The following is a 116352-nucleotide window of genomic DNA, read 5'->3' on the forward strand; positions in this document are numbered from 1 at the left end:
TTTTGAGCATTACTTTACTAGCGTGTGAGATGAGTGCAATTGTGTGGTAGTTTGAGCATTCTTTGGCATTGCCTTTCTTCAGGATTAGAATGAAAACTGACCTTTTCCAGTCCTGTGGCCACTGCTGAGTTTTCCAAATTTGCTGGCATATTGAGTGCAGCACTTTCAGAGCATCATCTTCCAGGATTTGAAATAGCTCATCTGGAATTCCATCATCTCCACTAGCTTTGTTCATAGTGATGCTTTCTAAGGCCCACTTGACTTCCCATTCCAGGATGTCTGGCTCTAGGTCAGTGATCACACCATCGTGATTATCTGGGTCATAAAGATCTTTTTTGTACAGTTTTTCTGTGTATTCTTGCCACCTCTTCTTAATATCTTCTGCTTCTGTTAGGTCCATATCATTTCTGTCCTTTATCAAGCCCATCTTTGCATGAAATGTTCCCTTGGTATCTCTAATTTTCTTGAAGAGATCTCTAGTCTTTCCCATTCTGTTGTTTTCCTCTATTTCTTTGCATTGATTGCTGAGAAAGGCTTTCTTATCTCTCCTTGCTATTCTTTGGAACTCTAGATTCAGATGCTTATATCTTTCCTTTTCTCCTTTGCTTTTCGCTTCTCTTCTTTTCACAGCTATTTGTAAGGCCTCCTCAGACAGCCAGTTTGCTTTTTTGCATTTCTTTTCCATGGGGATGGTCTTGATCCCTGTCTCCTGTACAATGTCACAAACCTCCGTCCAAAGTTCATCAGGCACTCTGTATATCAGATCTAGTCCCTTAAATCTATTTCTCACTTCTACTGTATAATCATAAGGGATTTGATTTAGGTCATACCTGAATGGCCTAGTGGTTTTCCCTACTTTCTTCAATTTAAGTCTGAATTTGGCAATAAGGAGTTCATGATCTGAGCCACAGTCAGCTCCCGGTCTTCTTGTTTTTGCTGACTGTATAGAGCTTCTCCATCTTTGGCTGCAAAGAATATAATCAAAAGAAAAGCCAAACACAAAAACTGCATACTGAAGGATTCTATTTGGAAGACATTCTAGAGAAGATGAAACTATAGTGAGACAAAGTAAATCAATGGTTGCCTGGAATCAGGGGTGAGGCAAGTATAATGACCGCAAAGGGGAAGATAGGAAATTGTTGGGATTATGCCAATGCTCTGCTTATTGAGTGTGGTTTGGTTACATGACTGTGTACATTTGCTAAAACTCATTAAATTCTTCAATACCTTGGAGTCCTGAGTAGCTCACATGGTAAAGAATCTGCCTGCATTGCGTGAGACCTGGATTCAATCCCTAGTTCGGGAATATCGCCTAAAGAAGGGCATGGAAACCCACTCCAGTATTCTTGCCTGGAGAATCCCCAAGGTCAGAGGAGCCTGACGGGCCACAGTCCATGGGGTCGCAAAGAGTTGGAGATGACTGAGCGACACACACACACAAACCTTGGAGTTGTGGAGTTCAAACCTCCATATTCCAAACTGTGTGTCCTCCATTCCACGGTAGGCAAGCGTTCTTTTTTTCTTATTGTTTTAAATTTACTTTACCTTCTCAATGCCTTAGGAAGCATGTGGCTTATGCAAAGATAGTCCAAGCAGAGCCAAAGGACCACAAGTCATGGATTACTCTAACTAGAGGATGAGACAGTAACTCCCTGACAGTTGCTGTAACAACAATCAAGGTTCAGATCCTATAAACTTCAATATACTTTAAGAAGGCAGTGTATCATATATAACTTTATAGTGATCCTTACAGTTAAGATAAAAATAAATGAGAGGTGTTCCAGAGGAAAACATGAAGATGTCTTGACTTTGCTCATGGATATTTTCTAATGAGTTGCTAACAAAGAAAATAAATGGATCAAGAAAAGCTAGGGTAAGAACCAGAGGAAAGAGAAGGAAAGCCCCATGAGGCCTTCTTAAGAGGGAGGTGTTTAGAGGCTGGCTGACCATAATGGACGCTGGCCTGGATTCTGAGATTCCTGGGAAGCCAAGAAATGACGGGTAAGATAATTATTGTCATCAAGGTCTTTGCGGGTATCTTGACTGTTGCTATTAAAAGAGCTCTGTCAGATTCACTGTAAAGAAGTGGTAGGCAGCCCAGAAGGTTTTTATTTAATTTTCTAAGTAGGGGCTTATGCGCTTGGGGTCCTCAAATGGTTATATCATGTGCACAACAGCTGTAAATCTGCATGGAAAAAATATCTGTGCCAGTGAAAACAAAATTCAGAATTACAGAATTACAATATTTGGTTACAATTGCATGCATGGAACACATGCTAAGGCTGGGCTCTGAATGCTTTGCACATACTTAGGCTCTGAATGCTTTTCAAGAGCCATATGAAAGAGATGCCATTATTCCTTCCATTATACATTTGAGAAAAATGAGACTTTGAGTGTAAGTCCAAGGTCATAGAACTAGAAGGTGGGAGAGGGAACTGAACCCAATTTCCTCTGACTCCATGCTCTATACTGCCTTCATTCATTCAATAAATATTCTTTACTATCTGTTATGTACCCGGTACTTGTCTAATAAAAGAACTCTTTTTATAAAAGGAGAGCAAAGTAAAAAAATAAAGAAGTAAAAAATGTAAAGGCTTAAATTCCATGAGCTTCAGTATACTTTAAGAAGGCATTGTAACTTATTTATATAACCTTATAGTGATCCTTAGAATTAAGATAAAAATAAACTTTTAAAGCAGAGTTATGAAAATCTCCTTATTAATCCAGAATATATCTCTGGATAAGTACTCCACAAAAGATTTTTTTTATATTCCTTTTCAATAAATCTTATTATCCTAATCAAGTATATTATTTGAAAAATTGACATTCAACATGAAATCATGGATAAATTCTAATCCTAAATTTAAACTCTTACATTTCCAAAATATTATTCATCTAATTATTCAGACATCCTGAAGGAAAGAAAAAAGGGTAACAATTTTTTTTTTTCATTCAAAGAATGGTGCAATATTATTACACAGGGCAGCATTATCTACTCTTTGATTATTGTATTTAGCTGGAATGATCAAGTGATCACTTAAATTTTTTGCATAATGTAAAGCTATGTAGGAGATTGTGTTAACAGTTTAAAGTTTTTTCCCCCCTTTATCATTTTGGGAATTGTAACAAAGTCTGTTTACACAGTTTTCTAAAACTTTAATAAAATAAAGGGAAGCTAAGAGAAAAAGCTTAAGACAAACACAATTAACTTGTCTTTATACCATTTATATCAACGGACAGATAATTAAGGCATAAGTAAAGGTTTAAGTCTGTTACTTTATGACATAGGCTCCCTGCTACCCTGGCCATTACTTGACAGGATGTTTGCTTGCAAAATGACTATTTTCCTACAGTCACTCTTGATTTTAATATAAGAGACTATCATTATGACTCACTTTGAAGATTAGTCACCATAGAACGTCAATAGTCTCTACAAACAGTTGAATATTGATCATAGCAACTTTTAGAAACAGAATAACCAAAATGAAATGTAAATGAATTAAAAAGTATTAGTTTGAAAATGCTTTTAGGTTTCTAAAAACACATTAATCATTGGTTAAAATGTCTCACAACTCTCTGCATTTTAAATTTTTATTAATGTCCACCCTGTTATAAAAGTAATTTAAGGCAAACCTCAAAATTATAACATGCACAGTAAAATATTATTTTCCTTCTATTATAATTGGCATATGTAAAATCAATATTTCCATATACACTGTTAAAGAAAGAGTCCTTTGTAGAGTGAATACTCTCTATGTTCTTTATACAGAAATTTATAAAACAAAATGTGCATCTCCTTATTGATACCATTGGTCTTATAAAAAATTCTTTATTTCAATTCACAAATATTTTAATTCAATTACTATTTTAACAAAAACAAGTTTTCTTAACCCTCTGTCCATCACTACTCACTTATATATTGTAGTTGGGCCTCATTAAAAATCTTCTATCACCTTCAGATTTTAAGAAAAGCATATGAAAATTCCGAGTTTCCTTAGGCCTCATTTGCCCATGTATTTCCATCGACATTATTATTCTTTGCCAAATTTCTCATTTCTTGGTCTATAATTTATAGAACACTGCAAGTCAAATAAAACGTGCCAATTATCTGATTAATTTTGATTTAGAACACCGTTGCTCCAAATGATTCAGTCCTATTTACTTTAGCACAAAATAAAATGTTGAGTAATTACCCAGATACTAGTAACTCAAATCCAAGTTTCTAATAACATGGACTGAATTGACTGTATTAATACAATTCTCCCTTTTACCCTGTTGCCACTCATTATTTTCTTGATATTTTATGACATTAAAATGACTTTATAAATCTTGCTCCCCATTTATGGAAAGTTTCCATAAAACACAGGTTAGAATGCTTACACAAAGGAATGTAATTTTGAAAATAACACTTGAAAGAGTTAGGACAACTGTGGTTATGTTTTAACCTTAATAATCAAATGCTTAGGGAGAAAACAATGGAAATTTTCACTTATTTCATAGGCACTTGTTTTCACAACAGTCTATAAAATTACTTTCTGAGCATTTACTATGGTGTAAAAATAAGTTATGTATCAACTTTTTAAAGTATTTTCTTACCAGAGGCAAAGAAAGAGGTTGGATGGGGATGAATGAAATAGGTGAGAGAGACTAAGAAGTACAACTTCCAGTTATAAAATAAATGAATTATCAGGATGTAATATATATTATAGAGAATACAGTATAAATATAATAACTTTGTATGGGGACAGATGGTAATGACTTACCAAGATGATCATTTTATAATGTATAAAAATATCAAATCACTATGCTGTACATCTGAAACTGATATGTCAATTACACTTTATTTAAAAATAAATTAATAAAGCAAAGTTTCAGAATATTCAGTATATGCAAAAAATGTGAGAGAATTGAACACAATTATTCTAAGAATTTTAAAAAGTATTTTTAGATTGAACTTCTTATAAACTTGTTTCAAGTCTAAATTTTATTTTGACAAGGGAAATAAAAATATGTATTCTCTTGAAAATACCATTCAAAAAAAACATAATTAAAATGTTAAATTCTTATCCAGTATTATTTAAAATATCATATATCTTTCAAAACATTAAAACTCTTTCAAGACTTTTTTTACAAAGTAATCTCTCTTAACATATTATTTTGGTTTAAGTGTTTACTTTAAATGAGTTAAAAGCATATTTTGTTCTTGTGTCTGCAATGTATTTAATTCAGATCACACATTCTTACATTATACACATAAATTCTAAAATAATTCATCTGATAAAAGATGATCAGATCTTTCATTTTATAAGCAGTACAGATGATTGTTACCTGAACACAGTCTACAAAATACTTCTTTTATTGTTTCCTCTTTTTTAAATGATACTCCTTTAAACAAAATAAGTATAATTTTTGTGTATTACTTAAATTTCAAATTTTAATATATAAAAAGCATGATCTCAAAATACGAACTTTTAAAAAATACTGGCTTTACACAATAATATTCCTTTGAGTAAGTCCATTTGTTCCTTTTCTGTTGTTGTTGGAATTCATTGATCTGGTCAAAACTTCAGTTTCTGAGGTCTGAGAAAATACAGTGTTAGAATAGAGATTCCAAAACCAGGACCAGAAAGGAAGGGAATCTGTTAGATATTTTCTGTTGTTCTAGAGTAAGTATAAGCCATCTTAAAACTGGTTAGGTTCTGGACATGACAGATCTCTTGTTCCATTTTGAACATGACTGTGAGACTTAGTTGAATTCAGTGGAACTAAGAGAATCTTGCTATAATGTACTGTGTCAGAGAAAAAAAGAGTAAATAAGTTTTCCGTGCCATTTCTTCTCTTCAAGGGAAAACAATTTCCTCCCTCCCTCCCTTTTTTCCTTTCTTCTTCCCTTCATTCTTTTAAGAAATATTCAATCTCTCTCTCCCTCTCTCTTTAAAAGTATACTAACAATTTAAAGGACAGTCTGCATGTATATGGAAGAATTAACCAGACATATTCATCAAAGTAAACTTGTTTTAACATGCCCATACTTCACTTTCATTCAACTCCAGCTAACTCATGGGTCATTCTGGCTGATACCAGATCAATGAAGTAGGAAACTGAAGTGGTGATCTTTATAACTGAAGTTGGGAATAAAACCAACCTGCTGCTGAGGGGGAAACTGTTTATTATCTAAACTATTTGACAGAGCTTATTGGATGATTGGCCACTTCTAATTTTCATATCACTTCACTGGTGAAGTAAATATAAATTATGTGACAAGGAGAAAACTTGCTTATTATAACCCACACAAAAAGATACTTTGTCATCATTTCAATCACTTACTGAATTTAAAAGTAAATAGCTTTTATCTGTGTACAGAAATTCTAAGACACATAATTCAACCTGCTCTTTTCTCATGAAATACACTGTGAACTATGATTGCCTTCCTTGTTTCTTATTTCCTTACCTTTAAATTAAATTTTGTCTGCATCCCTTGCCAAACAGCATTTTAAAATTTTTATTTCCTTTTAAAAACCCATTCCCCATTTCTTCCTAGCTGAAGATTTCATGATTTTAGTCAGTGAGAGTCAGTTATTCCCATGTGACTTTAGTTGCTTGGCTTCAAAATAAGGGATTAAACTTCCTAACAGAAGCCCTGAAGAGTAGACATGACTTTTCCAATATGCAGAAAATCCTTTGAAACTTATAGACTGTTAAGATACAAAGATTTAACATTAAGAATTATCATTTGGTTATTATGTACATTCCTTTAATATTATAGAATTATCTCATTCTGACTCAAGAAGCTAACAAAATCAAGGCAGGACACTCAAAGATAAGTCCCAAATTTCACTTGAGAAATTCAAGACTATTTTCCTTTTTGAACAATATCTTGACTATAGACTTTCCTATTTGTGAAGTTTAACAAAATCATAGTTTCTTAATATCAAAAGAAATACTGATACTAATCTATTTAAGAAACTCAGTTTCTTAGTAGTATTATCATGTAACCTATTACAATTTAGATTTGAAATATTTAATTTTGATTACTGTTCTATCACATTTTAAAGTTTGATATTTTCCTGAGGCAACTATCTGAAAAGTGAAAATTTAAAAATACCACTAAATGATGAAATTATTAAATAGAAATTGTACTAACTAGTCTAAATGTTTTGAATTACAGTTGGGGGGAGAAAATTCAAAACATTTGTACAAAACCATAAGCATAAATTTTATAAGCATTTTAGAGAATGCTGTAGCACTGATTTTCATTCCTATGGTTCCAATTTCTTTAATGTGACTAGCATTTCACTTGCCCTCACATACTAAGGCACAAGCTCCATTGAAAGGAATTTGAGTTTTATGCTCCAATTCTCAAATACAGGACAGGCTATATGATGTAAGGGAAAGAAAAGGTTGTATTTGCCTATATTAATTATTGTAGCAATGATCATTTATAAATTCTTAGACACTGGATTAAATATTTAATTTGAAAATTAAAGCTTCTTTCTCGTCCCCTCTGAATGCTCGATGTGGTCTTTTGACACATGCCACAAGACTAAATTTTAAATCACTGAACTCTGCTGTCATAAATGTGCAAAAACTTGATCATTTAAATTCCAAGACCCAATCTATACCTTTCCAAGTTAAGATATTTAATAAAAGAATGTGTGTAGATTTTATAAACTTGACTGAAATAATTTTGACTTATACTTTAATATACTATTTGCATCTCAATTAATCACTCCTCCCAAATGTCCATTTGTGGCTAAAATAACTTTAAAATAATAAATTGTTTTTATTAATATTTATCTCAAGGCTTTAAGATCACTAACCATCAAATAATCCATATGAGGGGTAGAGACAGAAGATGGTTTCTTGTGTTTGTGTAATATTTAAGCATTTTTAACATCCTTCTTTCTGGAAAATGAGCAGATATTCCATGGGTAGGGATAAAATAGAACCCCATTAGAACACAGTATGTATGCCAATAAAAACCTTTGGATGCATGAGCATTTAAGTATATTGGCTTTTTTTTCTCCCTGTGGATGTTCAAGGAACTCTTTTGTCTAAAGGAATACTTTCCTTCAGTTTTCTCTGCACAAAAGCAAAAGTATTTATACAATCTAAAAATTAAATACTAGAAATTGTTTTCTGCAACTAACAAATGTACTAAGGAGGCCTCTGGGAAAAGCTGACCACACAGATCCTATAAATGCCCCAGCATATTTAAATTGTACTCATGGTACAGAGGCCAACATTAAATTGGCTTCTAAAAAAAACAAATAAACTAACCAGCACAAAGGATACAATGTATTTTAAAACATTCTAAAACATTATTTAAAATGATACTTTCTAATTCTTTGTAGAGCCTCAAAAAGAAACCCAAATTTATCAGCATTGTCTATCTTAATATTTGCTGTGTAAGAGGAAAAATACGTTATTAACAGGATCTTTGAACATCTATTTTGCAATTTTCAGCTGCATATAATTGTTATTTTAAAAGGCTCTTTCAGGGCAAATTTAATCTATTGGCTTTAAGGCTGTAGAATTTTTTAAGTCTAGTGAAAGCTCCAATGCCATTTTCAGTGATCAAAGTAAAAATTGTAAATAGTTCCCCCCACACACTTTCAGAACGTGTTCATATATAGTTTTTCTAATAATATAGAATATACTGATTTTATTGCCACAATGAAGAGAGCCTACATCTATGTAATCATGACTTTTAATGATTATACTTCAATGTATTTCAATGGCTTCCTTGTTAAAGATACACATATATGATCTACAAACAAATACTTAATCCTGTGCCTCCTTCAAAGGGAGTTGAAATAAATGTACCTATAGGAGAAAAATTCAGTTTTTCTAGTATTAGAAAACATTATGGTGAAAGTTTTGGTGTGAGCTGGAAATGGACCCATCACTTAGGCCTAACACAGAAATACATATAGGCAGAAGAGGACAAATGCCTTGTAAAAAAGAAAGGGCTTACATATATACAAGAGAGTAATGTGACAGTTATTACAGAAACAATTCTTGTGAATTTCCTAATTTTTATGCTCAGAAACTCACATTTAATTGTATTTACTTTACTCTTTTAAAATAGCATTAAAAAAAAATCTATGCTCAGCATTACTGCCTTCTTTTTTGACATCAAATTATGATTACAGTTATCGACTCAAATTCTTTTAGAGTATTAACAATCAATGTTATGCAAGGTTATAAAATATATGTGTAACAAACATAATGAGCTTGGGTGTTGTTAATACTGTTTAACTTTTACACAACTCTGCCCTGTAAAATATTCCTTATGCAAATCATTTGCATATCTTGACATTTTTCAACTGATGTTTTACTACTGATGAGAAACAGGGAATTTAGAAAGAAAAGAGAGATGGGAAGGAAGGATGAACATGATTAATAGGTGTTTGTTTCATAAAGACTCAAGGGAGACTTTTCAATTCTTCACTGTTCCTACAGGCTGACCAAAGTGGAAAGCTGGTTCACATGCCTTTCAGTGCTTTCAAAGGAGAACTGAGTAGTTACTCAATCTTTACTGATGCTAAATTATTCTATTTGCGTTCTGTTGTGAAATCAGGTGCTTTTTATCCATTGGTGCAAGGTTAAATGTCGACTGTATTCATTAGGAACTTGTTTTTCAAATAAGCACCTAAATTATGCCTTTAAAAGTGTTTCATCCTAAGTCTGTTTCAAATTATGCCTCCTGTAGACTAAAACATCTTCCTCCTTCCTTATCCCTCCTCTCTACCCAAAAGAATTTTAAATTCTTTTGATCAAAAAAACTCATAACCTACTTTGTTGTGCTTTTTTTTTTTTTTTTAAAGAATCATTCTTGTTCTTCAACTTCGTATAACTATTAAGGGGGAAGTTACTTTATACAATATTTGAAGTTTCAAAATTATGGGCATTCACTTCTAATAAAGATTTTGCCATTCTTAACTGTATTGTACTAAGATAACTATCTGATATAAATATTTGAGGGCTGCTTGACTAATTAAAACAGGACCCATAAATGTTGTGAGCACCGTAGCACAAAATCTGTATCAGTTTCTTTTGGAAAGGTGTTTATTTGCAGCTGCATCTTACTATTTTTTATCATTTTGTCCACTGTGTTCGTAAATAAGGTACTATTCTCTCAGTTGTCGAAATACAGAACTTAAACGCGCGCACTATATGAATGTATACGTGTGTTTACACCCCCCCACGCAGAAAAGAATCAATTGCCGTATTCCAGAAATGACAATGAAAAAGGAGAAATAAGCAAGAATTATAATTAGACGTCTACAGTCTCATTCACATAAGGGCAGTGCTAGGGGATTAAGCAGTTGAGTTAAAAAACAAAAAAGCTCAAAACCAAAAACCAACCAGTTGCCTTAGATTGGAGCTTCCCGCAGCTTTCGCGCTGAGCGGGGCGCGGGGAAGGAGTAGTTCTCGGGGCCGGTGGGGACCGGGATCCCGACACCGTCACCACCACCCGCGGGGTCTTTCGGGAGCGCTCCCGCGGGCCCCGCAGGAGCCGGTGACAGTCCTAGGTGAGCGCCGAGCGCGTCCACAAAGCTCCCGGGCCGCCCCTCGCGCTAAGGCGCGGCGGCGGCGGCGGCGGCGGCGGGAGCAGAAGGAAAGACTAGACGGAAGCGGCGGCGGCTGGCGGGCGGCCGGGGACGCGGGCCGGGAGGCCGCCGGGGAGGCCCCGGGCGGGGAGGCCCGCAGCCCGCGCCGCCGCCGCCGCCGCCGCCGCCGCCCTAGCCGCGTGCGCGCGCGGCCGCATCAGCTGAGCGCGCGGCGCGTGTCACGTGGTGCGCGTGTCGAAGGTCACGGCGCGCTCACAATGGAGCTTTCGGAGTATGTGCAGAAAGGCTTCCAGATGCTGGCCGATCCCGGCTCCTTCGACTCCAACACCTTCACGCTTCTCCTCCGGGCGGCTTTCCAGAGTCTGCTGGACGCCCAGGCGGACGAGGCCGTGTTAGGTAAGCCGCTCGGCTCTGAGCTGGATCGGCCTGGGTGGAGGGGCGCTCGGAGAAGAGGAGCGAGAAGGGGAAAGCCCCGGGAAGAGGAAGTCTTCGGGCTTTGCCCTTCGCTCCGGACGGAGTGTGGGGATGTGGTTCTGCCAGAACCCACAGCGGACCCAGATCATTGTTCTCTCCCCACTTGGCACTTGCACACCGCCAGCTACACTTTCCTGGTCTGATTTTCCCTCTCAGGCTCTTTGTTCTTTTGTAAAGCCGGTATTCAAGTCTTGTTTGTGGCCTAAACATCTAAGGTTTTCACCCTGGTCTTGGGCAGAGACTGTTTGACACTTGGACTTCATCAGGGCAGCTCCCTGCGATTCAAGTTTTCAGTACTAGGCTGGCGAAGGTTTTAAAGGGTCTGCTTCCAGAGTAATTACTCGGTCAAATAGTGTTGACATTTTCCAGCTTAGAGAATACCTCAAGTTCCTCTGCTCATTCCAACACTCTAGTTCAACATGTTTTGCACAGGTTCCACGCCCAGACTCTTAAAATGTGGTGTATAATGTTTTGTTCCGCATCAGTTATCAGGAAGCAAGTCTGTTTTAAATGGTCCGGTCACTGCGGAGTGCGGTGTCAGTATGGATGGAGGCATATTTAAAGATAGATCGCTTTTAAATTATTTTCTTAATTATAAATATCTCAACAATTCAAATTTTTGTGTTTTTTTCCCCTATAGTTTCACGAGCTAAACATGTGTACCAAAAGCATGAAAGTGGAAGTTCTTTAAACGAAAATAGTAACCACCACCTGGGTTAATCTCCAAAAAAAAAAAGACTGTCGAAACTTGAAAATATTTTGAACCCTTTCCTTCTCCTCCACCTCCATGTATTAAAGTCCGTGGAGCCAGTTACCTACCCTAAAATTAATCTTTAGAAGGAAAGTTTATTCATTCTTAAATTGACACCATGTAAAATATTTATCTTATTTTCCTCTCAACTTACTCCATCCAGCTTTAGAATGATCACTGTATATTTTACAATAGGACATTTTTTTTAAGTATTAAGGTAAAATAAAATGAAGGTAATTTGACCAAGTAACAGCAGGATTATTGATGTGTGCTCTTCATTGTTTTGCCATTGACCATATTGCTCATCTTAAAATTTCTAGTGCTTATAGTTGAATTCTTCTTATCTTGTTAGAGTTCTTCACCAAATGGAAATACCTTTTTAGAAACAGGACTATAAAGAATTTATTATCACAGACATCATTGGCAATTACTTTTATTATAGATCACCCAGACTTGAAACATATCGACCCAGTGGTTTTAAAACATTGTCATGCAGCAGCTGCAACTTACATACTGGAGGCTGGAAAGCAAAGAGCTGACAGATCAACTCTAAGGTACAGGATTTATTTAAATATCCATTTGTTTTAAAATAGTGCCTTTATGATTCAAATTTAAGTTTTTAAAATGGAGACTAAACTTTGGCTTTTTTTTTTTTTTTTTTAGCACTTATCTAGAAGACTGTAAATTTGACAGCGAGAGAATAGAATTGTTTTGGACGGAATATCAGGTTACTTAAATTTTAAAAACTTAACAATTACTATTTTTCTTCTACTCTGTTTGCAAAGACATGTTTTCTTTTTCTTTTTTTCCTACCAGAATAATAGGAATTCCCTAGAAATCCTACTGGGAAGGTAGGTACTGTATAAGGTGTCAAGCTGAGCCACTTTTCACTTGCAGGTATGAATGGAGAGTGCTGGTGTGAAACAAAACAGGACAAAAAACGGGGATCTAGACTAAAAGAAAAGGGGCCAAAGGGCAAGTGAAACAATTGAAGTTAAGCTAATGTTTTTAAAGATAAAGTTTATTGAGGTAATTTTTTAAATGCTCTTTTACTATTCAGGACTTGAAATAAAGTTTAACAGTTTTAATTTCAGAATGGATTAAAATTGTGTGTGTGTGGTGTAGAAGGTGGTAAAGAACAAATACTGAAAGTTTTTCTGTAGCTATTATGTACAAAATTATCATTATATCTTTCAGTATAGGCAGATCTCTCCCACATATAACTGATGTTTCTTGGCGTTTGGAATATCAGATAAAGGTAAAGTTTAACAAATGTTCTGTAGGGCAATTTAGGGAACTTTAAAAAAAAAAAAGAGCTAAAGAATGAAATCTCTGTGTTGTGTTATTTTAGACCAATCAACTTGATAAGATGTACAGACCTGCATATTTGGTGACCTTAAATGTAGAGGTATTTATACAGAAGCCCTGTCTAAAAATTTATGTATAATAAAATTTTCAATTTCCTTGATTTAAATAAACAGCACTTTTTTCTTCCCTAGAACACTGACTCCCGATCCCACCCAGAGATTAGTTTTAGTTGCAACATGGAACAATTACAGGTACAGTATTAGGATCTGTGAATATGCCTATCTTCTTACAGATTTTTAATTGCGAATTATGCCCATGGAAAGTTCAAAAGAAAATTAACCATCTGTCAGTAGATAATGAAGGTTGGTTAAGGAATTATTGGGAAGGGGGCTTCAAAAGCAATATTTTAAAATAGGCTTTTGAAATTAAGATGTTAATAGAGAACTGGTCTGGTTTGCTGTTCCCTTCAATTAAAACAAACTTGTAGTGTTGAGTGTAAATTCTATTTGTGATGTGTTTGAGCCAGTAAGACAAAGGAAAAGAAAGCTTGGCTTTGAAAAATGTTCTCTTTGCTTTCAGAAATTTAGTTAAACTTTCAAAACATGATTTTTAAACAGTGGTTTTAAATGACTTTTTATAAAAGGGCAAGTTACAAAAATTCTGAAACTGTTTATATTGCCTGTGTAAGTCACTGGGGAAATTCAAAATTACATTGATTAATGGAGATGACAACGAATTTATTTCTTAACACTTAAAAAAAGTGAAGAACATCTCTTGAAATTTTGATGAAATTGATTTTTTCCAAAGGAATCTCCTGCAGAGTCGTTTTAATGTAACCATTAATTGAACTTTAAACTTTCAAAAGATGTGAATATAGCATTATCCTTGTTAGGTAACTTGAGAAATTTAATTTTGGTAAACCCTGCATGTTCAGAAGATTTAGTTGGAAACTGTATTTCACATCTGAGGGCAAGCATTTTGAAGATGAGATATTTCAGAGGAAGACTTTACTTTGATAGTGGTTTGTCAAAGGTTTAAAATCTTGAATTTTAAATTGTTTAGAAAGTGTCTCCCGACTTTTTTCTTGCATCTTTCTCAAGCTTGGATACTTCTTTCTTGCGTTTTATCCTAAAAACGAGCTATGATATACATCTTTCAGGACTTAGTAGGAAAACTTAAAGATGCTTCGAAAAGCCTGGAAAGAGCAACTCAGTTGTAACTTGGGAAAGTTAACGATCTGCCCGGATCTAGAGGAAGACCAGGAACGTCTTGCCGTCCGCTGAACCATTTCTGCGAGCTGGGTGTCTTCCTTTTCAGAGCAGATTTTTTTCTTTTGGATTTCTGTCACTCATAAGTTTTGACACTTTTTTACACCTGTGGAAGGGTTAAGAGGGAATTTCTGCCTAAGTATTTGAATCTTTAGTATTATCCGTACATTTGATCCCATTTGATCTTTTCCACGTCTTCCAAAAGGAAGCAGACAGTATTACATTCTGAATAAATAAGTTGTTCCCACAAAAAGAGTGGTGAGAGTTTGTCTGGATTTGAGTTTGTTAATTATTACTTTGAAGACATAGACAGGATTGGCGTTAACTTTTAACGATCTCCTCTCCTCAAGATTAAAGTTAAACACACTGGAAAGGATGCCATCTCCGGGGTTGCTTGAAGACCCCAGCTTCGGGACGTGGGGAGCGGGCGCGGTCGCCCAGCGGCGGGAGCCAGTCCGTTCCGTTAACTGCGCCCGAGGGCTCGCCCGCTGCCCGACCCTCGCCCGCGGGGCTGCAGAGGCCTGGGAGGGCCGGCCCCGCGCGGAACCCCTGCCCGGAGCGAGCGGCTGCCCGCGCGCGCCCCGCCTCGGCCACTGGCGGGCGGGAAAGGGGGCCGGCGCGGCCGCGGGAAGACTGGGGCGGGCGCTGTTGTTTCCGCGAGCCCAACTCGGGCGCAGGTTCCGCGACGCGGCGCCGGAGTCTGGGCCGCAGCCCGTGGGGCCGAGCGGGGGCTGTCGGCCGGCGGTCTCCTCGCGGACTTGTGTGCCGCGGGCGGAGACGGACCGCGGAGAGAAAGAAATAACGGGGGCTGGGGTGGGCTGAGCTGCGTGCGGGGCCGGAGCGATGCCCGCGCCGAGAGCAGGGTGGCGCGTGTGGCGCTGTGGAGAAATGTCTCCGCAGCCGCGCCAGCGCCGCCGCCGCGCCGAGCGAGGAGGAGGAGGGGGCCGGGTCGCGCTGCTCCGAGGGGAGGGGGCGGCCGCGGGCCCGACTACACCGACACTAATTCCCAGGCCGCCCTTAAGGAATGAGGGGAGCACGTGACCCGGTGGGGGGGTGGCGGGGGGAGGGGGCGGGCGGACTCTGAGCCATTTTGGAGCCGGTGTCAGTTTCCACTCTGCCTTCAGCGGTGCATTTTTTTTTCCACCCTCCCCTCCCCCGTCCTCAGCCTTCCTCCCCTCCCCCCGCCTCTCCGCACGCACACACACGGCGCCCCCCACCCGCCCTCCTCCCCCCCAACGGCAACTATGAAATAATAATCGTAGTATTAAAGGCAGAGATCTGGGCGAGACAATGGGGATGTTGGCGAGGGAGCCCCGATCCGGATTAGAAACACCTCCCAGCCCCGCAGAATAATACTGATTGCGCCCCCTCCGCGCGCTCCCTCCCCCGAGTGCGGAGCGGGAGGAGGCGGCGGCGGCGGCCGAGGAGGAGGAGGAGGCCCAGGAGGAGGAGGCGTTGGAGGCCAAGGAGGAGAAGGAGGAGGCCGCGGAGGAGGAGGAGGCCGAGGCGGAGGAGGAGGAGGAGGAGGCCGGGCTCGGGAGGCAGCATGAGCCGAGCGCGGCGGCCGCCGCTCCTCTCGGCTGCGCTCGTTGCCCATTGACAGCGGCGTCTGCAGCTCGCTTCAAGATGGCCGCTTGGCTCACATTCATTTTCTGCTGAACGACTTTTAACTTTCATTGTCTTTTCCGCCCGCTTCGATCGCCTCTCGCCGGCTGCTTTTTCCGGGTACGTAGGAGGCGAGGCGCCTCCGGGACGGGGCCTGGGGGCGGCGGGGGCCGCGCGGGACTCAGGCCGGCCGCGGGTGGACGGGGAACGGCCCCCCCCCACCGCGCCTCGCCCGCGCCGGCCGGGAGGGCGCTGACAGCGTGGGCGCCGAGCCCCGCGCCGCCGCCCGCCGCCCGCCGCCGCCCGCCGGCCCCGCGCGCCGCCCGGCCCCGCGCGCCGCCCGCGCCCGCGAGCGCGCGCCCGCCGCCGCCCGCCGACTCCCGCGGCGCCGGGACCGACCCGCAGCCCGCGCCGCGCCGCCGCCGCCAGCCGGCCTCGGCGCCGCTCCAGCCGCCGCCCGCTCCAGCCCGGACGCGCCGCGCGCGGCCCCACGTTTTAGTTCCTTTCTCCCCCGAGCGCCCCTCTACACCCTCGCGACGCACATGGCCCCCGAGAAGAATACTTCTATTTGCAGCCTCTGCGGCTCTCCCGGCCACGGCGCCCTTTGTTGAGAGGTAGATTTTGATGAAACGGGGACGGGTGCCTGAAATCGGGAGCTGCTTGGGTCAAGTGGCTTCCCTCCTCTCCCGAAGAAAGGGCTTTGGAGGGGTTTAAACAGCCAGAGAACGCCCCCATTTTATAGGGACGGGTTGCTTGGGGGGCCGCGATCCCGCCAAGGTGGATGTTAGGCTGAAAGGAGCCCGAACAAAAATGTTATTAACTTAAGTTGGAGGGACACTTGGGTGAATTTAGATGGCTTGTAAGATGGCGGTTCCCAGTTGTTTCCAAGGTCTCCTGCGTTTGTGTTTAAAATGGTAAAGTTTTCAAGGTGTTATTTGTTGAGAGTCTCGGATAAGTTCTTCAAATATTACTTGGGAGGTGCTCAGTGGGAAGTGGGCATTTCAAATTTGGAGCTTTTTTTGGAGTGATGATGGTGAATGGACGTTAGTCTTGCAAGAGGTTTCCTCTCTTTTTCCTTTTTCTTTTTTTCCCCCGTCTCAGAGACTACAGTTTTTTTTTTCTTCTTCTTCTTCTTTTTTCCACCTCTAGTATGGGATGCACTTAGAACCATGACTTAAGTCTACAACGTTTTATAGGTTTTACTAAATGTCAGCATAGGTCATGTGGTGAAGAGATGCTTTGGAGAAAGGAGCACTAAAAAGTTGATGGCATATGTTAATACAGTCTTTTGGGTTTGACAGCCATGTAGCACGATCTTTTTCCCAGAGATTTACAGTTAATAATTGGAAGTAAATAAGTATAGAGACTTTGATCATTCCCAATTGCAATAAAAGGATTTAGTGGGCTTAGTGGTCACGGTTCAGTATCTGAAATAGAAGCATGTATTAACCCCTTCCCAGAAAGTAGGCAAAATCCTGGGCATATTTATTCAAATCCAAATGTAGGTTGGTGATGCCTAGAATGTTATGTGTAGTTCAACTTATGTTTTATAGGAACCTTAACCCCCATGTTCTGGAAACATAAGCCACACTAAAGTCTAGAAACTTAAGGATGCCAATTATTAACAGCATATGCTAACTTAAGACTATATTAACATTTGAGTTTTATTTTAAGTAGAATTTCTTTGAGGTTGATTTTATGAGCAAATTTATAAATTTTTAAATAATTAAGTTCATTTCCATACATCTGCACCAAAGTGCAAGGGTGTTTGAAATAACCTACCTGTATAAACTTACGCCTAGTAACAGTATCTTTAAAGCCATTAAGCCACTGTGTATGCATGTGTGTGTTTGTATATACACACACACGCTTCTGTAAGAAAATTGAGCATTTAGTTGTACTTAAGTCATTAATGCTCTATCATTAAGTTCTTGGATGTGCATTCAGTGCCCCTAAAAGGTGAAATTCTCCCTAGGAGTCAAGTTAACCCCAACTTTACCCACACTTGTATTGGGCTGGGAGCCTCAACTGGGGTTATGGAGTTCATTTGCATTTCTTAGACTGCAGTAGTCAAGCTGATTGTTAACATAAGAACTTGCTTCTGTTTTCCTTCATTTTGACATGACTGGTGTTAGGCCTCCAACTAAACTGACTGCCCCAACTAAGTATGTTATAATGACAAGTTTTAACTATTGAGTATTTTTCCATAGTATGTTTGGTGCCTTTTTGCTTGCTTAACTGGCAGTTTCTGTGGTGGAACCTAGAAGGTTTTCCTTTCTAAGGTGCAAGAGATTGTTTCTGAAACTCTTATCAAACATGTCAGATGTTTTGGAAGTCTTTATTAGGCTGCCAGTGCTTTCAAGTAGTATAAAAAGATAAAGAACTGATTCTTACACAAGTAACAAAGTGATACTTACTAGCACTATAAATGGTTATAGGGTTGTGGCCAAAGTCTTCTGAATTGAAGTAAAGGAGTTGTGTGAATTAAGACTTAAGATGAATTTGAAAGGGTTTTGGTCAAGTACATGAGACTTCAATCTGATTGTTTTCTGTCTTAATATTTGTGTTTGTCTGGTGTTGGTTTTATATAGAGGAGAAATTAAGGCAGCTGTTTTTATTAATGCCCCTTCCTGAACTTCAGGATCCGGTGGTATTAGCATGATGTGCTTTCACATGGAGACAGAAGTATCACCTTGCTATCTATCTATCTAGGAAAGGTCCTGCTGTTTCACAAGGAGAGTTTTCTTTCAGAACCAAGAAGGCTTGTCTTTAATCACCAAGTACAATAGAATTAAATATTGCTACTCTTTAGGGACACTGCTCCACCCACAACTCCTCTGTAACCCCACTTAGATTTATAGTAACAATATGTTGACAATATTCCTCTAAACAAATCTTCCAAAGATAACTGAGGAGTCACACATGACGTTTTCTGGTTGAAGTCACTGGTTGCCATTGTGGTCATTTTTCATAAAAGAGGCTTTGTTTTATTTTTACCATTCTCCTCCCCCCGCCCCCCGCCCCCCACCCCCACCCCCCAGTACTCCAAAGCTTTTAGTTTCAGCCATTGAGCTGTGTTGATTAGTATTTCCCTCTTCTGCATTGAAATTCCCTGAGAATTAAAACCTCAGATGCATCTTCAAGTTTCACCAGTTCCTAGATTTCTATTCAAGGCAGCTTTGAGAATGTGCTTCAGAGAAATCTGGAAGCTTGGTCTTATTTCGGATTCTGAAATGAATGAAGTAGGAGTCAGAAATGCATTTTTCGAGCATGCTGCACGAAGTAATTGACTTCCCTTATTGTCCACTGGTGTATTGTTGCTGACAGTTCCCCCCGCCGCCCCCTCCCCCGTGACTTTTCTGTAATATATGATATCTGTTGGGAATGTCAATTCATTGTGTGGAGGTTTGCTTGGAGGTTAGGTTGAGAAAATGACATTTGTTTTTCTCCTGTGGATGCTCAGGGCTGACAAGGTGTTGATTTAGCGTTGGGAATGGGCTGGTCACACGGTTCTTTAACTTATTGTCACTATCGCCGATTCAAGTAGTTTTTCTTGTCTCCATCCAGCATAGTTCAGGTAAAACACAAGGCTTTGTACTCGCCTCCTCTGCGGTAAAACAGATTTCAGTTTTCAGCCTTTCCAAAACTTTGTATCGCTCATCTAATCTGCAGAAGAACTTCCTACTAGAGAAGAAAGCATTAAAGAGGTTCATTTCAATAAACATCTCTGCAATTTGAGCCCTTATAGTTTCGGGTTAAGTGCACAGTTGGCAATTCTCAAAAGATCCTTCGTGAAAATTTTGACCTAGTGATTGCTAACTGGAGAGACCGAGTCAAGATCTGAAAGAAGCTCTTCGCGCCGAGTCCACATGGAAACAGGCCCCCAAGAGTGTCCGAAATGGCCGAGAGTGCGGTTTGCATTTTCCTTTACGACTTCACGCGGCTGCCTACCGGGTCGCCCTGCTCGGGATCCTGCTCCCCAGCGTCAAGGGGCCTCGTGGGGCCGCCCCACCCCCGCGCCGCGCGCCCGCACCCCACCCCGCCCCCGCGCCGGCCCCGCCCCCGCGCCGTGCCGGCCCCTCCCCCGTGCCCGCCGCCGCCGCCGCCGCCGCCGCCCGGCAGCCCCGCACGCCCGCCGAAGCTCCGGGCTCGGCCGGGCTCCGCGCGCGGAGTTGCAGCGGTGGCCGGATGCCAAGTGTAAGTGTAAGTTGCTATGGAAACCCCGACAGAGGCAAGTTCCGAATCCGGAGCGAGACGGAGCCCCGGGCGCCGCCGGATCCGCCCCTCGCATCCCGGCCCCCGGGCGTCCGCGCGCTCAGGCCCCAGCCCGAGGCCGACTCGAGGTGCTTCTCCTGCGGCCCGAGCACCCAGCTCCGGAAATGCCAGGGATGCAGATAGAGCAGAATTTGCTTTCCCTTTGTATCACGTCAAAACGTGCCAGGTTCTGGTGGCTGGAACCGCCTAAAACAACCGGAACCCCTGGGAAGCGGGGGCATGCTCCTGGATTTTCGATCGAAGAGCCGTAAGGAAGTTTTACGATAAATTTGGAGTCCTGGAACAACCCCTCGCGGTTGGTAAATATCTGCGGGGAGTGTGTGGCGTCTGCAGCAGCCGTGGGGCTGCTGGGCTGGAGGACAAATGGAAGAAAGCGGCCCGAATACTCTCAGCTCCCAGCCCCCACCTCAGACCTTTTCTTCTCCCTCCTGAAATGACCTGAGGGACCAGATATTACTTTTTGGGGGTTCTTTTTCACCTTTTCAGTAGAATTGATCGAGGTCCGATCGGTGAATTCCTTATGTAGAAGATGTTGGGACAATCCTGCTGCAGTGTTAAAAATGCATTTTATGAACTCCTCCAACATATCAGAGCGTATGGTTCCTGGGAGTTGGAGATAATCTCAATTCTCTTTCTGTGAATTATAGCCAGTATTACTTTGTCTTGCAGGATCTTTTATCAAGCAGAAATGCATCGAACAACCAGAATCAAGATCACTGAGCTAAATCCCCACCTAATGTGTGTTCTTTGTGGAGGGTACTTCATTGATGCCACAACCATAATAGAATGTCTACATTCCTGTGAGTACCAAGTTTTAGACCTTTTTATGTCGTGCATATTTAACATCTTGTTCTGAAATTTGAAAACTAACAATTCTGGCTATCCTTAAGAATGTTGGTGCAAAGTGAAGAAGTTGTCTTCTTCTCTTGTATTTAGTGACTTTTTTGTTAATGCGTGTAATAAAATACTATTGTGTAAGTATTCTCAGGCTATCAACTGAGTTTAATTATAAATACCTTTTGGCAATTACCATTTTGTTACTACTAGTTCCGTGTTTCTGACACTGATTTTATGGTTTAGCATCTAATTCCTGAACTGTAAAAAATTTATGTTTTTACTTCTAGTCTGTAAAACGTGTATTGTGCGTTACCTGGAGACCAGCAAGTATTGTCCTATCTGTGATGTCCAAGTTCACAAAACCAGACCACTACTGAATATAAGGTAAGAAAATGTTTAAAAATCATTGTTTGTAATCTTTATTGGAATTGTAGTACTTAATAAATTATAAATCTATACATAAATATTCAATAAATTGTTGAATTTATTGTTTATTTCTTCACACAAAATTTACCCTTCAGTCTCCATCTGATATGAATGTTTTGTAGAGGGTAGCCCCCTTCATTTCTTGGCCATTTTAATGATGGCTAAACAGATTTTGAGTTTTTTTAACCATCTTTTAGAAATTGAATTAATTTTCCATTTTTGCATTGTTTTTGACCTTGTGACAGGCCAAGAGTGAATGTGTTTAAACTGCTTCCATTCTCTCTTCTTTGTTCTCTTTCATATTAGCTAGTTTGGTCATTTGAAAAGCACACTTCTCTTGGTGAAATGTGAAGAATTTATTAGTGAATAAAATGAAATATTCTTCTAATTTAAGACAGTGCTACCACATAAAGAACTTTTATCCCCATAATTATGTTGATGTAGTTATAAACAGTGTCACAATCAAGTTAAATACTATAACACAAAGAAAACAAAGAATGTGTTGCAACGTATGAACATTATAGTTTTTGCTATGTTGAAATTTTATTTTCTAATTTATTCTCTCAGGTCAGATAAAACTCTTCAAGATATTGTATACAAATTAGTTCCAGGGCTTTTCAAAAGTGAGTAACTTGCTTAAAAATAAACATTTTAAAAGTATTTACCAGTTTTACCTGCTACACCAAATATTTGTCTTTTTATTCTCTTTAGATGAAATGAAGAGAAGAAGGGATTTTTATGCCGCTCATCCTTCAGCTGATGGTAAACTCTTTGGAATGGGAAAGACATTTTATTTGGAGGGAGAACTTATTCAGTAATTTATTAAAACTAAGTTTAAAGTACAGTTCTTCTATGTATGTAATATTTCATTTAAATGTTTATTAAAAATTGAATTTTAAAATGTCTTTATAGCTGCCAATGGCTCTAATGAAGACAGAGGAGAAGTGGCTGATGAAGATAAGAGAATTATAACTGATGATGAGATAATAAGTTTATCCATTGAATTCTTTGACCAGAACAGGTAAATTCTTTAGGAAATATGTTTTATGCTAATATATTTATTAGATACATTGTTTGCTTAATAAATTATTTTGCTTTTTAGATTGGATCGGAAAATAAACAAGGACAAAGAGAAATCTAAGGAGGAGGTATGTTCAATGGAGAAAAACACATTGTTTAGATTCTCGACTTTATGAGAGTGTATGTTCCCCTTTGGAATATTCTAGGATTGGATGATGCTATCAAATAGAAGAAAATCATCATATTTGATGTTTTAGAGTTGATCTATATCTGATAGTTAATAGATGGAATTTATATGATTATTCTTACAAAATATTTTCAGTAATATTTAATGTTTTGATATACTGAAGAAATCTGTTCATCTAGTGTTTATAATAATAGCACATTCAAAGTATAGTTGAGAACAGTCGAATCTCAGCTTTGGTGTTAGTACCTTTTATCATACTCAGACATCTATCTAATTGACTTAAGAAGAAAAACAAAGTTAGGAATTTAAAAAAATTAACTTTTCTTAAATATGCTTTTAGGTGAATGATAAAAGATATTTACGATGCCCAGCAGCAATGACTGTAATGCACCTAAGAAAGTTTCTCAGAAGTAAAATGGACATACCTAATACTTTCCAGGTATCTACTTTATGGTTTTCATGCATTTGATGTAAATGCTTTTTAAAAAAATTCAGTGACCTTTTTCTTTTTGCATTCTAAACCCAAAAAAGCAACATTTTTTTTTAACTTGGTACTTTATTTGAAAATAGCTCTTTAAATGTTTGGTATGGATCCTGTTTTATGCTATGAAAGCAAATCCCTTAATGATTTCAAGAAGTTTTTCCTCATTTGAGGTTCCAAGAGGGATTCTTGCTTTGCCCAAATGTTTGGAGAAAGTGTTTTTTAAAAGCGTTTTTGTTTTTTTTTTTTAATCATTTTTGGATTATATTTAGATGATCAGAAAATCTATATTCACCATAATTCTTTGTGATGCTTAATAATTGAAGTGTTGTTTATCAACAGATTGATGTCATGTATGAAGAGGAACCTTTAAAAGATTACTATACACTAATGGATATTGCCTACATTTATACCTGGAGAAGGGTAAGTAAGCATACCTCATGCTCATAGATTATTTTGGTAAGCTGTACTTAAAGATCTAAGACTGATTTGTTTCCCCCCCTCTTAACTTTGTAGAATGGCCCACTTCCTTTGAAATACAGAGTTCGACCTACTTGTAAAAGAATGAAGATCAGTCATCAGAGAGATGGACTGACTAACACTGGAGAACTGGAAAGTGACTCTGGGAGTGACAAGGCCAACAGCCCAGCAGGAGGCATCCCCTCCACCTCTTCCTGTTTGCCCAGTCCCAGCACTCCAGTCCAGTCTCCTCATCCTCAGTTTCCTCACATTTCCAGTACTATGAATGGAACCAGCAGCAGCCCCAGCGGTAACCACCAATCTTCCTTTGCCAATAGACCTCGAAAATCATCAGTAAATGGGTCGTCAGCAACTTCATCTGGTTGATACCTGAGACTGTTGAGGGAAAAAAAATTTTAAACCCTTGATTTATATAGATATCTTCATGCCATTACAGCTTTATAGATGCTAATACATGTGACTATCGTCCAATTTGCTTTCTTTTGTAGTGAAGTTAAATTTGACTATAAAAGATGGACTAGATGTGATATTCATATGGACGTTAATGGAAAAGAAAGATCATTTCTCGAAAGAATTAGTTTCAGAGAAAGCAGGCAAGATGTTTTTCTGTGTTAGGACCGATGTGAAATGGTTTCTGTCACCATTGTTTGGATTTGAAAATCTTCTGCAGTGGATATAAACATTGGGCCGTAGTTTGTTAATCTCAACTAACGAAACCTCCATTACATCCTCCTTGATTGTTCTTGTTATTATGCTGTTTTGTGAACCTGTAGAAAACAAGTGCTTTTTATCTTGAAATTCAACAAATGGAAAGAATATGCATAGAATAATGCATTCTATGTAGCCATGTCACTGTGAATAACAATTTCTCGCATATTTAGCCATTTTGATTCCTGTTCGATTTTTTACTTCTCTGTTGCTACGCAAAACCGATCAAAGGAAAGTAACTTCAGTTTTACAATCTGTATGCCTAAAAGCGGGTACTACCGTTTATTTTACTGACTTGTTTAAATGATTCGCTTTTGTAAGAATCAGATGGCATTATGCTTGTTGTACAATGCCATATTGGTATATGACATAACAGGAAACAGTATTGTATGATATATTTATAAATACTATAAAGAAAATATTGTGTTTCATGCATTCAGAGATGGTTGTTAAAATTCTCCCAACTGGTTCGACCTTTGCAGATACCTATGTTTGAGCCTTATCAGCATAGAATATTTTTAACGTGGATATCTAACTTCTGTTCCATTGGAAGCAATTGGCATTATTGTCATATGGATTTTTCTCTAGTAATACCTTTTACTTTTAAAATTAATTGCTGCATTAAAGGAAAACTTTTCACTAAGGGATTTGGAAATGCTGTCGTCATTTCCTGTTGCTTACGATGGTAATTAATGTGTTTTTAAAATGCATATTGATCACTGTAATTCTAAGACCGATTTTGAAATAAGCCAGATTGCTGGAGAAAGAAAATTTTTATCTAAAATTATTTTAATATGTGGCATAGTGGAAATCTCAAATTTAAGAATTGCTTTTACAATTGTAAACAATGGAATTTACCCTCTCTGTAAAGTCTGGAAATAGAAGCAATTTATTGTGAGCTTCTACAGGTATTAGTTTTTAAATAGAGTGAGCATGTTGAATTTAAAATATGAATATGCGCCCCCCCAAATTTTCAGATTGTGTTTTGCTTTGGTCGGACTTGGTGTGTGTTCATCACCCATCAGTTATTTGTGAGGGTGTTTATTCTCTATGAATATTGTTTCATGTTTGTATGGGAAAATTGTAGCTAAACATTTCATTGTCCCCTGTCTGCAAAAGAAGCACAATTCTATTGCTCTGTCTTGCTTATAGTCATTAAATCATTACTTTTACATATATTGCTGTTACTTCTGCTTTCTTTAAAGATACAGTAAAGTTTTATGAAACCACAAAATACATATATTTTTATTTTGACCTAAATTTGTACAGTCCCATTGTAAGTGTTGTTTCTAATTATAGATGTAAATTTAAATTTCATTTGTAATTGGAAAAAATCCAATAAAAAAGATATTCATTTAGAAAATAGCTAAGGCTTTAATAAAAATTTGATATGAAAAGCACAATGTGCAGAAGTTTTGGAAACCCTGTTGTGGATTACACCAGGTAAAGGCTAAAGAACATCCATTGCTGTCTTAGTGATGTTGCTGAGAGTACATGCTTTGTTGTATAATTGCTTGAAAGCCCAATGGAAAGATGTATCTGTTTATTTACTTTATAATCTTTGAAGTAAAAGTTACTCATGTTTGCCAATTTTGGTGAAGTTAACTTATTTTTCTAGGCTTTTCTTCTCAAGTGTTTCATGATGTTATCTAAGACAAGAAAAAAAATTAATGAAAGTTTCAAGTGATGTTTTTACTTTGGATATGACCATGTATATAAAAAATGAAAAAATATTTTCAAAGTCTAAAAACTTCAAGTGCTAGTGGACTGTCATTTGACTTAACACAAAACCAAGTCGTAGGACCAAAACAGAACTCAAAGACTTTACGTCTCAACTTTTTATGGATTTATTTTTGAATTTACTTAGTAAAATATCAGATACTGCATTTATAGCTTACCTAACACTATTTTTCCATCCTTGAAACCATGTCCATTTATTTTGTTTAAAAGAGGAATTTTCCCCCAGTCAATGTGAAAATTGCTTGAGCTTTAAAGGCTATTTCAGCTAAAATTTGTCTTTAAATAAAACAGAAGAAAGATTTCAATGTTTTTTATTCTTGGTAACCAGCCATTACACTTGACAATTAGGCTTTAAAACTTTTGCTAAACTACCACTTAAAATTTCAACCTTACAAAAACCCATAGCTGCTAACTTTGTAACTCTTAGTAGTCAATGCAGGAAACGGCTGTAAGTTTGGCTGAAAAGTATTCTGGGATTCTATACCACAAAGTTAGAGCTAAAAATATTCCACAGAAAACACCTAAATTGATTTCACAGATTTTAGCTTAAATGCAAAAAAAAAGAATGAGGCTGGTTCCTGTTGTGTAAATAGTGATCTATCTTGCTTTACACGTGCATACCCCTTTACAAGTACTTTTTTGCCTTTAAAATTGCCGGCCGTTAATTGCTTTGAGTTGAAAAAAAAAGTTGCCCTTCAGTTGACTTCACCTACCAACCCATAGTGCTTCGTTTCCATATTCGTATGTGCAAATGTTAGGACCTCTGGAGGTACAATGCAACCGGCAGAGTAAACTATTAGGGCTCTTCCTTCATCCTTTCCTCTTATTCTTTTCCCAGTATTAGAGTTGCAGTTCACTTGTGGTCTTTTGGTACACTCACTGTATAGGCCTATGAAAAAGTTTTGGTATGAAAAATTAATAGGAACGTAAAAAGAACCCATGTGAAATCCCATGAAATCTCCACTGGCCAAGGAGAAATGAAAATGTTTGGTTTTTTAAAAATAGCTTATGTTAACTAACCTTTAGAGGAGATAGGATTTTAATTTTAGAAACAATCTGCACATTGAATCTAGTCTCAGAATCCTGAGGTGAAGAAAGTGTTATTTTTGTCCATTTCTCTTTATACTTTAAAAGTTTTAAAAATACACCTTTTTCTTCTGGGTATTCCATTGCCCTGAAATGACAGTTGGAAATTCTGATTTAGTTTAGTGCTCCATGAAATGGAGGCTCCATGTTATTTTGAAATATAAGGATTGTTTCCTCCATACAGTTTTACTCGCGTGTTATCCAAAACAAAAGGTCTTGATGAAATGACATTTTAAAGGGCCATTAAGAGAAAGAAAAAAAAAGTATATACCTTTAAGACTTGTAAAGTGTAAAGAGCACAGAACGCAGCTCCAAGGTAAGGCTCTTGGGTTAGATGAAGTCATTTCTTGAGGATGTTTCTTCAAGTATAAAATGAACAGTACAACAGGTGATTATTTCTAAGGTTGCTTTTAAAAAAATCCTGATTCATCCATAATAAATTAAACTGGGACCACAGAATTCAGATAGATGGGTCCTTTACAATGAAGAGAAAGTATCACATAATAGAACCTCCCAGTAGATCAGACGTGGGAAATACCCCGCGAAGCCTTTCCATCGCCTTAAAAATCTCAAGATCGCCCAGTTTTGATTATGAAAGTCTCCGAAAATGTTTACACAGTCGAGTGTTTCCTGTTTCCGCAGTTAATTTTTTTAACGTTTTTTTCTTCTTTTGGTTCTTGAAACGGATTTCCTTTATTTGCACCAGTTTCTTTTTCTGAGTGTGCAATTTCTAGAGGTCTCACATGAAGACTTCACCACCAACTTTATGTCTTCATCAAGTCGACGACATCAAAAGTCATTTATCACTGGAAAGCCTATTCCAGGATCGTTGGGAGTTTTCTCAAGAAGTTCCAGAGCATGTGGAAAACTCAGGCGAAGTCTCATTTAACCCTCTAGAGGAATAGTAAGCACTCAATAAAACTTCCAATGAACGAGTTAAATTACTTCCATTCTTCTGACTCTTGTCTTAAAATATCCTTTCCAGAGGCTATTAGAAGGGACTTCCCCAAAATAGCAACTGATGTTCCCTCAGATTCACCTACATTTCAATGTTTTAAAAAAGTTACTTCTTGCTCTGTTAGGTCGTCATAAACTCCAAACTTCAAAGTGAACCTCATTTCAAATTCGGTGCGGATTCGGCGCTCTCCAACCCTGTCCTTCTAAGTAAGCTGGAACCCAACTGACCCTCCGAAGGTTGCGGACCAGGGTATTCCCGAGACGCGTAGGGATGGGCGGAATGAGAAAATTACAGAGACGGATAAAGAGGTGACTGGAGTCGGCGATGTCGATCTAGGGGCTCCAGTCTTAGGTCTAAGTGCCCCCAAGAGTGGAAATATTCAAAGAAAGCCTAAGACAGGAGCGCACGGCGCGGCTTGGAACATAAAGCGGGGGCTAGGGTAATTAGGCTGGAAAGAGCAACTGTTTTAAAAAAGAAAGAAAAGGAAAGAAAAAAGGCTTCTTCTCTTCGGGTATCGGGTGGAAAGGGCACAGGACGCCCGCCTGGAGAAAATGACCTTCCTTTCCCGGTAAATGACCTGCCTTCCCAATTAGGGAGCATTCACCGAAAGGACGGGTTAAAGAGGAAACGACCCTTCTCCCCGCTTTATTTTTTAACTAGCAGCACTCCGAGGACTGCAAAGAGCTGCAGCCCAACCCTCCGCCTGGGATCACGCCGTGGGGTTCGGCCCGGCCCGGCTCGCGAGCCCAGGCCGCGGGGCACCGGGAGGCCATTTTGCGCGTGCGCCGCTCGCCTCGCGCCGCCCGCAGCTCGGCGGACTCCGCTCCCGCCAATTTTGAAAGCTAGATTCTCAGGCCCTAGCAGGCTGGGGAGGAGGGGAAACGAAGTCCTTTCTCCAAGTCCGGACCCCGTGGCGAGCTGCGGCGACAGCCGGGTGCGTGCGACCTCACAAAGCGGCCCCCGCCCGCCGAAGCTTTTCCACCGAGAGGGACACCGAGGCGCGGCAACTGGCCCCCTGTCCTATGTCCCCGGGAGGCGGCGGCTTCGCGTGCAAAGCCCTCAGAAGCGCATCCTTACGGGGGTCATTCCAGATCATCGTCTCGTTTTGCCCTTCTCCCTGTGGCTGCTTCAATCCCTATCCTCTTGCCCCTTCAATAACAAGATGTCCTTGGAGTTTGGGGTTTTGTTGGGAAAAAAATTGTAAGCCAAATTATTAATCAATATAAAACTGCCATCCTCGGGGTTCCTAAAGGCTGAGCTTCGTGGACTGGAAAGGCCGATGGGAGAGAGTCCTTAACCCTCTTAACAGGCTGAACTTGTCTAATAGGTGGAATGGACTCTAATACCCTGGGAAGGAAACTTGACCAGGTGATAGTGTCGAGGAAGTGAGTGGCCGCGCGACAGGAATGTCAAGATCTGGGTGAAGGACCACACTTCGGGACCCAAAGGCGACGCCTAGGTCTCCGGCCAGGGCAAAACTGGAAGGTCCGGCGGCCTGGAAACCCCGGCAGGGTAGAGGATCGAGCGGTCGGAGGTTGGGACGTCGCCTCTGACAGCCACCAGGACGCAGAGGTTTCCTGCAGAGTCCGCGCCTGCCTGATTCTCCGGGGGCAGAAACGCTTTTCTGGCCCAGGACTCCCACGTGCGCCCAAAAACCGGGAGAGAGAGGGACGGCTTTGTGAGAGGGGTACGGGTAACTGCAGAGAAGTGAAAGCGGCCTAAAATGGGCGACACCCGGCGAGTCCTCTTTATCGGCGCAGACTGCAGGGGCCGCCATTTGGTGGCGGATTTCAGTATTTCTGTAGCACGTTGTACTGAACTTCACAACTGGCTGGTCTACGTGGCACGGTGGTTTCGGAACCGCAGTTCTTAAAGATGCAAATTTCCTCTGCCCACCTCCCACCCCCCGCCAGTCTCCAGGGATACCCTTCCCTCCCCTACCCCTGGTGGAGGGCACGGGGGCTCCGCGCTCCTTCGACCCGGGGCGGGGACCTTTCCTCCGGCTCCACTGGCCTCCACGAACGGCCAAGGGCTAGTGTGATGAGGGGTGGCGCCCAGCGTAGGACGAACGAGTGTTTTCCTCCCCGTTTTCCCGGAGATTGCGAGCCCGAAGCTTTCTCCCCCGAGGAGAATCTCATTTCCTTGGCGGGGCGGTGATGGGTATTGTCTTTTTTGCAGGGACCGCATCCCAGCCCTGGGCTCTCCGCCTCACACCTCTCGGGAGCAAGGAAGAGAAAGGCGGGCCAGGCCTGGCGGGAAGGGACGCACCCGACGAGAGGCGGCTCCTCCCTAGGTGTCGGGTTAGTCTCTCGGACTCGCGATTCCAGCTCGGCCCGGCGCCCTCCGGAGACCCGGGGGAGGTAAACACCTCTCGGGAGTCTCAGGACGTCGGCGGGCGTCACCCTGGGTCACCCTTTCTTCGAGGGTCACCATGAAAAGCCCCCGAAGCGCGAGGTGCCTATCGAGTGGAGAACAAAGGGCCGAGGGGCGAGCGCGAGGCGAGTCCGCGCGCGGTTGCCCTTGGCTGGGCCCAGCTTGGAGGCGGGGGGCACCGGCTGTGCGGACTCCGAGCCCGGAAGGGAGGAGGCGGCAGCGCTGGGAAGTCCGCGGCCCCCGCCTACCCCGGCGGACTGGAAGAGCCCCCAGTCTTCGAGCCAGAGCTGCCATGTTGCATTCGCGGAGGACACCAGTGATTTGACGCTCCCTACGCAGCGACACCCCCGACCCGAGAGCCCTTTGGGGGAGCCCTACGAGCGTCACAGCCCTAAGGGATGGCGGGGCGCGGGAGGGAACCCGATCCCGGCGGGCTGCGGAGCCGGCACGGCCGCGGCGCCGCCGCTTCCCCTCGCCACCTTCCTTCCAGGGGCTGCGGGGCTGCGCGCTCGGCAGAGGCTCGGTTGCCAGTAGCAACCACACGACGGCGATTTGCAGCCAAGGCTGCAGCCGCCGGTACAGCCGCCGCCGCCTCGTACATCTCGGTGTCTAGCATTCAGAACCCTGGGGGTTGCCCTCGCTGACATGTCTCGCCCCCGCCCCGGGGTCCTCATCCTCCAGGACCCTCAGCTCCGCTCGAAAGCAAGCTCCCCCGGCTCGGCCCTGCCCCCACGGCAGACAATAGACAAATAGGCTCGGAGCACACTGCAGCGCGGTGCTGAGCCGGCACCTGAGCCCCCGGGATCCTGGTGCTCGGCTTCGTCCCAGCCCCAGGTGCCCTTGTCTCCAACTTTAGCCGAAATTCTTTGTCAGTGGCCAGTCCATTAAGAAGCCTTTCTCGACATCAGCAGTAAGGATAGTGGTAAAGAAAGAAGTCAAGACAAGACGCCCACTCCCTTTTTAGTAACATCGACACAAAGAGCTTAGGGTTGTTTGGTCTTGGTAGCGATGGCTTCCCTCTGGGTTAGAGCCACAGTCAAACCGTACCGTCTTCCCTCTTCTTTGTCTACCACGAATATTTTGCATGAAATTCATAATATAACTTTCCAACATTACCTCCAGATACTTGTCTTTTACAGAAGTGGATGGAGCACTTTTTTTCTCCTTCATTTCATTTGATGAACTACACCAGCCTTGGTAATGAGGACTGAGTGGTCTGATGCTTAAAGAAAATAATTGACACTAACCCTAAGGAATCTTTCTGCCTTTTCTAATATCTGTGGCTCTGGGACATTGATTTAATTTTTTAAAGAACTCTTGTTAGTGTTTTAAAGACGTTTTTATTGAAGAAAAATCTTCAGAGTATCCAGCACAATCTCTTGATTAAGCTACTAGGATAACCCAAGAAATAGGTGCGTTGCCAAACTTCATCGCTCTTACCAAATGTCCCAGTTTTAAAAAGTCATTAAGTTAGTGGAGTGTTCTTCCTAGATTGACATTTAATGTAAGTCACAGATGTGCTGAAATTAAGTTTAAAGCTCCTTGAGGAAAAGTACCTATCCTGTTTATCTTTGCATGCTCCAGGGTCCTTTTAACATAACAAATATTTACTGAATTTCCAGAGGATTCCTAAAGTTCAACAACCCTTATGAGAAATAAAACTTATTAACAGCTACTATAAAGCTTGGATATCTTTCATGGACTCAATGAAAAGGTGAACACTTTCCAATGAAAAGGTAAACATTTTCCAAGCTAGTGGTACTAATCAGATGTCCTCACTCATGCATATTTTTTTACTTAATTATATTTCAAATGTGGTGATTGTATTAAAAAATATCTGACAGATGTTTCCAGAATTCTAAGAGTGATAAGAACTTGTAACTTTGCTATTTTCCCACCAAAGGTGTCTGGAAATTGGTTAAATAGGCATAAGAGGATATTTTAAACTGACTTTCATGCGGGACAGGCAAGGCATTAACTGTCTTCACAGTTCATCAGGAACTCTGAAGGGGCTAGTATTGGATACTGCAAATCTACTAAGACAATGCACACTGAAATAGCCTATTTAACTTAATCTTTAAAATGTACTGAAAATAGTTAATATGTCTTAATCATACCTAATGGTAAACTCAAATCAACATGTCTCCTAAAATGCCTCTTAGGTATGTTATCAGAGGTTCACCTTTAAGCTTCAGAAAATGTCAAGTTCATGATATCAGACAGTTTACTTCAAAGAAGAAAGTTAACACTACTTGATTCCTAGAGGCAACATAATGACCTGTAGCTTGCCCAAACACCCCCACCACCACCTGAAAAATAGGAAAGCAAGGCTTTAGTGAAAAGTTCCTTTCTACTGTCTTTCAAGAAAGAAAAGCTCCAACAACTTGCTTTGGACCAAGTTAAAGAGCTTATCTCCCTTTTTCATTATGACTGTGTCTTTCAAAGAATTGAAGGATAAGATCAAAGTGCATTCATATTCATGTGAATTATCGCTATTGACTTGAATAATGATGGATTTCATTGTTTTATTTAAACTGAAACCAGAAATGCTACTGCTTTTGAGTCTACACCCCCTAAGGCTGTAGAATTTCTTCTGAGGACTCAAAAGCCAAGCAATTAGGTCTGACAACCACGTCATTTCCATAATGTACTTCTGTACTGAGGACTTTTTATTGGAATTGGTTACATTTCTATAGAATCCTACCATGCAATTTTTGACTCCTCTTCAGCCTTCTGAATAAAACTCTTAAGTTCAATAAACACTCATCCAAAATACTTAAGTATAAATGGTACTGGGGAAATTGAGTGATGTTTAGAAAACATCTAGCTGTTCCTGAATCAGAAAATTAATGTTATCAGTAATTAACTCAGGAGAGTGCTTTCCCTTTGAACATGATTTATTACAGTTTGTTTTCTAGTGTAACTGAAGAAGTTAGAGTAAGCTTGGGAAAATGTGTTTTCCAGCTGTTTCTTTCTAAATATGCCTCATGACAGTTATCTTAAAATATTTTCATTTGGGTTCTCTTTAAACTATCCCATCATTTTCTAATGAGAAAGAGGCCACCAGATCCAAGGGACCCCACTCTCTTTTACCAAATAATCATTCTCCTTAAGTTAGTCACCAATTAAAATGATCACTTTGGAGAACACTTCTAAGGAAATTCATTAGAATAAAGTAAGTTTACAATAGAATAATACAGGCAACCTTTAAAATTGGCTTAAGGAAATGCTTTTTCATGAACTTTAATACACACAATTTGTATAGGCTCTCTAAACTTAAAGACAGACCTTAGTGCAACCAATTCTATTATGATGATCTGCAATGGGTTCTGAGAATACCCTTTCCAAGAAAGAAAACTGATATCTTAATTGGTATCACTGTTAAATGTTTGCCATACAGTTAAAGCAAATGCATAAGCACCACTTTTTAAAAAATCAGTGTTTTTTTATCCAGTTGTGCTACAAGAAGTCTCCATCTTAATTTGTCTCCATTTGGTGTCCTTTGTATTGCAAAGCATTCTTTAAGGCAAAAGTGTCTTAGTAAATTTGATTCTTTGGAATTTGACCATAAATACACCGACATTACAAACTTTGTAAACTTCCAAGACCTTCACCCTTCACTTAAAATGATAGGTAATTATTATTATTTCACGGGGGTGGGGGGGAGGGAATCACTTCTTGAATAAAAAGTGTTTCTTTACAATTCATTTCCTGTCCTACTAAGGGGAAAGGTATTAGCATTTTCTTTATATAGTCATTAATTTTTTCTTATGTTGTCTATGTAAGAACCTTTATTCTTCGCTTTAAAAATAACTATGAGGTAACACTGAACTAGGAGGTAAAGTAATTCAGCTTTAGCCATATTCAGGTGTTTCCTCTGAAATGTATATTTTTAAAAAAGACGGCAGGAGTTGCATAGCTTGCTTGGACTACGGAGGATGCAAATCATAGCGCAAGTATTTCCACTTAAAGAATGGGAAGCTGTGCCACTGAGACTTCCAAGTCTAGCCTGCATTTTAGCGGAGCTACCTCTCGGCTCTGATAATCTGTGCGGGGAACCGAAGAACAGGATGGATAGACAAGCCTGTGCTATTTTTGCGAAAGCAAAAACCTTGAACACTTTCTCTTTGTACTTTTGCACTATTTCCTAGGAATCAGAGCATAGAGTTATTTTTCTGAGTAATCAATGAGCAAGAAATTTTGGCTTGGGATTTGATGTAGCGAAATGACGTCAAAAAAAATTTTTAAAGGCTTGCACATGCGCAGTAAGACGCCTCCGCCCCCCCCCCCCCAAAGTAAGCTTTGGGCTCTTCACCCCGCCTTCGGGATTCGGCCCGCGCCGCGGGGTCTAGGAAGCTGGCCGATCTAAGGCGGTGTAGGATTCCCACACTCCACTCGGGGCAAAGAGAGTCGGATCCCCCCTCTCCAGCCAACCGGGCTCTCTTTTTTAAGTCCCGGCAAGAGAAAGTCAAGGGGAAGCAGGGCCGACCTGAGCGGCCGCCGCGAGCTTTTCTGGCTGCGCAGCGTTGCGGGACCTCGGCTCCGGGGTTCCAGCCTCCGCCCGCACCAGACTAGCCCCTGCGAGTTGGCCGCACCACTCCGGGGCCCACGGGTCAGCCGCGCCGTGGGGAGGCTCGAGCAGGGACCCCTCCGCGAAAGCCCGCGCAGCGTTTCGGTGCTTGCTGGATGCCTGGTCCGGGGAAGCAAAGCGAAAGGACTCGGGCCTTCATCTTGCAACCCGCCCCCAGCAGATGCCGGCGGCGGCATCTACGGCCCTTCTCTCTCTCTCGATCCCTCCGCAGGCCAGCGGCCTGAGGGGCCACGAGTCAGTCGGAACAGGGACCTGCCCGCTAGCTCGCCCCTGTAGGCCCCGCGGAAGGGGCGCCGCCGGTGCGGAGCCTGCGCGGCGTTTCCGCACTTGAGCCCTGGGGCCGCGCGCCCCCGCCCTTTCCACGCAACGGTTCTCCCGGCCCTGCCGCCCCCACACCCCCTTTTCGGCCCATCCCAGCAACCCACGGCAGGGGCCTCGTGGGTTTCTGATTCAGACAAACGGCCTGACCCCAACCGATTCACGCGCCTCCTCCCCGGTTTAGAATCGCGCGGAGTCCGCGGAAATGCCCGTTGGGGAGTTTGAGAAACTTTGGCCTAAAGGAAAAGCCGAGGACATCTGTGGAGCATCGCCGTCATTTCTTCCCCTGGGCCCCCGACACCCCACTGTCCACACTGAACGCAGTCGCCTGGCAGGGCCAGCGCCGTCGAGCCGGGCACCCCGCGCCCATTGCGCGCGGACACCCGCCAGCGCCCAGCCGTGCGGCGTCGGTCCAGAACCTTCCCCGTGCGGCGGGCCTGACAGGACCGCACCTGAGGGATGCGTGAGCTGCGTCTCCTGGGTCTTGGCCCAGACGCGGGCTTGGTGAGGCTCCAGGGAGGTTTTTTTTTCCTTTGTGGCATCTTCCATCTTTTGTCTCTGGCGTCCTGTACTAATAAAAAGATGGAAAAGGAATAGTACCGACCTTGCTTGAGTGAGTCCAACACGACCAATATTTTAAAGGGGTGGGGGGTCTGGGGAATGCTGAGGAGTGGCCGACAGACATATAAGGAAAGGCGCCTAGAGGGTATCTGGTGGTGCCCGGCTTGGATACAGTCTTAAAGGAAAACCCACATAAGTCTTTTAAAAAAAAGATATTCACATAACACACACGCACATCAAGCGGCAATGATTTGTCTTCTGTGCGGTGTCTCATTGCCTTTGAAAGTGTTACGCTGATTTCAGATATTAGAGTCATCAATTACATCACTGTGCTATATAGTGATTTTGGAGGTGAACTTATTCGTGTGTGGAATTTACCCCTAATGATGGTTTACTTTGGTAGTGGAAAAGCTGAGTTCAATCTCAGCATCCACTGAATTACTGGAAAAGGAAGCCATTACAGGCATATCTTTAGAACTTTGGGGCCAGCAAAATCTGTCAAAACATTTAAACATTTTATTGGCCTTAATACAAAGAAACGTGAGAACTTTAAAGTTTAAAATATAAGGAGTTGCCTTTAAAAGGCTTGGAAAGCAAATGATAGGAAACAAGACACAAGCACAGCACCTGCATAGAAATGTTAATCTTCCCATCTTGGATGGAAGTGTCCGAGCCTCTTCTGCTTTTCCTGACCAACTTGATGGCACAACTGGTTGGTCTGCTGAAATCCAAATGTAAACTCCTAAGATTTTTTCTCAAAAGAGGAGTAGAGCAACATTTAAGATGTCATGTTTGCTTTCATCATTACAGATAATAAGAAAACTAACTTGGTTATGGGTATGTAATACCTTTATTTCTCATTCAAGTATGTATATATGGAGTTATTAATTTTAGATTTTATGTGGCAAAATGATTGTTGTGTTCTTATAACCTGAAAAATTACATGCAGTTGCCAAATGAATGCATATTAAGTACTGCCATTGTGTTTTTAATTTATGGTGTGTGGGGAAGGAGGAAAGAAGATTTCATATCTAAAAGTCAGCTAATTTTTCTTAAAAACAAGACACCTTTTATTAAAGTGATATTTTAGATATTCTCACCTCTTCCCCTATGTCACCCTAAATCCCTCTTCTTTGTTTCCAAAGCACTTACAGCACTGAGTGCAATTATAGTCCTTAAAACGGAGCAGGCTGCAGTATATGCTTGTTTAATGAATTAAACTTTCTTCAGATGTCTTTATCTCCCACTAGATTTCATGTCCTAGAAGACAGGTACATTCTGTTATCTGTAGTGTGTAGCACACACTGATATTTAATGTTTTTGGCTTGGGAGAGAAATATATATATATACAGTTGATTTATCTAGAAGCAGTTTACAAAATGTGGATATTATATCAAATTAACATCTAATTAGTATATATAAAGTTTAACTTTTAAAATTCATCTAGAAACTGAAAAAAGAAAATGTCTGTTAAAATTAGTAAAATTTCTTCTAGGCATGTGTAGAATATATTCCCATGATAATGGGTTTTTCTGAATTCCCAAAGCAGATTTTTAAAGAGAAACAACAGGATTTTTAAACTGGCTTTAGAATGTTGTCTTTTTTGAATCTCATTTTCATAAAAAGAGAAACTACATGCAAAAATGATTTTGAAATTACATGTGATTAGCTTTATACAAAAGGGGTCAAAGTTTTCCACACAAATCTTTCATGGAAACATTTTTGCAAGTTAATTCAGATAATATGTTTCATTCTCAATCAAACATATAGTTTACTGTGTCAAGTACATTGTAGATCTGTATTTAAAGTCACCCGGTACTTTTAGAAGAATAATCTTAATAGCACCTTTTCTTTTTTAAAAATCGAAATATCCCTTTGAATAGTTTTCTTTCTCACTACTTAACTATTAGAGGTGTGTATGTCATCTTGGGGCATACAATTAACATTGTAAAACAATGGTATTTTAAAGTTAGTAAGTTCAAAAGTGGGTCAGAAATTATACTTCTGTCAGTAAAAGTAATCTTCCACTTTTGCCATATTTTACATTTGAATTACTAACAATTCTTTTCTGTTTTATGATTAATCTATGTTACATTTCTCCATTTAATTTTAAAGACTTCTAAAAAGAAAGATAGAATAAAGAGCAATGTTCTACTTCTTTAGTTTGTCCAATTTCATATATAAAGTAAGAATTCTATATTGTGTTTTATCAGGAACAACACAGACACTGTTAAGGACAAATACTCAGAATCTATAGTTAAAAATAATTTATATTCCATTTAACTTAAGCTTTCAAACTTTGAGGTGTTCCATAAGTAGACTGTCATGTTTACAGGTTTAGACTTTTTTTTTTTTCACCATTGGGCTCTTACCTCAATGCTTTTAAAGTGGAAAATACACAGTAAAAACAATTACTAAAAATGGCAGCTGTAGTCGCTTAGGAGTTCGAATTGTTAAAGGACTGAAACCAAACATAGAACCTTTTAGTTTTAAGGGGATTTTTTTTTCATAATGCAACAAGGAACTGAAAATAAAATTACAATGAAGGTTTATTTGCCATTTTAATTATTTGTCCAATCTGTCCCCCTCCCATCTCTAAATTAGTACACAGCAAAACTTTAATTTTAAAAGACCTGTTTCCTTAGGGAAACATGAGAATCACTGTTAGACTTGATATCTCAGGGTTAAGTAAAGGGATTGTGGGTATTACTGGCTTCTGAACTTCGAAGCAAAAGACATGCACCTGTTCTGGGGGTAGCAGGGATCCCACTGAACATACTTATTCTTCTTTCTGATTGCTGGTCCATCCCACAACTATTTGGGGCTTCAGAAAACACCAAGACTTCATTAGAGAGCTCAAGTCAGAGTGAGATTTCAAAGATTATTGTATAGGACTTATCCCAAATATGAGAACCAGCTAAATTTGCATGTTTCCTTCTATTAAAGAAGAGACATCAAGAGGTTTCCTGTCTTGGCACTACTCAGCAGCAGCTGTGACTATCCCCTTGACATCTGGCGAAATTGTAGTTTCTGATGGAGGAACATTTAAAGTTGACACCTGTCATTGAAACATTTGGTATACAGTTTTCAGACCAGCTAGAAACCGGTGATAGACTACCTAACTTTTGTTAAAAGAAACTGGGTAAGAAAGTTATGTCAGCTAAGAGAAGTCTGATTATGATAGTTTGAATCAAGACTTTCCAGGTAAAGATTCTCTCTCCTTTTCTTTTGGAAACGTCCTTCAGCAACAAATGAAGTCTACATTTAAAAGACAAAAAATGTTTTTGAAAAATCTCATAAAAATAAGGAAGCAGCAAAGTTGGTTGTAATTTGGAAAAGTCATGGAAGACAGGACGTTTATGATAGTTTTCTTGTGTGCTTTTCTCATTGAATCTTTAGGAGTGCTAATTAAATGCTTTTAATACATTATAGTTAGGTGTATGAACCGAGGTATCCTGACCCTCTAAGAATCCTCAAACCTGAAATGCCCAGTATATAAAAGCTGGACTAAAGGGGAAAATATTTGACTTGAAGACAGCACTGACAGTAATGTATTTATCAGATAATACAGTGTTATATGTGAGATTTCTCTCGACTGTCGAATCCCAGGAGACTCCATCGCGGCAGTTTGCTTGTCTCGCCGCACTAGGATCGAGTTTCCTTGGCGCGCGAGGCTCCCTCCCGCCCCGCTGCAGTCAAGTCTGGGTTCGGTTTGTGAAGTTTTCTGACCTCCTGGCGGACGCCTGTGCCCAGAAGGTGTGACCCTCGACGGCGCACGGCTCCCGCGGCGGCCGTCAGAGCTCCGCGAGTCCGGGGAGCCGCGCAGGCGGAGTACCCCACCTGAGGCCGCCGACCGCGACGGGCGCCCAGGCACCGCGCCGTGACGTCACGCTGGGGACTGCGGTTGCCGCGAGACGGCCGCGTTCCGGTTCCGGTCGGTTGCCCGGGAGACGCGGGTACACAGAGAGAGCCTCTGCCGTCGGAGGCCGAGCTGTAGCCGCGGTTGCCCGCTCCATAGACTCGCAGGCCCAGCTCTGTCGAGTCAGACACAGGAGTCGGTGACGCGCGCAGAGACGCGGGCGCCATGAGTCAGAGGCAGGTGCTGCAAGGTAGGCCCGGTCGCCCCGACGGGGGAGGGAGGACGGCGGAGCCCGCGGGCCGCGCGAGGCGCTCTCCAGCTTGTGTCTCTCCCCGCAGTGTTCGAGCAGTACCAGAAAGCCCGGACCCAGTTCGTCCAGATGGTGGCGGAACTGGCGACCAGACCCCAGAACATCGAGACGCTGCAGAACGCGGGTGAGCCCTCAGCCTGCACCCGCGTCGCTGCGCACCCCTGGCCTCGCCTCGCCCGTCGCGCGTCAACCGGGTCCTGCCTCCCTTGCAGCCCTGTCCTCTCCCCACATCTTCATTCCTGGTTGCCCCCAGGTCCTCCTCTCAGCCTCGCCCCTCGCCGCATATCCCCAGGCCCTTCGCCCAGTGTCCCCTGGCTTCGTCTCAAGTCCCCGTCTCCCCGCTCCCCTGCTGGCTGGGCTGTCAGGGAGCTGCGGGGTGGGGACGGAGGATGGCGTCCCTAAGTTCCCTCAATCCACCGCGGAGGCGGTACAAGTGTTCGGTCTCTTTCGCGGCTCTTCGCGGGTCAAGTTTCCAGATGGATATGAGAGGGGCCAGGCATTCCTATTTCCATCTTTGTCGCAACTAGGAAAGTATCAGATTGAAAGTCAAGACCGTACGAATTGCCTGGAAGTCATTTTATGTGAACGTGAACCTACCCTAATCAGCCCCATTCTTCCGGATGCCCTGCGTTTGATCACCTTAGACTTGACTTTCTCACACCAAAGGAATTCCAGAGCGGTTGATAACGTTATTTCTCGCTTTATGTTGGTGAAAGAGCAAAGATAGGCTTGAATATTTTTCCAAGAGATTCCAAGTAGGCAGAGACCTAGCTTTGAGAAATCTCTAGTGGTGCTCTTATTCCACGTCTTGATCCGAATTTATGTAGATTCTATAGGCAGAGGAAGAATGCGTGTGTTATGTGTGTGTGAAGTTCTCCTTACCTTTTCACATAATGGTGGTCCCTTCTCTCTCTCTCTCAATCCTCTGTGTCTGATTAAGGATGATTCCACCACCACCTGAAGGTAGCATTTTATTGCTGCTGTGTCATGAGAAACCTTCAATTTATGGGTTATGATCTTTAAAACTCATTTAAATTAACATGGAATTAGAAGAGAATTAACATATTTCCAGGGCAAGAATTTTAGACACACTGTTTACTCTGCGTTTCTTTGAGGGGAATTAGTACTATGCTAGGTGGAAATTTCTCTTGCCACTGGGAGGGATTCTGTGCTTACTCATTGCATGCTTTTATTGGGGGGTGGGAAGGAGTGTAGTTAGAATAGGGAAAGTGTATTTTATAACCACTTAAAAAAGCTATTAATTTTGAGGTAAGTGTACATTCACATGCAGTGGTAAGAAATAATACAGAGAACTCAGGTGCCTCAAAACTGTAGTGTGATCCAGGATATTGACATTGATAACAATCCATCAGGTTTGTTGTTGTTTAATTTTCCCTAGTTTTCCTTGTACTAGTGTGTGTATGTGTGTGTCTAGGTCTATATAATTTTATACTGTGTGTATCCATCACCATTATAGTCAGAGATTATCACCACAGAATCTCTTGTCATGCCTTTTTATAATCACACCTACCTCCCTCTTTTCCCTAACTTTGGGCAACCACTCATCCCTTCTCCATTTGAAATTTTCCCAAAGCTGATAAGCTTTTGTTCTACAGTTGTTTCACATGGATTCATTTCCTTTCTTCTGCATGTGTATGTGTGTGCTTGTGTGCATGCACGTATATTCTCAAAGTATCCAGCACAGTGCTGGACATACAGTGTTTCATCTACACTGACTATGTTAACTTTATTAGAGCATGTTACATTTTTTGAACGCACTTTTTTGAGGGATTTTTTTCCTTCCAGTCCTACTCTTGCTATTTATGAATATTTGATTTTTTGGACAGTATGTATACAGCTAAACAAAAATGTGATTTCTTAAAAAGGGAAAATGACATTATTTTAGAAATTTGATAGCTGAAATATAGATTGTATAGATAACTACTGAATATCATGTTTAATGTAAGAGTGACAGATTATCTCTTCCCATAAGTATACACTATAGACTATATAATGGAATTTAATCAATACAAACAGGCTAAGTCATCATCAAAGTATAAGTGACTTAGATATGACATTCTTAAATAGCCACCTATTTCACTTACGGTCTGACTTAGAAAAGAATGAAATACAAAAGTAATATAGCTTAACAGTTTGAAATTATCTCTACTTGGTGAGAGCCTGAGATGGTTAATTTTATGTCAACTTGACTGGACCTTGAGATCTCCAGACAGTTGGCTAAACAGTATTTCTAGGAGTGACTAGGATGTCTAGGATGGAATGGTAAGATTTTTCTTTCCCCTGAGGAACTTATTTTAACATACTTCATGTTATGTAAATTCAACTTAAGCACCCCTTTAATAACTTTAAATAGAGACAGATATTGGATATTCCAATAGATTTATCTTTTGAATATTAAAAAACCCTGTAAGCTTTGTTATGAAAACTGCTTTTATTAGTCAATTAAACATTTAAGTGGTTTCCTTTTCAAAAATCACTATGGATTTAAGATGCGTCTGAATGAGCCACAGTATGTGTACATAAATTACATATTTTGATCAATTTTTTTCCAGTCAAGTGAATTCATTTTGGTAACATAAGATACTAGTACATTTTGTTCCTGACTTTGATATACTGTCTTTATATCTGGGAGAGTTTTGTTTTCTCACTTTTCTCCCTTAATAAACTGTTTAAATAAACATGTATCATGGGTCCAAAATAATGGGAAAAAAAGTTTCCATATAGACATCATGATAAATTAGTAGTTCACTTGTTAAGAATTTTTAAATCCATTGACTATGAAAGGAACCTTAAAGGTGAAAATTATTGATGAAGTTTTATTTCATTTAAAAAACTCTGATCTTTTTCATTGTATTTTTGATGTGTCAGTGAGAGAATTTGCTCTATTAATTATGTCCAAAGTAATTTTAAAACACAGTGTTGCAAGATATCTTCTTCAGAGTATTTAGACAAAAATAGGTTTGACTCACTAGAAAAACTGTGTACAGTGTGTCTATAACCTGGATTTTTTTCCTCATTGAGATTTTGTTCTTTCTAAATCAAAAGAACATACATGAAAACATTAAAAAACATAAAAAGGAAGAAATAGAAAACCTTAACAGACCCATCACAAGCACGGAAATTGAAACTGTAATCAAAAGTTTGTTATAAAATCTCATTATGCACCTTCAAACCCTATATGTCTGAGCCATTAAATCTTGCAGGTATTTAAAAATGAATTTGAATACTTCCCCTCTTTGAATAATTAGTAACACTTGACTGCAGTGCTAGAGATAATACATAGTAACTTGTACCAATTGTAGAATTTCAGCATTTGGAAGGGGTTGTTTAATTATAAAATATAAGAAAGATGTTTTATGGTATACTGGAGTGCCAGGCCACTCTTTGGTTGTTTAGAAGGTCTTTTAGAATAAGCTAATAAAAGCCCCAAGAACTTGATTTTTAAACTGCTTAGCTACATTAAATAAACTTTTTCTGAAACAGCTATTTATATAAGAAAAGTAGGGGTAAAGTTTAAAATAATACTTTATAATATTTTGCTTATAACCTATACCCAGAAGGTAAACATGGCAAATCAAAAGTTATGCATATTTTCAAAAGAGTAGGAATAGAGAAGTTTGCCTAACACTTTAAATATGCACCTGTATGAAGTGAATTTACAAATTGAGGCAATTTATTTGGTTCATAATTCAAGAAAATAAATAATGCATGTTGACATAAAATGCTTTTAAATTACATGTGTTTGGCACGGGGTGAAAATCTTCAGATTAATGATCTAGCACTTCGGTTTCTATGAGAAGGAAAAGCCTGTAGCAAGCATTTATGATGTATTGAAAACACATCCTGGGAGGTACATGAAGCATGATTCTCCTACAAAAACTACTTTTCTAAAGGATTTTAGAACCAAAAAAATAATTAGTAAAGCAACTTCAAAAAACTTAATGAGTTATGCTCTTTAAATTTGATGTTTTTCCAATATAAAAGGAGTCTTATAGTTCTGAATGTATGATAATTACAGCACCTTTTTTTTAGTGACGGGGAGTGTTTTTCTTTTTTTAAGGATAGGGTTTTTTTTTTTAAGGATAGTGATAGAGGTTTTTTCTTTTTTCTTTTTACATATACGTAAGTGGAAAATATTCCAGGAAACTATAAAAATTCTGAACTTGTATGCACCTAGTATGTCCTATAAACAAGATTTTTCAGAGTTTTATTGTGTGTCCCAAATCATTGTTCCTGTGTGGACATTTCCTGTTTTGATATCTAAGCATTGGTACATAAGTAGAAAATACTACAACCAGGACTAGGATTTCACTGTTTTCCTAAGAAAAGCTGGATGATTAAAAAAAAAAAAAAATCCAAGCGGTACATGAACCTGAAAGAGTAGGTTCTTGAAATGGCAAATTGTGTGGGTTAAATTTTAATGTCACAGATTAAATGGCTTTGAAAAGTTATTTCAGTGTTTTCTAAAAACACTTTGCATTTGAATGTTTTTTCAAGGCCTTTGCTCTTCAGACTTTTCCTACACTTTTTTGCCCAATTAATTCCTACTCATTCTTTATAGCTGTTTTTAGATGTTGATTCCTCAGGGAGATCTTCCTCGAGCCCTTCCAGTGAGTTGTCTCTTAAGTTTCCCTGATTGTAGCATTTCTCTTTCATAGTCCTTATCACAATTGTAATAGTTTAATTTCCCCTTTCTCTACTAACTGTAAGTTCTGTGCTTAACATAATGCTTAGCATAGAGCAGATATTCAACATGTTTAAAGAGGATGAAGGAAGGAGTAATTATTTTTCTAAGTGTTTTCATATCTCTTAGATTAGATTCTTATAACAGCTCAGGTGAATAGAGTAGGTATCGTCTTCACTGTGGTTAAATCTCAAAGAAGGCTGGATAATTGCCATCATCTCTAAGTGAGTTAGTTGCTGAACTGGGACTAGGACCTGTTTCTGTATTGTTAGCTGACTTTGTGCTCTTCCTGTGTTACCTGAGGTATCAGGAAACCATTCATAGATGTTCTAGGAGTTTCGAATAAACCTCAGTGTTTTTTTTTGGCTGAGCCACGTGGCTTGTGGGATCTTAATTCCCAGACCAGGGACTGAATCCCGGTCGTCAGCAGTGACTGTGTGGAGGGCCGCCAGGGAATTTCCACTCAGGGTTAACTTTTAAAATACGTCATCTGTTCAGGCCTTTGGGTACCAGTGACTGTCCAGTAATTGTGTGTAATGGCTTTTGAGGTCTCCTCGAGGACCGCTGTGGGACCTTGAGTGGAGGCCCACATGCCAAAGACTAACTTTAATTGATAAATACCCGGAGATTTGAGGAAATGGAAGTTGTATTTAGCACTTAAACTGGCCTCGGAGTTCTAGAAGACCTTTTGGCTTCCTCTTAACTTCTAAGGAAAGCCTTTTCAAACCAGAGGCTCTTTCAAATTACCCAGAGAAAGTGTCTAATCCCCTGGAAGTTGAGAACCAAGAGAGAGTACTTGAGAGAGTCGTTGGACTGACACCCGCTATCGTCAAGAAGAGCAGCTGGGAGACCTCGCCCGGAGAGGCCAGCTGCCCTCTGACTGACCGCCTGCCCTCCTGGACTTTTTGAGAACATGTGAAGTAAAGCTCGGTGAAGAAGGAGGCCCTTGATATTTGTTGGTTGATTGATGTGAGCGAATACTTAGCACTTTCTTTTGTTCTTTATTTAGTCATACTTTGTGTGAAGGACTTTTCTTCCACGTTCACGGGGAGCAGAACTTTGGGATTTCTGTTAAGTAGATGTACTGGTCCTAGAAGAAATCCAGGGCCGTACCTTGAGAAAAAAATTGTCCTTGCTTTGTAGTTGGCCTATCTGAACACAAGTCAGACTTACCTAATTTTCAAAGTGAAATATTGGTTTTGCCAGACACCCCAGACTAATAAGGGCGGCTCAACTTAGAATTTAGTTTTTAATCAAGTTCTGTTAAAAATCTAGGTGAAAACTAGTGGTATTTATGCTTGAGTATGTGTGCCTGTGTCTCCAAAGGAAATGATCTCTGTTCACTTTTCTATATAGTCTAAGTTCTATCTCACTGTCGATTTAGAATCACTATTTAATTGTGTACAAATGCTAGATTATATTAGCTTTCCATGGAACTGTCTTTGTAGATTTAGTCTAATAATATTCCCTCTTTTTTTTTGAGGGCTTGTTTAAAAATAGCTGCTTAGACTTTCCCATGACTTTTAAAATCTATCATTGAAGACATTGTGCATTTTGCTGTTATTTTTAAAATATAAAATTGTATTATTTTAAAAGATTTTTTTGATATGGACCATTTTTAAAGTCTTTATTGAATTTATTACAATGTTGTTTCTGTTTTATGTATTTTGGCCCCGAGGCGGGTGGGATCTTAGCTTCCAAGCCAGGGATCGAACCTCCATGACCTGCAGTGGACGGTGAAATCTTGACAGACTAGACCACCAGGGAAGTCCCCAAGTTATACTCTTTTATTCAATCAATCTTTTACTATTTATCTAAATATTATGTTTCAAGCTAGGCCTATGATTTCAGGAAAAAAATTGTTCCTGCTTCCTTTTATTTCACAGAATGGTTCTCTTTTTACTTTTGCTGCCATAAAACTCAAGTTTTATGCCCAGAGTTCAGTTGTAGAAACTATTACCTAAACTATATTTCTGATTTAAAAAAACAAAACACCCAGCCCCCCTCTCCATTCCATCGCTGTTAATTATCTTTGTATCCATATCTTTTAGAGTGAACTATCTCAAAACAATGTAGGCAGAGTATGAGTAAAACCAAAAATTTCATCTGAAGATAGATTTTTTAAAATTAATTAATTTATTTTAATTACAATATTGTGGTGGTTTTTGCCATACATTGACAAGAATCAGCCGCAGGTATACATGTGAAGATAGATTTTTGAACTGATTGCCTTTCAAAAGTTTCCTTTTCAGATATTTCCAATGAAACCTCTGGGAGCAGGCAGTCCTTTTAGCAGTGTCTTCTCTTTTCTCTGTACTAGCCTCATTCCAACATTCCAGTCTTCTCCAGGCAGATGGGTGTAGTAGGTATATATGTAAAAGAGAAAACAACAGACTCATTATTCGCTCAGAAGAATTGAAAGCAGGGACTCAAAGGGATACCTGAACATCAATGTTTACAGCAGCATTATTCACAAACCCGAAAGTGGAAACAACCCAAGTGTTCATTAACACATGAATAGACAAACAAAATGCATGTACACACAATGGAATATTGTTGTTGTTTAGTCACTAAGTTGTTTCCTACTCTTTTACAACCCCATGGACTGTAGTCCACCAGGCTCCTTCTATCCATGGGATTTCCAAGGCAATGATACTGAAGTGGGTTGCCATTTCCTTCTCCAGGGGATCTTCCTGATCCAGAGATCGAACCTGCGTTGATAAGGAGGCAGGCAGATTTTTTTTTTCTCCTGTTTTTTTGTTTTTTGCTAGGCAGATTTCTTTACCACTATTATTCAATCTTAAAAAGTAATGAAATTGTGATATATGCTACAATATGGACAAACCTTAAAAACATTTTGCTAAGTGAAAGAAGCCAGACAAAAAAGGACAATATTGTATGATTCTATTTATATGAAGTATCTATAATAGGCAAAATCATGGATACAGAAAATAGAGTAGAGACTACCACAGGCTGAGTGGCGGATATGGGGAGTTATGATTTAATTGGTATACAGTGTCTGTTAGGAAGGATGAATAGGTTCTGGAAATGATAGAGGTGATTGTGGCACAACATTAAAGCTGTACTTAATGCCACTGAATTGTGCACTTAAAGTGGTTAAAATTTAGGTATATTTTACTACAACTTAAAAAAGAAAAAAAAAAGAAGATAAGTCACCAAGGCAGCCAGAAATCTTTACTGTGACTTCAGTGAACCCAAAGACCTGGTTTGCAGAGACTTGCTTTCAATAAAACAAAGTTGAGCTGTTAAATATCTTTATAAAGCACCTGAAATTGAAGTAATATGTATAGAAATTATACGCATGAAATATGAGACTGAGTTATTTCTTTTGTCTTTAGAAACATTTGACCTTTTTCCCCCTGGCTTATATATCCAATTGGCCTGCAAAATTCAAGTGATAGGCCTATGTTGTATTAAAAGGAATTAAGGGAAAGGTTGGTTGAGGCTATTCTATAATTTCTTCCAATACTTTTTTGAGAGCATGAGCTGCCTTTACTCATCTGTGAGGTCCCTATTTCTTGCCACTTGGTAAGCCTTGATCTGTTTTTTGAATGAATAATTGTGGGCAGGATTCATGGGTTTTTATTTTTGTAAAACTAGATAACAATGTAAGTATTATTAATAGAAGCAGTGTCTCCAGTATGGCACTGGAACAAGAAACACAGAAAAGAAACTTAAAGCTATAAAGTTGGGGATGGGGAAGATTGTAAAGATTTAGCCTATAGGTTAAATTTCATAAACATTTTCACACCATTTAATGAATTTATATAGGGAAGACAAAATTGTCTTATAGATATCAGAGTATAATATATAAATTACTTTTACTATTAGATATAATATTAGGTAGTACTTGTTGGTTCCTTCAGTGGAGACCCCGGTGAGTTCATTAGCTGCTCACTGAGGACCTTGTCTTATTAGATATTATAGCAGTTATTCAGACTGCTATAACCTATGGACTCTATATTTTCATGCATTCGCTCACCAAGGATCAATCACCATGGATTCCTAATGGACAGACAGGTAAGGAAATTTCTTTTTTATGTTATATATGCTCCTCTCTTTCCTCCTCCCCTCACTCCCTCCCTCCCTTCCTTCTTTCCTCAGTTCCTCTTGCAGCATTATCTGTATTTTTAGGACAAACCTGAAATTAGAATAACAAAGTATGCTTAGCCTGTGTAGGAGATAAAAACATGTTCCTGGGGATTGAAGACTATGAAGCACTAAGAGGCAATTCAAGGACTAGAAATTCGGGCAATACTTTCTTTAGTAAAAATGACCTCATTCAGATATTTTAAATGGAAACTTTAGCTTTTACAAATTTTTCAAAATTCTCATTGTCTGAACAAGGGCATATGACAGAGCATCTGCATGAAAGCCTAACTTTGATATTGAATATAAGAATAGAAACAAAAGGAATCATGTCATTTTATTGACCTGATTTTTGCTGGGCCAAATGAAGTAGAAAAAGGGAGGAGAAAATATATAAAGCAGCAAAATTCCTTTGAGTATGTGGACAAATGAAATACATTTTTTGGGGTAGAACATCTTATTGCTAAAACGGCAAACTGAAGATATCCAACACTGGGAGACTTGTGGTATACTAGCTAAATATAGTAACTAATAATAAATAATAATGTAATTGTGCTTATTGTGCTTAGTCACTCAGTCATGTACAACTCTTTGTGATCCCCATGGACTGTAGCCCACCAGGCTTCTCTGTCCATGGGGGTTTTCCAGGCAAGAATATGGGAGTGGGTTGCCATGCCCTCCTCCAGGGGATCTCCCCAATCCGGGGGTTGAACCAGGGTCTCATGCAATTGCAGACGGATACTTTTCCAGCTGAGCTGCCTGGGAAGCATAAGAAGTATAAACTCAGATAGATGAATTCTGGTTCAACCCCCGGATTGGGAAGATACCACTTCATACCTACTAGGATGGATTATTCTAAAAAAATAAAATGCAACCATTGGTGAGGATGGGGAGAAATTTAAACCCTTGTACTTTGCTGGTGGGAGTTTAAAATGATATAGGCTCAGTGTAGTGGAAAGTGGTTTAACGGTTCCTAGATACTGGTGATGATTACACACCATTATAAATGTGTTTCATGCCACTGAATTATACACCAGAAAATGCTTAAAATGTTATGTATATTTTACCACTGTTAAAAAACTTGAATCAAGTAATAAGCAACCACAAAGAAGAGATCAACAAATGGTTGGTTTTAGATCCAGCTTTCTAGAAGGAATCATGTTCACATTTGGTAGTCATTCTAATACCTTATTTTGCACATTGAACTGTTTGTTGTGAGATACTTCAGAAATTATCTCCGTAAAAAGTGTAGAGAATAATATAAGAAACACTTATGCACATGGACATGCTGAATTGTTTAACATGAGCTGTGGCCTAGGCCTGAGAAGGCGGGCTGTGTGCCTGCAAAGTTAACCAGCCCAGTCAGGATGCAAACTCGCAGCAGTGGCCTTCTGTAAAACGATCTAACCAAGTCAAATTAGACAGAAAAAGGATCACTGAAGAAAACTGGGAACCGAGAAAAGCCAGAGGTCACATCATTAAATGTTTCTGTGATAAGCATCCTTATTCTCTGTTTATGTTATTTGATAGTACTGTTTATCTTATTTTGGTCTAATTCTAAATGTTGTTGTGTTTTCCTTTTATTTCTATTTCACGTGTTTCTGGATATAACATTACAAAAGAATATTGGTAATATGTATCTGCTTTTATAGGTCAGAGTAATATTTTTTAACAAAAGATGTAATAACGTGCAAGTTGAACAGCCCACTGTAAATGAAGTTTAAAAGTCAAGGGGCCCTTTGTTCTAGTTTGAACTCCGTTATCACCTTTTTTCGTAGTATTAGACTAAAACACCTCTATTAAGGGGTTGTCTGCAAGATGGCACAGTGGTAAAGAATTTGCCTGCCCATTCTAAAGAAGATCGCCTGGAGTAGGAAATGGCAACCCACTCTGGTATTCTTGGCTGGAAAATTCCATGGACCGAGGAACCTGGAGGTCTACAGTCCATGGGGTCACAAAGAGTTGGACACAACTGAGCACACAGCACAGCAGAGTTAATATAGAGTTGGAATATTGAATAAAATGATCCAAATGAAATAATTTACCCCACCTCCTCAATTTTCCATATTATTTCCATCCAGTTTTACGTATTTAGTAAGTATGAATAAAGAATGTCTGAATTTCTAACCTTGCTTCTGCATTTTAGCTGTGTGATTTCCCTAATTTTTCTCAGCCTTCATTTCCACATCTGTAAAATAGACATGATAATAGGACCTACTTCATAGGTTTGTTATGAGAATTCAGTGAATTGATATAGAAAATAAGTTCTTAACACAAAATAATATATAAGCTATTTTTATTATTGTGCTGTGATGATGGTATTCCTACTATGTATTCAACCCTAGAATGAATATTAATGAGAGCTAGTAATGTGACATACTTCCTTATCTTAAAGAATTTATTTATTCGGAGACAGTGTCAGAAATCTGAATTTACAGCCCTTTATGAATGGGAAGCCCTAGTCGAATGGCCCTTCTAGCTTACCTGGCCTTGAAATAGATCCTCATAAAATTTCTGTAATAGACTCTAAGTTGGTTGGAATCAGAGGAAAAAAACACCAGAAGACTTGAGAGGAAAGAACTGAACTGAGCCCTGAAAGAGATAGGGTTTGCAAAGGCTGTTGTGGGGGGCAGGGGGTGGGGTGGGGCACGTGGGGTTGAGCGGGGAGGAACACAGCTTCTTCCCCTCCACTCCCCACCCCCATAACCCTGCTAGGAAGGCTTTCTACTGTGTGCTTTATAGTCTCTCTCTGCATTCCTCGTGACGTCACACAGCTAGAGTTTGCCAAATCAGGGATTTAAACTCTGGTTCTCCAAAGCCGTTCTTAGTTCCATGCTAGGCTGCTGCTTTGATAATTGCAGGTTATATTATTCTATACCTTGTCCAGTTGGCTGCTGCTTCATATCGTATTAGGTTTTAGTGGATGGTTTTTGTTTGCTTGTTTTTAATGATATTTCCCTTTGCATTTTCCTATCTGCATATATGCTGAATGGTATGTTTGCTTTTTAATTTAAAATTTGCTGATTTCTTATTTCTTGTAACTTAGGCGTAATGGCTTTGCTGAGGCCTCTTCTTCTGGATGTAGTCCCAACAATTCAACAGACTGCTGCTTTGGCTCTGGGGAGACTGGCTAATTATAATGATGACCTGGCAGAAGCAGTCGTGAAGGGTGATATTCTTCCACAGCTTGTTTATTCATTGGCAGAACAGAATGTAAGAATTTTTTAAAACCAAAGTTACATGATTTTTGTTTTGGATTTTTAAAAAATTGATAGTTTGGGTACAATTGCAAGTGTGTAGGCATAGAATTATTAGGATATTAATACAACCTTCGGTTCTTTGAACTACACATAATAATACCTTGAGGGTGTTTTACTTTGGGGCTAATAGATAGCTTTTCTGCATTACTGTTAGTATAGGAGAAAACATATTTAAGTTTTTAATGGAATTATACACACAGCAGTACTTCTATATACGGTCTTATTCAAGTTATAGGATCAGTCTTCGAAAGATGTATGGCACCCTGGGCAAATGAGTTACACACAGTAGTGTTGTGTTATTCGCTCAGTCCGACTCTTCGCGACCTCGTGGACTGTAGCCTGCCAGGCTTCTCTGTCCATGGGATTCTCCAGGCAAGAATACTGGAGTGGGTTGCCATTTCCTCCTCTAGAGGATCTTCCCCACCCAGGGATCGAACCCAGGTGTCCTGGGTTGCAGGCAGGTTCTTTACCGTCTGAATCTAGTTAATGGGCAGTGGAAGAGAGAGCTTGGAAGCAAGGAGGAAGAGAAGCATTTGAAAGCAAGGAGAATGCATGTAAGAGAAGGTTTGACAAAGCGTTTTTTGCCAAGCATGCAAGCATGTCAAGCCTTTTAAAGGTCATCTAAGAGTGCTTCCATTTTTTCTCCCATCCTGTCTGATTCCCTTTCTGTTCCTAACAATAGTTAAGGATCTTCCTCTAGGTAGGGTCTTTGCCTGTTTGTTCCATCCTGCTGATTTATCATAACCTAGGGATGTATCTTTCTTGACATGTCTTTAAGATTAAATTATCTTTCTTACACATGTATAACCAGAGGACAAACAATTAAATTAAAACATGGGCAAAAGACTCACAGACATTTATCCAAAGAAAATGTACTAAGAGCTAAGATGAAAAAATACTCAATGGCATTAGTCATTAGGAGATGAAAATCAAAACTGTGAAGAGCCAGCCATTCTACCTACCAGGATGGCCATAACAAATAAAAGAAAGAAAAAAAAGGAAAATAGCAAGTGTTATTGAAGATGTGGAGAAGTTGTGTACAGTGGCACAGCTGCTATGGAAAACAATTTGGCAGTTCCTTAGTAAGTTAAACATAATTACTATATGACCCAGCAGTTCTCCTGGTTATATTTCCAAAGGAATTGAAAACAGGTGTTCAAGCAAAACTTGAATGCAAACGTTCATAGCAGCATTATTTGCAATAGCCAAAAGAATGACTAGATAAAGTAAATGTTATATATCCATACAATGGAGTATTATCAGTTCTAAAAAGGGATGAAGTACTGGTACATTCTACAACATGGATGAACCTTGAAAAAGTTATATTAAGAGGAAGAAGCCAGACAAGGCTACATATTGTATGATTCCATTTATTTATATGAAGTATCCAGAAAATGCATATCCACAGAGATGGACACAGATTAATGATTACCAGGAGCTGGGGGAAGAGGGGAGTGAGAAGTGGCTACTTAATGTAGAGGATTTCTTGTTGGAGGAATGAAAATATTCTGGAACTGGATAGGTATGGTTGCACAACATTGTGAATGCACTAAATGTCACTGAATTGTACACTTTAAAGTGGCCAAATTTTTTTAACGAAATAAAATTCTAATTGCTTTAAAATGTGCCTTTTTTTTTTTTTTAAAGATTGGAGAGTCATTTGCTAATGACTTTTATCTCTAGGAGGAGTTAAAGAAATTGTATTTTTCTTGTAGGCATTCTTTCTATCATCAAATGCTTGGACTCTTAGCTGCTTCTCTGAGGGCAAGGTCTGTGTTTGATATCTCACATAGAAGGTTCTCTGAGGTTTTCTAAGTGTGAATGAGTGCCCATTAGTTAAAGCAACAGGGCACACGTGAGGAGAAAGTGAGACTGGGAAGCATCTTCACAGGCTTCTATCTCCTTCCCCTTCCAGGCCTTTAACCCATTTCTCATGTGAGATTTAATCTCTTCTCTATGCGTACAAAGTCCTCTGGTTTGGTTTTTCCTTCCTTTTCCCTCCAGGTTTACTTTCGTTCCTTCCTTCCATCCTTTCTTCTTTCTCTTCCCTTTTCTTTTCTGGCAGTTCTTTTGGTGAGGCATTCCAGGAGAGAAGAGAGTTATGGATTTGGAGAAGCAGAAGTTAAGAGGAAGAGGGAGTGAGAGTATGAATTCTAGGCACTGTTAGTTAATGCTAAATGGTGCTCAGTAAAGTGTGAATTTGAAAATTCTGCAATATACATTCAAATCAGCTTATGGTAATGACAAGAAATGTATCACTATTATTTTTCCACAATCATGAGAAAATAATCTATGGAAAGCTACTTTAAAACTCTTCTAATTTTTGTAATGATTTAGTAGATATTTGGTTATGGACTTGTAAAATTAGACTTTGTAACAAATATTTTAATGTCTATGTTGACATTTAAGAAACTAAAGAAATATATCAAATCAAAACATTGTTACTAACAGTAGATTCCTTATCTTTTCAACATATCCTAATTTTTAAAATATATTCTGTTAAAATATACCTTTTGTATTTTCTCTCTCACATAATTTTTTATTGATTTTTAATATTTTAGCCTATGTAAATAGAATGCTTTCAGAACAGTTGCTGTAGTCACCTTAGTTGCTTTTTTTGTATACACTGTGAAGAAATAGAAACTTTATCTGATGATTGCTAAGTGCACCTCAGAGCATAGCTGTTATTTCAGGATAACACGGGACACCAGAAAGGTTAGTTGAGGTCACGCTTAGAGACTGAGGGCAAGTAAAGGAAATGAGTTTGTCAGGTGACAGTTTGGTTGCACGTGCTAACAATCTAGGAGTTCCCACAGGACAAACAGTACCTTTCACTGTAATGCACAAACATAAACTCCCATTATTTTATGAATCTGTAGGAAATACAATGCTTACATTTTATTTTATGCAGTTTCCAAATGCATGTTTCAGAGTAAAACATTTGAAATGAAGTTAAAGATGTACACCGTTTCAGTTCAGTTAATGAACAAAAGCAATGGGGAAGCCTCAAAAACTCAAAATGATTTTGCAGGATGTTTTTCATCTTTTGTATTTAAAAACTGCTGAGTTTTTTTTTTTTTAAATATCAGTGTCATTTTTTTATGTTTGTTTTGGTCTATTTTAACTTTTAGCTTGATTCATACTGAGTTTTATCTCTTTATGCTTGTAGCGTTTTTACAAGAAAGCAGCTGCCTTTGTGTTACGAGCGGTTGGTAAACATTCTCCCCAGCTAGCTCAGGCAATAGTTGATTGTGGAGCGCTGGACACACTGGTGATTTGCTTGGAAGATTTTGATCCTGGAGTCAAAGAGGCTGCAGCCTGGGCACTTGGCTATATTGCAAGACATAATGCAGGTAATGGCCCTTATTATAAAATAGGATTATTAAAGTTTACATTAATTAGGTAAACCTGGTTTTGCTTACTAGTAAACCATAGATAAGAGGTCTTAATGTTGTATCTATACATTATGGGAGATAAGTTTTGAATGAAGGCCAAATTGTTTGGATCACAAATTCATAAAAAAAAAAAAAAGCCTATACATGTCAGTCTTTATCTTAGTTAGCAAAAGAGACATTTGAAGACAGAGTGGGAAGAAGGGGGACATGGGGAGAATGAGATATTGATTGATTCAAAGACGTTAGTAAATTGGTTCTGTTACAAAATTATTAGAGTTTGTTACTCCCCAGGGGACATTGGGTCTTAACTCTCACTTATGGTAGGGTGTTCCAGGGTAGCCAAGAGCCATGTTTTATGAGTGAATAATGTTGAAAAGATGTGGGCATGGTAGCTTTCTAGAATATATTTGTATTCAGCCCAAGATTGGCAGGAAGAAGGAGAAAGAGAAGGAGCACCTTTTCTTACAAACTGAGCTCAGTGAGGCCATCAAGAAGGGACCTGGGCCTCTTGTGTGAAGGTTGTGCCGATACACTTGATTGCTAAAAAGTACACAGTGAACAAAATTGCCCCCACCACTTTACAGAAGTTGCTAAATAATATGCAAATAACACAATAAGAGAATAACAGTTTTAAACACGTTAAAATGAAAACTTTGCTAGTAGTCAAAGAACTGCATAATAAAACATCAGTGAAAGTAAAGCAGAAAAAAAACCAAGTGGTTAAGAGCACTGTGGCCTTAGCTAGAATCTGAGTTTGAGTCCAAGTTCCAGTCTTTAGTTGCTGTGTGACCTTGGACATGGCTTTTAAACTGTCTGAAACTTAACTTCCTCATCTGTAAGAAAGGTTGTACTACTTCCACATTTGTTGTGAGATTGATGAGATAGGCCAGTACATGGTAAATATTCAATACATTTAATATTATTAAAACTGAAGATTTGAGAGGGCACAATGATGTTTCTATTGACAAAGGCACTAGAAATTGTATGAATTTGTAAATGCAAATTCATATCATGCAAATCTAAGCCATAAAAGAGTTTATGGTTACTGTAGAAAGCCTACTTTGAGAATTCATCCTAAGGATAGAATCCCACAGAATGAAGAAGCTGCATTTATGCAAATGTTATTGTAGTGTTATTTGTAACATCAAAACCCCTCAAATATTTGGTAGAAATTTAGGGGTTAAATTATAGAAGTTTACTTAATGGAATCTCATTCAACAGTTATGAATCCTGCATGATAACATGAAAAAGTGATTATAATGTGAAAAATTAGAAAATTATATATTACAATTATGTGTACGTATGAAAGTCACTCAGTCGTGTCTGCACAGTCCATGGAATTCTCCAGGCCAGGATACTGGAGTGGCTAGCCTTTCCCTTCTCCAGAGGATCTTCCCACCCCAGGAATCAAAGCCAGGTCTCCTGCCTTGCAGACAGATTCTTTACCAGCTGAGCCATAATGATATAAAAATAAAATCTTATGTGGATATAAATTACAAGTGAGCACATGTTTGTGTTACTAGGGTTATAGAATGAATATTTTAAATTCATTTTCTAGATTTTTCAATGTGCATGCATGTATAAAATAATGACTACTGTTTATTGAGTAATTACTGTGTGCCTGGCTCTGTGCAGTATGCATCAGGATATTATCTCATTTTGGCTGCAGATACACTTAGGGCAGGTATTACTCTCCCTGTTAAACAGAGGAAGAGAGTGGAATGTAGACAATGCCTGAAGTTACGTTAATGGTTGAGCCAAAATTGGAATCTAAATCTGTCTGACTCCAAAGCCATATGTCAACCCCGTACCATACAGTTTGACTGCGTACTTCTTGAAAGAGTATTGAAGAAGAAATTCGAAACAGAAACAGGAAGTGGCTGTCCCATAGTTATGTTTAATTTGGTTTTTAAATGATGACACTACTGGAGACAATAAAATGATGTAAAAATAAATCAAGAGAGAAAACTATTTGTCGTGCTTAGAATGATTCAGAATTGGTACAATAAAATTATTTCCTTAATATCTGAATTTTGGTTTTCCAAGTAGGTTCACCTTAGGACTATTGCTTAATACATGTTGATTGAGAAAACTAAGGCAGTGTTTTAAATTAGAAGCTGGTTATCATGGGGAAACTACATGAGTATATTTAGTCTTTTTTTTTTTTTTTAATGTCAGAGGACTTTATAGATCGTAACATGAGTATTTTAAAGGGTGATACGAAAGAACTTTGAGGACAACTGTGCAGATACTCTGTCAGGCGGGTGCCCATAGATAACCTTTCCATATCTCCCTTTTGTTGAATCTGAGGGTAAATGATTATAGTTTATAAACAGGCTCTGTCTAAGGGATTCCGTTCCAATTTCTTGCTATAATCTGGCTCCCACATGGAATTCCCAGTGTAATTTCAATATTTCACAGTCATTAGGGGCTTGGGACCCAGAAGCTCCCAGAAGGGATTACTGAATAGATTTCTCAGAAGGAAAGGGAATTGTTATCTAGTAAGCAGTAAGTCATAATTCACATCCTGAATATCAGTGAAAAGAGAAGATTTACCTTCAAATGACCTGATTTCTTTCTTGATGATCTCCTAAAAATGGAATATATTGAGATGGAAGGGATTCATTCAGCGTTTTCTTCTGGGAACTAGTGGTAAATTGTTTGATTAGGTAGTTTAAGAAATATAAACCTTAGAGGAGATACAAAAGAAATGACCTTTAAGGGCAATAGAAGGAAAACGTTTTGCGTGTAGGAAACAAAAATAAAGTAAACACACAATTACTAGAAGAGGAAAGTCAGTGGGCATCATCTGATGTTTCCTTATTTGAAAAATACAATTTCTAGAAGCTACTTGTACATATAGATTTTAAGGCATTGTACAGATAACCAGAGGAAATTGGAGGCTAACCATCAGAAATGGTGGTCGTAGACTCTATCATGGAAATTTAATGAGACGATTTGCAACTCTGAGCAAATTGTCTCAGTAAATTTCCATGATAGAGTCACCAGTTACTGAACACACTTGATAATACACACCTCTTTGAAGATAAATAAACTACCTCTTTCTGTTTTGGGTTCCTTAAGAAAGGCTCAGACTGATTGTCGGTCCTCCTCTATCGTGCTACAGTCTCCCCCTCAGCAGAATTATTCTGGCTGCATATTTACCTAACTAGTGTCCAGTCTCATTATTTTCAAGCACTAGTCTTGTTTTTGGAACTACAAGGGGTGAGGCCAGAGGAGCGGTGGGCTCTGCTGCCTTAGTGCTCCCACCGGGAGGGCCCAGGCCTTCCCTCCCTCCCCACTCTGCCTGGCAGCCTGGCTCTAGCCTTGCACCTGTGGGTGACACAGAAGCTCCGTGGAGACCTGGGTGGAGTGTGTGGCAGCCGTCACAGCACTAGGGGACTGAGGTGGGAGCAGTGGCCTGGTGGCAGCCTGAGGAAGAAAAAGCCATGTAGGTGTTTTGGAGGAATGCTGTTCCATGTTTGGCCTAAAAAGAAATAAATGTTAAGTGTTTGTTTAGGAGCTTTAGCTAAAAACACTGTCTCTTGTAAACTTTGTTTCCTATAAACCTTTGCTGTCTCTCAGTAAACCTTAGCAAGTTCTCAGTCCTGGCAAAGTGGAATAGGTTGGATTAAGTGTCCTAAAACATTTTAATTATTAACACAATCACCCTATTACAGATGAGGAAACTGAAATAGAGAGGTTAAAAGATTTATTCTGGTCAGACGCAGTTTATGGCAGAGCTGTTTGGCCATTACTCAGAAGCCTTCAGAGATTCTTCCTTTTTATAATGTGAGAAAGGCAAGTGTATGAAAGCTCATCACTCTTCTTCTTAAGCTCCTTGCAGTATCTGCAAGTCTCGCCAGATACTTCTGTTCTTAATTCCCGATGACTGGTTCCACATGTGTGACTATGCTGTCTCCCAGGGACCTGATTTATCTCCTTAGGACCTAAATCAAAAGAGAGACGTCCCTCCCTGCTTGGTAGTGGTCAGGAGAGGGGATGGCTGCAGCCCCAGATGAGCAGTGCTTAGCGGGCTCAGCTGATTAGGATTCCACAGAAACAGCGAGTAGACTGTGTCTTGTTCACCAAGTAGATAATGTAAGGGAGGAATCCAGACAGAGCTGGCTAGCCTGATTCTTTTCTGTGTCATTTAGGACGATGAAACGATAAAAAGAAAAAATAATTCTAAAAATCAGAATTTTTGCATATATTCTTCTTGTGCCACTCAAGCCACCCATATATAAATACCAGTAGTCTACATTGTGTGGAACAGGCTTAGGTTGCAGTAATTAATTTAAAAAAATCTACATGTTAGTGACAAATATCTGAGATAATTAGGAATTCTGTACTGTAGGTCTTAGAGTAAGGAAGGAGGGGGAGCAGGGGACAAGAGGATGGTAATTCTGTGTTAAAAGCCTTAAAGACTTCAGTGATACCTGTAGATAATAAGTTGGTTTCTATGCCATCTTTTTATAACTTATTTTATCTTAGAGGGGTTGAGGAACACATAAGCTTAGAGGAAAATGATGTATATGAGATTATATGTATTATATATTATACCAATTTTGATCCTAACATTTATTTCTACCAATACTTTTCTCCTTATTTAGGTGTTGGTAAAAAAAGATGAAAGTGAAAATAAATGTCTCTTCTATGTTCTTTGGACATAGGCACCAAATGTGTTAACGTAACATTTTAAAAAATTATTTATTTATTATTTACTTCATTTTTGGCTATGCTGGGTCTTTATTGTAGCACGGCTTTCCCCTAGTTGTGGAGAGCAGAAGTATTCTCTAGCTGCAGTGTGTGGGTGTCTCATTGTGGTGGTTTCTCTTGTTGTGGAGCACAAACTTCAGCAGTTGCAGCTCCTAGACTCCAGAGCACAGGCTCAGTAGTTGTGATGCACAAGCTTAGTTGCTTGGCAGCATGTGGGATCTTCCTGTACCAGTGATTGAACCCGTGTCTCCTGCTTTGGCAAGTGGATTCTTCACCACTGAGCCAACAGGGAAGCCCTAAAATAACATTTTTAATTGTAACTTTTACTCAGTGGTTATCTAATTTGTTAGTCTTTTTTAGGGTTAGTTTGTATGCTGGTAAAAAATTATATGTGTGTATTTTTATTTCTTGTGATTTTTAAAGTACAGACTTTTGATTAATAAAATCTTCTAAGCTTTCTTTGCATTTTTTTGGAATTCAGAATTTGGAACAATAAAATATAATTCTGTAATCTCAGATCCCCAAGTCACTGAGAACTACAACTTTATATATAAAGCTAGCAAGCAGTTTCTTTATCTCCATCATCATCATCATTGTAATTATCAAAAAGTGTTTGAGGCATTTATGTGTACGTTACCATGTCTTTTGTTACTGTACAAGGTCAAATTAGTTGGCTAACATCTCACCTCTAAGACTTGATGATCTAAGATGGAAGAATTGATACAGTGAGCATAGAGGTCATCCAAAGAGCTGACCAAATATGGAACAAAAAGGTACAATATTATCTTAATATGAATAATATATTGGGTGATTTTACTTTGGCTCAAGTGAAAGACAAATTGTGAGTTATGTTTTTGTACTGTGGTAGAAAGGGGAATCTTTACTTTGTTTTTACAAACTTTGTTATATCCAGATAACCTCTGAACTCTGTTGGGCGTAGATATAAAAGGAAAAAGTGACATTGATAGTGATAAACACACACACCTACAATCAATTAATCTTTGACAAAGGAGGCAAGAATATACAATGAGAAAAAGTCTCTTCAGCAAGTGGTGTTAGGAAAGTTGGACAGCCACATATAAATCAGTGAAGTTAGAATATACCCTCTCAGCATACACAAAAATAAACTCAAAATGGCTTAAAGACAAACATTAAGACATGACACCATGAAACTCCTAGAAGAGATCATAGGCAAACATGCTCTGATATAAATTGCACCAATGTTTTCTTTACTCAGTCTCCCGAGGCAATAGAAATAAAAGCAAAAACAAACAAATGGGACCTAATCAAACTTACAAGCTTTCGCACAGCAAAGGAAACCACAGACCAAATGAAAAGACAACTTATAGAATGGAAGAAAATATTTGCAAACAATGTGACTCACAAGGGCTTAATTTCCAAAACAAACAGCTCATGTACAACTATAACTCAACAACAACAAAAACAACCAATCAAAACATGGGCAGAAGACCTCAATGTCTTATTTCTCCGCAGAAGAAATACAAATGTCTAATAGGCACATAAAAAAAGATGCTCAATATCACTAATTTTTAGAGAAATGCAAGTCAAAATGACAATGAGGTACTACCTCACATGAGTCAGAATGGCGATTATCAAAAAGTCACAAATAACAAAATGCTTGAGAGGGTATGGAGAAGAGGGAACCCTCCTATACTGCTGGTGTGAATGTAAGTTGGTACAGCCACTATGGGAAACAGCATGGAGGTTCCTCAGAAAGCTAAAAATAGAGTTGCTGAATTGATCCCGCAGTTCCCTTCCTGGACGTATATCCAGACAGAACTCTAATTCAGAATGATTCATGTACCCCTACATTCAGAGCAGCATTATTCACAATAGCCAAGACACGGAAGCAAATGTCCATTGACAGATGAATTGATAAAGAAGATGTAGTACATGTATGGAATACGACTCAGCCATCAAAATGAATGAAATGCCATTTGCAATAACATGGATGGACCTAGAGATTATTAAGTGAAGTAAGTTAGAAAAAGAAAGACAAATACCATAGGATATCACTTATATGTGAAATCTAAAATATGACACAAATGAAACTCTTAGATCATAGGCAAAACACCTGTCTATGAAATAGATAAATTTACCTATCTATGGAATAGAAATAGATTCAGGGACAAAGAGAACAGACTTATGGTTGCTAAGAGGGAGAAGGTTGGGAAAGGGATGGAGTGGGAATTTGGGGTTAGCAGATGTAAGCTAATGTATATGGAATGGATAAACAAGTGCCTGGTAATTAGGAAAACTTTAGGCATGACTGGAACAACGTTCATATGTGAATCTACTTTTTCAACTGTAAACTTTTTGGAATCTAAATACTGGAGATTGAGCATTTCCAATAAAAATTTAGCAGCTAAATTGAGACACGCTGTAAGTGCAAAATATACACTGGATATCCAAGACTTGATGTGAAGAAAAGAGTGTAAAGTATCTCATTAAAACTTTTAAATACTGATTACGTGTTGAAATTATAGTATTTTAGATATATTGTGTTAAACAATTTGATTATTTAAAACTTAGTTTACATTTATTTTTAAATTAGAGGATAACTGCTTTACATGGAGAAGGCAATGGCACCCCACTCCAGTAGTCTTGCCTGGGAAATCCCATGGACGGAGGAGCCTGGTAGGCTTCAGTCCATGGGGTCGCGAAGAGTCAGACACAACTGAGCGACTTCACTTTCACTTTTCACTTTCATGCATTGGAAAAGGAAATGGCAACCCACTCCAGTGTTCTTGCCTGGAGAATCCCAGGGATGGCAGAGCCTGGTGGGCTGCCATCTATGGGGTCGCACAGAGTCGGACATGACTGAAGTGACTTAGCAGCAGCAGCTTTACAATGTCTTATTAGTTTCTGCTGTACAACAATGTGAATCAGCTATAAGTATACTTATATGCAGGCTTCCCAGGTGTGTCAGTGGTAAATCTGCCTGCCAATGCAGGAGATGCAGATTTGATTCCTGGGTCAGGAAGATCCCCTGGAAAAGGAAATATCAACCCACTCCAGTGTTCTTGCCTGGGAAATCCCATGGACAGAGAAGCCTGGTCGGCTACACTCCATGGGGTCACAAAGAGTTGGATAGGACTTAGCAACTATACAACAAAAACAATGCATATATCCCCTACCTCTTGAGTCTCCCTCCCATCACCCCCCATCCCACCCCGCTAGGTCATCACAGACACCAAGCTGAGCTTCCTGTGCTACACAGCAGCTTCCCACTAGCTATCTGTTTCACACACGATGGTGTATATATGTCATTGCTACACTCTTGATTAGTCCCATGCTCTCCTTCCCCCCACCCCCGCCTGTGTCCACAAATCTGTTCTCTACATCTGTGTCTCTATCCCATGATTAAAATTAATCTCACCTATTTCTTTTTACTTTTTAAGTGTGGCTACTAGAAAATTTTAAATATGTGGCTCATGTTCCCATTCTGACAGTACTGACTTAGAATTCCTGTGCTGTGCTCTGTGTTTTTTCGTTAAAAGGCAATGAAGTGGTGATGCTGTGGCCTCAAAAAGTCACTTAATATGCTTAAATTAATCAGTATAGCTGAATGGTGATATGTAGTAAGTTAAGGAATATGGAACTAAATGTACTATTTGGGGAGAAATAAATAATGAGTCAACTTCAAGCAACCACTTACTAATGTAAGGGCTGAAATATACTTTATAAGTGGCCAAACTATCAGACTTGCACATTGTCAGTGGGGCCCTGTATTGATAATCCCCTTTGGAAAACAGTATTGCAGTGCTTATTACCTTGACCTATATGAGATTACCTATATTTGATTGGTCTTGACTTAACAAAAACAGCAGTTTCTTGTGGCTTAATCCAAAAATACCAAGAACCTCTGAAGCAGGGCAGCTAAAGCCTGTGCTCTGGGACAACCTAGAGGGATAGGGTGGGAAGGGAGGTGGGAGGGGGCATTCAGGATTGGGGGAACACATGTATACCTATGGCCTGCTCACATAGGTACACATGTATACCTACACCTATTTGCCTGTTATGTATGGCAAAAACCATCACAATATTGTATAATAATTATCTTCCAATTAAAATAAAGAAATTAATTTTAAAAAGCCACCATTCTTCTTCTCAGGACCACCACCTCAGAGCCTCTGTCTTAAGTAAATACACACATGCATGCACACACATATGAATGTGTATGTTTGTCTAATGTGTGGAATATGTACGTATGAATATAGGACCCATGGTAGCTAGACTCCAAGAATCCCCTCAAATATCCCACATCCTGGCATTCTCACCCTGGTACAGTCCCTCCCATATCACACCAGGAATGATCTGTGTTACCACTAGACTGCAGCAGAAACAATGGTCTGCCACTTCTGAGCATGGGTGACCAGCTTTACAAGCCTTTACGATGATTCTGTTTTGCGGGTCTCTCATCACTTGCTTGGAAGGAAGCCACTGCTATGACATAAGGACCCTCAGATAGACCATGGAAAGGCCTGTGTTGTGAGGTCTTTGACAGCCAGCAAGAAATGGAGCTTTCTAGAACGATGTGAGTGAGCTTGGAAGCAGATCCTCCCCCAATTGTGCCTTCAGAGATGACTACAGCCCCCACAGACAGTGTAGTAGCAATTTCACGAGAAATTCCAAGCCTGAACCACCCAGCTAGACTGCTCATGGATTTCTGACCCACAGAAAGTGTGAGAGAGAAAATGATGCTTTAAGTCACTGAGTTTGGATCAGTTGGTATGTAGCAATGGTTAAATGGGCTTTCCTGGTGGCTCAGAGGTTAAAGCGTCTGCCTCCAATGTGGGAGACCCAGGTTCGATCCCTGGGTCAGGAAGATCCCCTGGAGAAGGAAATGGTAATCCGCTCCAGTATTCTTGGCTGGAGAATCCCATGGACAGAGGAGCCTGGCAGGCTACATAATCTTAAAGCACTGTACTTAATAATGCAAAGCCCCAAACCCACAAAACAATTAAGTGTCCCAAGTTGGGAGGATGGTTAAGTAAACTATAGCATATTTGCTCAGTGGCATATTATGCAATTATTAACACTGTTGGGGCAGCTCGTCCTCAGGAATAAAAGTGGACAGTGGAGGCCCAAGGGTAACTTCAAGGAACCACTCAGAAGGAGTCACACCAAGAACTGCTGACCAGGGAGCCCTCGTATGAAAACGTCCTGTACACCTTCTAACCATTCAGTATTTCGTTTCTGTCTCCTCTCTCTTTTGTGTGTTCTCATAGAGAATTCCACTAGGGCACAGCTGATCCTTTACTGTTTAGCCTCTTCTGTTAGCCTGAAGCTCCTAGGGGCCTGAAGCAATAACAAATGCCAATGAAGTTTGAAGGTTCAAAGTTTAATAAAATCTTTTTAAACATCTTAAAATCCATGTAAGATTGTTTTGTTTTTGCAGATTGTAGGTAGAGTGAAACTACAATTGTGGTTGCAATATTATATAAAGCAAGTGGAAATGTATTTTTTATTTGGGTGTTTTTTTGGGGGCGGGGGGGCTGTGCCACATGGCATGTGGAATTTTAGTTCCCTGACCAGGGATTGAATCCACATCCCCTATGTTGGAAACAAGGAATCTTAAACTTAACCTGGATTGCCAGGGAAGCCCCTAAAGCAAGTGGAAATGAATGGGAACATTTCTAGATACAAAAAGCATATTTTGTAAAAAGCTGATTCCAAGTAATTTATTGTTTCATCCCAAGAGCCCTCCAGACCCTCTCTGTAGGTCTGGCTTCTTCCATTCAGCCTAGTCTCAGCTGTTGAGTAGTTATAACTATGAAACTGAAAGTCACTAAAATTTGGGTTTTAAAAATTGCTTTATATCTTATGCTACTTATTATCTTCCAAGGCCATACCAGTCTTTGTTTTTTCCCACCTTCTTTTTTCTCTCATCTCCACTTTTTGACTTTTCCTTTCCATATTTTGAAGCTGTTTTTTTTTATGCTTGAGCCTTGTATAAGTGTGCCATCTTTCCAGCTGATTGTAATTTCTTACTAAGGCCCCATTAACTCCAGATCAATGGCTTATTTGACTCACTTGACTTTTTAAAGGAGCTAGAATTATTTAACCTTCAAAGCATATGTATGTATTTATGTATGGATGGATGTACGTTAACCTTTAATCTCTCAAACACTCAACCCATGTGTAAGGGTTAGATGGATGGTTCTGAAGATTGGGTGGAGAGAAATGGTATGGAAATGATGAGTAGGAAAAATGGCATTTGTGAGGGTGGGGGATAAATAAAAATCATAGATTAGATTTTTTTCATAATAATATGCAAATTCCTTCCACTTTTTCACATCCCACCTGCAATTGGAGATGTCAGTTTCTCAACTCAATTATAGCTCTAGTTAACTGTTAACTACACTCTTAACTACAGGAGAATGTTGCCTCTCTCAGATGTATTGGTATAGAATAAAGGTGGTCTACTGGAGAAGGGAATGGCAAACCACTTCAGTATTCTTGCCTTGAGAACCCCATGAACAGTATGAAAAGGCAAAATGATAGGATACTGAAAGAGGAACTCCCCAGGTCAGTAGGTGCCCAATATGCTACTGGAGATCAGTGGAGAAATAACTCCAGAAAGAATGAAGGGATGGAGCCAAAGCAAAAAGAATACCCAGTTGTGGATGTGACTGGTGATAGAAACAAGGTCCGATGCTATAAAGAGCAATATTGCATAGGAACCTGGAATGTCAGGTCCACGAATCAAGGCAAATTGGAAGTGGTCAAACAAGAGATGGCAAGAGTGAATGTCGACATTCTAGGAATCAGCGAACTGAAATGGACTGGAATGGGTGAATTTAACTCAGATGACCATTATATCTACTACTGTGGGCAGGAATCCCTCAGAAGAAATGGAGTGGCCATCATGGTCAACAAAAGAGTCTGAAATGCAGTACTTGGATGCAATTTCAAAAACGAAAGAATGATCTCTGTTCGTTTCCAAGGCAAACCATTCAATATCACAGTAATCCAAGTCTATGCCCCAACCAGTAATGCTGAAGAAGAGAAAGTTGAACGGTTCTATGAAGACCTACAAGATCTTTTAGAACTAACACCCAAAAAAGATGTCCTTTTCATTATAGGGGACTGGAATGCAAAAGTAGGAAGTCAAGAAACACCTGGAGTGACAGGCAAATTTGGCCTTGGAATACGGAATGAAGCAGGGCAAAGACTAATAGAGTTTTGCCAAGAAAATGCACTGGTCATAACAAACACCCTCTTCCAACAACACAAGAGAAGACTCTACACATGGACATCACCAGATGGTCAACACCGAAATCAGATTGATTATATTCTTTGCAGCCAAAGATGGAGAAGCTCTATACAGTCAGCAAAAACAAGACCAGGAGCTGACTGTGGCTCAGACCATGAACTCCTTATTGCTAAATTCAGACTTAAATTGAAGAAAGTAGAGAAAACCACTAGACCATTCAGGTATGACCTAAATCAAATCCCTTATGATTATACAGTGGAAGTGAGAAATAGATTTAAGGGACTAGATCTGATGGATTGCCTGATGAACTATGGAATGAGGTTCGTGACATTGTAAAGGAGATGGGGATCAAAACCATCCCCATGGAAAAGAAATGCAAAAAAGCAAAATGTCTGTCTGGGGAGGCCTTACAAATAGCTGTGAAAAGAAGAGAAGCGAAAAGCAAAGGAGAAAAGGAAAGATATAAACATCTGAATGCAGAGTTCCAAAGAATAGCAAGAAGAGATAAGAAAGCCTTTCTCAGCAATCAATGCAAAGAAATAGAGGAAAACAACAGAATGGGAAAGACTAGGGATCTCTTCAAGAAAATCAGAGATACCAAAGGAACATTTCATGCAAAGATTGGCTTGATACAGGAAAGAAATGGTATGGACCTAACAGAAGCAGAAGATACTAAGAAGAGATGGCAAGAATACACAGAATTGTACAAAAAGATCTTCACGACCCAGATAATCACGATGGTGTGATTACTGACCTAGAGCCAGACATCCTAGAATGTGAAGTCAAGTGGGCCTTAGAAAGCATCACTACGAACAAAGCTAGTGGAGGTGATGGAATTCCAGTTGAGCTATTTCAAATCCTGAAAGATGATGCTGTGAAAGTGCTGCACTCAATATGCCAGCAAATTTGGAAAACTCAGCAGTGGCCACAGGACTGGAAAAGGTCAGTTTTCATTCCAATCCCTAAGAAAGGCAATGCCAAAGAATGCTCAAACTACAACACAATTGCACTCATCTCACACGCTAGTAAAGTAATGCTCAAAATTCTCCAAGCCAGGCTCAGCAATATGTGAACCGTGAACTTCCTGATGTTCAAGCTGGTTTTAGGAAAGGCAGAGGAACCAGAGATCAAATTGCCAACACCCGCTGGATCATGGAAAAAGAAAGAGAGTTCCAGAAAAACATCTATTTCTGCTTTATTGACTATGCCAAAGCCTTTGACTGTGTGGATGTCAATAATCTGTGGAAAATTCTGAAAGAGATGGGAATACCAGAACACGTGATCTGCCTATTGAGAAATTTGTATGCAGGTCAGGAAGCAACAGTTAGAACTGGACATGGAACAACAGACTGGTTCCAAAGAGGAAAAGGAGTTCGTCAAGGTTGTATATTGTCACCCTGCTTATTGAACTTCTATGCAGAGTACATCATGAGAAACGCTGGAGTGGAAGAAGCACAAGCTGGAATCAAGATTGCCAGGAGCAATATCAATAACCTCAGATATGCAGATGACACCACCCTTATGGCAGAAAGTGAAGAGGAACTCAAAAGCCTCTTGATGAAAGTGAAAGTGGAGAGTGAAAAAGTTGGCTTAAAGCTCAACATTCAGAAAACAAAGATCATGGCATCCGGTCCCAGCACTTCATGGGAAATAGATGGGGAAACAGTTTCAGACTTTATTTTTCTGGGCTCCAAAATCACTTCAGATGGTGACTGCAGCCATGAAATTAAAAAGGCGCTTACTCCTTGGAAGGAAAGTTATGACCAACCTAGACAGCATGTTCAAAAGCAGAGACATTACTTTGCCAACAAAGGTCCGTCTAGTCAAGGCTATGGTTTTTCCTGTGGTCATGTATGGATGTGAGAGTTGGACTGTGAAGAAGGCTGAGCACCGAAGAATTGATGCTTTTGAACTGTGGTGTTGGAGAAGACTCTTGAGAGTCCCTTGGACTGCAAGAAGATCCAACCAGTCCATTCTGAAGGAGATCAGCCCTGGGATTTCTTTGGAAGGAATGATGCTGAAGCTGAAACTCCAGTACTTTGGCCACCTCATGTGAAGTGTTGACTCATTGGAAAAGACTCTGATGCTGGGAGGGATTGGGGGCAGGAGGAGAAGGGGACGACAGAGGATGAGATGGCTGGATGGCATCACTGACTCCATGGACGTGAGTCTGAGTGAACTCCGGGAGTTGGTGATGGACAGGGAGGCCTGGCGTGCTGTGATTCATGGGGTCGCAAAGAGTCGGACACGACTGAGCGACTGATCTGATCTCTGATCTGAAAGGTTTCTTACTAGCTGGCTTCCATGTCTGCCTCCTCCTATTCACATCCCTGTGTAATCTGCTTCCACGTTGCACCAAAGATATATAGCCGAAGTGATGGTATGTGCCTTCTGAGGTTAGATTATGAAAGACTACAGCTTTTGTCTTGGGTTCTCTCCTGTGGATCTCTCACTCTGGGGGAAGCCTCATCATGAGCAGCCTATGGAAAGACCCAGAAACAGGGAGGAACTGATGCCTTCTTCCAACATTCCCATGGCTGTGCTGGGAAAAAATGCTGTAGAGCCAGTCAAGCCTGCGATACCTGCAGCCTTAGCTAATGGCTTAATTGCAGCCTCATGAGAGGTCACTTCCGGAACCTCTTGCTGAGGTTCTCTCCCAGATTCCTATATTCTTATTATAGAAACAATAAGACTATACATGTTTCCTGTTTTAAGCAGCTGAGTTTGGTGTGATGTTACATAGCAGTAGGTAACAACCCATTGTAAACAGTGGATTAGACCAAAAACTAGACAAATTCTTCTACTTTGGAAGTGACATTTCTAAAGTCAAACTGGAGTATGCTGTGCTGTGCTTAGTTACTCAGTCATGTCTGACTCTTTGTGACGCCATGGATTATAGCCCATCAGGTTCCTCTATTGGAGTGGGTTGCCATGCCCTCCTTCAGTGGATCTTCCCAACCCAGGGATTGAACCCAGGGCTCCTACACTGCAGTCATTCTTTACAGTCTGAGCCACCAATGGTCAGCATATAACTAACTTTGGTGATTGCAACTCCGTATTTGTTTTGACTGTGATTTCACCAAATCATGAAAAACTTGGTTGAATGGCTTGATAATGTAAGATTAACATCATAAGTTGTAGCCAAATCTTAAATCTTTTTTTAACCTGCTTTATTTCAAACAGGTTTTGAAGTAATACAGTTATGTATTTTACAGCCAGATGCAAAACCAGCCTATCTTTAAACCGATAAATAGGGCAAACTAAATGCAAAGAAATAATGATTCATAATTTTATTTTTAATGAAGCAAATACTGTAAAACATAACTTTTTGTTGGGTTTAAAAACAATGAGTTACAAGCAGTGTTTGGAAAAATATATAAAGTTAAAAGAAATTAGAGTCCCTGAGGTATTTGAGTTGCCTAATTACTTTTGAATTAGTGTGCTAAATATATATACATATTTTTTCCTTTCTTTTTTCTTTTTGGAGAACCTCTTCATTTTGAGTCCTTTTTGTGAGTTCTCATGATGGATCACTTAATTTTGCTCAAATTTTTCCCTCCTACATTGCCATTGTGAGCAGGAAAATTAGCTGAGTATCGTAATATATGTTTAGATTAATCCTTTTTTTACAGGCCAGTTTTTAGGTTTTTGTCAGTCTCTTGGAATTCACCTCTGAATTTTCTTATATAACCACAATAGTGGTTCTTCCTTTATGACTCCACAACATGTCTTCAAGAATCAAAAGTAGAGAGAACTACACCTTTTTCACATCCAGAAAGTCCCCACAGCTCATTTCAGAAGGTTTAAGATTTAAGCCTAAGATTGTAAAATGACGAACATATTTTATTTGGCCTGCACTGTGTTGTTTTAGGGGGCTTCCCAGGTGGCACTAGTGGTAAAGAACCCATCTGCCAATGCAGGAGACATAAGAGAAGTGGGTTCGATCCCTGGGTCAGGAAGATCTCCTGGGGCAGGGCACAACAACCCACTCCAGTATTCTTGCCTGGAGAATCCCATGGATAGAGGAGCCTGGCGGGGTACAGTCCATGGAGATCACAAAAGAGTCAGACACAACTGAAGTGACTTAGCACGCACACATGCATGTTGTCTTACACAGTGTTTTTTTGTTTTGTTTTTTAAAGTTTCCAAAACTTAAAAACAAAGCAATCAGATGTCTGGCATCTCTGGAAAAATCCAAGGATCTGACAGTGGTTAGGTCTGCATTCCCACGCGGCAGCGCTGGGCTGAAGAAACTGAGTAGATGGTGCTCCTTGTATCTGGTGCATATGTTTTTCCAGTTTACTGTGCTCCCCACTCAGTTATTGTTCCTCTGGCTTCACTTATTTTAGTTACTTGCCTGGGCCCTGTCTTTACCACTGCTGATCTAACCAAACCATGAGCTGTAACAGTTAAGAGGGGTTACGGCCATGGTGGTTGTTTAGTTGTGTCCAGCTCTTTTGTGACCCCGTGGACTGTAGCCTACCAGACTCCTGCTATCCATGGGCTTTCTCAGGTAAGAATACTGGAGTGGGTTGCCATTTCCTTCTCCAGGGGATCTTCCCAACCCAAGGATTGAACCTGCAGCTCCTGCCTTGGCGGGCGAATTCTTTACCACTGAGCCACCAGAGAAGCCCTAAGGCCATGATGAGCACTATTAAAGCAAAATCACTTTTGCCTGATGCACCTGGTTTCACCTGTACCTATTATACACTGATGGACTTTCCTGTTTGTGTTGTTCCTGTCTAGTCCGCATAAAGTCATTTATAATAGTTGATTCATCCAGCTTTAGATACTAGTAATTTTATGAATGTTGTTGATCTCAAATGTCCCCCCTTTTATCTGTGTCTCTTTTTGTTTAAAAAATTAAATCTAAAGTCATACTGAGCTTGACAAAGTTCCATGGAGATGGCTGCCTCATTTCCTTCACTCAGCAATGAGGTGTTGAGGAGGCCGAAGAGAACTAGTTATTCCTTGGCTGGAAATAGCTGACCATCAGATTTGAGGACTGTATATCAGTTGTCTACATGCATGCAATCAATGGCTTTAATTATTATTTATGAATAAGGAAGGTGCTATTGGATAGCTTTATTTCCACTGACAATTTGAAGCCTAAAAAATTGTTAAAAATGGATAACACTTAGCATTTAAAAAATGTAGTATTTTAACTGTAACAAAGGCATGAATTAAGACAAGAAGGAAAGTGTGAAAAAGCGAATAGTATTTCTAGAATATATTTGTAATTTTTCAAAGAAAAATTATGCATTCTTTCCTAATTTGTTTAAAGGACATATATATTCCCACCATTTTTAAGAATAAGAAACTTTCTTCCATATTGAGAAGTAAGCTAAAGTATTTATATTTATTTTTCCTTTATAATAATAATGTTAGTATAGTTAGCCCCAGCAGTAGCTTTGTGTATAGTCAAAGACATGTTCATATTTCTTTTATTTTTAAAAAATAATTACATTGAAGAAAATTTGGCAAATAGAGAAGAAAATATATCACCAATAGTGCCCTATGCTATGCTATGCTACATCACTCCAGTCATGTCCGACTCTGTGTGACCCCAGAGACGGCAGCCCACCAGGCTACCCCGTCCCTGGGACTCTCCAGGCAAGAACACTGGAGTGGGTTGCCATTTCCTTCTCCAATGCATGAAAGTGAAAAGAGAAAGTGAAGTCGCTCAGTCGTGTCCGACTCCTAGCGACCCCATGGACTGCAGCCCACCACGCTCCTCCATCCATGGGATTTTCCGGGCAAGTGTACTGGAGTGGGGAATAGTGCTATAAACCCCACTTAAATCCTATTAACGTGTTGGTATAACAGAAAACCTTTTTTCTCTGATTTTTTTTTTTTTTTGGCATAACTACTTCTAATCTTGCTGGTTACCTAACAGTATATGATTATGTCACATGTTCTTGCATAAAAGAAGATACAGTTGTTAAAAATTCACTTTTTGAAGATTCATTTAAAATTTACAAGGAGGTTAAGATATTTTCCCACACTGAAGATAAATTTCTTGGCTTGTTTTTTCCCCTGGTTAAAACTTTTATGAACGTCTGTACATATCAATCTTTGATTTCCAAAGTGTAATAATTAAACAACCCAAACTCATTTCCAAATTAGAGTTAAAATGAATTCTGTGAGATTTCTCCTATGGGGAGTAACTTTAAAAAATGTATTTATTTATGTGGTTGTGTTGAGTCTTAGTTGCTGCAAGCAGAATCTTTTAGTTGCAGCTTGTGGGATTGAGTTCCCCGATCAGGGACTGAACCCGGTCCCCTGGGTTGGGAGCACAGAGTCTTAGCTACCGGACCACCAGGGAAGTCCTCTATGGATATTAACTTTTAAGTATACTAGATTTTTTTTGAGGGTTTTGGTTTTTTGAGGGTTTTGGTTATCCCTGCCTTTTTTTTTTTTAAGAGTAGAAAAGTATAGGGAAGAAGAAAAGGGGAGATGGAAGGAAAATGGGAAGCACTGCCTGAAATTGCACCGTGTACATTTCCCCAAACACTCCACGTATTGACTCCCAGCCCCACTCTGCACTGCGGTCTGTTCACACACTCACCTTTAGCAAAGTCCACCAGGACAGAGCAATGTTTTACTTTATTTGGCTTCCCCAAGATCTAACTAACCCAGTTTCTGGCACACAGGAAGCACGTAATGAACACGAAATGACCAGAAAAGAGAGCAAAATATGTGCATACACCAAGCCTGAGAGGGCAGAATCATATCAGTATGGCTGGGGCTGTAAGTCAGACTATCAACCACACGTGGCTTAAGCCTGAGGATGTTTTTCATTTCACATGACACAAAATTCAGAGTCAGGGCCATTCCAAGGTTGGCTATGCAGCTGAACAGTGTCACGGGGGACCCAGATGTTTCTTATTTTTGTACTCAGCCATCCTCAGCATATTGGCGATTTCTCCTATTACAGTTGCAAGATGGATGTAGGAGTTCCCAGATGTCATTTGCAGGCAGATGTGCCCATGTCCAGCACAGATGAGGTGGTGTTTCCTCCTGTGTATCTCTGTTTATTACAGAGGAAAATTTCTCACAGATGCTTCCAGCTGACTTCTACCCAGGTCCCATTTGCCAGGATTGGTTCACAAGCCCATGCCCTGACTGACAAGAAGCCAACTGCGACTGGTACAGAAATACCAGAGGAAGCAATGGTACGGAAGAGAAGAAAGATACACCACAGGAAAAAAGAGCGGTAGAGGCAGGATGAAATAGTTAGCCTGTGGTTTGTGTAACATATTGGATTGGCCAAAAGGTTCATTTGGGTTTTTCCATAACATCCATAATATCTTATGGAAAAACCTGAATGAACATTTTGGCCAACCCAGTAGTATGGCTTGCGTTATTTAGGCCTATTATAATGTAATGTATGTATGTACTCTTACCTGTATATACATCTTGTACCCAGTATATGTATGAAGGTGGTTGAACAATATTGTTTATTAATAACAGTGTGTGCCATCTAAGAGCAGAGCCAGGTTTTGAAGGACCATGTATATGAAACTCAAGTACAGCATTGATTGCTAGGCCCCATCCAGGTCCCTAGAAGCTTCATTCCTTTCAGGCAAGCCTTTCTTTGGTACCCTACTCATCCTTCCCCTCATTTAGCATTACTATTTCAGAAAGAATGGAAAGCAGCTTTAGATGGAAATGGGTAACAAGCCAGAAAAACTGGGGTTTCTTTCATAACAGAGTTCAGGGAAAGGAGGATAACAGAACTCAATTATTCAAGGAAAGAATACAATGTATGGGAGTTACAACCATAACATTTGTTTTAAAGAACTTTGTTTTCATTAATAGTACTTTTAATTGTTCACTGCATATTCTTTACTCTTAGAAACAGTGTGAAAGTGAAAATACATACATAGATGAAGTAATCCTTATGCTTTCTCAAAATAAAATATTCAGCCTAGTAGAGTTGACCTTGAACAATGTGGGAGTTAGAGGTGCTGACCCTCCCTGGAGTGGAAAATCTGAGTATAATTTACAGTCAGCCCTCATATTATCACTTCCTGCATGTCTGAGATCCTGAATCCAATCAACCACTGATGGTGCAGTACTGCAGAGTTTATCATTGAAAAAGCCCGCCTACACGTGCACCCACGTGGATCAAATCCAGCGTTGTTCAAGGGTCACCTGGATATATAGATTCCAGGCACCCTTGAATATGACTATATAAATTTGATGTTACCATACAACAGGGAGGTCTGGCATGCTGCAGTCCATGGGGTCACATAGAGTCAGACACAGTGGGGCGACTGAACAACAGCAACAACCATACCACACCTGTATAATTTGAATTGAATTAAATTAACATGCTAATTATTAAAGTAGAATATAAAAATTATATCTGGAAATTGCATGATATCACACCCTTATGTTTTCTTCCCTTTTCCCTTGGGAAGAAAGAGTGATCACCTGCTTTACCTGCTATATTGTTGGTCTTCAGGGAATGGCAGTAGAATCTCAGAGCGGTTTCTGAGGAATGTCTTCTATTGATTTGAGGTGGATATTCCAGTCAGTTGCTGCTGTTGTCTTTTTTTTTTTTAATTAAAAAATTATTTTTTATTTTTACTTTTTGGGCATACTGTGCAGCATGTGGGATCTTATTTCCCTGAACAGGGATTGAACTCATGCTCCCTGTAGTAAAAGCAGAGTCTTAACTACTGGACCACCAAGACAGTCCCCTTCCCACCTTTTTTTAAAAAACATATTCCTCTTATCTGCCTCTGGTTCTTGAGATTACATATTAACTTCCCATTGTATTTCATATTTCACACTGGATTTTTTAATTGAAACATATTTGCTAATCAGCATAATGTTAATTTTAGAAGCGTATCATTTGCGCCAGCATTGAATGAGTCTGGCACATAATAACCTTCCATTGATACTTGTTTAATGAAAGAATGAATGAATCATTTATACAATATGGGACTTCTCAGATAATTATAATAATTGAAGGAAAACAAGTGTTGGACACTAACCTTCATTTTCTAACATTATTTCCTTTTAGAAAATGTGATATTACCAGTTGTTTGAAAAATTAAAGACTCTTCTTTAAAGACTAAGTGATATGCTGAATTGATAATTTGGCTATTGACATAAATTGTCCAGGAGTGGAATTGCTGGGTCATATGATAGTTCTGTTTTTAGTTTTTTGAGTCCTCTCCATACTGTTCTCCATAGTGGCTGTACCAATTTACATTCTGCTGTGTGGTGACCTAAATGGGAAAGAAATCTAAAAAAGATTATGATATTATATATCATATACATATAGTCATATATGTATATGATTTACTTTGCTGTACAGCAGAAACTAATGCAACATTGTAAAACAACTATACTCCCAATACAAATTTTTTTAAATAACAGAAAAGATATAAATTGTCAAGCTGCTACACATCTGAGAAAATGAGAACATAATTTGAAAGGAAGAGGTTGTATAAATGGGTGTATGTGATTCAGTAAGAGAGGCCATGAACACGAGAGTAGGATCTGTAACTATGCAGTGTATTTTTTGCTTCTGAAAAGACATTTTTTACACATATATGGGTCTGCCTGTTTACCTTACATTCTCTGTAATTTAAAAACTGTGTTATTTTTTTATAGCTGTTATTCTTGGACACACAAATCAACATGTATATTTGAAAGATATTATTTCTGACATATCAAATGCTTATGATTAATTTCTTTAATGTTAAATTTTATATATTAAATCCTGTTGTTTGGTTGTAGTTCTCATTTTTTAAAATGTTTTTGTTATGTACAACAAAAATGCACCTTTTGTGTACAAAGTTTTAAAAAATCTTTTAAAATATGATAAGATGAAAGGAATTAAAAAATCGACATTATTGGCACGAGATTCATGTTAATGTTTACTCATGTAAATAGAACAAAATACTGCCTAATTAGTGTGGTTGGTAAATTTTTGGTACTTTAATTTTCTCTGTTATTGTAAACCATGCATAAAATGCTTGCCTATTGAGAAGTGCAGAATTGTCAGAGCTTAAACAGCTGACATCTGCTTACTCTCTTAAAAAAAAAAAAAAAGAATAACAAGCCATTTCAGCCTAATCTACCTCAAATGTGTTCATGTAAATGGAGGTCCATCTATTGACCTGTATTCTTTTCAGCTCGCTATTGGCCCACATGGTTCATGAAACCAGGAAGGCTGATTTGAAATGCAGATGTTGAGACAGTGAAGTACACCCTCCCCTTTTCGCTTTGCTGTATCTGTCAGGGTGAAAAGTGGCTTGTACAAGGGTCAGTCACCCATACTCACTTAATTACTTTTCTTGGACCCACAGAGCTGTCACAAGCTGTGGTGGATGCGGGAGCTGTTCCTCTCTTAGTGCTCTGTATCCAGGAGCCAGAAATTGCTTTGAAAAGGATTGCTGTTTCAGCCCTCAGTGATATTGCAAAGCATTCTCCAGAGTTAGCACAGACAGTGGTGGATGCAGGAGTGATTGCTCACTTAGCCCAGATGATCCTGAACCCTGATGCTAAACTGAAGGTATTTAAAAATAAAGTTGAGAAACAAACAAACCAGGATTCTGATAATCTAAGAAAATGGAAACGATATGTGTGCAGATGGATAGTATACATTTTTAGATATTAGTAAATTATCATGCAAAACAGGTCTGGGTATATTATGTATTTGGGTCCTTTCGTATGTGGAAACAATGCTGTAAGGATTAGACAATCAAGATGTGACTGGGGAAAAGTACATGCAATGCTGAAAACTAGAAGTAACATCAGAATCAGTAATTAAAGTAAGGAATCATGTCACGATTAAACCTCAGGGTTAGAAGGGACCTAAAGGTTTTCTAGCCCACTATTATATTTATGTTTCCTATGAAAATGGTCATATTAGTCTTTTGAGCTTTCTAAAATTTAATTTTCAGTTAATAGTCACCAATTATACTTTTATATTATAATAGTTATGTTCTATAAGATTTTAAGATTGTCAATGTTAATTAGACAATGTAAAATTCTTTAAAACTGTAACAGCCACCTGCCCAAAGTTCTGCTTGATCATGTTTGTATTACATTACTGTACTTATCATAAACTAATGATTTAAGTAGTGCATAGTTAAGAAATAATATTCACCCAAAGGTCATATTCTTTGACCAGCCTCAATAAGTAAATATTTAAATAGTCAATAGTGTGAACTAAGATGTTCAACTTGGAAATTAGGAAATTTAAGAAATTGAGTATTTAGGTATAAGAGTAGGAGGTGAATACTTGAAGACTCTTAGGTTATGTTGAATTTGTGTTTATTTTTTCCTCTTTATAAAGGAATTTGAATGTGATACAAAGCTGTTTAAATTACATCTGAACTCCACAGTGGACCATGTGTAATGTTTGGGTTTGGTTTTTGTTGAACAGCGTCAGGTCCTTTCAGCTCTCAGTCAGATCGCCAAACATTCTGTGGATCTGGCAGAAATGGTGGTCGAAGCAGAGATTTTTCCAGTGGTACTTACCTGTCTGAAGGACAAAGATGAATACGTGAAGAAAAACGCTTCTACTTTAATTAGAGAGATTGCAAAACATACACCCGAGGTAAAACAAGGGGAAAAGAAATCAGCTTCGAAATACAACCACATGCTGTTAGTTTAAGTTATTAAGCAGAACATCAATTTGTTGACAGGGCCCCGGGTGGTGTCACGTGTTGTGAGGGTTTCTCACCCTCAGCACAGTGGTCGTTTTGGCCGAGATGACCCTTGTCGTGGGGGGGCTGTCTGTATACTGTAGAGTGAATGTTCAGCAGCATCTCCGGCCTCTGCCCACTAGATGCTAGCAGCGCCCCTCCCCTAAGTTGTGACAATAAAAAATGTCCCCATGTATTACCAACTGTCTCCAAGGGGACGAAAGTGCCCCTACTTGAGAACCACTGGGTTGTAGCAATGGAATTTGAGTCTGAAATCTCAGTTTTTAATCATTAATCATTGTCTGCTTTCCACTTCTAAGTTGTAGGGACCGTGGACCTTTGTTGTCCTGTCACTCTAGGTCATCTGGGCGTAGTGAGAGACACTGCCCCTCCAGGATGGGAGAGATCACCAACTCCCTGCTCAGCCACTCACACATGGTGGTTCCTGCTCTGGGTTCTTAGATGGGAAAAGAATAGAGACGAAGTGAACTTGGGTAGATTAATCTGCTTCATACTCACGCATTGTGTGGAGGGGGCAGGGAGCGGTTTCAGCAGTTAGCTAGTTATGAACTAGCCCTAGGTTTAGTGTTTATGTGAGGCACTTTGACATCTATTACGATAAGGATAAAAGTCATGTAAGAAAAATTGAACAGCAGAGAGGCTCACAGTGAGCATATTCTGTAATTAGAAATAGCAGGATTGTTATCCTTGTATATTTCTTTGATAAATATAATACTTTCGAATGATATTTCAGATTTTGTTGTTTAGTCCCTAAGTTGTGTCCGACTCTTTTGTGACCCCATGGACTGTAGCCTGCCAGGATCCTCTGTGCATGGGATTTCCCAGGCAAAAATACTGGAGTGGGTTGCCATTTCCTTTTTCAGGGAATTTTCCTGACCTAGGGATTGAACCTGAGTCCCCTGCCTTGGCAGGTGCATTCTTTACCACTGAACCACCATTTTTTAGGTCTGAAATTTTAAAATTTGGCAATGCTAATGTAATATTATCAGACATCCTGGAATGTGAAGTCAAGTGGGTCTTAGGAAGCATCACTACAAACAAAGCTAGTGGAGGTGATGGAATTCCAGTTGAGCTATTTCAAATCCTAAAAGATGATGCTGTGAAAGTGCTGCACTCAATATGCCAGCAAGTTTGGAAAACTCAGCAGTGGCCATAGGACTGGAAAAGGTCAGTTTTCATTCCAATCCCAAAGAAAGGCAATGCCAAAGAATGTTCAAACTACAGCACAATTGCACTCATCTCACACGCTAGTAAAGTAATGCTTAAAATTCTCCAAGCAGGCTTCAGCAATATGTGAACCGTGAACTTCCAGTTGTTCAAGCTGGAAAAGCTTAGAAAAGGCAGAGGAATCAGAGATCAAATTGCCAACATCTGCTGGATCATCGAAAAAGCAAGGGAGTTCCAGAAAAACATCTATTTCTGCTTTATTGACTATGCCAAAGCCTTTGACTGTGTGGATCACGATAAACTCTGGAAAATTCAAAGAGATGGGAATACCAGACCACCTGACCTGCCTCTTGAGAAACCTGTATGCAGGTCAAGAAGCAACAGTTAGAACTGGACATGGAACAACAGACTGGTTCCAAATAGGAAAATGAGTACATCAAGGCTGTATATTGTCACCCTGTTTATTTAACTTATATGCAGAGTTCATCATGAGAAACACTGGGCTGGAGGAAGCACAAGCTGGAAACAAGATTGCCAGGAGAAATATCAATAACCTCAGATATGCAGATGACACCACCCTTATGGCAGAAAATGAAGAACTAAAGAGCCTCTTGATGAAAGTGAAAGAGGAGAGTGAAAAAGTTAGCTTAAAGCTCAACATTCAATAAACTAAGGTCATGGCATCTGGTCCCATCACTTCATGGTAAATAGATGGGGAAACAGTAGAAACAGTGGCTGACTTTATTTTGCTGGTTTCCAAAATCACTTCAGATGGTGATTGCAGCCATGAAATTAAAAGACGCTTACTCCTTGGAAGGAAAGTTATGACCAACCTAGATAGCATATTGAAAAGCAGAGACATCACCTTGTCAACAAAGATCCGTCTAGTCAAAGCTATGGTTTTTCCAGTGGCTATGTATGGATATGAGAGTTGGACTATAAAGAAAGCTGAGCACCGAAGAATTGATGCCTTTGAACTGTGGTGTTGGAGAAGACTCTTGAGAGTCCCTTGGACTGCAAGGAGATCCAACCAGTCCATCCTAAAGGAGATCAGTCCTGGGTGTTCATTGGAAGAACTGATGTTAAAGCTGAAACTCCAGTACTTTGGCCACCTCATGCAAAGAGCTGACTCATTGGAAAAGACTCTGATGCTGGGAAAGATTGAGGGCAGGAGGAGAAGGGGACGACAGAGGATGAGATGGTTGGATGGCATCACCGACTCAATGGACATGGGTTTGGGTGAACTCCAGGAGTTGGTAATAGACAGGGAGGCCTGGCGTACTGTGGTTCGTGGGTCGCAAAGAGTCGGACATGACAGCGACTGAACTGAACTGAACATAATATTCAAAGGTCATCTTATACTGGACTTCCTTCATGGTCCAGTGATTGAGAATCCCCCTTGCAATACAGGGGACACAGGTTCGTTCCCTGGTGGGGAAACCGAGATCCCACATGCTGTGGGGCCTGCATGCTGCAATGAAGACCGAGCACAGTCAACTCATACTGCTAATAATAAAACCAAAATATCCTCTACAAAATATTTTAAAAAATAATAATAAAGATCATCTCATACTTTAGGGCCGTGATAATGTAACTCTCCCTCTTTTCTCTTAGCTTTCTCAGCTGATAGTGAACGCTGGGGGAGTTGCTGCTGTGATCGACTGCATCGGGTCCTGCAAAGGGAACATAAGGCTGCCAGGCATCATGCTGCTTGGCTATGTGGCAGCTCATTCTGAGAACCTGGCAATGGCGGTCATCATTTCCAAGGTTTGCCCTTGTTTCCTTTCCCCCTGATTTTGCAGCAAGATCCTCTAAGACAGTCCACAGATTAATATTCTCCCACAGAATGTACAATATAACTGATCAGAGACAAAGAATTACCAGCTTTTTTCCAGGCTTACTAGTAAGTTTGCCAGAGCAATGCTTAAAGTAAGGTTGACTTGGCAGGAAGTTTGAAGTTTTACCCAGTGTTTAATATTAATAAAATGTCAGCACCTCTGAGTGTTAGTATTATCTGTATCTAAGTGATGTGTATTTTGTATCTTGAAGGATTGGCTTTACAAATATGTAAAGCATACTTTGATTAAAGACAACTAACATACCCAATGGTCATTTGTATCATCTTGTACGGATGGCTCTCTCTCCTTTAGCTTCCAGGAGCTAATTTCTCTTCTTAGATGTGGGCAATTCAGAGTGCATGGGCACATGTCGGATAGCAGTGTTTCTGTTTGCTTGCTCGAGGGATTTGGCCTTATCTCAGTTTACAACTCTGTATTAACCCACCAGATTGAGTAACCCTGGCTCATAGTAGGTGCTCAAAAAATATTTGTTGAATGAGTAAATATTGATCTCCTGAAGCATGCTTCAAAGGCTGTGTGCTCCCAGTGTCTCTGGCAGCCCTCTAGGGTGCAGGTTTCTTATCAGCATGGAAAACCTGCTGCTGTATGTTAAACAGAATTGTGGATTTTTTTTTATCCTTTGCTAATCCTCAGAATAAAAAGGAGCCTCAGATCTTTATTTTCTACCTATTCCTTGATAATACTTTACTTCACTCCCTCTTTATCCTGAGCTTTTCCTTTTGTTCTTCTATTACCAAAGACTCTGATAGTGACTAGGGCAGTAGTGCTGCTTCCTGAAGGGTCACGGTGGGGGTATTATTGGAATTCTTGATTCTTGGTTCTTGTGTGGATTGTCAGAAAGTCCACACATAGGAAGGACGAGGAAAGAAGCCGCGATTACTTTTGCTTCCTGTGTTTCTTCCCCAGACTATCCAGGAGGTGCTCCCCCTCTTTGGTCTGGGGCTGCTGGCCTCTCACACCTGGTTATCTTTCATTTAATTGAAGATCAAGGTGGGGGCAGCAGCAGTTTGAGGCCGATCACTCAGCACTGCATTATTCTTTCTGGTTCTGTGTAGTACTGTCAGGACTGACAATACCTCCCATCTAAATAATACTTTCTAATGTTCAAAGCACTGTCATGCTTCTTGTCTCATTTGCTGTTCATAACAGCCATGGCTATTAAGTCATCGTTTTGGGGACTGTCTTCTTTTCCTCCTGCTTCTTCATTCTTGGTATGTCTCAGATGTATGGACTTTCTAGAAAGTTGCCTCATTCTGAAGATAGAAAAGATTCTGACCTTTTTTTTTTTAATATATATGGGCTGACACACATTTTTAGTTGTAAGAAAGAAGTCAAAGAAGTAATATGGCAGATCTCTTCTGGAAATTGGTCTTAAAAGCCAAATTTAGGGACTTCCATGGTGGTCCAGTGTTTAACACTCCTTGTTTCCAGTGCATAGGGATTTGGATTTGATCCCTGGTCAAGGAACTAGGATCCCACGTGCTGAGTAGTGTGGCCAAAAAATTTAAAAAAAAAAATTTAAAAGTGGAGGGAAAAAAACTATAGATGATCATTTGGCCTTTGCTTGTGGGAGGATGACCATGTGATAGTGGCTTTTGTGGTACTGAATTTAAGGTGATAATTTAGTATCAGCATTAGATAATTTAGTTTAGTCTCAAGTTAAAAAGTTATACCCATACAGAATGAATTATAATTTGATTTGGTTATTTGACTCTTCTTTGGGTATATAAGCTGTGATGCATTTGAGGCCCTTTAGTTAATTCTCTTTTATTTAGCTACAATTGAAGTTTGAAGTACAAAATACAAGCACATGCCATCAGTGTAGTAAAAGTGCTCATCCCTTCTTTGACATTCAGTCAGATTAAATTGGGCAAAACTATTGTGTAAATGTTGACCAAAAGTAATGGAAATTTACTATTTCAGGAAAGATTTTAGTGAATATATTTCACCTAAAATTTACTTAAATAGGATTCTTGCTCATATTATTCATTTGATTTTGGGTCCATAGTAGGTATTTTGTTTTTGGATCTCTTGGTGAAAAGTTAATTTTTAAAAAGATTCTAAATTAACTTTTTTAGTTTAGAAGGAAAGCAAATGATTTTAAACTCCTGTGCATTTTTAATTTGTCACAGTGGTATCTGGCTTTGCCTAAATACTAGCCTGTGGCATCTGTTTTTTGGTTAAATGCCTCTGTTTGGGGAGCAAATGCTAGTAGAGATACTTAGTTTAGTTGGGTTGTTACAGATAATTAAGGTAAATTAGTTCTAGTCGTTTTATTGACTTGAAAAATGACGGCCCCTGTGAAGTGCTCATTTATTGAACAGTTTAAAGGAAAAAAAGGATCAAGACCGAAATGATTCTTCTAATGTCTGAGAGACATGGAAGACCCTTTAATCCTGCTCTGGGTTCGTAACTCTTGCTCTTTTGATCCACACTGCAGGGTGTGCCCCAGTTGTCCCTCTGCTTGTCAGAAGAACCAGAAGACCATATTAAGGCTGCTGCCGCCTGGGCCTTGGGACACATTGGGAGACACACTCCTGAGCACGCACGGGCCGTCGCTGTCACAAACACTCTGCCTGTCCTGCTCTCTTTGTACATGTCAACCGAGAGTTCTGAGGATCTTCAAGTGAAAGTAAGTGCTTAATTCTTCATCGTTTTAATGAAGGTTTGTTAGATTTTTAATTCATAATATGTAATTTAAAATGTTTTAATTTTTATTGTGGACAACATCTTTTTTTTTTTTTTTTGTACGCTTGATTGATTTTTGTCTGTGCTGGTCTTTGCCGCTGCTCTCAGACTTTGTTTAGTTGCTGTGAGCGGAGGCTAGCCTAGTTGTGGTGTGTGGGCTCTAGGGCACTTGGGCTTCAGTAATTGAAGCTGATGGGCTCACTAGTTGTGCATGGGCTTAGTTGTTCCAAGATACATGTTATCTTTCTGGACCAGGGATGGAACCTGTGTCTCCTGCACCGCAGGGCAGTTTCTTAACCACTGACTGGACCACCAGGGAAGTCCAACAATATCATTTTTCTGAGTCAAGAAATAAGTTTATCAGAAGAATTGAGGTGACTCTTTGAAAACGAATTACCCTTGTCTCTAAAAATCAATGATAAATTTTAAAGGAAGTTCTCTAGGGTACAAAGTTTTTTGTAAAATGAATGTCTGATTGTTGCCACTTACATTTCTATTGACTTTTCTTATGGAATAGGAGTTAAATAATAGGACTTTGGAGGTGAAATTGGCCAGAGAGAACTTTAGTCCATTTTAAATTAAAAATTGAGCCTAAAAAAATTTAAAAGGAATGCCTCTCCAAAGGCATTCCTGAAGCATGAGTGACGAGTGACCTCTCCTAACTCCAAGTCTGTCTGATCTTTTAGTTATGTCTTATATTTGTTCCTTGAAAGGAAAATGACCATAAGATTCCCCAAATTAAACATTTAAAAATCTTGTATTAAAAAAATGAAGATTTCTGAAAAAAATATTACTAACTACTAAAATGGTTCATTAAACACTAATATAAAGCAGGATGGGTTTTAAAAATAATCTTAGAATTTCAAAGGAAGAAAAATGTTTCCCAACATACTCCCTATTAGGAAAACATCTAACTTCTTGAAAGCAGCTCTCAGGATTAACTTGGGTTGAGGGAAATACACAGGAAAGACAATAATTCAAGATAAAATGAACAGTAAGTTAAATTGTAACTTAAATTTGAAGGAAAACAATAAAGTAACAAATAGGAAAACACATTTTACAACAACTTTAGACAGTATAATGGGACAGGAAATCTATTTGAACTGCACAGTTTGAGGGACTCTGAAAGCTATCAAGTGAGTCATTTATTTATAAATTTTATAAAAGTAAATTTATGTTGATTTGATTATGTTTACATGTTTTTTCTCTACAAACTCATTGAGGGAAGTTGATTTCTAAGATTAAGATTAAGATTTCTAAGATTTCCATTTTTATAAGACTTTCTAGATTAAAGCAATGATTTAATAGATTTCTATTACTTGTCTCTAATGTTGAGTCTATTCCTTGGCAAAGCATGGTAGATGGTAAAATTGATAATGTGCTAAGGTCTTTTCCTGTGTAACAATTCTGTGATTCTTTGACTTTCTGGTGAGAAAACACAAATCCATTTCCAGTTTTGAGTTGTCTAAATACAGATGATTTACATATGTGTAATTTTAACCTATGTATGTCTTTCTCTTTTTACGTCAAAATTCTTTAACCCATTATCATCATTGTCTTTCTTCCTCCCTCCCTCTCCCCCTTCCCTACTTCCTCCTCTTTCCTTCTCCCTCCTCCTCACTTCTCATCCTCCCCACCCTTACCTCTAGTGATCCAGGGAAATAAAAGAATACATCAGCTACAGCATGAATAATTAATAGCAGAGTAGATAGTAATTATAGTTTGAGAAACCCTTGCAAATAGTCTCTTAGGGAGCGCTATATACTATTTACATGCTACCAAGTTTATATAACTTGATTTTTGATTAACATTATGATGCTATATTGTATAAATATCATCGGAGTAAAAATGGTTGATTACTTTTTGAAGTCAGATAATTTTTATTGTATATTAGTTTAACAAAGGTGGTTTTGTTAAAACATTAAGGTTTACTAATAGAAGTTTCCTTCTACCTTTATTTGATACAATATTTATTTTCAGGAAATACAGTGGGTATTAAATTAAAAGTGATTTATCAATCATTATCCTGTCATCAATCTTTCCAAGGCTTTAAATCCATACAAATGTTTTCTTATTGTAGGGACTTAATCATTCTGTTGTTTTTTTTTCTTCTCCAAGGTCTCTTGGATTCTATCAGTTGTTTTAAAGGCTTTAGAGTAAAAGTCCAAACCCTTTGATTTGACACTATCTCAAAAGGGAAAAGTATCCAAGCACTTTAGGAACTGTCTAATGGTGTTTCTCATTTGTTATTCTGTAGCAGCTTTCAAATTACAAGGCCATGTTGAAGTTACTTTTGTCCCAAAGACATGTAAGCTCTTGTAAGCATTCTCTAATTGGTTCTGATCCAGGAGAGCCCAGGAGCAGCCCCTTGGAATTTCTTGCACGTTTTCACATGGTCTTACTATCTGCCTGTACCTATGTAATTTCAAATGCCTTATGAAAGTGAAAAAAATATGTATCTTTTATATAATCATCTTACCCATATATACTTTGAAAATATTCAGGTAGTTGCATTTTTATTTGTTTTGATTCAGAGGTATTAGATGGAATTAGTTTGATATTTGAATGGTTACAAAGCTATTCAAATAGTTATAAGACTATTTCTAACATAATTATTTAAATATTACATTCTTACTGTCTTGGTTGTTCCCCTTTGTTTTTAGCAGCTTTACTGAAATATAACTCATATTCCATATAATTTACCCATTTTAAACTATATAATTCAATGGTTTAGTGAAGATTCACAGGTGCTACCATCGCCACAGTCTAATTTTAGAACTTTTTATTTTCCCATTAGCTGTCACTCCATGTCCTCCCTGTCTAGCCCCAGGCAACCATTATTTTACTATCTGTCTTTGAGGATTTGCCTCTTCTGGACATTTCATTTAAACAGAACCATACAATATATGTTGCCCTTTGTGCCTGGCTTCTTTCGCTAAGTGTAAGTTTCAAGGTTCATCCATGTTGTAACATATATCAATATTTTGTTCCTTTTAATTACCAAATAATATTCATTGTATTGATATGCCACATTTTGCTTTTCTATTCACTGCTTGGACCTTGGATTGTTTCTACTCCTTGACCATCATGAACAATGCCACTATGAACATAACTGTACAGTTTTTGTATGGATGTATGTTTTCATTTCTCTTGGGTATATACCTAGGAATAGACTTGTGAGGTCGTATGATAACTCTTTTTAACATTTTGAGGAACTGTCAAACTGTTTTCCAATGTAGTTATACCATTTTGATTCCCACCAGCAATGTATGAGGGTTCTAATTTTCAACATCATTGCCATCTCTCGTTACTGTCTTTATTTTTAATTGTAGCCATCCTAGTGGGTATGCATTCATATCTCATTGTGGTTTTGATTTGCATTTCCCTGATGGCTAAAGATGCTGAAATTTTTTTTCTTGTGCTTACTGGCCATTTGTATATCTTCTTTGGAGAAATGTCTAATCAGACCTTTGGCCCATTTTTAAATTGGGCTATTTATGTTTTTATTATTGAGAATTTAAGGATTCTTTACATCTTATGGATACAAGTCCTTATCAGATGTATGACTTACAAATATTTTTTCCTATTTGGTGGGTTGTCTTATCATTTTATTGATAGTATTGTTTACAACAAGTCTGTAAAAAATTTTAATGAGATTCAGTTTATCTTTTTTTTTTTTTGTTTTTTCGCTCCTGTGCTTTTGGAGCTATATGTGAGAAGACTTTTCCTAGCACAGAGTCAAGAAGATTTACTCCTGTGTAACCCCCTCATTTAAATAACTATAGCTCTTTGGTCAGAATACTTTCAGAATAAAATTAACTTTTGAATAAAGAAGCATTTTTCATTTTAAGCAGTTTTCAGGGAAGATCATTCATTTTCAACAATGAAACAACAATGAATGATTTTTTGTTACTCCTTTCATTTTCTGTGAAAAACAAAGCGGCATCAAGTGTTTGTCTCGAATTGACAATTTTGTTTTGCTAATTACTATTCTTATGTGTATTGTTAATAGGAAAAAAGGGTAGTATTGCTAATCACTTATTGTGGTTTCTACAAGAGCTTTGATCAGTGTGGCTACAGTCAGCTTTTAGAAATGACAGAAAAATTAATGAATGTAGAATTGTAGATGCTACACTAGTTTGTAGGAAAACCAGGCTCAAACCCAAGTTGTCCTACACAGACAGTCCATGATTCCTTCCCTCACATCATCATGTAATATTATATATGTCTAAAGATAGACACTAACTACTAAATGCTGTGACATTTAGCAAAATTCATAATCTCTTATTCATTATTTTGAAGTAACACATGACTTGATTTTCTGACCCAGGTAAAGAAAAGGATTTGTTGACCCCACATAATTTCTGTACAATTTACAGAATAAAATTATAGGAACAATTTTATTTCACTCACAGCCACAAGTCACCAAATACAAGTCATATTTTCTAAAGGCTTATACATTTTAAACCCAACATATAACATGATCTTGTATGTAGAAAATCCTAAGGAATACACACACACACATTCACTAATACTAGAAGTAGTAAGAGTTCAACAGAATCACTGGGTGGAAGAGAAATATGTAAAAACCAACTGTATTTTTGTATTCTAGTAGTGAGTAATTCAAATATGAAAGTAAGAAAATAGTTTCATTTATAATAGCATCACAAGAATAAAATATTTAGGAATAAATTTAACAAAAGAAGTATAAGACTTGTACACTGAAAACTGTAAAACATTGCTGAAAAAATTAAAGAAGATCTGAATAAATGAAGAGACATTCCATGTTCACAGATCGGAAGGTTTGATATTGTTAAAATGGCAATTCAATACTGTTAAAAATGATCTATATTTTCAATACAATCCCTTTCAAAATCCCAGATGTCTTTTTTCCTCAAAAAACTTGAGAAGCTGATCCTGAGATTCATATAGAAATGCAAAGGACTTGAACTTGCCAAAACAGTCTTGAGAAAGAAAGACTTAACACTGCCCAGTTTCAAAACTTACTATAAAGCTACACAAACAAGGTGCTTACAGAAAGACTATATAGATATCAATGTAGTAATCAAATAAAAAATCTGAAATGGACCCTTTTATCGTCAACTGACTTTCCCAAAGGTGCCAAGGCAATTTAATGTTAAAAGATAGTCTTGTCAGCAAATGGTACTAGGACAATTATTATATCTTCAGAGAAAAATATTAATTTGGATCCTTATCTCGTACCATACACTAGAATTAACTAAAAATGAATAATACTGATAGATCTAAATGCAAGAATTAAGATTATAAAACTCTTAGAAGAAAACATAGGAGTAAGTCTTTTTAGCCTTGGAATAGGCATTGATTTCTTAAAAATGACACTTAAAGCACAAGTAATAAAAGAAAACACTGATAAATTGGATTTCATCAAAATGAAAAACTTGTATGCCCCAGAAGACATTACTGAAAAAATGAAAAGACAAGCCACAGACTGAAAAATTACTTGCAAATCATATATTCAAGCAAGGACTTGTATTCAAAGTATATAAAGAGCTCTTACAACTCAATAATAAGAAGATACATAACCTCACTAAGCAATGGGCAAAAATGAATAGACATTTCACTGACAAATGACCAATCAGCACATAGAAAGATTCTCAACATCATTAGTCACTAGAGAAACACAAATCAAAACCATAATGAGATATTACTTCACACCCACAAGAATGGCTATAATTAATAAGACAGAAAATAACAAGTGTTGGTCTTTCTATGGAGAATTGAACCTTCCTACACTACTGGTGACCCACTCCAGTATTCTTGCCTGGAGAATCCCAGGGACAGAGGAGCCTAGTGGGCTGCCGTCTATGGGGTTGCACAGAGTCAGACATGACTGAAGCAACTTAGCAGCAGCAGCAGCAGCAGCAGCAGCACACTACTGGTGAGAATGTAAAATGTTGCAGTCATGTTGAAAAAGAGTTTGGTAGTTTCTCAAAATATTAAACATAAATTTACCATTATCACCCAATAACTCTACTCTTCAGTATTTTCCCAAGTGAAAAAATTTGCATGTGAATCTTCATAGCAGCATTATTCATATTAGCCCAAAGTGGAATTAACCCAAATGTCCATCAACTGGTGAATGGATAAACAAAATGTGATAAATCCCTGTAATGGAATACTATTTGACAATGAAAGGAGTGAAGTACTAATATGTGCTATAACATGGATGAACCTCAGAAACATTATACTTAGCAAGGGAGGCCAGAACCAAAAGTTAACATATTATGATTTCATTTATATGGATGGTCCACAAAAGTAAAATTTATAGAGACAGGAAGTAGATTAGTAATTGTCTGGGATTGGTAGGATAAGTGGAGGAGGAAATATGGAATAACTATAAATGGGCGTGGGGTTTTTTGGGATGATGAAAATGTTCTAAAATTAGATTGTGGTGATGGTTGCCCAACTCTGTAAATTTACTAAAAATCCATTGAACCGTGCACTTAAAATGAGTGAATTTATGGTATGTAAATTATATCTCAATAGTGTTGTTAAATAATCTTAAGCCCAGATATTGACAAGTAAACAAAATCTTAACTAATAGACTAATATTTGTTTCATGCTGGATGATTCAACTGATTATTATTAATGATATACATCCTGATATAGAAGTTTATAGTCAAAAATCAAGTATATTTCTTGGTGAAGGATAGTAAAGCTCAGCGGATTCCTACTGTCATTAGATTCTTGATGAATAACTTGACAGTCTGTCACCAACTTGGAACTGTTAGGATTGGGGTAGGGCTGTCTGGTACAGTGAATGTGATCTCCACTAGCACATTAGTAGACTTTGTCACCAACAGCTGTTAAGTTCATCATAAAGCTCTTCATTTTGTTTTCAAACTCCAGATCACAAGACGTGACTTTTTGTCACGCTTTCATTAATTACTTACTTTGGTATGTATTTTGCTTTGTATTTCAATAGAGTAAAAAAGCCATAAAGAATATCTTACAAAAATGCACCTATTTACCAGCTCTTGAACCATTTCTGTATGATGCTCCTCCCAATATTCTGAAGCACGTGGTTGGACAATTCAGTAAGGTAAGACATGCTCTCTTAGCCTGGAAGTGGGGAAAGAGAATTAAAACGAGGTATTAACTTGCATTGTTTCGTTGGGTCAGTGTTTTCTTCTGTAAGATGGGGGCAGGGTTTTACTATTTGATTTTACTGATCATATCGACAGGGAGGGTAATATAGGTTAATAAAATTCACACATAACTAATTCACACTTTTTTCTTCATCATGCTTCCTCACAGCCTCTGTACTGCCTTTTTTATGTTCTTGGAGAATAGAAGAGTCAACATGTGAAAACCTCATAACCCTTTGGTAGTTTTCATGGTGACTCTTAGTCTCACTCAGCTGGAAACAACTGCAAAGATCCCCACAGTATTTTTTGTGAAATCCATGTATTTAACCAGAGATGCTTCCAGACAGTCATTTGGAATGTATTGGCTTATTTGGTAACCACTCTTTAACCAGCATGGCTGTCATGTTTCTTAGCTCACTGCAGACTCAAGATAGTAAGGTGGAAAGGTCAAGCTGCTGGATGGGGTTCAGCCAGAGGAACTGACTCCTGACAGCTGAGGCCAAGAGAGAGTGTGTGTGCTCCCACAGCCGTTGATGGCCAGGAGGGGGACCCTAAGTCATCAAGAAGTGGTCAGGTTGTGTTCAGGTTGGATTTAGGAAAATAGGGTCTTTGAAATTAGTATCTCAGTGTGGCTGTGAGCTCAGGCTCTGGAGCTGGGTTGCCTGGGTTTCTACTAGCAGCAATACCTTTAACGACATCTTGACCTCTCTGAATCTTAGTGTAATTATCCATAGACTGGGGCTAATAAGAGAACCTATTTTATAGGGTCATGTAAAGATTAATGAGTTGTTATATGTATAGAGTTTAGCCTAATCCCAGGCACTCAAAAAAAAAAAAAAAAACAAACACCCACAAAACCCCAAAAAGTTGTTTTTGAGAAATAAAACATAAAAGTGCTAAAGGCTGATTTTAAAAAATTAATAAAAATGAATGGGGGCCAAATTCACTTGAAGCATCAGTTATAAGGCTGTATAAAGGAGGTACTACTGTTGTGTACTATGTTTCTACAAATAATAAACAAAAACTGTATGTTGTTAAAATGTTTAAGCTAGGCCCTACAGCTGAATAGGTCTAGTTTTAGGTATTCCTCTGAAAAATCATACTGTCTTTGAGTCATTTCTGTGATCTCCAACCTCTTGCTGCCCCTTAAGCACCACAGTCACTGTATGGTAGAAGGTTTTACGTTGCTAAAGCCCCCTCAGGATATAGCTCTGTGTATCAAACACCTGTGCTCTGTCTTCTTCCTTCTAAGAAAATAATGAGACTTCCCTGTGGTCCAGTGGCTAAGACTCTGTGCTCCCAGTGCAGGGGGCCCAGGTTTAATACGTGGTTGGGGAATTAGATCCCGTATGATGCGTCGAAGATCCCACGTGTTGCAACTAAGACCTGGCGCAGTCAAATAAATACATTAAAAAAAAAAAAGAAAATAATCAACCTTTGTTTTCTGGATGCTAAGTAAGAAAGCAACCAGTTAATTTGATCAGCTAAGAGGGAGGAAGGTGTAAGGGGACGAGTGGATCATCTACAGACGGTCATCACCTCTTGTGAGTAGCTGACATTATTTCTGAAAGTTTCATTTCATACTCTAATCTTTTAGGCTACCAGGAGTGAGATATTCTAGTTTTATTGAACTTGCTGTGAAAACGAACACTAGCCTGAACTGAGTTCAAAATAAGTCACTTTTAAAGTAAGTCAGTGGGATTTGTGAAAGTTAGCTAAGATAAACACAATACCACATACCACATACTCTTATGAATGTGCCTTTAGGAATATTTGCTTCAGGTAGAATTTTACCTTTTCCTTAATCTAAGGATCCAGAGCACTAGAAAAGAGAGAGGAAAGCAAGGCAGAAGATAAAAAGATATTAATTTAAAAGATAGGAGGTAATAAAAACTCTCCAGGCCAAACAAAATATTTAAAGCCTATCGACATTTCTGTTTTTTAGAAACATGCACACTTAGTGTCATCTTTTATTGTCCAGTTGATGTGTATTATCATTCTAATAGCAAAATCCCTTTGTAGTTTTAGTTTTGTTAAATGCCTACATGTTAAGCATTAAGGGATAGACAAAAATAGTTAACACCAAGTTCTTTTTCAAGGAACTTTATAATTGAGCTGGGGGACTGGATGAAACAATCATAAAACACTTCAGTGTGCTAGACTTCATAATAAACTTTAAAAAATTTTATTTTTTTAGTAGCTTATGGGATCTTAGTTTCCTGATCAGGGATGGAACCTGTGCCTTCTGCAGTGGAAGTGTGAAGTCTTAGTAACCCCTGGACCACCAGGGAAGTCCCTGATAGTTAAACTATTATGTGGCAAGTGCACTGAATGGGGTCTAACAGAATGCTTTGAGAGAAGAAATGTACCCAGCTCAGCCTGGGAAAGAGAGTAGGGGTGTCCCAGAGGAAGTTGCTTAAAGGAAGTTACCCCCAAGTAATGGGAGAAGTGTGTGGAGGGCAGAAGGGATTTCGAAGAGGAGGAAGCAGCATAGGCAAAGCAAAAAATGCTTCAGATGCACCCTTTGAGGTCATTGAAACACGATTTAGTGTAGAGGTTGGTATGGAAGGACTTTGGAGAGGTATTTAGGACCTGAGTCACAGAAGAGCCCCTGAGCTTGCCTTTAACTTTGGAGAGACCTTGAATGGCTATAAGCGAAGGACGGCCCCTGTAGTATATCATACCTATATGGTTGGATCTCTATTACCTTTGCTTCTGTTCATTGGCTTTATTCCATCTCCACAGCATACCAAGTTGATACATTTCCAAAAAGGCTGCATTTTTCTTGCAATCATTTGCAGATTTAGGCTCATTATGTTCCAGGTATATTAGACATAAATTCTCTTTTTCATTTCCTCATATATTATTGCTTTTCAAGAGTAAAAATCCAGCTTGGGAAAGAAAAGCTGACACTTTTATGTGCTTCACTTTTCAAGGTGCTGCCACATGATAGCAAAGCTCGACGACTTTTTGTAACAAGTGGTGGACTTAAAAAGGTGCAAGAGATAAAAGCAGAACCTGGATCTCTCCTTCAGGAATATATCAACAGCATTAACAACTGTTACCCAGAAGAAATAGTAAGGTAGGAAAAATGGACTTTGGGAAGGTCAATGTTATTCTGTTTTTCTCTTCTCAAATTGAGATTTTTATATCCACTATGTGAAAATGTGGACTTTGAAATAGCACAGACGACCAAAATATACTTCTGCTTCTCCCTCAATCTTTTTTATCCTTCAAATTAAATGATGTTCTGATTGACACATACTTTTCCAAATGAAACTGAAATGTCATTTGAGACATTTCTGTACTAATTTAATATGTGCTTTACTAAAGAGTACCCCAAAACAGAGTTCAAAGTAAATTATCAACTGTTAATAGAAAGTGTTTGATTTTCATAGTTCCCTGCATATTGTTTCTCTGCCTTAAGCTCACATTCATATCAAAGAGACTATTATTACAAATTACAAATTACTGCTATTACAGATAGAAAGGAGATGTTGATGGAATACTCAGTTCAGTTCAGTCGCTCAGTCATGTCCTACTCTTTGCGACCCCATGGACTACAGGATGCCAGGCTTCTCTGTCCATCACCAATTTCCGGAGCTTGCTCAAACTCATGTCCATCGAGTTGGTGATGCCATCCAACCATCCTCTGTCGTCCCCTTCTCCTCCTTCCTTCAATCTTTCCCAGCATCAGGGTCTTTTCCAATGAGTCAGTTCTTTGCATCAGGTGGCCAAAGTATTGGAGTTTCAGCTTCAACATCAGTCCTTCCAATGAATATTCAGGATTGATTTCCTTAGGATTGACTGGTTTTATCTCCTTGCAGTCCAAGGGACTCTCAAGAGTCTTCTCCAACACCACAGTTCAAAAGCATCAATTCTTCAGCGTTCAGTTTTCTTTATGGTCCAACTCTCACATCCATACATGACTACTGGAAAAACCATAGCTTTGACTAGACGGACCTTGGTCAGCAAAGTGATGTCTCTGCTTTTTAATATGCTGTCTAGGTTGGTCATAGCTTTTCTTCCAAGGAGCAAGCACCTTTTTAATTTCATGGCTGCAGTCACCATCTGCAGTGATTTTGGAGCCCAAGAAAATAAAGTCTGTCACTGTTTCCATTGTCTCCCCATCTATTTCCCATGAAGTGATGGGACCGGATGCCATGATCTTCATTTTTTGAATGTTGAGTTTTAAGCCAGCTTTATCACTCTCCTCTTTCACTTTCATCAAGAGGCTCTTTAGTTCCTCTTTGCCTTCTGCTATAAGGGTGGTGTCATCTGCATGTCTGAGGTTATTGATATTTCTCTCAGCAGTCTTGATTCCAGCTTGTGCTTCATCCAACCTGGCATTTCACATGATGTACTCTGCATATAAGTTAAATAAGCAAGGTGACAGTATACAGCCTTGACATACTCCTTTCCCAATTTGGAACCAGTCCATTGTTCTATGTCTGGTTCTAACTGTTGCTTCTTGACCTGCATACAGATTTCTCAGGAGGCAAGTAAGGTGGTTTGGTATTCTCATCTGTTAATTTTCCACAGTTTGTTGTGATCCACACAGTCAAAGGCTTTGGTGTAGCCAATAAAGCAGAAGTAGATGTTTTTCTACTCAGCCATAAAAAAAGAATGCAGTATTGCTGTTTGCAGCAACATGGATGCAACTAGAGATTATCATAATAAGTGAAGTAAATCAGAAAGACAAATACTATATGATATCACTTATATGTGGAATCTAAAATATGTCACAAATGAACCTATCTATAAAACAGGAATAGACTCACATACATAGAGTACAGACTTGGGTTGCCAAGGGTGAGGAAAGACTGTAAGGTGGAATTAGCAGACATAAATTATTATATAGGATGTTTAAACAACAAGGTCCTACTGTATAGCACAGGGAAGTATATTCAATGTCCTTTGGCAAACCATAATGGAAAAGAATATAAGAAGAATGTCTATATGTGTATAACTGAGTCACTTTGCTGTATAGCAGAGATTTGCACAACACTGTAAATCAACTATATCAATAAAAGAATAGAAAGTGATATTGAATGGCAAAAAGAAAGTTAGTATCTGTATCTGAAAAAAATAATATTTATGAAATGCAGGTTCTTCATAGTAATGTAGCAGGAAGCTATTTTCAAGATTAATTTTTAATTTATTTTTAAAATTGGTGTATAGTTGCTTTACAATATTGTGTTAGTTTCTGCTATACAACAGAGTGAATCAGCTGTATGTATACACATAGCCCCTCCCTCTTGAGCCTCCCTCTCACCGCCCTAGGTCATAACAAAGCACCGAGTTGAGCTCCCTGTGCTGTACAGCAACTTCCAACTGGCTATGTCCTGTGCATACAGTAGTGTGTAGACAGTAGTCGGTGCTACTCTCAGCTCCTCCCACCCTTGTCTTCCCCCACCGTGTTTCTGTGTCTGCATCTCCATTCCCGTCCTGCAAATAGGTTCATCAGTGCCATTTTTCTAGATTCCATATATATGTGTTAATATTTGTTGTTCTCTCTCTGACTTAACTTCACTGCATGTGACAGACTCTAGGTTCATCCACATGATGACAGATGGCCCAATTTCATTCCTTTTTATGGCTGAGTAATATTCCATTACTTATGTATACCACATCGTCTTTATCCATTCATCTGTTGATGGACATCTAGGTTGCTTCCATGTCCTGGCTATTGTAAATAGTGCTGCAGTGAACCCTGGGATGTATGTGTCTTTTGAATTATGGTATTCTCAGGGTATGCTCAGGAGTGGGATTGCTAGGTCATAAGGTAGTTCTATTTTTAGTTTTTTAAGGAACCTCTATAGAGTTTTCCATAGTGACTGTACCAATTACATTCCCACCAACAGTGTAGGAGTATTCCATTTTCTCCACACAATCTCCAGCATTTAGTAATCAATATAAAAATTATTAACGAGCTATTTGACATTTTTTAAACTAAGTTCTGGAAATCTGGTGGGCATTTTGTCACTTCCAATACATCTCAATTTAGATATTAAATTTCATTGGAAATACATGATCTGTATTTAGATTACATAAAGTTTACAGTTGAAATGCAAGTTGTTCCAAACACACTTAAATTTTTTTCCAACAACTGAGTTGAATATCATTTATTAATATTTTTAATTAAAATTTAATATAAAAGTCAGTTCCTCAGTCATATTTCTAGGGCTCGAGAGCCACCCTAGCTAGTGGCTACCATGTGAAACAGCATGATTTTTAAAGTTTTGGTTTTTCTAAATCCACGCTTTACCATTTCTATAAAAAGTATTTACCTTGTATCTAATGCATTTATAAGACCTAGGAAGGTGAGGCCTGCTTTAAAATTTGTGACTAACTCATAGAGAAACAGCTGTAACTTCCTTGGTGTAGGAATACTTGGAAGAGACTCACTGTTTAGGGGCAGTTTTTCTCAAGGGTAGGAGGCCTTTTGGGACTTCCCAAGTGCTCAGTGGGAAAGAATCTGCCTGCCAATGCAGGAAACACAAGAGATGTAGATTCAATTCCTGGGTTGGGAAGATGCCATGGAGAAGGAAATGGCAACCCACTCCCATATTGCTGAGATAATCCCATGGACAGAGGTCCATGGTGTTGCAGAGTTGGACACAAGTGAGCAACTGAGCACTCACATAAGCCTTTGGTGGAGAAATATTCTTTAATGTAGCTCTTTATGTATGCATGTATGTACATGTTTATCCGTGACTGCTTGTAAGCACGCTGTTGAGAAAACACAGCTCTTCTATCCACAGTAACTTGACAAAATGTGGAAGAAATTAATGTAACATAAATTATGAGTTTTTAAGTCAAGCACGTGAGGAGAAATAAAGATAATTAACAAAGGATAAAGTAAGTCTTGAACATTAGGTTTTATCTGGAGAAAACACCTTAGGAGGTTTAATTATTCCAAGTGTTTTAGAAAATTTTAAATTACATTTGCTAGTTTTTTTAATCCATTTATTGTATGATATATTTATGTTGTGATCCACACAGTCAAAGACTTTGGTGTAGTCAATAAAGCAGAAGTAGATGCTTTTCTGGAATTCTCTTTTTCAATGATCCAACGGATGTTGATCTCTGGTCCCTCTGCCTTTTCTAAATCCAGCTTGAACATCTGGAAGTTCTTGGTTCATGTACCATTGAAGCCTGGCTTGGAGAATTTTGAGCATTACTTTGCTGGCATGTGAGATGAGTGCAATTGTGCGGTAGTTTGAACATTCTTTGGCATTTCCTTTCTTTGGGATTGGAATAAGAACTGACCTTTTCCAGTCCTGTGGCCACTGCTGAGTCTTCCAAATTTGCTGGCATATTGAGTGCAGCACTTTCACAGCAGCATCTTTCAGGATTTGAAATAGCTCAACTGGAATTCCATCACCCTCACTAGCTTTGTTCGTAGTGATGCTTCCTAAGGCCCTCACTTGACTTCACATTCCAGGATATCTGGCTCCAGGTGAGTGATCACACCATTGTGGTTATCTGGGTCATTAAGATCTTTTTTGTACGGTTCTTTTGTGTATTCTTGCCACCTCTTCTTAATTATCTTCTGGTTCTAATAGGTTCATATCATTTCTGTCCTTTATTAGGCCCATCTTTGCATGAAATGTTTGTTCCCTTGGTATCTCTAGTTTTTTTCAAGAGATCTCTAGTCTTTCCCATTCTGTTGTTTTCCTCTATTTCTTTGCATTGATCACTTACAAAGGCTTTCATGTCTTTCCTTGCTATTCTTTGGAACTCTGCATTCAGATGGGTATATCTTTCCTTTTCTCCTTTGCCTTTAGCTTGTCTTCTTTTCCCAGCTATTTGTAAGCCCTGCTCAGACAACCATTTTGCCTTTTTGCATTTCTTTTTCTTGGGGATGTTTTGATCACTGCCTCCTGTACAATGTCATGAACCTCTGTACATAGTTCTTCAGGCACTCTGTCTATCAGATCTAATCCCTTGAATCTATTTGTCACTTCCATTGTATAGTCATAAGGGATTTGATTTAGGTCATACCTGAATGGTCTAGTGGTTTTCCCTACTTTCTTCAATTTAAGTCTGAATTTGGCAATAAGGAGTTTATGATCTGAGCCACAGTCAGCTCCCAGTTTGTTTTTGCTGACTGTATAGAGCTTCTTCATCTTTGGCTGCAAAGAATATAATCAATCTGATTTCAGTGTTGACCATCTGGTGTTGTTCATGGGTAGAGTCATCTCTCATGTTGTTGGAAGAGGGTGTTTCATATGACCAGCATGTTCTCTTGGCAAAACTCCATTAGCCTTTGCCCTGCTTCATTTTGTACTCCAAGGACAAACTTGCCTGTTACTCAAAGTGTTTCTTGACCTACTACTTTTGTATTCCAGTTTCCTATGATGAAAAGGACATCTTTTTTGGTGTTAGTTCTAGAAGCTCTTGTAGGTCATCATAGAACTGTTCAACTTCAGCTTCTTGGCATTAGTGGTTGGAGCATAGACTTGAATTACTGTGATATTGAATGGTTTGCCTTGGAAAGGAACAGAGATCATTCTGTCATTTTGGAGATTGCTCTTAAGTACTGCATTTTGGACTCTTTTGTTGACTATGAGGGCTACTTCATTTCATCTAAGGATTTCTTGCCTGCGGTAGTAGACATAAGGGTCATCTGAATTAAATTCACCCATTCTGGTCCATTTTAGTTCACTGTTTCCTAAAACAGCCATCTCCTGTTTGACCACTTCCAATTTACCTTGATTTGTGGACCTAACTTTCCGGTTTCTATGCAGTATTGTTCCTTACGGCATCGAACTTTACTTCCACCACCAGTCACATCCACAACTGGATATTGTTTTCGCTTTGGCTCCATCTCTTCTTTCTGGAGTTATTTCACCACTCTTCTCCAGTAGCATATTGAGTACCTACGGACCTGGGGAGTTCATCTTTTTCAATGTCATATCTTTTTGCCTTTTCATACTGTTCATGGGGTTCTCAAGACAAGAATAGTGAAGTGCTTTGCCATTCCCTTCTCTAGTAGACTGTGTTTTGTCAGAACTCTGTCTATCTTGGGTGACCCTACATGGCATGGCTCATAGTTTCATTGAGTTAGACAAGGCTGTGATCCATGTGCCTCCTGAGAAATCTGTATGCAGGTCAAAGAGCAACAGTTAGAGCTGTACATAGAACAACCAACTGATTTCAAATTGGGAAAGGAGTACATCAAGGGTGTACATTGTCACCCTACTTATTTACTTTATAGAGTACATCATGTGAAATGCTGGGCTGTATGAAGCACAAGTTGGAATCAAGACTGCTGAGAGAAATATCAATAACCTCAGACATGCAGATGACACCACCCTTATAGCAGAAGGCAAAGAGGAACTAAAGAGCCTCTTGATAAAAGTGAAAGAGGAGAGTGATAAAGCTGGCTTAAAACTCAACATTCAAAAAATGAAGATCATGGCATCCAGTCCCATCACTTCATGGGAAATAGATGGGGAGACAATGGAAACAGTGACAGACTTTATTTTCTTGGGCTCCAAAATCACTGCAGATGGTGACTGCAGACATGAAATTAAAAGGGGTTTTCTCCTTGGAAGAAAAGCTATGACCAGCCTAGATAGTATATTAAAAAGCAGAGACATCACTTTGCTGACAAAGGTCCGTCTAGTCAAAGCTATGGTTTTTCCAGTAGTCATGTATGGATGTGAGAGTTGGACCATAAAGAAAACTGAACGCTGAAGAATTGATGCTTTTGAACTGTGGTGTTGGAGAAGACTCTTGAGAGTCCCTTGGACTGCAAGAAGGTGAAACCAGTCATCCATAAGGAAATCAATCTGAATATTCTTTGGAAGGACTGATGCTGAAGCTCCAATACTTTGGCTACTTTGAAAGTACCCTTTCTTTGCCATTGCACTGATACTCCTTAAATGTTTTGCTGTGTTTCTGGTACAGTCTTGTGAGCTGGTGTTCTCTTCCTTGATTGTTTCTAACCTCATACACAAAGCATTTCTGTAATATAATTGGTTGGTGTAGTAGAGATTTCATTCAGAGAATTATTTCGGATAAATATCTTCATTGAATCTTTTGTGCCTACTGTGCTAAATCTTTTCACAAAGATCTAATAGAAAATTTTCTTTTTCAGGTATTATTCCCCTGGATATTCAGAAACACTTCTGCAGAGAGTGGACAGCTATCAACCACTTACTAACTGAGCAAAGTTACATTTTTATGCTCGAATTGATAGCAAAGTATTTGTGAATGATATTTGTTAAAGCTCTTTCTAAGTATTTGAGCTAAATACATACTAATTTAGTCAATGTGAAATACTTTTGGATAATATTTTCTAAATTTATGTAACACTCTAAAAAACTAGTGGTTTGAATGTATGAGGAACTAGTCACTATCCTTTGCATAGGATCTGATGGAAAGGCAAATTTAAAAAACACAATAAAGGGTCTTCACAAATTTGTTATTGTTCCATTAAAGACCACACATGCACACACTTCTAACTAGATATAGACCAAAGATAGTGTTCAGAAACTCTTCATTAATTCGCCAGTTCCTCGTGGGCACAGGCAAGGAAGACTGGCCTTGGAAAGTCTAGGGATATCCAAAGGAAGTAGTTGCAAGAGGACACAGATGACAAAGTGCAAGGCATTTGAAAGATGCTGATGCTGGTTACACAAATGCATTATCTGAACACATGAACTCTATGGGTAACCTGGCAGGTTTTCCTAAGAATTTAGGAAGTTTCCTCTTCCTCCTAAGTTTTCTACCTCTTATCTTACTCTTCCCTAAACTGTTCCTTACCTTTCCTGGGGCTTGACAGGGTAGAAGTCAACATTAAGCATTATACTATTGCAGACATCCCTCTCCTGTACATTGAAAGGTTTCTTCTTAGTCTAGGCCTCCTATTGAAGCAAGCAAGTCAAGGGGGTCCTCAGTGTTCCCTTGGCCTAGTTTCACAGTCCCAAGTTTCAAAAGTCAGATTTTCAGGGATTTAAGGAAAAACTTGAAAAGGATACCATTCGACTCAGACTTTACATGCATTTTTACAAATGGAGCTGAAAGGAAGATAAGAGGGAGTTGTGATAAAATTTCAATTAAAAAAAGCATTAGTATTAAATGCTGGGCTGGAAGAAACACAAGCTGGAATCAAGATTGCTGGGAGAAATATAATAACCTCAGATATGCAGATGACACCACCCTTATGGCTGAAAGTGAAGAAGACTTAATGGCCTCTTGATGAAAGTGAAAGAGGAGAGTGAAAAAGTTGGCTTAAAGCTCAACATTCAGAAAACTAAGATCATGGCATCTGGTCCCATCACTTCATGGGAAATAGATGGGGAAACAGTGGAAACAGTGTCAGACTTTATTTTTGTGGGCTCCAAAATCACTGCAGATGGTAACTGCAGCCATAAAATTAAAAGATGCTTACTCCTTAGAAGGGAAGTTATGACCAACCTAGATAGCATATTCAAAAGCAGAGACATTACTTTGCCAACAAAGGTCCGTCTAGTCAAGGCTATGGTTTTTCCAGTGGTCGTATATGGATGTGAGAGTTGGACTGTGAAGAAAGCTGAGCACCGAAGAATTGATGCTTTTGAACTATGGTGTTGGAGAAGACTCTTGAGAGTCCCTTGGACTGCAAGGAGATCCAACCAGTCCATTCTAAAGGAGACCAGTCCTGGGTGTTCATTGGAAGGACTGATGCTGAGGCTGAAACCCTAATACTTTGGCCACCTCATGCGAAGAGTTGACTCATTAGAAAAGACCCTGATGCTGGAAGGGATTGGGGGCAGGAGGAGAAGGGGACAACAGAGGATGAGATGGCTGGATGGCATCACTGACTCGATGGACATGAGTTTGAGTGAACTCCGGGAGTTGGTGATGGACAGGGAGGCCTGGCGTGCAGCAGTCCATGGGGATGCAAAGAGTTGGACACAACTGAGCAACTGAACTGAACTGATTGTGCTTTTTATTTTTCCTGTGTGATGTTTCTAACCTTGGGGAATATATGATTGGATTCAGGAGTCTTGGTTAGTTGGCATGTGTGTGTCTTTTTCTTTTTTTAATGGGACATTCCTGATAGTGATCTACCCTGGAGGCCTGAAGAGGAAGTAAGTGATAACCAGAGAGCCCCTTGGACATAGTTTCCAATCAGGTTAGCCTTCAGGTTTCCTAACTGGACTCTTTTTTTTTTCCCCTCTCAAACCTATCCATTTATTTTTGATATTTTCTAGATTAATCTTTGTCATCATTTTCTAATAATATGTAGCTTTGTTGTATCTTTTAAAATTTCATCAAACCCAAGATAATCCCATTTCTTTTTGCCTTGTATCAGTCTAGCAAATGTTATGGGAATGGTGAATTTCTCATTATGTATTTCTTGCTATTATAGTTTATGTTTGAAAAATTTCACTTCTTACATCATTTCATACTTACCAAATAGTTTTAAACTAAGGAAAATAAAACATTTAATGGAGTTTGAATGGGTGCTTCAAGGTAATCATATGCAATTTGGAAAACATATGCTATGAAATGTTTCTTGGCTTAAAGCAAAATGAAGCTTTCTATATTCTTTGAAAAGTCTATTAAGAGATTAAAAAATTTTTTTTTCTATTTATACTAGAGGGGAAATAGCATTTGTCCTCTATTCTTTGTTATTTTCACCCCTGGTTTGAATTTTGTCAATTCCAATCCTCTGGCTTTAGCAAACCCTGTCTTACTATTTCCCCTCCCTGGCCCTTGAAGTTTATTTGAAATTCAACTGTCCTTAGGATATCTCATTTAACTTAGATGAACAGCAATTTATTTTTAGGACTTTGGGAACAGAGTGGTTGAATCTTACTATTGTTTGAACTTTATTCATTCAGTCACCTGTTGCAGAAATAGGTGCATACGTATCAGTGATGCCTGGAAGGAGATTAACGTTTGGGTTCTAGTCAGGTCTGTCAATTAGTAAGACTGATAATACTTGTTCAGCTGACTCATAAGATGCTTATGAAGATAGCTTGCATTGATGCATAAAACAATTTTGTCAACTATTTCATTCTGTACAAACCAATATGTGATTTATGGACAATCTGACAGTCAATGAGTATACTTTTTGGCCAGCAATTGGGCACACCAGGCCCCACACTCTTAGATAAGTGGAGTTTATACCAGATGATTTATGATAAAGAAAAACTAAATTTCCTGCCCTCATGGAGTTTTCTAATATAAACACATTTGCCCAGACACAGGGAGTAAAATAGATAGAAGACACTGAACACCAAACAGGCATATTTCATGCAGCATGTAAAAACAAATGACAACCTCATATTTACAACAGGAGGCTGATCTGTTTTTCTAACCTTTCCTCTCAAACTATCCCCTTAAATACAGGATTAAAGATTTGCTTGTTTCTAAACTTGATTTGAGGTCCTGCTTCACATAAACTCTGATCTTAAATTCCTGGGTAAGGCCATCTCCAATTCAAGATGTCAAGTTTAGAAACTAACCTTGAAAGAATGAAGGATTTTTCTGTTGTGTTTTCAGATCTCCAACCCTTTCCTTAAATTCATAAACCCTGACCTTAAATTCCTGGGTAAGGCCAACTCCAGTCTAAGATGTCAAATTTAGAAACTGACCTTGAAAGCATGAAAGATTTGTTGTGTTTTTCAGTCATCTAACTTTGATTAAGTTAGGTGCTAGCAAATGGTGAGGTTTGCGTATACTGTGTTTTATTTTGCTACAAAATTCACTGTGTAGAAAAAGCAGATTTGTAGCTCTTCTGTTTCAGAGATTAAAAGGATTAAATGACCGTCTTAATTATAACTATTGCATTTACCCATTGGTTAAGGCACTTTGTATTTTTTTTAGAATCAAACTGGCTTTTAGTTTATTATTTTTTTAATTGTATAGTTGATTTGTGATGTTATAATAGCTTCAGGTGTACAACACAGTGATTCAATAATTCTATAGTTTATACTGCATTTAAAGTTATTATAAAATACTAGCTGTATTCCCTGTGCTGTTTAATGTATCCTTTTATACATAGTAATTTGTGCCTCTTAATTCCCTATCCCTAACTTGCCCTTCCCCCTTTCCCTCTTCCCACTGGTAACCACTGTATCTGTGTCTGTTTTATTTTATTCATTTCTGTATTTTTTTATATTCCACATACAAGTGAGATCATGCAGTATTTGTCTTTGTCTGACTTAGTTCATGTAGCATAATTCCCTCCCAAATCCATCCATGTTGTTAGGTCAACTATTAGTTTCTTTTACCTTGTTTTGTCACTGACAACTGTAAGGAGAGAAGAGGAGGAATTTGGACCATTAATTTGCAGCATGTCTTACTGACAGTTAAATACAGTGGTTTGTTCTGTTTTCTGAAGGTTATTTAATTAAATTCATGACCTAGGAAGCTAACTAGCCCCACATCTAAAATAATTGCTTCTCTGTTGGTGAGATGTAAAGCCAGGATTGATTTTCTCCTGGCTGATAGCTCTCCTTTCTGAGTCATGAATGTCATCTCCACTCTCCTCCCCACATAATTTGATCTCTGTATTTGATCACTATTTAGTATACACTTCACTAAACAGATGTCTGAGTAATTAAAATCCCACATGGGCGCACTCATCAGTGAGCTACATCTATTTAACAGTCAGCATAGAAACTTCTCACCCTCGGCTCTTCTCTCACCCTGGTGTCATCTGTCACTGGCCTTTAGCAGGCTTTAAATATTAGAGTTCAAACCTGGCTATGTTTGTTTTCCTGTATTCATAGAATCTCTCCTTTCATTCTCAGCTTGCATTTTCCCCACAAGTCCCTGATCTCTTTCTCCTTCAACTCACCTGGAATTTATGTCCAGTTTTCTACCAGCATTCAAATTCTCATTGGATGAATCATCCTATATCTTGTTCATGCCAGCACCAGGAAAAAAAAAAATCAGAACCATGGATTAAGAGTGCTTTTTTTCCCCTGTGGCATAGCCAAATATTTCAGTCTGAACAATCCCATTTTTTTTTTTTTTTACACTATTTGAGATCAAATCCTGGAAACCTGTTTGGTGGCTACAGGTCACTGAAGGACTTTGATGGCCAAGAATTATAGAAGGAAAGAATGTGGGTTTGGAGCAGAAAAGGGAAGCTAGGAAGGACTTACTACATGAAATTTACTCACTTTTGAGGATTTAGATAGAACTTTATTGATGAAAATGTTTATACTTAGGCTGTATTCTTATGATAAAGCTTACAATACTGATATAACACTACATACAACTTGAGGTCAATGCTGTAATTTACAGAGGTAAAGGAATTCTCTTTGCAGTTGATGATGCACATTGATTTTAGGAAAATTTTGAAATGAGTATAGAATATATATTTTCTGATACCTATCATTTGAGGCTTGAACAAAATCAGATAAATGAGTGGGCAACAGTCATATGGCAAAATAATTCTTTATTTTCCTACTTTAAAATAGAATTCCAGTGCATTTAACATGGATCATTTTTATAGACATAAGTTTATCAGAACATGGGTGACTTGTGAGGTTCCCTTGTATTCACGACACTGGGGAATTTTTAAGGTGATCAAAAAACAAGCAACAGGTTCAGAGGTTAATTAATACAATTTTAGTTCTATGAGAGCAAATTCTGAAAGTACTTGTATAAACCTTATTACCATGATTGTATTTTAAAACTACGTGAAAATCCTATTTTGCTTGGAGCTTCTTGTTGGTTGTTTGGACGTAACTCCTAGCCTTGCTGTCTAAACTGACAAAGGCCAGGTAAATAAACAGAGACATAAATTAATAACAGGATTCTTGGACGAATAGTGACATGGACCAGGAGCTAGTATTTCAGGAAGGTAAACGAGTTCAACATGATGAGAATGCTTGTGGGCATGATTTCTTTCACCATTTATCATCCAGCATCACTGTAGGCCTGATGGCTCCTGAACGAGAACAATTTTCATTCTTCCAGTGCTCAGGGTAATCTCCCCTTGCCTGTTCCCCAGCTCCCTTCCCCTCCATGCAGCGTGTGTTTCATCTATTTAAAGTTCAGGGCACTTTTTTCTCTTATCCAAGCTTTGTAAGTCTTGTTTCCTCTCCAGTCATTCCTTACCACATGTCCATCCATGTTCTGCTGTCAGCTTTTTTCAGATCATTTAAAAAAAAAAAAGGAAAAGATGACTGAACTCCAGTAACCAATTTCTGGCTTTCCACTGCCTTAGTGTAAATCAGGGAGAATCTTTCCTGACCTTCTTACCATGTTGTGAGGGTCAGATGTGCTCTGTGGATACAAGAGCTTTATACATGGTTACTTGTGGCCAAGGGGCTTGGGCTCCAGCCCCACCTGCCTGACTGATCCAGTTTCAACCACTCCCTTGTGTGTGAGCTTTAACAAGCTGCTTACCTTTTCTGTGCCTCAGTTTCCTAAGTGGAAAATGGAAATCATAAAAGTACTTAAGTCCTGGGGTTGTTTGCTGATGGTTACATGAAACAATTCATGCGTATTATGAAGTCAGTACACGCTCAAAACAGTCCCTGTTTTTTGAGCCCCCACCAGGTGTTAGCACAAGTGCAGACATCTGTGAACTTCCTCCCAGCCTCCCCTCTTCATTGGGGCCTCTGGGACCTGTCCTCGTTCAGGCACTGCCGAAAGCTGGGCTGTATCCCTTGGGTGTGGTCTGTGAGCTAAAGATGGGGCAGAATGTAAGAATCCTGGCTAAGCACACACCTTTGTGGATTGACAGGCCTCTGTTTCTCTAAATTGTGTTCACTGGGCAGAGCTTCTCCTCTAATGACATGTTTATGTTGATACTTTAGTTTGCTGCCTTTATGTACTTAAAGCCACGGAGATACATCTTTCCTAACCTGGCAAATGGGGATAGTAAGAATATCTACCCCTGGGTTTGCAATGAGAGATGTCAAGTGAACCCCTTAGGAGGAGACAGGGAAGCACAGTATTCTAGGGTTTGCTTTTGAAAAAGAACTGGAAAAAAAAATCATCATGTAATCCAAATATCATCACTTTGTACACATGAAGTAAGGTGGAAACAGAACATATCAAAAGTAAAATCTTGCATTCTAAAAATGGGACAAATGATTCTTCCAAATGAACTCTCTTCTTCAAAGTGGTTTCCTCTGAATTCATAAGACATAACCCATAATACAAGGACACTGTTTTTGCCCCAAATGTGTTGGGATTTCTTCTTTGAAAAGGCTTTTAAGAACCCTGGTGCAAATACTAACTCTACATTTTATGACAAATATCTTTCTACTTCTCAACTTTTTATTTATTATTTTTGACATGTTGTTGTTCAGTCACTAAGTCATGCCTGACTCTTTGTGACCCCATGGACCCCATGGGCTGCAGCACACCAGGCTCCTCTGTCCTCCATTGTCTCTCAGTTTGCTCAAATTCATGTTCATTTAGTGATACTATCTAACCATCTCATCCAAAAATGTCCCTCTCATTTTTGACATACAGATGTTCTAAATGTTTATGCAGATACATCTATGTATCTTCCATTATTTTGCATTTTTTCCCACTCAAAATTTCTTATTTAAGGGACTTATTTATATTTTCTTTTAATATCTCATGTTTGCCTCTTTAATCCACTTGGGATGTATTTCAGTAAATTGTATGAAGTGAGCATCCAATGGACTAAACTATTGGCCAGTTTTGAATAATCTGTGTCCTCCTCATTGGTGATGCTTCATTTATGGACATATTAAATTTTCTTTCAGGATTTTTTCTGAAACATTCATCTATTTGTCAAGCTTTTCTCAGTCGTTCAAAATCACTGTAATTACTTTGGCTTTATAATTTGCATTAACATCTGGTACAGTGAATCTCCTATTATTATTCTGTCTTTTCAAAAGTATTCTGGCTATGATTCTGTTTTTTCTTCCAAACAGCAATTTTTTTTTTCATTAAAAAATAATCTTACTGGAATTTGGTTAAAGTCACAAATAAAGGAATAGATATATTTACCTAGAAGCATATCAGATTTCTCAATCTATTTACATCTTTTGCTTTCATGCTTGTTTCTTTCTTTCTTTGCATCAATCCCTTCCAGGTGTTGCCAACATACTTAAATGTTAATAGAATCTTTTAAAAATATATATTTCCCAACAGGTTATTACTGGATCTGGAAAGGTTACTGGTCTTTAATAGTCATTTAAAATAGCTTTTTAATCATGTCTCTTGAGTTTTCTAGGCAAAACATCTGCAAATAAAGGTAAATTTTCTTCTGCCTTCAATATTTTACCTGTTATTTGTTTCTTGTCAGTATTATTTCAGCATAATTTTAAAGGATAGAGTTGATAGTGAGCATCTTTATACCTGATTTTAAGGAGAATGCCTCTCCTGTCATATCACTGGATATGGAAATTTAAAAAAACACCCCAAAGAAGATTGAATTGTAAAAAGAACTCTCATTGCCTATTACCTAGCTTCAACAATTATCAGTATTTTGGCAAACATTTAAGATTATAAATTAATCCAGACTTTTTAGATGCTAATTTGGAAATATCTATTCAGAAATGGATCCAGCAATTACATTGCTAGGCATAAATCCTAGTACACCAGTAGCAATAGGCAAAGATACACAAGGATGCTAATGTAACTGTATAGAATTGCAGAAAACTAGAAAATATTTCCCAATAGGTGAATAAAAAATAATGGCACATTCATATATTTAAACTGTTCTATTATTCATGTATATTCAAATAATAAACTATGAAAAATTTTGCACACCTATGTGCTGATATGGGAGGATGTCCAAGATACCGTATACAATGAAAAAATCAAGTGCTGAATAATCTGCATAGTATTCTATTAATATTTTTTTTGAAAAAGCAGTAGTCACATACTTAAAAAACTTTTTTTTTTTTTTGGCTATCTTGTGCAGCATGTGGGATCTTAGTTCCCTAACCAGGGATCAAACTCGCTTCCCCTGTATTGAAAGCTCGGAGGCTTAACCACTGGACCAGCAGGGAAGTCTTAGTCATATTCTTTTATGTGCATGGGAAATTTCTGCAAAGATATGTAAGAAACAGTTAGTGGAGGTTATGTCTGAGAAGAACAAGGAGTGATGATGGGAGGCTGAGGAATTACTATACAGTTTCTCCTCTTCCTTACAGTTTGACTGTGACTGTCCTACCATTAGCATTATTATTTTTATGTTTAGTCCCTAAGTTGCGGCTGACTTTTTTGCTACCCCATGGACTAGCCTGCCAGGTTCCTCTGTCCATGAAATATTCCAGGCAAGAATACTGGAGTTGGTTGCCATTTCCTTCTCCAGGGGATCTTCCAAACCCAGGGATTGAACCTGCATCTCCTGCATTGGCAGGCGGGTTCTTTACCACTGAGCCACCTGAGAAGCCCCATTATTTTTATAAAACCTTATTAAAGATACGATGTTGGCTTTTGGTTTAATATTTACTGAGATTTTTAAAAATTTAGTTGTTTTAATGAGGTGTAGGTGTTAGATTTTTATCATCTATTGAGATAAGGTTTTGTCTTGTATGGCCTAAATGTATGATTTGTTATTTCAAATATTTTCCTATTATTAAAATATTCTGGCATTTCTAGGATAAAATCTTCCTGATCTTATTAAAAATTACTTGTTTCATTGAAAATAACTTGCTGATATTTCTGGGGGGAATTCTGGCATTTGATTTCTTATGTGAGTTTATATTTTTGACTATTCTTTTTGTACTCTTGATAGGTTTTATAGTTATATTTGCTTCATAAAATGAATTACATTTTTATATATTTATATATTCAGAAAGGGAATTATATCTTTCAAAATTTGCAAGAATTTGCTTATAAAATCTCTAAGATGAGCCTTTTTTGACTTCTCTGGTTTTGATCTACTTAGTTTTTCTAACTTATTGATAAAATTTGGGTGACATATATTTTTTCTGAAAAAAAAAAAGTATTGGAATATAGCTAACTATATACATAGCATTCTCAGATAATTAAAAAAAAACCCTCAAACTTCTCTGTATCTATTGTCTCCTTTCCCCTTTATAATTTTATTTATATTTTCTTTCTTTATTTAGAGTTGCCAGATATTTCTCTACTTTCTTCCTATTTTTTCCAAATATTTACTTTTGGAATTGATCAATAATTGTGGCTTGTTTTCTCATTCATTAATTTCTGCTTCAATCTTTCCTTAATTCTTTTCTCAGAGTTTAATTTTTAAAAAAGTATTACTTCATTTATTTTTATTATTTCACATTCATTGTTCTCCTGCTAATCAATGTTCCTAAACTTGGTCTGGTTTCAAATGACTGTGGGGTATTTCTAAAAATTAAATACACTCTCAAAAGAGAAAGATTTGCTATTCCTGATGATGTCGTTTAAAAGAATGTGATTCAGTGTCTTATAGAACTCTAAAGAATTCTAAAAATGTTTAGTGACAAGTGCAGCAAGCTTATGACCTATTCTGAGAGGGCCAAGATCTATAAAACCTATACATTTGCTAGAATGTCTGCCTTCATGTACTTGAAAAGAATCAAGGGCTAGGAGTTAAAGGAAAGTCTCACATTTGCCTAATGGGATGCCCTCTAATAATATCATGTCTATAAGTCAAGATATTTCAAAATGCTTTTTCTTTATGTGAAAATGCATTTAAATACATTTTGAACACAGCCTGGCTTCATGATTGCTTGTGATTGAAATTAACCCTAGATAAAACATTGTTCAAAGGCAAAGATGAAAAATTGTTCATTTGATAGGATGACAAAGTTTTCCCTGCAAAAATCAATGATAAGAGAGAACATGTTTTTAAAAATAATTTTTACATGCTATGAAACACTGGATTATACACAATAAAAATGTCTTTAGTAAAAAAAAAAAAAAATTGCTGATAGTAAGGTAGATTTGCAGGTGTGACCTTTGCCAACATATGTAGATTATCATCAGATCCACATGTTTGTAGAATTATGTAACAGTGTTTAAGTGGCCAGGAAAGGGAGGATTTTGTGGTCAAGAAAGTGGAAATGTCCTATTTAACATATGACCCTGGCCAGTCTCATCTCAAATTACTGTTGCTCAAGTTACAGATGGTTAGCAAGCCAAGTGGGAGGGAAGAGAAAGGGCTGACAAACCTACAGTTAACAGGAGGCCACAAAGCCAGTGGCTGTTATCATTAAAAATACTTACTCAAGTCTTCCATATTTAAAGTAGCAAAGAAAAAAACTGTCTTGCACTGCATTCTGGACCAGAAGAGGTTGCTATAAATGGGTTTAACATATCCTTCCCTAATAATTAGGTTTTAGGAAAGATAGAACATAGTTTTATGAATGAACTGAAAAAACATATAATTAGACCACCCTTCCCAGCTGACAGCTTTATGATCATGATTGAAAAGCAGTTTTTTCCTTTTGCACTTATTTGCATCTCAGGTTTTTTAAGCTTCCAAATATTTAAAACATACAAGTGCCTGTGCTCTAGGAATTTACTCTTGAGAGAAAACACCATTAAGTGGAAAAAAAATTTTATCTCTATTAACACAAAAGCAAGTATACATAAATTTATGTATTTAGTATTGGTTTCAACCGATTACCTTGTAAAGCAGTTCAGGGCTAACAGAGTACGTCAGAGTCAAAAATAATCCTAATGTTGTTTGCTATTATGGCTGTGAAAATTTTAGTCAAGTACAGACTGAAAGCCCAAAGGATGCTAAAGGATTATCTAGAAAGCAGAGCCTCAAGCCAAGTTTAAGTGCTAAGATTTTATTAGGAGGTACGACCCCTGGGCTGCAAGGGTGAGGGGAAAGGCAATGAAAAGCAATGCTTCGCTAAGCTGAAAACAACTTGAGGAGAAAGTACAGCTTCCAGACAGCCACACTGGGACCTGCTGCCTATGGAGAAAACAGGAGAGGTACTTATTTCTTGCTCTCTGCCCTCTGTTGTAAGTTTGTCTCACAGGGCTCCAACGCCGCACTTTTCTGGGTATGTCCCTGACCCTCCAGGCTATTGGCAGAGACAAGAATAGGCTGAACCTCTGTTTTTCACCCGAGTCTGGGACTGGTGGGAGGAGCCAGGGCCCCTCTGCACTAAGCTAGAGGCTAAGATGAGAGACGGGGTGCAACTGAGCAGACCGGGGAGGTGCACAAGCTGGGTCTGGCACAGCGCATCCTTCTAGGACCTGAGCTATTTATTCCTAGTGCTGGTGTTCACTGATTCTTAGGGGAGGAGGAGCCACTCAATTCAGAGATCGCACAGATAGCGCCTCGATTGTGTAAATGTAATTATCTTCCATCAAACTGTCTCAAGTTCCTCACTACGCTTACCCATTGCTTTAACTCTTCCCCTCCCAAGAGTTTTTGAGGTGTAATTTGAATCGGATTCTTTACCGTCTGAGCTACTAGGGAAGCCCAAGAATACTGGAGTGGGTAGCCTATCCCTCCTCCAGGACATCTTCCCGACCCCAAAATCGAACGGGGGTCTCCTGAATCGCAGGCGGATTCTTTACCAGCTGAGCTACCAGGGAAGCCCAACATGAATATTTAAAAATCCACCCATTTGAAGACTACAAAGCCTTAGATTTTGGCAACTGCACACATCCTGTAACATCCAGTCTATCAAGGCGTGGAATCGTGCCATCGCCCCCAAAGTTCCCTCCTGCTCCCCTGCCTCCCATCCTCTCGCCTCTTTCATCCCTCCCCAGGCAACGGCTTTCCCCACCAGTTTTGCTTCTTCTAGAATTTCAGATAAACGCAATCGGACAGACTAAGTAAGGTCTTTCGGGTTTACCCACCTACCCCCACCTGTACCAAGCAATTATTATTATTATTTTTTTTTAGATCCATCCTTGTTGCTGCCCGTATTGATAACTGGGTGCATTTTTACGCTTCGCTGTTTTGGAGAACTTCCTCTCTGTGCTAAACGTCCGGCACTTTACCTGCATTCGCCGTTTGGAACCCTCACAACTACCCTGCTTTACAGCAGAGTAACCCGAGGCTAGGGGCGCCCGGCTGGGGAGCCCGAGGAGGAGGCGCGGGGTAGACACCGGCTAGTCAGATTATTACGCTTGCCCCGGTCGGGAGCCCGATCTGCGGCACCTGCGGCTGGAGAGGGGAACGGTGGGTCTGGCCGTATACAGCCGCGGACCAGACAAACTCCCCGGGACGGAGGCCTTGCCGGGCCGCCCGCGAGGCCGGAGCCATGGAGGGTACTCCATCCTACCGTACCCGGGCCGCCGGCCTCCAGAGCTGCCTGCTCTGGCTACGAGTAGGGGCGGGGCCGCGGTCTGGGGGCGCGCAAGGGCGCGGAGGAGCCGCATTTCCGCGGACGCGTCACGTTGCTGGGCGCTTCACCACGCGCCGTTTCCCTCCGCGCGGACGGCGCTACTTCCCGAGGGGCCCGAGGACCCCAGTCGTCGGTGAGGGGAGCGTGCAATTGGCTGCGGCGGCGTTGTCGCTGCAGAGGAACTAGCGAGAAGAGTGGTGCCAAGTCGCTTTCACCTCCTCCGCGGCCGCCTCTTTACGGTAGTCCGCGGAGGCCTGATTTGACGGACCCGGTGGAAACAAAGATGCCGGTGCTGTGCCCTCCGGCTAGGCGCGGCCTGGTCGCAGTTATTGTCTGGCTGCCTGACGGGAAGCAGCGGCTCTATTTTTCTTCTGCCGAACTTGGTGCTTCGTGGCTGCGGAGGGACTGACGGGGAGCCTTTGTCTGCGGGAGAATAGCTGTGGCGAAGTGGCTCTTCCTGAATGGCCACCGGTCCGCTCTCCGCGGGCTTCGCTGGCGATTTTTTCCGTGTCATTTAAACCCGGGAAAATCTGCTTTTCCTCTTCTGACATTTTCATTCTATTTGGAGTCTTGGCGTCTGAGTCGTAGACGGCTACCCTCTATCTCCTTTAGCGAATCCGAAATTTGAGGGGCCGAGTTCTCTTCGGACCTTAGCACATCTTTTCCTCCCTCAGAAAGTTGAATTGGAAAACCGTGGAGGTGGGCGAGGCTCACACAGACTCAGCCCTGAGATTTGTTTTGCTGAGTCCACGCTGATGCCTCAGACGCAGGCATGAGGAGGGGGTTTAAAGTTATTTGGGGACCCCATTATTCTATGACTTCTTAGTGGATATCCAGAGAAACTGCCCGATCAGAGAAGGTGGAGGCTGTCAAACCTCAGAAAGGGGTTTCCAGTCCGCTGCGAAGGCGTCTGTTGTTTGGTTACACGACCCCCTCGGTGACAAAAGAGGGGAGGAGGGTGTTTTTTGAGA

At 39.1% G+C, this 116352-nt stretch overlaps 3 protein-coding genes, 1 long non-coding RNA gene and 1 other non-coding gene across 8 annotated transcripts; 4 read left to right on the top strand and 1 right to left on the bottom strand.

Moving 5' to 3' along the window:
- Positions 1-10787: 10787 nt before the first annotated feature.
- Positions 10788-14633, top strand: COMMD3 (COMM domain containing 3). The gene is made up of 8 exons (XM_061435981.1): positions 10788-10973; positions 12245-12356; positions 12466-12529; positions 12619-12653; positions 13000-13060; positions 13154-13210; positions 13302-13361; positions 14270-14633. Exons 1-8 carry the CDS (start codon positions 10835-10837, stop codon positions 14327-14329), a joined length of 588 nt encoding a protein of 195 aa, XP_061291965.1. The 5' UTR covers positions 10788-10834; the 3' UTR covers positions 14330-14633.
- A 1387-nt stretch (positions 14634-16020) lies between these two features.
- BMI1 (BMI1 proto-oncogene, polycomb ring finger) lies at positions 16021-25987 on the top strand. Of its 4 annotated transcripts, none has more exons than XM_061435977.1 (10): positions 16021-16103; positions 20928-21058; positions 21383-21479; positions 22089-22144; positions 22233-22283; positions 22434-22542; positions 22624-22669; positions 23069-23167; positions 23552-23632; positions 23726-25987. In XM_061435977.1, the coding sequence occupies exons 2-10, from the start codon at positions 20947-20949 to the stop codon at positions 24053-24055; spliced, it is 981 nt and encodes a 326-aa protein (XP_061291961.1). In that variant the 5' UTR covers positions 16021-16103; positions 20928-20946; the 3' UTR covers positions 24056-25987. The 4 variants fall into 4 exon arrangements, with proteins under 4 accessions (XP_061291961.1, XP_061291962.1, XP_061291963.1 ...); XM_061435978.1 differs by lacking the exon at positions 16021-16103 and adding an exon at positions 16445-16597; XM_061435979.1 differs by lacking the exon at positions 16021-16103 and adding an exon at positions 20113-20186.
- Positions 25988-39952: 13965 nt separating this feature from the next.
- On the top strand, positions 39953-103196 carry SPAG6 (sperm associated antigen 6). The gene is made up of 11 exons (XM_061435982.1): positions 39953-40133; positions 40222-40317; positions 52055-52221; positions 55438-55621; positions 77951-78156; positions 79033-79206; positions 82097-82249; positions 84782-84973; positions 91997-92113; positions 95096-95241; positions 102268-103196. Exons 1-11 carry the CDS (start codon positions 40109-40111, stop codon positions 102335-102337), a joined length of 1530 nt encoding a protein of 509 aa, XP_061291966.1. The 5' UTR covers positions 39953-40108; the 3' UTR covers positions 102338-103196.
- On the top strand, positions 65160-65232 carry TRNAW-CCA (transfer RNA tryptophan (anticodon CCA)). The gene has a single exon. It is a non-coding gene; the product is annotated as a tRNA-Trp (tRNA).
- A 4358-nt stretch (positions 103197-107554) lies between the features above and the next one.
- LOC133259047 (uncharacterized) lies at positions 107555-115282 on the bottom strand. The gene is made up of 2 exons (XR_009740246.1): positions 115195-115282; positions 107555-113991 (listed from the first exon to the last, which is right to left on the bottom strand). It is a non-coding gene; the product is annotated as an uncharacterized LOC133259047 (long non-coding RNA).
- Positions 115283-116352: the final 1070 nt, after the last annotated feature.

This window comes from Bos javanicus, chromosome 13 (assembly GCF_032452875.1).
Source record: "Bos javanicus breed banteng chromosome 13, ARS-OSU_banteng_1.0, whole genome shotgun sequence".
In the NCBI taxonomy this organism is placed as follows: domain Eukaryota; kingdom Metazoa; phylum Chordata; class Mammalia; order Artiodactyla; family Bovidae; genus Bos; species Bos javanicus.

What these genes read in the sequence shown, in the direction of transcription:
- BMI1 (XM_061435977.1), top strand. Translation starts at nt 20,947, where the DNA reads ATGCATCGAACAACCAGAATCAAGATCACTGAGCTAAATCCCCACCTA. An exon ending in AATAGAATGTCTACATTCCT is followed by an intron (nt 21,059 to 21,382) that starts GTGAGTACCAAG and finishes TTTTACTTCTAG; the next exon opens with TCTGTAAAACGTGTATTGTG. An exon ending in AGTTCCAGGGCTTTTCAAAA is followed by an intron (nt 22,145 to 22,232) that starts GTGAGTAACTTG and finishes TATTCTCTTTAG; the next exon opens with ATGAAATGAAGAGAAGAAGG.
- COMMD3 (XM_061435981.1), top strand. Translation starts at nt 10,835, where the DNA reads ATGGAGCTTTCGGAGTATGTGCAGAAAGGCTTCCAGATGCTGGCCGAT. An exon ending in GGCGGACGAGGCCGTGTTAG is followed by an intron (nt 10,974 to 12,244) that starts GTAAGCCGCTCG and finishes CTTTTATTATAG; the next exon opens with ATCACCCAGACTTGAAACAT. An exon ending in GCTGACAGATCAACTCTAAG is followed by an intron (nt 12,357 to 12,465) that starts GTACAGGATTTA and finishes TTTTTTTTTTAG; the next exon opens with CACTTATCTAGAAGACTGTA.
- SPAG6 (XM_061435982.1), top strand. Translation starts at nt 40,109, where the DNA reads ATGAGTCAGAGGCAGGTGCTGCAAG. An exon ending in ATTCATTGGCAGAACAGAAT is followed by an intron (nt 52,222 to 55,437) that starts GTAAGAATTTTT and finishes TTATGCTTGTAG; the next exon opens with CGTTTTTACAAGAAAGCAGC. An exon ending in CTGAGGATCTTCAAGTGAAA is followed by an intron (nt 84,974 to 91,996) that starts GTAAGTGCTTAA and finishes GTATTTCAATAG; the next exon opens with AGTAAAAAAGCCATAAAGAA.